Consider the following 144,179-nt stretch of genomic DNA (forward strand, 5'->3'; position numbering starts at 1 on the left):
GCCATGGCTCTAATTTGATCCGTAATCATAAAAGGACTGACAAAACATGGTGACAACTTCCCTTTCTTCCCAAAGCGCATTACTCCTTTTATAGGAGACACTTTAAGTAAAACTTGATCTCCCACCTGAAACTCCAATGCACGAGTACGACGATCTGCATAAATCTTCTGCCTACTCTGGGCAATGCGCATACGATCCTTAATAAAAGTAATCTTTTTAGAGGTATCTTTAACGAACTTAGGACCCAAAAATCTACTCTAACCAACCTCCATCCAATAAATAGGAGATCTACAAGGTCAGCCATATAAGGCCTCAAACGGTGCCATACTAATAGTCTTTTGAAAGCTATTATTATATGCAAACTCCACAAGTGGCAAATAGTCATCCCCATGACCCTTAAAGTCAAGGATACAAGAATGAAACATATTCTCCATGATCTAATTAACCTTCTCATTTTGTCTATCAGTCTGAGGATGATAAGTAGTGCTGAGATGCAATTCAGTACCCAAAGCCTGTTGAAAACTCTTCCAGAATCCCGATACAAAGCTCGAATCCCTATCCAATATAATAGACAACAGTATGCCATGCAACTTCACAATCTCTGTAATGTAAAGTCTCGCCAACTATTCTGAAGTGTAATCAGTGCGAATAGGCAAGAAATGAACTAATTTGGTCAATCTATCAACGATGACCCAAATGGAATTGTGATCCTTAAATGAATTAGGCAATCCCTCAACAAAATCCATAAAAATGCTCTCCCATTTCCACTCTGGTATAGGTTGTGGTTGTAGAGAACCTGGCGGCCGCTTATGATCAATCTTGACCATCTGACACGTACTACACTGAGAGACAAAAAGAGCATTGTCTTTCTTCATATCTGCCCACCAAAACTGCCGCTTCATACCCTGATACATCTTATCTTCTCTTGGATGAACAGAAAACTCAGAATGGTGAGTCTCAGTCATCACATCCTTCCACAATCAGTATAAGGTACTACCAACCGCCCCTTGTACCTCAAGCCTCTATCAGTCCCAACGTGATAGAATGAAACATTCCCAGAAGCTATTTCTGCCACATTATCAATGCACTGCTGATCTGTGAGTTATGCCTTCAATACCTTATGAATGATCGAAGGTGTTACTACCATGCATGCTATAAAAGCATCGGATAACTCATCAATGGTCTTCAAAGCATTCTATTCAGTAGTGAATAATGCAAAAAGACTCCCAGAAGGTCAGCGACTAAGTGCATTTGCCACCACATTTGTTTTCCCTAGATGGTACTATATAGAAAAATGATAGTCTTTCACAAATTCTAACCATCGACGCTGTCTCATATTCAGCTCCCGCTAAGTGAACAAATACTACAGACTCTTGTGATCCTTAAATAATCTAAAAGATTCTCCTAATAGATAATGCCTCCAAATACGTAAGGCAAAGACCACAGCTGCCAACTCCAAATCATGTGTTGGATAATTAAGTTCATGAGGCTTAAGCTTACGAGATCCATATGAAATTGGTCGCTCCTCCTGCATCAAAACACACCCAAGACAATGCAAAGAAGCATCTGTGTAGACAAGAGACTCTATCCCGCTCTGTGGAGTAGACAGAATCGGTGTAGAAGTCAACTTATTCTTTAGCTCATCAAAAGCTTTCTGACAGTGTTCATCCCATACGAACCATTCAATTTTCTCAGTCAAATGAGTGAGTGGTCCCACTATCTTTGAGAACCCCTGAATGAGTTGACGATAGTATCTTGCCAGTCCCAAAAAACTCCAAATCTTTGTAGGTGAGGTAGGCTATCCCCACTCTACTACTGCTAAAACCTTGGCTAGATCCACCGCTATCCCCTTTTCTGACATTACATGACCTAGAAACTTCACTTCTCACTGCTAAAATTCATACTTCTCAAATTTGGTATATAACTGGTGTTCACGAAGTGTCTGCAACACTGTACAAAAATGTCTAGCATGATCGTCCTTTGTTTTAGAATAGACCAAAATATCATCAATGAACATGATGACAAACTGATCTAAGTAAGCCCTGAAGACTCTGTTCATTAGATCCATGAAGACTGCTGGTGCGTTAGTTAATCCGAAAGGCATGATATGAAACTCATAAGAGCCATTTCTAGTGAGAAACGTTATCCTAGGAACATCATGCTCCCTAACCCGAAGTTGATGATATCCAGAACACAAATTAATGTTAGAGAAGTATGTAGTTCCCTTCAACTAATCAAAAAGATCGTCGATCCTGGGCAAATGATACTTGCTATGAATAGTAACCTTATTCAACTCCCTGTAATCTATACACAGTCGAAGTGAACCATCATTCTTCTTTACAAACAAAACTGGCACTCCCCAAGGTGAAGTACTCCAACGAATAAAACACTGATTGAGCAATTATTGAATCTGATCTCTCAGTTCACGCATCTCCACCGGTGCCACCTTGTATGATGCCCTAGCAATAGGCGTAGTACCTAGAGCTAAACCAATAACAAAGTCTATCTCTCGACAAGGTGGCAACCCTGGAATATCTTGAAGAATATCTGGAAATTCCTGTACAACTGGTATGTTATCCAGTGACACGGTAATCTTCTCCTCGGTCTCCTCTTCCATATGAAAAAAATAAGTGCTAAAAACCCCGTTAGAACGTGGCATAGCAACTACATAAATATCCTAACCAAGTAAAGTGAAAATAATAGACCTATGATAACAATTAACTTGGGCATGGTAGTGAGATAACCAGTCCATCCCAAGTAACACATAATAAGTGTGCATGTTTAGGACCAATAGAATGGCTAGAAATCGAAGTCTACTAATATCTAGTGTCACAGGCCCATCACTCTCATGTAGAATAGCTGTATCGCCCATAGGTGTAGAAATACCATGAGGTCTATCACACACTTGCGTCATCATCCCAAATAATACAATAAATGTACTAGACACGAATGAATGTGTAGCACCTGTGTCAAATAAAACATGACCAGATCTACCATGATAAGGAAACATACCCTTAACAGCTTGAGGTGCCTGAACATCCTATGGCATGGGGCACCCTGCTATAATGCAACTACTGCGGTGCCTGTCCTTGAGGCTATGGCGGTGTTGGTAAAGCCGAAAAGATTTGTCCCTGAATCCGTGGAATCTGTGGAGCGAGTAAAGGTAATGATGCCCTCTGTCCCTGCTGCCCATGTTATCCCTGTCCCTATCTTGCTTTAGGACACTACCTAGAAGTATGACCAAACTCTCCACAAGTGTAGCAACTCCCCTGGAAAGTGCCAAATTTCCTCCTCTGTTGGTTAGCCTATGGCTGACCCTGTCCTGCCCGTGGTCTCCCATTCTGCTGCCTCTGAATAGGTGCCCCATCTCTGTGAGCATCTGAACCACCCTTGTGCTTCTTCCAAATCTGTTGTCCCTGGAATTTGCCCTTATCATTATGTTAGTGTCCATTGCTATTCCCTTTCTCAACTGGCTGATTAACAGAGTCTCTGTCACCCCACTTCTCACCCCTTGCTTGTTTGAAGTCCACAGTCAACCGATACTGCTGTAGAGTAGTATCTACCACCTGAGCATAAGTAATGTAGGTCAGACTACCTGTAATAGATCTCTTAATAGACCACATAAGTCCTTTAACAAAACTATTGTGTTTCTTCTCCTCTGTATCCACCTCTTCTGGAGCAAAAAAAAGATAAGCGCGTGAACTACTACTTATACTCTGCCACCGTTATGTTCCCCTGCTTTAGATTAAGGAACTCTGTCTTCATACCTATCCTGAATGCATATGGAAAGTACTTCTCGTTGAAGTGAGTACTGAACTGCTCATAAGTCAATAAAGTCCTCTCCTCCGCGGTAGTAACTGACTCCCACCACTGGAGTGCATCTCTGATAAGCTTAAAGGTAGCAAGTATCTACTTCTAAACCTTTGTGCACTGAACCATGTGAAGATATCGCTTAATATCCTTCTTCCACTGGTGAGCTGCTTTTGCATCGGTGGAGCCTATAAACTCAGGTGGGCCCCCCTTTGTGAAAGAACTCCTAACTTTTTCCCAAGGATCAGTTTGAACCACTAGTGCTGGTATAGGTGCCTGTTGAACCTGTGGCTGATTCTGAAGTATAGCTGTTACTTCTGCTTCTATAGCCCGAGCAATGAGGTCATTGAGATAAGGAGGATACTTTGGATCTCTTACCTGATCCTGAGTATACTAAACTTCCTCTTGTTCTTCATACAACTGACCATCATCGTCCTGAAATCCAGGCAATTGCGGCTCTTCCTCCATTAACTGACATTACAGGAGATCTTACTGCCTACGTGCCGCTTCCTTCACTACCTATTGTTCCATCTAGTTCTAGCGTTAACCATTCTATTAACATAGAAAGACAGACATCAGCACGATTTTAAACGTCAGTAAAGGAATACAACGAATCCTAAACTTAAGCTCTACATAAGAGAATACGTTACGCGAATGTCTTAAAATGAAAGATCCCTAGAGACAATTGAACCTGGAGTGCTCTGATACCAATTGTGATACCCCTCGATTCTAGAGTCATGGGTGATCAAGTCTGAATACAGATCCGAGAGATACCAAATAATTAAGTATGTAAATGAACACAAAATACAAAAGAAATAACTAAGAAAAAATAAAATAGCAGAAAAGAAAACTAAATTAGAAATCCTCCAAATAAAATATCCAAAACCTTAAATTATCAATACAACTCAGGAATCCATCTAGTGGACCCCTAATGATATTCCAACTGAATAACTCAAAATCACCATAATCTGAAACTAAAACATAAAGAGAGTCCTACATAGAACAGGATGAATGATATAGACTGTCTCTACTCAGTACGAACAAACTCTATGTCTGGAACTAACAAGCACTTGAAAAATAATAGTAGTGGGTTAGACCCATGAACAAGTTCTTTCTATGACAACTCAAATAGAGAACAGATAAACCATATATATATAGCTGACCTATGCAATAGCTAAGTAATCCGTATAAATATATAGATACACACTAAAGGAACCTCACTAGACTATAAGGTTGTCTCAACATGAATAGTAGGCAACATGCAAAAAGCACATATAGTGGATATGAGTACCTAGACCTACCAGGGAAACAACTACACTATATCTAGCTACACATCCCAGGCAATATACGCACCCTAACCATGATCCTGAGACTCAAGTTCATATCATGGCATATGTCTATATATATATGTCCAATCTAAATTAATCCACTATGTATCATCCAACTGGTTCAGTTGACCTAACACAAATATAAGTAGGACTTAACATTTTAGCTAATCCGTTCCCTTATAAAATAGGTAGGACTTAGCTGATAAGTTAATCTATCACTAAAGTGCCTCCATCCCATATTGGTGCACTACATTCGTATAACCTAACAGTTAATGTAACAATTATAGAAATACACGAACTAATCCATAATTAAACACAATAATATAATGTCATGTTATATCAAAATAGGAACAACTTATAATTTATTTAAGTTTCCTACATCCTATATCCTACAGATGCTTAGTCTTAAACATGCTGATATTTCATTATTCAGTCAAGTAAGCGTTCTCCACATATAATTCATGCTACATATTTAATCTTAATTAGTAGAACAACATAAAGATTAAATCCATTCAGTCTTCAAAGAAGTTGAATAACTTGCATTGATATATATAAATTTGTTTAAAATTTATTTAAACTCATTCCTAGTCTTTATTTGATCTTCAAGACTCCTTAAATCCAATACGAAAATAATACAACGTTGTTTCTGAGACTTCTCCAGGTAAGGCTCGAGCTTTTGTTCCAATTGCTCGAGCACCCTACTTCAGGCTCGAGCATCCAACTTCAAGCTCGAGTTTTTCACCCAATTACTCAAGTTTTCCTTCTCAGGCTCGAGCTTTTCATCCAAGGCTCGAGCTTTGCCCCCAAGGCTCGAGCACTGTAATAGCGGTCCGAACACTGTTACGCGAATCAACCTAGAACTTTATTGTGCATTCATTCTTTATTTGTTTCAGGAATCCTAGGCATGTTTCTATGTTCTATCAATATACAGATATGAAAATACATTATGTACCATGTAACAAAACAAAAATTAATCCAATCAGATCATAAATTTATCAATTTATACACAAGAACAACTATGAACAAAATAATTTATAAAACCTAGTTCTAGATTAATTAAAACATGAATTCCAATTTTAATTATCCTTTAAACATCCTGATCGGTTGATCAACTATACATCAACCTTCGCAATAGCACGAATCATTGTAAAATAGGGCTATTGGTCGGGTAAGTCGAACCACTGGGACTGCGCTAATCTATGGCAACCTAAGTGTCTAGAGTCATTTTAGAGTGATAAGGGGTGTTCATAGAGGGTTTGTTTTGTTTGTCACTAAATTACAAATTCAGAATGCATAAAACAATAAATTGAAGGAGATTAAAGAGAAGATTTAGAGAAGGAAGTCTAGGGAAGTGAGTCCACTCCAAACCTCTACACAAGCTAATTATATGATTAATTTGGGGAATTAATGTAGAAATGACCTTGATATATAATAATACATGACTACTATAATATCTTCAAGAAATTCAATTAATTAAAGAGTAAGAACAACCTATCAAAGCTTCACATGGTTGAGTTACCTAAACTAAGATGCAACCCTAGACATGCTCACTAAGCTAGAGATTGTCAAACAATTAATCAATTGGTGGAAGCACATGATATCAAGTCACAAGATTAACTCATCAAAAGAAATTCTTAAGCTATGGATTAACAAGCTACTCAAAACCATGCCATTAAAACCGTTCCATAATCTTAGTTCCATTGTCACTATGAAACTATAAGTCATACAACTATGAGATTAAATAATCTAAGACAAGAGTATGTAAATCAACATAGTCATTCAAACATTCAAAATCTTCATTACAATTTGTAACATGCTCTAGACCATGGAACTAGCCAAATATACATTTCATTCCCCAAAATAAATCAAAAACTAGACATGCTTACAAGGTAGAGCTTCATCACCTCCCTAGATGGAGGTTTAGTTACCCATTGATGCACTAGAGGAAGGAGGAATCAAAGCCTTGACCTCCATTTTCGAGCTCCCCTCTTCTAGCTCCAAGAACACACCTTTCTTGCTCTCTTCTCTCTCCTCTAATCTTGTAGAATATGGGATAATGATATGTGTGGCCTTCCTTGCCTTATCTCCTTCAACAAAGCTCTCTCTCTCCTCCAAAAAAACATCCCCAACCACCTCATAAAGAAGTAAGTAGAAAATGAGGAAACCAATGCACAAGTGGCTGCCAAAATGAGAATTCCCGAAGGCAATTCTGCCCCAAATTCGAGCACTCTAAGCAAGGCCTCGAGCGCTCGAATTTAGTGTAAAAATGCCCATGCTTCACTTGCTCCGCCCAGACCTACTTTGGTTAAACAGCCATAACTTTGCGCTCCGAACTCCGAATGATGAACCGTTTAAAGATTTGGAGAGCTGATTCAGAGCTTTAAAACTTCATGTTTTGATGAAGACCCAAATCTCAAGTCTGGTTGGTCGAAAATGGGGAGAAAGGCAGTACTTCAGTGCTGCCAGGCAGTTCTGCGCACCTCTGGTAACAAGGCCATAACTCTCTGCTCCGAGCTCCGAATGATGAACCGTTTGAAGATTTAGAAAGCTAATTCAGAGCTCTAAATCTTTCATGTTATGATGGAAGTCCAGTTCTCGAGCTTTCTGGGTCAAAATGGCGAGCAAAGTCGTAACTCCACTGCTGATCTCGTGAAGCAATCTGCCCTAATTTCGAGCACTCGAAATTAGGCCTCGAGCACTCGAAAATTGGCCAGAATGCCCTATGCTTGGTTTGCTCATCCCGGACCTACTTTGGTAAAATGGCCATAACTTTGTGCTCTAAACTCCAAATGATGAACCGTTTGAAGATTTGGAAAGCTAATTCAGAGCTCTAAAAACTTTATGTTTTGGTGGAGATCCAATTCTCAAGGATGATTGGTCGAAAATGAAGATCAAGGCAGAATTTCATTGCTGCCAGAAATTCAGAATTGTGCCTTTTGATGGCCAAAACTCCACAAAGCCTTGATTTTGCTCCTTTTTTGGCAAATGGACCTGAAAATGCATAAAAACATAGAAATGAAGATAATCTACATAAATTAACATACAACGGACTTTACTAATGCAATTTAGGGCGCTTGAATATATAATATACGGCGCTTATCACACCCCCAAACTTACATTTTGCTAGTCCCTTAGCAAAACTACAACGAAAAATTTAATGAAAAGACAACCATGGGCTTGCTACTGCAAAAATATCATCCATGGTAAAATAAGATATATACATTGCTCAAAAAATAACTTGAAATAGAAAAAGAGCTGGAGATGGGGTCATTGGGAAGACTACCTTGCATATATGAAGCGTTGATACAAAAATTGGCTAAATACATTTCCACATACATGCATCAACATCAAAGTCTATATAAATAACTCAATTATCATCTCTTGAATGGAAATCAACTCTAGCTTCAGTGAAAGTGAATTAGATTCTCAACATGCGGCTTTTACTTTCTTTTCCAATTCTAAAGCGCAAGTTTTCAAATCATTGAATTCTCCTTTAAATGAGGTCCCTAAGGCATGATTTTATTTACAAGACAACTTTTGTTGCTTGTTGACAATTTATTGTAACTCAAGCGAAACATAGAATGGTTGTGCAATGCTGAAGTCCCTTAAGCTTTCTAACCAACCCTTGTAGCAAGCGTTAGGCCAACAACTCCCAAACCAGATGGCTTTAGGGTGTTAAGTGTAGAGACACTCCATAGGGCTTAATAGCTCAAGTTGGAAAGGCTACGAACTCCAACGAACCATGTTTATTACCAGTTTATTTTTTTTTGAATGACCGTGCAATGTTTAAGTCCTTTAAGCTTTCTAACCAACCCTTGTAGCAAGCGTTAGGCCAACAACTCCCAAACCAGATGGCTTTAGGGTGTTAAGTGTAGAGACACTCCTAGGGCTTAATAGCTCGAGTTGGAAAGGCTACGAACGTCAACTGGTCATTATTTTCTTTCCTTTTCAGTTTTTTTTTTTTTTTTTTTAGATTCATGCCAAAAGTATTCATCCATTAGGTTCATCAAATCAGATTAACTAGGGCAAGGTCAAGGTCAATCAAGTTGCATGCCTCACAGTTAAGTTTCCAATGTGCATCTGTGCATTGTGAAGCTTAAAAGAGTGTCAAATCCAGCGAGAATTTAATTGAGACATTTATACAGACTAATTTGAATCTACATGATCATTTCAACTCAAATTTTCTTTATTTTCAAAAATATCAGCTGCTTCTATACACAAAGTTTTAAACATATGCTTTCATCTCCAACAGGTTTCAAATTCCATTATCATTGCTTAGCAAAAATGTAAAACCAAAAATACATAAATGCACCCCCAAACTTGAATGTCACATTGTCCTCAATGTGAGAAGACAAGTAAATCAAAATAAGCGCAAAGAGGGTAAAAGAACAATAATACCAAGTGGAGTGACGACGACGTAGATGTTCAGCCATGTGAGTGCGCAACGGCGTCCCCCAAACTTGGACATGAAGACCTATCAAAACAGAACTAATGTACACAGGTGAAAGCATAGGTCTCGTAAGAAAAATCAAAACAGAAAGAAAAATACTAACCTGAATGTGATTGCAAGGTAAAAATCCATACAAAATACAAATTGGCACACATGAGTCATAAGTGTAAAATGGAAAACAAAACAATGCCAAAAGCCGTGCATTTAGAGAGATAAAGTTGGCTTAGGCAATTCGTCAAACACGTGGTGTGCAAGACAAAAAGGAAGAGGGCCAAAGGTTGATTAGAGATGAGAAAATCCAAAAATTTGGCCCTGCAAATGCAATACACAACTCCCAAACAATCACAAATCCTTCACACAAGCAATCCCATCCTCCATGGATCAAAAATTAAAAGAAAAAGAGGGTAGACACTTACCCAACAATGGAGAACACAAGGCCCATTATTTGTGGTTAATGGAAGATGTGGATGAGAGATTGATAGATGGGTGGGTAAGCATGCAGGGGGAGTGGAAGGAAATGGATAAGCATGTATGGAGAGGTGCATGCATGCATGCATGGTGGGAAATGTGGGGTGGAAGTGGTGGTGCATGCATGAATGCATGTCCTTGTGTGGTGGTGTGGTTATGGAGGCATGTATGAGGTGGTGGGTTTGGATAGTTGGGTTGGATTTTAAGGGTGCCGAGAGGTTGAGTTTGGAGGATGGTGTGCATGGTTGCCGAGAGAGGTGTAGTGGATTTGGGAGAGGGTTGTGAGGTGAGGTTGATGAGTTGTGGAGAGGTTGAGCCGAGTGAGAGGGAGTTGGTTGGTTGAGGTTGTGTTTAAAAGAGAGGTGGCTTGGTTCGAGCGCTCGAAGTGTGTCTTCGAGTGCTCGAAAATGGGGCAGTGGGCTCGGGTGTTTGTTGTGTGAGAACTCAAGCAATTGCTAGCACTCGAAGCTTGGCTTCGAGTGCTCGAAAATATGGCAGAGAGGTGAGGGGAGCTTTGTGCATGAAATTGTAGGTTGTGGGGTGGCTTGGGGTTGGCATGGAGTGGGTTGTGAGGTTGGTTGGTGCATGGTTATGCATGTGGATGCCGAGGGTAAGGGGATGTGGTGGTTATGCATGGAGGACGTGGGAACATGGTTGATGGAGGTTGGGTTGCATGGTGGTTGGAGTTATTGTTCGAGGTGCATGCAAGTTGCATGAAAGTGCCGAGAGAAAGAGATGGTTTTGGGCAGGCATGAGGTTGAGGGAATGGTGTGGGTTGGTTGATGAAGGGAAGTTGGCCGGAGCTGGGAATGGGTTGCATGGTTTGAAGAGATAGAAGTGAGATTGGGTTTGGTGGTAGCCGAGAGTTAAAGAGTGGATGAGGAAGAGAGATGCCGAGAGGGGTTGCTTGGGGTGTTGCAGCAGGTTGGTTGAGGTGAGGGAGTGAGGCTTTGGTGGGTTGGTTTTGTTTCAAGATAGAGAGATGAAGAATGATGGATAGAGGAAGGTGGTTGATGCCGAGAGGTGGTAAGGGTGATGGTTTGGTGAGGTGAGTTGTGAGAGATGAGGGCTCGGGTGAGGGAGGAAGAGAAGTTGGTTCACACTTCGAGCACTCGAAATGGGACTTCGAGTGCTCGAAGTCTTGGCAGTGAGTTCGGGTGTGAGCTTCAAACAAGCTCGAGCACTCAAGAGAGAAGTGAGAGGGCTCGGGTGAGGGCTGCAAGCAAGCTCGGCAGAAGCGAGCACTCGACAGGGAAGGTAGATTGCTTGAAATCACAGCAGTAGCCTCAGGATGTTTGGTTTCAAGCACTCAACTGGACATCTTCATTGTGGGTTGACAATGGGCACTAGTGCATGCATTGGATGCATTTTCATGCATGGTGTGCTAGCAGTATTCTTATGCATTGCATGAATGCATGCTATGGAATCATTAAACTGGACTGCAACATTGAGATGGAAATTGTAAACCTCGCATGGCATTAGAAAGTGGCAACTTCATTCCCATTAAGGTATGCATTTTGAAAATGTGGCAACATTTTTCTATGAATGCAACCTTCCCATGCATGGAAAAAATTTTGAAAATTTTTGCATGTCATTCCATGTAATGCATGGGGAAAGTTTTAAACTTTGCATGTGGCAACCTAAATTCAAGCTATGCATAGAAAAATTTTGAAGCTTTGCATGGCATTCCCATGCATAGAAGAAATTTTTGAACTTTTGCATCGCAACATCTTTCCAATTTTAATGTAGGGAAAAATTGTTGAAGCTTTGTAAGATAATTCCAATCCAATGCATGGATGGAAAATTTTTGGAAAAATTGTCAAATTGCTCAACATTTCTAATGCCTAGATGAAAAATTGTCAAACTTTGCATTTCATCTCCAATGCATGGAAAATTTTGGGGAACCATGATCCAACAATGCGTTGAAAATGAGAGGTTGTGCACATGAGTTGCATGCCAAAGATCCTATGAACTTGCTCGAAAGCGATGGAAATTTCCGGGAATGAAAATTAGAGCTGAGAAGGTCTAAGAAGCCGGTCTAAAATTGCGGAACACAACTGAAGACCATTTCAGAAAAATCAAATTTTTGGCTTTTCGAAACCATTTCCCAGAAAATTTCAAGGCACGAGCAATTTGAGAAGGTAGGGAAGCTTGGAACATCGAAAGAATTTATTCCCTTGCTTTGCTAAATTTAATGTCGATAGCTAGACGAAGTTAGAGCAGGCACTAATCCTCAAAAATCTCGATAGCTAGGCACACCGAGATCAAGTTAGTCCTCCTTACCCTATACCATGTCTCTCTAGAGATTCAAGCTTCCCTAAGTAAGAAAGTTCTTTTGGAAGCGGAAAGAAAAGAGCTTGAAGACAAAAGTTGGAAAGAGGTAATGGAAAGACCTCAATCCACTCTTTATCTTCAATGAAGAACTTTGGATTATTTAGGGGCTGATTTGGATAAGGGAAAGGTGGATCAAGTGAGGGCACACCTAGCAAAGGTTTTTGAAAAATCATATTTAGCACGGGAATGCCCGGAGAATTGTCCTTCAAACTTTCAACATCCTCCCCACACTTATCCGGTGGTTCGGGCTCAACAGCTTGAGATAACTCAGGAGAAGGAATGAGATGAGATGCAAGCTCCCAAGAAAGAGATACATTTGATGTTGACCAAGGAAGAGAATGAATAGGTGGATGAATATTAAGCAAAGAATTCACCTCTGAAATGGAATTGTCAACATTAAAATCCTCACCATTGAAATGAGCCAAACAAGCTTTTAGAGGATCCTCCATTGAAGGAGGTGCATCAAGCAAAGGATTATTTAGGGGTTGTTCTAGAGTTTTAAAGGATGCAATCTCATCATCTTTTTCCTCATTTTTAACCACAAATTCTTCCATTTTATGAGTGGCAACAATTTGATCTTCAACCACTATTTCATCATTTTCATATGTGATGACCACTTGATCATTCTCATGATGAAAGTTACTAGGAGTAATCTCATCATTCATAGAATTTTCTTTTGGATTGGCCATAAATTCAAATGAAAATGTTTCCTCCTCTTCATGATTTTTAGCATTAATCCTTTGTTGAATTTGAGATATTTGGTCATCTATCATTGCACTAACTTGGGACTGGTGATATGGTACCACTTGATTGATAGACTCTACTGTGGATTGCATGCTAGCAAGGGAAGCCAATAGTTGATTGTTGGAGTCCATCATTTGTGTGTGCATAGACTCCATCATTTGTTTGTTAGCAACAATTAGCTCATCCAATGGAGACGGTGGAAAAGGAGAAGAGGGCGGGAAAGGATGATCATTGGGTTGAAAAGGTTGCATATGAGATTGTGGGGTTGAATTTCCTATGTCATGCCACAAGAAGTTTTGTTGGTCTCCCCAACCCGAGTTATAACCATTGAAGTATGGATCACTACCCGGTTCAGAGAAATTTGCATTTGGTTGCTCTAAATAGAAGTCCGAGAATTGTCTCGTTGGAAGACAATCTCTTGTATGATGTGTATTACTAGAGCAAAAAGCACAAAACGCATGTGGTGTGTAGAATTGAGTTGGAAGATAACTATCCTCCATCTAGGAGTAATTCAACAACACACAAAGCAATCAACACAACAATTCTTTATCATCAACTCCACATACAATGATCCCTTTCTCCTCAATTATCAACAAGATAGGAAATAAATGGCCACGACAAGGACCGATGCTTGAACACAAAATTTAAACAGGATAAGAGCCTCAACAAAGGCTTCACAACGAAATTAAAACTAAATTTAACACATGCACAATATTCACAACTCGAAACTAGAAGTCACGAGACTTACCTGGGGTCCTCTAGACTTACAATTTGCTAGCATTCCCACGGCGAGCTTCGGGTCCCTAGAATCTTACAACACTTAAAACACAAAGATGGTCAAAACACACAAGGAATATTCACAAGACACAATATTAACAATCAAACTAAAATTAACCCTAAACTTTGGTTGCTAAACCGTTTGCAGTCCCCGGCAACGGCGCCAAAAATTGATCGGTTGATCAACTATACATCAACCTTCGCAATAGCACGAATCATTGTAAAATAGGGCTATTGGTCGGGTAAGTCGAACCACTAGGACTGCGCTAATCTATGGCAACCTAAGTGTCTAGAGTCATTTTAGAGTGATAAGGGGTGTTCATAGAGGGTTTGTTTTGTTTGTCACTAAATTACAAATTCAGAATGCATAAAACAATAAATTGAAGGAGATTAAAGAGAAGATTTAGAGAAGGAAGTCTAGGGAAGTGAGTCCACTCCAAACCTCTACACAAGCTAATTATATGATTAATTTGGGGAATTAATGTAGAAATGACCTTGATATATAATAATACATGACTACTATAATATCTTCAAGAAATTCAATTAATTAAAGAGTAAGAACAACCTATCAAAGCTTCACATGGTTGAGTTACCTAAACTAAGATGCAACCCTAGACATGCTCACTAAGCTAGAGATTGTCAAACAATTAATCAATTGGTGGAAGCACATGATATCAAGTCACAAGATTAACTCATCAAAAGAAATTCTTAAGCTATGGATTAACAAGCTACTCAAAACCATGCCATTAAAACCGTTCCATAATCTTAGTTCCATTGTCACTATGAAACTATAAGTCATACAACTATGAGATTAAATAATCTAAGACAAGAGTATGTAAATCAACATAGTCATTCAAACATTCAAAATCTTCATTACAATTTGTAACATGCTCTAGACCATGGAACTAGCCAAATATACATTTCATTCCCCAAAATAAATCAAAAACTAGACATGCTTACAAGGTAGAGCTTCATCACCTCCCTAGATGGAGGTTTAGTTACCCATTGATGCACTAGAGGAAGGAGGAATCAAAGCCTTGACCTCCATTTTCGAGCTCCCCTCTTCTAGCTCCAAGAACACACCTTTCTTGCTCTCTTCTCTCTCCTCTAATCTTGTAGAATATGGGATAATGATATGTGTGGCCTTCCTTGCCTTATCTCCTTCAACAAAGCGCTCTCTCTCCTCCAAAAAAACATCCCCAACCACCTCATAAAGAAGTAAGTAGAAAATGAGGAAACCAATGCACAAGTGGCTGCCAAAATGAGAATTCCCGAAGGCAATTCTGCCCTAAATTCGAGCACTCTAAGCAAGGCCTCGAGCGCTCGAATTTAGTGTAAAAATGCCCATGCTTCACTTGCTCCGCCCAGACCTACTTTGGTTAAATAGCCATAACTTTGCGCTCCGAACTCCGAATGATGAACCGTTTAAAGATTTGGAGAGCTGATTCAGAGCTTTAAAAACTTCATGTTTTGATGAAGACCCAAATCTCAAGTCTGGTTGGTCGAAAATGGGGAGAAAGGCAGTACTTCAGTGCTGCCAGGCAGTTCTGCGCACCTCTGGTAACAAGGCCATAACTCTCTACTCCGAGCTCCGAATGATGAACCGTTTGAAGATTTAGAAAGCTAATTCAGAGCTCTAAATCTTTCATGTTATGATGGAAGTCCAGTTCTCGAGCTTTCTGGGTCAAAATGGCGAGCAAAGTCCTAACTCCACTGCTGATCTCGTGAAGCAATCTGCCCTAATTTCGAGCACTCGAAATTAGGCCTCGAGCACTCGAAAATTGGCCAGAATGCCCTATGCTTGGTTTGCTCATCCCGGACCTACTTTGGTAAAACGGCCATAACTTTGTGCTCTAAACTCCAAATGATGAACCGTTTGAAGATTTGGAAAGCTAATTCAGAGCTCTAAAAACTTTATGTTTTGGTGGAGATCCAATTCTCAAGGATGATTGGTCGAAAATGAAGATCAAGGCAGAATTTCATTGCTGCCAGAAATTCAGAATTGTGCCTTTTGATGGCCAAAACTCCACAAAGCCTTGATTTTGCTCCTTTTTTGGCAAATGGACCTGAAAATGCATAAAAACATAGAAATGAAGATAATCTACATAAATTAACATACAACGGACTTTACTAATGCAATTTAGGGCGCTTGAATATATAATATTCGGCGCTTATCACATCCCTAAAGTTATACTAGAGATATATAGATTACAGATCTAAGAGAGAAGGGTAGAACAAAGAACTTGCTTTTAGGATTTGCTAAAACCCTAGCCTTCTTCTTCTTCCTCCTTCTTTCTCTCTTTCTAAAATAATACGTGATATATTTTCTAGCCCCTTTTTCCAACCCTATAGAGATATATTTATAGGCTACATATTAACCCTATCCCTTTTCCCAATCCACATCCAATTAATAAAGAAAAAAAATTAATTAAAAAAAAACTAAAAATGTAACTAAAAATATAATTTACGTATAATCTATGTATATATATTTTTTTATTTAACTAAAATAAATACATTAGATTATCTTCAAAGGACTTTCCTTAAATATATATATATAATTTAATTATATATATATACATATACATTATCCATGAGTAATTATCCGTACCCATTAAACCCCTTATCTAAGTAGTCCATAGAGCCCAATTGGTTAGCCCATGACTACTATCCATAACCATTAAAATAAAATAAAATAAAATAAAACAACCATTTAACACATTTAATTTCTAACTATTAATTACAAGAAAACCTAACACCTAATTCAACTAAACAAGTAATTCAAATAAACATATAATCAACTACACAAGTATTTCAATTGAACAAATAATTAATTTAACTAACCAAGAAATCAAATAAAAATTAAGAACACAATTAAAATAATTAATAAAATACCGAGACTATCCTTTTTAAAATTAGGGTATTACAACAACCATGCACCGAATAGCTCAATCTGCAAGTTAAAGACCTATGCCATTCGTTCGATAAGAACCAGCACCAAAACAATCCTAGAGCAATCAAGCTCCCACGTACTCGGGTCAAAACTCAAACAAGCATCTATACCGCAACAAATACTCTACCATACTAGTAACCATCCCTTACTCAACCGTATGCACACATATGAACACATACATATAATAACTGTGCCCCATAATTGTCGTCTTATCACAATTAACATATTTTTAGATCACATATACACTTCATTTAAATATGCTGGCATTTAAACACATAAGCACTTAGTAAATAGGCATACCTTTCAAAACGTCAAACATTTAAACAGGTAACAAGTAAGCATGCTTCTTAAATAGTTAAGCACTTTAACACATAAGCATATAAATGATGCAAGTCAACTCTCTACCCCATCTAAGTAAGCTATTACCTGTCATTCGAAAGGTACTCGAAGCTAATGCTCTGATACCAAATTTGTAACGATCCAAAATGATACCGGTAAAAAAAAAAATTAAAAAAAATTTGGCATGACCACTGCAAAAAAGGGTCTTACTACAACATACTGAAATGCACACAAAATGCAATGGCCTCACTTGGCCTTACAACTAATGTATCATGTCCCAACGCACAATGCAAAAAAATATATATATAATATTCCCAAATTCAACAACATACATATATAAATAAAAAAAAAGTCCCATTCCTCCAATTCATTCAAAACATGGAATCACCAGTCCACTACCTAGTCCTATAATTCTTTACGAGGAACGCACTTTAATTACATCATGTTACAGTCCATGAAATACAGCTAAAATCAAAAGTCCAAAATTTACAACATTATACAAATTATACTAAAGTTTTACAAAATAGTCAAGATTATATTTACAAAATATTAAAGTTTAATTACAAAAGATAGCAAAATATAGATCTTCAATATTGTCTAAACTTGTGGTCGATCGTCGTCCGCCACCTCTTTCCCATGTCCTGAAAATATTAAAGTAATGGGGTGAGCCAATCGCTCAGTAGGAAGTGTCTAAGACACACCTCTTACGACCCCATGAACCCACATAAGGAATAAAATACAAGTGAATGGGATCATGCCTCGCGAAGTAAATAAAACATTAATAATATCAACAAATACATACACAAGTCATCCGACTACCAAGTGTGCAATATATGCCAATGATATGCCATGCCAATGATATGTCGTTCCCCATTTTTGAAACAATACTATTTCACCTTTCCAAACCATTAGTGCAATCCGACACAAGGCAACTCCAAAGCGTCACAGAAGGAGGATTGACTAACTATCCATGACCACATGGCAACTCCAAGGCGTCGTATCCGGCCTAGGTAGCTCAACCATGCTAGGGTTTCTCCCTAATCCCTTCTAGACCACACTAACACTGCGGACCACTAGGTGACTCCTAGGCGTCTGGGTTTTTGCAAACACTTTTCAAAAACTTTTTCCTCCAAAACAATATTCAAAAACACTTTTCCCTTTTTCCTTTCCCAATAGATTGCATGAATGTTTCATGCTACATAATTTCAATATTAACAATGAAATCTCATGTAAATCAATAATTCTCAACAATATACACGTACCTCATTCTTAAATAAACAATTTAAACATATTGAACAAATCAAGGCATAAATTAAATATATATTCATCACATCAACTCAAGGAATATATAATTGAGCCAACTATTCACACTATCATATAAAACCTAAACACCATAGGTCAAATAATCAAATTAAACATGCTTATAAGCAAATTTAAGGGGAAAAATTCACAAGGGTTAAAGAAATTATAGGTTAGAATACCCCTATCTTACACCCAAATTTTGAAATCTCAAAAGTGCTCCAAACTAGAAATTGCTTCAATCAAAACGAATGTCTCGACAAGCTCATCAACATTGCCTTAAGTGGCAAGATCAAATTCTCCATGGAAATGTGAAGATTTAAGCCTTAAAGGTTGAAAAGAAAAAGAAACTGATAATGAGGGAGGGAGGGAGAAACTGACGAGTAAGGAAGAAAGAAAATGAGGTCACTAAATGACCTTGTGATCATTATATAAGGCTAAGGCAATTTATGGGTCCTATAACATAAAATATCAACTTTTAACAATATATATATATATATATATATATATATATATATATATATATATATATATAACACAATACAACCACTAAGTTAAACATGTAACCAAGTAATTGTACATTAAATAATTTTGCATGAAATGAAATGGACACGTAACACAATTCCTGTACACAAAAACTCTGGTAACGGGTCTCACCTGGGACCTCCCGCCCCGAAAAACTAATAAATGCCAAAATGGCAACCAATGTATTTCCAAGAGTCCTGAACTTAAGAAGTGCCCTAAAAACTCTCAAACACACCTGGCACATCCCGGGGTGTCCGGCATGCAAAACGAGACAAGACGAAAATAAACACAAAAAATCAAAAAATTCATAAAAAATGGAAAATGATAAAAATGAGGATCATTACAGGTAGAATATATACATCTACACAAAATATACGCCATGATAGTTCCATAAGAGTTTGAAGTGGGGGATGTTTGGGTACCAGATATATATATTTTCTAAATTTTTTTTAATGAATTGGTAAAATGGCATAACACGAGGTGTGTTTCTGTAAGTTTCTCCAAACTTGGTAATTTACATACAAGTAAGGTCAAATTTAACGGGGTGACTGTGATGTTTCCAATTTTCAGCATTTTTCATTTTTCTGGAATTTTGTCGCCGCAAGGGCATTTTTGTCTTTTACCTTTTTGCGTACCGAACACTACGGGGCGCGCTGGTCGTGTCTGAGAGTTGTTTGGGACATTTCATTGAGTCCAGGACACTTTGAAATGTAATGGTGATTTTTCTTTCCAATTTCAGTTTTTCGGGCCGGACGGTCCCGTGTGGGACTTGCTGCTGGTATTGTTGCATCTAGGGATTTTGATTGGGTCCATATGCACTCCATGCATTTTATTTGATGTGCCTTATGTGCATTTTATATAGTTATGTACATGTATATGTATGTGGTGTAAATTAAAAGACAAAAGAAGAAGGAAACATAAAAAGAAAAAGGTAGGACCCACCATTTACATACAAAAAGGCAAGGAGACCATGTTTTGGTCTCCATTTCCTTCTCTCTCTCCCGCTAGTTTTCTCTCTCTCCCCTTTATCTTGCTTTTTATTTTTCTTTTTTTCATTTACAACTTCAATCCTAGATCTTTCTCTCTCTATACTTGGTATTTTTAAGTGCCGTTTACGGCAAATTGAAGCCCATAACGAGGCTTCCGAGTTAATCGAAGCCAATCCTCATTTGGCCACCCTTTGGAGGATCTCTAATCCTAGGGTTTGGAGTGTAAAATTGGGGGTTTTGCATCATTTTAAGGTAGGGGTCCTTAATTCACACTTTTCTTGTTCCTTTGTGAGTCGTCTCTCTTTAATTGTTGTAAAGCATGCTTAATTTTAAGTTAATTGTCTTGAGAATGATATATTTATTGTATTTGGAATCTATACTTGTATATGTTGATGAAATTATGTAAAAAACATGCTTAGGTGTTAATTTACATGCCTACGGTGTTTATTAATTTTCTAGAAGATACCATGAATGAGCATGTTAAATTGTGTGGTGTAAAATTCTTTTACGCTCATATTATTGGTGAAGTACATGATATGCATTTCATAGTATTGGGCATGCAAGAAAAGGGAAAATGTTTTGAAATAAAAGTGAAAGGGGATTTTGGGGAGAAATTTTGATAAAGTGTTTTGAGAAAACCCGGTCGCCACAGGGTCACCAAAAGGCCGGTGTATTAATATAGCCTAGAGGGAACTAAGGAGATTACCTTAGCGTGGTTGAGCTATCTAGGCCCAAAATGACGCTGCGGGGGTACCAAAGGTCAGGGACAATAGCCAATCCTTCTTTTGTGTCGCTGCGGAGTCACCAAAGGGCGGGTTATATTAACAGTTTGTGAAGTGATAGATTTTCCTGAAAATGGGGAGTGACATGCATAACATTGCATTCACGGAATGACATTTAATTATTTTGAACTTGGAATTGATATGGTATTTTTACCCTACTTTGTATGACCCCGTTTCCTATGGTTCTATTCTTTGGTTGGATACACGGGGACACAAGAGGCGTGTCTTAAGTAACATCTACTGAGCTTTACATTCACCCCATTATTTAACATTTTTCAGGAACCGGAAAAGAAGTAGTGGATGCCGACCTTCCATAAGTATGAGGATGACTAGGAGTTTATTTTATACCTTTTGTATAATTTCCCATTCCTTTGTAAATCATGGCCATGTAATATAATTAAGACATTTGACTATATTTTGATGTATATGGAAATCATGTAATTGCTTGTATTGAATGGGAGAACAATGTTATATTGTTGGCAAATTATATTATATCTATTCTTGTATAATGATGAGTATTTGCCGTGAATTCAGAATTTCAGTACTTGATAGGTTCATTATGGGTTTAGTATACATTATACATAATCAGTATGCACTTCCAGTGAGTTTAATCCCAAGTTAGCATGTTTCGGCTGGCTGATCCACACCATTAGTCGACCGAAACTCCAGGTTTGGCCAACCGAACCCCTATCGTCAGCCAACCGAAATACCTACAGTGAAAGTCCTGAAAGCTTGTAGACTTCACCCTCGTTTTGGCCGACCGACCATGTAGGTCAGCCGGCCGATCATGCCTTAACAGCCGACCGATGAAGGCCCATCAGCTGGTTGAACATTCCTTTTGACCTGTAATGTTGACCAGCATTGTAAGCTTGCACCCTTGAGTATTATGAGCTCCAGAGCGAGTCTTATGACAAGTTTGAATATAGGAAATGGAGTGTATGACCCAGATGACCTCGGGTTCGGGCAAGGACTCGGTAACGGTCCAGATCCACAGATTCGGGTCGTTACAAAGTTGGTATCAGAGCAGTAGTTCGAAAACCTATAGGACGACGGGTAGAAGCCTACTTAGGATTAGATGGGATGTTGATTGCATTGGTTATGTGACTAATTGCTACTTGTTTATTACTTGAAGAAGCGTGATTAACTGCTTATGTGCTTATATGCTTAAATGTTTGTGTTAAAATGTTTCTTGTATAGTTAAGCATACGAAGTGTCGTTATGGCATCATTCCAAGTTGAGTCATCCAAGGTGAACCTTAGTGTCTTGTCATTGAACCATTTTCTCATTTTATAGCACAATGTCATGGCGTGAGGAACTCAAGGAAGTTGGCCCTAGGCCGACTAGGGGTGATGCTAGCGAGAGCTTCAGTTCCAATCCGGAGGAGCTAAATGATGACGACACACATCTTAGGGACTTGATTCCCCTAAGAGTTGTTCCCACAAGGAAAGATAATGTTGAAGCACCCGTAGAAGTGGATGAAGGTCCTGCGGAACTGGTATTGTAGAGGGCCGTGAGGGTCACCATTGCTGCTCAGCCATAGTCGGCACCATAACCTACAGTTCAAGTTGAGGAGACGTCAGCTCAGAAGCATCTTAAGATTATTAAGGGGTTTTCTTAGTTGATGCTAGTTATGTTTGAGGGCGATGCGGATCCAATGGTAGCAAATGACTATATGGATCAAGTTGAAACTCAATTAACCTCAATGGAGTGTATGACCTAGTTGACCTCGGGTTCGGGCAAGAACCCGGTAATGGTCCGGATCTACAGATTTGGGTCATTACAAAGTTAGTATCAGAGCCGACAGAAGAGCTATGCAGATAGGCGAAGACGACTGCTATCATTTGAGGTGGGAGACCATGTTTTCCTGCGGGTTTCTCCACGGAAAGGTTTGATGAGGTTTAGAAAGAGTGGCAAGTTGTCGCCACGATTCATTAGACCGTTTGAGATTAGGACCCGACATTGTACTCGAGACTACCGAGAAGATTAAATTGATTAGACAGACAACTCAGAGCCGATAGAAGAGCTATGCAGATAGGCGGAGACGACTGCTATCATTTGAGGTGGGAGACCATGTTTTTCTGCGGGTTTCTCCACGGAAGGGTTTGATAAGGTTTGGGAAGAATGGCAAGTTGTCACCACGATTCATTGGACCATTTGAGATTTTAGACCGTGTAGCAGAAGTTGCCTATAGACTTGCTTTGCTACCATAGATGGATAAGGTTCACAATATTTTTCATGTGTCGATACTACGAAAGTATGAATCGGATCCATCTCATGTGTTGGATTGGGTTGACGTGGACATTGATGAGAATGTCTCCTATAAAGAGGGACCAGTGCAGATCCTTGACACATGGCAGAAGGTGTTAAGGGGCAAAACAGTACAGTTAGTGAAAGTTCTTTGGAGACACCACGAAGTCAAGTAGGCTACTTGGGAGCTTGAACAGCAAGCTCGCTTCAGGTACCCAGAGTTGCTTCAATCCCCAGGTATGGCTTGATTTCGGGGATGAAATCTTTTTAAGTTGGGGAGATTGTGATGTTTCCAATTTTTAACATTTTTCATTTTTCTGGACTTTTGTCGCCGCAAGGGCATTTTCGTTTTTTACCGTTTTGCATACCGGACACTACGGGGCGTGCCGGTCGTGTCTGAGAGTTGTTTAGGACATTTCATTGAGTCCAGGACTCTTTGAAATGTAAGGGTGATTTTTCTTTCCATTTTTTAGTTTTTCGGGCCAGACGGTCCCGTGTGGGACCCGCTGCCGGTATTGTTGCATCCAGGGATTTTGATTGGTTCCATTTGCACTCCATGCATTTTATTTGATATGCCTTATATGCATTTTATATAGTTATGTATATGTATATGTATGTGGTGCAAATTAAAAGACAAAAGAAAAAGGAAAAATAAAAAGAAAAAGGTGGGACCCACCATTTGCATACAAAAAGGCAAGGAGACCATGTTTTGGTCTCCATTTCCTTCTCTCTCTCCCGCTAGTTTTCTCTCTCTCCCCTTTATCTTACTTTTTCTTTTTCTTTTTCATTTACAACTTCAATCCTAGATCTCTCTCTCTTTAATTGGTATTTTTAAGTGCCGTTTGCGGCAAATTGAAGCCCACAACGAGGCCTATGAGTTGATTCGAGCCAATCCTCATTTGGCCACCATTTGGAGGATCTCTAATCCTAGGGTTTGAAGTCTAAAATATGGGGTTTTGAATCATTTTAAGGTAGAGGTCCTTAATTCACACTTTTCTTGTTCCTTTGTGAGTCGTCTCTCTTTAATTGTTGTAAAACATGCTTAATTTTAAGTTAATTGTCTTGAGAATGATATATTTGTTGTATTTGGAATCTATACTTGTATATGTTGATGAAATTATGTAAAAAGCATACTTAGGTGTAAATTTACATGCCTACGGTGTTTATTGATTTTCTAGAAGATGCCATGAAGGAGCATATTAAATTGTGTGGTGTAAAATTCTTTTATGCTCATATTATTGGTGAAGTACCTGATATGCATTTCATAGCATTGGGCATAAAAGAAAAGGTAAAGTGTTTTGAAATAAACGCGAATATGGAATTTTGGGGAGAAATTTTGATAAAGTGTTTTGAGAAAACCCGGTTGCCGTGGGGTCATCAAAGGGCCGGTGTGTTGATATAGCCTAGAGAAAACTAGGGAGATTGCCCTAGTGTGGTTGAGCTATCTGGGCCCAAGATGATGCTGCGGGGGTACCAAAGGTTAGGGACAGTAGCCAATCATTCTCTCGTATCGCTGCAGAGTCACCAAAGGGCGGGTTATATTAACAATTTGTGAAGTGATGGATTTTCCTAAAAATGGGGAGTGACATGCATAACATTGCATTCACGGCATGACATTTAATTATTTTGAACTTGGAATTGATATAGTATTTTTACCCTGCTTTGTATGACCTCGTTTACTATTGTTCTATTCTTTGGTTGGGTTCACGGGGACACAAGAGGAGTGTCTTAAGTACCATCTACTAAGCTTTATGCTTACCCCATTATTTAACATTTTTCAGGAACCGAAAAAGAAGTAGTGGATACCGACCTTCCACAAGTGTGAGGATGACTAGGAGTTTATTTTATACCTTTTGTATATTTTCCCATTCCTTTGTTAATCATGGCCATGTAATATAATTAAGACATTTGACTATATTTTGATGTATATGGAAACCATGTAATTGCTTGTATTGAATGGGAGAACAATGTTATATTGTTGGCAAATTTAGTGACGGCTATTCTTGTATAATGATGAGTATTTGCCGTGAATTCGGAATTTCAGTACTTGATAGGTTCATTATGGGTTTAGTATACATTATACATAATCAGTATGCACTTCCAGTGATTTTAATCCCAGGTTAGCATGTTTTGGCCGGCTAATCCTCACCATCAGTCGATCGAAACTCCAGGTTCAGCCGACTGAACCCCCATCGTCAGCTGACCGAAATGCCTACAGTGAAACTCCCGAGAGCTTGTAAACTTCACCCTCGTTTCGGCCGACCGACCATCTAGGTCAGCCGGCCGATCATGCCTTAATACCCGGCCGATGAAGGCCCATTAACCGACTAAACATTCCTTTAATGTTGACTAGCATCGTAAGCTTGCACCCTTGAGTATTCTGAGCTCCATAAGTTTTATGACAGGTTTGAATATAGGAAATAGAGTGTATGACCTAGTTGACCTTGGGTTCAGGCAAGAACCCGGTAACAGTCTGGATCCACGGATTCGGGTCGTTACAGTGCCTTTATTTAATTTACATTTATTGATTTTTTTTTAAAATTTTTTATTTTATCCTGGTAAGAAAAAAATGCCATACGGCATCTACAAGGCAAGAACATCGGCCAAGAGGCAAACAAATCATGAAGCAATAAAAGAAAAAAATTAAAGAACATGCTTCAGATTTGCTAAGAAACAAGCCAAAATGCACCAGCGGACCACCAAGGGAGAAGAGCAGCAACGGGAGTGATCCAAAGGTCAGGCCATCAGCAAGGCAACAGCTCCAAGGCTGCATCCACAACGCACCACCGACTAGAGAAAACCACCCAAACCTAGCACAAAAAGGCGGGGACACCAAAACCTGACATAGATCAGAGATCTAGCCGGAGACAAAACAACATATCCACCCCGTCGAGCCAGGAGCCAAACAGGAGTAAATCTAGCAAAAGATCAGCAAAACGGCGTCAAACCCACCCACCGAGTGAACTCATTACAACATGCCGAATTTATTAAGCGGTGAGAGGTAAGGATCAGCACCTCCCCACTCCCATGGGAGGGAGTGGGGAGCAAATAGAAGGAAACAAAGGGGAGGCGGCTGAAGGGTTAGAGAAAGGCCAGAGAAAAAGTTAGATTAGGTTAATTCGGATAGATGAGTGAATTTAAAACGAAGGCAGTTGAATCTATATAAAATATTGACCATTGATTAGATAATATTAGAAGTGCACGTTAGATATTTTATTACTATATTTATTCGAATCAAAATTACTGATGCAATCTAATCACAATTTTGCACATCAACGATCTGATTCGAATAAATATGTAGTACTATTCAAATTGCAGCAAATATTACTAAACGCGCTTTTGTATTTTGTTTTGCTACAGTACCCTGTTTAAAAAAAAATTTCACATATGCAAAAGTTGTTGCCAAATAGGACCTTATTGTGCAGAATGTGGGATTCCTATTTTGGGCCTGGTTTTGACAGTTCAGTGAAAATGAGTGGACTCGTTTGGGTGTATCTACTCGACTTCTATCGGCTATTAGGGACAAAAAGGGCCCAACAGCAAACAAAAAGGCTACGAACTGGAAGGATGGACCTAGCAACAAACAAAACAATTAGCTATTATTAACCAGGTCATACAAAACAAGGTCAGCAGAAGCTTAGTTCTGAATCAAACCTCTTAATTTTAGCTGTTCTTTTCATCTCCTAATTAAGCTATCTTTTATCCACATTAAATCATATAAAAATGCAAAATTTTTATTGCTATAGGATGAATCAAACGATAAATTTTGATTTGATCATATTATTTATTTATTTGGATCATCGATGTATGAAAACAAGTAGTCAAAAGAGTATATTATTAGGTCCATGTTGAAAACACAGGAAAGTGTCAATAACCTAAACTTTATTTCCTTCCAGGTGATGTACGTACCCTTGGAAATTTTGTATAATAGAACAACTTTAATGTGTGTGACCTAGCAGTAGAGATTATCGCCAGTTGTGACACCAAGTTGGTTGCAGTAGTTGGTGTAATACTCCACACGAGAATTAACTTTCTCAGGCTCTTTACCATCGCATTCAACATCACCATTGATTTTACGGATTGTTTCTCCAAACCCTTGTCCGAGGATAGGGTGAACATTGGTCATCCAAAACCATAAGGCGGCCTTGAACGACACAACTACATCTGAGGCCACAATGTCAGGGTTTGCTAGTCCATCAAATTTGATAGCATTTCCGGCTAGAGCATAATTGTAGTTCCATGTTAGCTGAAGTGGACCTCGGCCATAGTAAGCCTTGTTGGGTGCACAAGGATACTGTGGATAATTTTCGTCGCAGTAGTCCTGAGTGGCACCATCAATCTCTTCAATATGGCAAAAGTCTGCACAAAAAAAAGATTTTGGTTGTTGTAATATTTATATTTTATGATAAAAGTTTACTACTATAGCAAAGATTTATTAACAATGAACATCAGTTTTTCACTTTTGTGTGTCGCTATATGTTATTATTAACGCACAAGTAGATACATATATATATCTTTATATAAATATATTGAAAAGTCATGCACATACATATTTCTATGTTAATACTAGTACCAAAATGTGCTACGTCAACCCTTTTGAATTAATACTTTATGATTTTTTGCAGGGTATATGTAGATGGTGTGTGTTATATATGAACTAATCAAAGTCAAAAACTTGTGACATGCGTGTACCAACATATAGTATCTATCTAGGTGCCCATAAATTTAATAAATAAATAAATAAATCTTTTATATATATATAATTGTGTGTCATCTTGGTAAAAAAAAAAAATCAAGTTCCTCTCTCCATTAATTCTAGATTCCGCAATCATAATCTAAATCCTAATAAGGAAAGTCATTTATAGTATTAAAAATAATAAGAATCAAAGTAAATTCTTTTAGTAAATAAGGAGAAAAAAGAAATGGAGACTTGAGGATAACTGTAAAGCATCAATATCAGCTAAGTAGAACGGTAAATAATAAGAAAAAGACCAGTGGTGGCGCGGACGCTACCAGCGGGTCCTTGCTAGTTCCGTCACTGGTTACAAGTTACAACCCCTCTTGAAATACTACATATGCAGGTATAAATGTATTTGCGCATGCACTAGCATAAATATTTGCGCATATATAAATATATATTTGTATAGATATATGCATAATTATTGAAAGGTTATCTACCTATAAATTTCTATATACGTACAGGGATATGATGAAATCTTACTTGTTGTTTCATGTGATACGTGTGCAAAGAAGGCTGCAATCTCACGTTTGGAATCATCAACAGAGCCAGTGGTGCCAAATTGAGAATTGGAATTGGCAGCTTCAAGAAATGCAGCTCTGGTGTAGAAGTTCTTGCCGGCACAATCTGCACCGGCTTGGCCGATGATGGCATTAAAGAATGCGTCTGTCACAGTGTCAGCGACAGAGACACCACTACTAGGTGTGACATAGCAAGGACCCTCTCGGCAACCTGTGCCGCAATAGGCATCCCCAACGCCACAGTATCCATGCTCACTACAGCACAGGTCCGCAGCACAACCGCAGTCCTGACCCACCACGGATTCCGGCAGAGATCCGGCAAGGATTCCGGCCAGAATTATTGTGAGTAGGGTCTTTTCGAAATTTAAAGCAACCATGTTGAAAAGAAGTATATATTGTTTGAAGAGAAATGTGTGGTGTTTAATGGCAAGGTTGATATAGAGGTATTTTATAACGTGTAGTCAATGGAATGTGCCAGGAAAAAGTGGGATTATTTCTTCAAGTTTGACACGCAATTTTCTTGAATACGCGTATGGTTTGGTCCGTGGACCGTGGTAGACTTTTACCTTTTAATAAGAGGGTTTTACATGATTTATTTTATTTTATATTCCAAAGAGGAATATAATGCAATCACAACACTAGTACCTTAACTACTTCCAACAGCCAACATTCCAACTAATCCACAAAACCAAAATAAAGTTATATGCCCATCAAATGCAGGAAAATTCTCAATATCCCAAACTTTGAAACATCTAAACCAACACCTACCCACCCTACCATGGGTTCACCTAGTCTAGACCAAGCCATCAATCCCAAAACACTCATTCACATTGTGGGTTGCCATCCAACACCGCCTTCCAACCATTAACAGAAGATGCACCTCCCACATCAATGCCACACTATGTGTTCTCTGTATCAATGAATTGGAATCCTATGATCAATTATTTTTCAAATGCGACTTTGTCAAACCCTTGTGGACATTTTTACAAATAAGATGTGAGATTCACATTCTGCCCCTCCTCGTAGTCTAACCTAATAACTTGTATTTTATACCAAATATAGTTTTGAGAAACGCATAATGTACATAACTCATGACATTTTTCCAAACAAAAAACGTTTTTGTGGAAATTTTCAAAACTAAGTTTTTAGTGAAATAATTTTTTGTTTTAGCCTTTCTGTTTTTGTTCTTCTCAATCATCTTGTTGATGCACATTGAATAATCTGAAAATGCATGCAAAAGTTTATTGCTACAGGATGAACCAAACGATACATTTTGATTCATGTTATTTTTTTTTTTTTTTTTATCCCTTATAGATCATATATCAATACAAGTAGTCTAAGAGAACATTAATGTTAGGTCCAAAATACAGGAAACTATCAATAAGAACCTAAACAGATTAACTTCAGACTACTCTTTATTTCCTTACAATTCATGTACCCAATATATATATATATATATATATAGAAGAACTTTGATATGCGACCTAGCAGTAGAGACTAGTGCCAGGGTCGATAACGATTTCGTTGCAGTATTTGGTGTAATAGTCTACACGAGCTTTAACGGCCTCAGGGTTCGCACCTTTACATTCAAGTGCACCATTGATGGCTTCTATTGTTGCTCCGAACCCATGTCCCATGACTTGGTTAACATTTTTCATCCAAAACCATAAGGCCGTCTTGAACGACACAACAGCATCTGAGGCCACAATTTCAGGGTTGTTCAGTCCATCAAAGTTGTTATCAATCCCGGCTGGACCATAATTGTAGTTCATGACAGCTGAAGTGGACCATAATGATGAAGACGCATTTCTTCTTCAAGCTAGAAGTAAATTGTTGAAACACCATTTGTTCCTTTGATAAAATTAGTTAACAGTATTACGGAGAAGGCTTTGTTTGATGGATATGAAAAATGAAATCAGAAATAAAAGTGAAAAAAAAAGGGTGTGAACTCCTTATTCCAATACAATATGAAATAATTGAGGCAACTGTATTACTAGTGGGACAAGCAGGGAACGACCTTAACTTCGTTATGGGGACTACATGTGAAACTTGGGTCCTTGGTGAGCCTACATGTCATTTACTTTTTTTGTTTTCCATTTTAAATTAAGACCTTTCAATAATTATTTAATGGTACCTTTCTTTCATCAAAATAATCCCATTATTACGTAACTGGTGTACACTTCGGTAGTTAATGATAATCAAAGATATTTTTGTTACTCAATTGTGTTCGGGTTAAAATTTTAAACTCAATCTCATATTAGATTCGATTTGAATTATAGTGGTACATTACTCAAACATGTATTATAACTGAAACTAATTAGATTATAAAAACAAGTTTAGAACAATCACAACAATAAAACTTGAAGCAAGATGTCACGCCCCGCCTATGGAGGTTAGGCCATGCAGGTGACACGCAGACGCTGAGTAGGGAGCTGCATGGCAACTGCATGGCGAGTGGAGTTTCTAGAGTCTTCCGGAGCTAACTAGAGTTGTGTGGAAGATTCTAGATATGTGTAGTATATTGTAGACATGTGTGGAAGGTTCTAGAGTTCTCCAGAATTGTGTGGAGTAATATGGAGAGTCCTAGAATGTTGTAGATACTTATGGATAAGTAAGGAAGTGTAAAGAAGGTGGGAGAATATTCTAAAGAATCGATCTCCACCGTCAGTTAGAATGCATCCTAGTCGTCTATTAGGGATAGGGATGTCTATAAATAGGAGTAGGACTCCATTTTGTAGCCATCAAGTCCTGGAATGAGTCTTGAGAGCTTTGTAGAAAGTTTGAGTGCTAGCCTTGTACAAAGTATTCTTTGAAGTAATAGAAGTGTTATTTAATTGGCAACTTAAGTGCCTTAGTGTGTGTGAGTGTGCAAGCCAAGTGAGGAAAGGGCGAGGGCTATTATAACACTAGTAAGCGCATGAGGGGAGTGTGTTGGCTAAGGTGTACACAGGAGTTAGGCTGACCAAGCATTTGCGAGAGTAGAAGCAACATCTTGGTGCCGCACGAGAGTAGCTAGAGTGGTGCTGAAACTCTAAGCCCGTGACAGTTGGTATCAGAGTAGGTTCGTCAAGGGAGCTTTGTGGAGTAGACATGGCTAGCGGAGGAGACCACCAAGTCCACGTCTTGGAGCATAGCTTGGAGGAGAAGCTCGCCACACATGTGGTTTACATGGAGACCAAGTTCACCAGGCTCAAGAGAAAGATGGCAGAGCTCTACGATCTAATTGACGGCATCGCCAACAAGGCGCGAGAGAAGGAAAGGGACTTGTATGATCGGGTAGACGACTTGCGCGTGGAGATTGCCGAGTGCAAGAAGGAGTTCTCCCAGGCATGTGAGGTGTTAGTGAAACCAAGGAAGAAGAAGGTGTCGTAGCCCAAGGAGTACGATGGGGTAAGGAATGTGAGCCAAATTGATAACTTCTTCCGGCATATAGAGCGGTACTTCGAGTGCATGGAAATCGAGGACGATAAGGAGAAGGTGCAGACAGACACTATGTACCTCACGGACACTGCTGCTCTATGGTGGAGGCAGCGCTTCACTGGTAGAGGTGCAAGAATGGTTGACACATGGGAGGAGTTCAAGAGGCAGTTCTACCTTAAGTGCATTGAGGACCTCGCCATGATCAACCTCAGGTGCCTGAAGCAAAAGGGTAGCATAAGGGAGTATGTGGAGGAGTACTCCAACTTCATGCTGGAGATCCCGGAGATGCCGGAGTGGCAACGTATGTGCTTGTTCATTAATGGGTTGTAGTCTTGGGTGGCCACGGAGCTGAAGAGGAGGGAGCCTAGAGACTTGGCATCCGTAATGGCTATAGCGGAGCGCCTTGAAGACTTTAGGTGCGATGACAAGAGGGCCATGTCTCCTAGGAGGGACCAAGGCAAAAGTGGGGGAGACCGACGCTTCAAGAAAAGGGGCTCGCCAAAATCCAGCGATGAGGAGAGATGCCCACGTCATGACAAGGGTAAAGACCATGGAGAGAGGTCCAAGCCTAGTGTCAAAGGGGAGTGCCGCGACAAGGGCAAGTGGGAGCCACCGAAATGCTACTTGTGCGAAGGGCTACACATATTGCGACATTACCCTAACAAGACCATAAGCGCCCTTGTGAAGGATAAGGGCAAGGGCAAGATGGACAATGTGGGCAGTGATTAAGACAAGTGCATAGGGGCTATACAGATACTAAGTAGCATAGTGCATGACACCAAGAAGAAGGGCAAAGTGAAGAAGGTAAGCGGGGTGCGCTATGTGGATGCGCAAGTTAGTGGCAAAGCCGTGCAAGCGTTGGTGGACACGGGCACCACACACAACTTCATTACCCCGAAGGAGGCTCAGCGACTTGGCTTGGAGATATGTAAGACAGAGGGCTGGATCAAGGCCGTCAACTCCGAGGAGGCACGTGTGAGAAAAGTGTGCAAGGAAGTGGAGCTATGCATGCAAGGGCGGAAGGGTAAGGCCGACTTCTAGGTTGCGGAGATAGACGACCACGACATGGTGCTGGGGGTGGAGTTTATGGACAGGAACAACGATGCGTCACTACCATGCCTTGGTGCATTGATGATGCTTGGAGGCGAGGAAGGCAAAGCCGCATGCATGGTGCCGCTCATGGGCAGGAATGATAGTCCAGAGGTGGCAATCAACACGATGGAGCTCGTGAGGACCTCACATCTCCGGAAGGGCACTCGTATGTTTGGGCCAAGGACATATACGCAAGTGCTGATGACCTACGAGAGGCTGGGTCAGCAGAAGAAACCGTGATGAGGGCGTCACAAAAATGGATGGGGGAAAATGTCACGCCCCGCCTGTGGAGGTTAGGACACGCAGGTGACACACAGACGCTGAGTAGGGAGCTGCATGGCAAGTGGAGTTTCTAGAGTCTTCCAAAGCTGTCTAGAGTTGTGTGGAAGATTCTAGATATGTGTAGTATATTGTAGAAGTGTGTGAAAGGTTCTAGAGTTCTCCAGAATTATGTGGAGTAGTATGGAGAGTTCTAGAATGTTGTAGATACTTGTGGATAAGTATGGAAGTGTGAAGAAGGTGGGAGAAGATTCTAGAGAATCGATCTCCACTGTCGGTTAGAATGCATCCTAGTTGTCTATTAGGGATGGAGATGCCTATAAATAGGAGTAGGACTTCATTTTGTAGCCATTAAGTCCTGGAGTGAGTCTTGAGAACGTTGTAGAGAGTTTGAGTGCTAGCCTTGTATAAAGTATTCTTTGAAGTAATAGAAGTGTTCTTTAGTTGCCAACTTAAGTGCCTTAGTGTGTGTGAGTGTGTAAGCCAAGTGAGGAGAGGGCGATGAACACTACAACACTAGTAAACGCACAAGGGGAGTGTGTTGGCTAAGGTGTGCACGGGAGTTAGGCTGACCAAGCACTTGCAAGAGTAGAAGCAACGTCTTGGTGCCGCTCAGGAGTAGCTAGAGTGGTGCTGAAACTCTAAGCCCATGACAAAGAGCTGGATTGTTGTCCACTTGTAGATGGGGGCATGATGTAATTCATTGGATTCCTGTCCAATAATTTGTGCTTTTTGTTTGGGTAGAAAAAGATAAACTTGGTGGGTCAGTATGTCATTTACTTTATCAACCAAGACTTGTCAACAACTCTTAAACATACATTTCTTTCATCAAAATAATGTGCTTGGATGCTTTATTATAAAACATCAATTGCTGCAATGTATTGTAAATATTTCAACAAAATTACAATGTGATTTAGCTCATTACTTCAATCTGTATAGGAGTAATGTTTAAAAGCTTTAATGTTGTAAAATATGATTTATAATAAAAAAGAATGAGAAAGGAAAATTCTGAATCATTTATATGAGACAAAGATCAGGTGTAGAGCTATCTTGTGCCCAGGGGCACATGCTCCGGCCTCGCCCTGCCCTATGTATATATATGGTTTTTAATTTTTTTTTTTTTTTAACATATATATATATATTTGTTTATTATGCCCCCCTAAAATTATTAGTTTCTAAATTTTTTTTCATCTTTTTCTATTTTTTATATTTTACTCTTTAAATTTTTGTAATTACTTTTTTAAATTCCCCTCGTTTAGTCATGCTCTAATTTGTTTCCTTTAAATTTTATTTTTATTTCTCTTTTTCTTCTTCTTATTCTTATTTTTTTTAAAAAAATTTAAAAAAAATTTCCACTATGCCCCCGTGAATTCAAATCGTGGCTCCGCCCCTGACAGAGATAAAAATGATGATATAACATACTATTACTTAAAGATACAAGTAATTTGTTGAAACACGGTTTGCTCCTTTGATCCAACTACTTAACAGTCCTATGGAGACATGTTTTGTTTCATGGATATGGGAAAGTGATCACCACTCATCAGTAAGAAAAATGAAAATAAATAAATAAAGGTGTGACCTTTACATTCCAATCTAATAATTGAAGCAAGCAACTGTACAAAATATTATTTATTGAATTTTTTTTTTTTTTTTTATAAAAAAAGCTGTACCAAATGGAGAAAGTAGTGGGGACAAGTCTGGGAATGAACTTGACTTTGTTAAGTGTCCTTTCTTTAGTTTGTGGTGCTAATAGTGTCATTTAGGCTTCGTTTGGATACACAGGAGAGAAAAGAAACGAAAGGATTACGAGAGAAAAGAAATGAAATGAAATGAAATGATAGATATAATAATATTCATGTTTGGATGGGTATGAGAGAAAAGAAAGGAATGGATAATATTCTTGTTTGGATTAATAGGAAATAAAAGAAAGGAATGAACAATTTACCATTTTACCCCCCCCCCCCCCCCCCCTCTTTTTTTTTTAGGGCAAATCATTTCAGCCTCCCCAATCATTCCGGCACCTCATCCCTTCCCTTACATGCATCCAGATACCTTTTAGGTCATGTTTTCCATCTTTGCGATCTACAGAGAGCTATTTCACAAGGTATCCAAGTGACTTTTTAATAAGTGCAGCTCTAGTATTCCTATTCCCATCTTGTCTATGTGGTTGAAAAGAGAGGGTTAGATTTCGAGACTCCCTCTCTCTCTCTCTCTCTCTGCAACTGCTATATATATATATATATATATATATATATGAATATTTCTCTCTCTCAGTAACTATGTATATATATATATATATATATATATATATATATATATATATTCCTCTTTGTCTGCTCTCTCTCTACTCTCTTTCTGCAAAGATATATATATATATATATATATATATACAGACAAAGAGGAATATATATATATATATATATATATATATTCCTCTCTCTCTCTCTGCCACTCAAGAATCAGAAGTTCAAAACCCATATTTCAAACCCATTTTTGGTCCTCTGCTCTCCGATCCAAGCCCCTTCATAATACTCATTTCTCAGAAGCTGCCGTTCATATAGTTTCCGGCAAAGGTCTTATACCCTGTTTTACCTCTACCCGCTGTTCAAGCTTGCTCCTTCTCTCAAGGCTGCTTTGGTAATTTGCTCAATTTCTCTTCAAATCCCTCCAAATCTTGTCAATTTTGGAGGGATTCCAAATGAAGGATTTAGAGGATATATCCCTCCAAATCCTTCCAAATAATTTCTTTTCCCTTCAAATCATTCCATCCAAACACAACACTCCTTATCCTTTCCTTTCTTTTCTTTCCAAATCCCCTCAAATCTTCCCATCCAAACAAAGCCTTAGTTTTTCAAACACACTTATAGATTGTAGGAACTCTAAGCCCTTCCTTGCTTAGATCTCATATTCCTTAGACCACCTTCTTCCTCCTCCTCCTTGTTCCATCAATATTCAATACCTAGAGAAATCACTCATATTATAACCTGAGATCTCTAAGCCATGAGTAGAGTGTAAAACTATACATATATCTATATATAGAGAGAAAGTCTATAACCCCATTTACATAAATAAAGGGTGCCTCTCCTTATACTCTTTTAGAGTGGTCAAAGTACCCTTTACAACCTACGCACTAATTTCTTTCTCCTGCTTAGCTCTAAAATGTTAGGCTAGGAGTGGGATGTTACATGGGCTCAAACTCTTATTGGCTAGTCAATTGTCTCATGACTGAATTCAAATCAATTTATTAAGCAATTCAACCTAACACCAACACATGAGAACAGTTGCACTCCAATTTAAGAATGATAAATCACCGTGTTAGTTTACAAAATGACCCATTGACACATAATTATCTAATGGATAAATAATTGTTATCAATATAATTGCTTAATTATTTTTAGAGCAAAGTACAATAAGCCCTTCTTGACTATGGGTCTTTTTTATTAAACTCTCATTGTCTAATTTTTTACCAAAGAATCCCCTCCAACTATTCGAGGGGGTAAAAGAGTAGATGTTAGCAATTAGGTCATTTTGGTCCAAACATCCACTCTTTTAACCTCCTCAAATAGTTGGAGGGGGTTCTTTGATATAAAAATTAGACAAGGGGGTTTACTAAAAAAGACCAATAATCGAGGGGGATTTATTGTACTTTTCCTTTATTCTTACTCAATTATTCCAGTTTGATTACATTAAAATTATTCAACACATTTAGCTAAACAGATCATTTTAATACAAACAGAACATGTATATCTAACATATTTAGTTAAACAAATTATAAATGGATTGACAACTCAAATATGAACATGACATATTTAATTACCATATAGATGACACAATTAAGTCAAATCAAAGTCTTCTTATAATTTGTATCTACACATAAAATTTAACCTAACCCCAACTTGTACAATGATGTGAATAAGGATTTTGACGGAGACCATCAAAGTGATGGAATGCATTGGTTGCTATACCACAATATTTTGTGTTTTCCCAATTGAAAAAGGTAAAGTCCCTTTGGCGACCATCCGTGGTTCTGTGTAAGATGATAAGAAAGTTAAAATTATTGTATTGACTTCCAATACAATAGTAATAAGTGCTTTCTATTTCTTCTTCCTCTTTCCATGGAAAAAGATTAATAGCATGAGGGACGCACTACATTTGTGTAAGTAAACTTAGGTCAATGTTTATAAATTTGGTGGGCCTAAATGTCATTTACTTTTTCCTCTGCCCATCTGAAATAGTTCACTGATTTTTTTTTTTTTTTTTCTTCTTTTGTAGTTCAGCGAAAATGATAAAGACTGTTTAAAACAAGCAATCATACTTAATTATTTGAAAATGGGCAACAATTCAATACTATTTCTATTATTTCACACAGCATTTCAAAAAAGTGGTCTACTTGAAAAAAAGGAGAGGCACTTTAGGTTAAAACTAAAAATAAAAATATTGTTTTAAATTCAATATTGAATTTTGTTTGAAAGTGGCAACAATTCAACACAGTTAGATTATTCCGCACTGCGTTCCAAAACAAGTGGCCTACTTGAAAGAAATTAAGGTAAGGCACTTTAAATTTTAAAAAATAAAAATGAAAATTTTGTTTTAAATTCAATATTCAGGGTCCATATGTGTGACGACCCTGGATTTTACAAACCCAATGTGTCCTGTGATGACCCAAAATGGATCCAAAATGTGGAAGTTAAATATAAACAAGTCTATAGAGATGTACATCATCCCTAAGACACAATAATGGCCTTTTGAGGAGTCCCGTGACTCAACGAAAGTAAGACCGGAGTTAGAATTTTAAAACCCTCCAAGGAATGGATCAAGGGCAAAATGGTCTTTCCAAACTGAAATGGGTGCCATCGTGCATACCATTGGAAAGAAAATGAAAAAATAACAAAGATAGACTCAAGAATCACTTGATTCGGAGTTCGGACAACAAAGATATCAAGTCTTGAAATCAAAGGAAGAGAAACCCCATCCCGGTTCGAACCAAATCCTAACACTATCTCACTAAAACTTGAATATCTTGAGCTATAAATGGAATCTGAAATTGTAATTGGTACCATTAGAAATCTTATTTTGACGCGGTCAATTTAGACTCAAGAATGGACTAATTCGGAGTTAAAGCGAAGGAGATACGACAACTTAAAGTCGTAGAAGCAGTGCTGAAACAAAGCGCGCGCACACACACAGAAGGATGGACGAGCGCTCATCCAAGAGTAACGAGCGCTCGTAATTGGGCACAAACTTGCTGTGCCCACTGCCCCATTTATGAGCGCTCTTCCCCCATGGACGAGCGCTCATCCACTGAAAAGCCAAAACAGAAATCTGAACTTGAAGGTGATTTTGAGGCCTTTCTGGGCCTTTTTGAAAAAAACACAAAGAAGAACCCCCTTCCCCAACCCAAAATCATATTTTCTATCCAACCATGCAAAAGAAAACTATATTTTTCATGTGAAAACCCCAAAATGCCCTTATGCATAGTTTTTGGCATAAAAAGTGCAAAATGAGCCCAAAGGAGACTCAAATCACCAAGGAAAAGGTTTTGCCCAAAAACGATCATGCACGCAGACATAACTTACCTATTAAGATGTGCTACAATGATTTACGGCTTAAAAATACCGCCAATGCAAAATATGACCTACCCAAACCCCAATGTGGGAAAAATGCCTTTTAAAGGTAAAAAATGCAAAACCACACCTAAATGCAATCAAAAGACCGTTTGGCCCTTGGCCACACTTCATGCATATTAAATGAGTCCTAGTGGAGGTGCTCATGCATACTTTGCACCACCCAATTTGGAACTGAACCCTTAAAGGCTCGGATTATCCTATTTTAGCCAAAAAATGCAATATATGAAACTAAAATGTAAAACCTAAAAGAAAATGGTGTTTTGCCCTTAGCCACACCTCATATATGGTAAATGAATGCCAAATGATGTATTTCATACATAATGCACGCACCGGTGCAAAAATAACATATAAAACCCTAGTTTTTCATATTATTCTTATTAAAGGCAAATTTCAACATATGAATATATATGGATTTCAAATGAAGTTTAGCCCTTTGCCACATATCTTATACATGAAATAAGTGTCAAAAAGTGTGCTTAGGCATACCTTACAAGTTTCAAGGAAAAAATGACATTTTTGACCTAACTATCTATTTCAACTTTAAAAGTAAAAAATCAAGCATGCTAACACTTGCATGTGAACAAGAATACACTTAAAAGAACTTCAATCCATCAAAATGACCTAGTGATGTTGTGCATCCCAAATAAAGGCATCCGTACCTGAAAACAACCTGATAACTTCGGGGTGAGTAAACAAGTTACTCGTAGAGAATGAGCATGCATCGACTTAACTTTTTACAATGTTTTTACATTAACATGAAACAATTCAAAAGGATCATGCTACCTAACGTCTATATTATAAGTGAGACTCAGAGATCATCCTAAGTTACTCATGCAATTGTAATGAACTACGGCATACAAGTATACATGCTCAAGTATACTAAACAATGTTAAAACATGTTATACGACAAATAAGCATACATTTCCAAGTATGCTAAACCATATTAAGACAAGTCATGCAATGTTTAAGCATATTTACATAAGTATACATTTAATATGGAAATCTCGTAAATCAAGTACACAACATAAGTATACTAAACTAAATGAATTGTGCATAAAACAAGTACACATAGCATAAGTATACTAAATGAAATCTACACACATGAAGTAAGTATACGAATTCAAGTACACTAAAAGAGGTTCGATTGCACAAACAAGTACACTAGTCCAAGCATACTAAATGAGATCTAAATACATGAAGCAAGTATACGATTCCAAGTATACTAAATGAGATCCTAATACACAAGGCAAGCACCAATTCATAAGCTACAAGTGATCCATGATTAGCTACTTAGAATTGAATGCAAAATCAAGTCAAATAGTGGAAGGACTAAGAATACTTGGTTACTGACCATGCAAGTTATTCTGGACTATTACTCCCACAAGGTACTACCTAGTGGGTCATGAATAAGTGATTCTAGGCGATTACTCCCACAAGGTACTACGTACCTAGGTGCACTTCATATAACTAAGGAAACTCTTGTCGCCATACTAGAGCCAAACTCTAACCATCACATGTTTCTTTTCCTTACAAGCCTTCCAAAATAAAAAGTTCAAAACTTAAGCAAAATCAATAAGTTAGACCAAACTTATACAAACTCAAATAATGTCTAGGAATCAATTTACATGCACAAATAAGGTTGAATCCACACAAACCATGTCCTAAAGTTCAAGTCTACAATGACCTTCATAATATCGAATCTTCAATGTGCGATTCGTTACACACTATGACAATTTCATTTCAATATCGAAAGTATAATTTCATACAAACGATCCCTAATTTATATACATGTTAAACAATATAGTATGGTCATTACACAACCAACTCAAAAACTAAATTAGGTCATTGAATCAACAAAATAGGATTTAATCAAAACATGGCAAATAAATCTCTAGACTCACAATAATTCTTGCCGGCACAATCTGCACCGGCTTGGCCAATGATGGCGTTAAAGAATGCGTCTGTCAAAGTATAAGCGACAGAGACACAACTACTAGGTGTGACATAGCAAGGACCCTCTCGGCAACTTGTGAGGCAATAGGCATCCCCAACGCCACAATATCCATGCTCACTACAGCACAGGTCTGTAGCACAACCGCAGTCCTGACCCACCACGGAATCTGGCAAGGATTTCGGCCAGAATTATTATGAGTATGGTCTTTTCGAAATTTAAAGCAACCATGTTGAAAAGAAGTATATACTGTTCAAAGAGAAATGTGTGGTGTTTAATGGCAAGGTTGATATAGAGGTATTTTATAACGTGTAGTCAATGGAATGTGCCAGGAAAACGTGGGATTATTTCTTCAAGTTTGACACGCAATTTTCTTGAATACGCGTATGGTTTGGTCCGTGGACCGTTGTAGACTTTTACTTTTTAATAAGAAGGATTTGGATGATTTATTTTATTTTATATTCCAAAGAGGAATAAAATGCCATCAGCACACTAATACCTCAACTACTCCCCACAACCAACATTCCAATTAATCCACAAAACCAAGATAAAGTTATATGCCCATCAAATGCAGGAAAATTCTCAATATCCCAAACCTTGAAACATCTAAACCAACACCTACCCACCCTACCATGGGTTCACCTAGTCTAGACCAAGCCATCAATCCCAAAACACTCATTCACATTGTGGGTTGCCATCCAACACCGCCATCCAACCTTCAATAGAAGATGTACCTCCCACATCAATGCCACACTATGTGTTCTCTGTAACAATGAATTGGAATCCTATGGTCACTTATTTTTCAAATGCGACTTTGTCAAACCCTTGTGGACATTTTTACAAATAAGAAGTGAGTTTCACATTCTAACCTCCTCATAGTCTAACCTAATAACTTGTATTTTATACCAAATATAGTTTTGAGAAAAGCAGAATGTACATAACTCATGACATTTTTCCAAACAAAAAATGTTTTTGTGGAAATTTTCAAAACTAAGTTTTTAGTGAAATAATTTTATGTTTTAGCCTTTCTATTTTAGTTTTTCTTAATCATCTTGTTGATGCACATTGAATAATCTGAAAATGCATGCAAAAAGTTTATTGCTACAGGATGAACCAAACGATACATTTTTATTCATGTTATTTATTTTGATCCCTTATAGATCATATATCAGTACAAGTAGTCTAAGAGAATATTAATGTTAGGTACAAAATACAGGAAACTATCAATAAGAACCTAAACAGATTAACTTCAGACTACTATTTATTTCCTTACAATTCACGTACCCAATATATATATATATATATATATATAAGAACTTTGATATGTGACATAACAGTAGAGACTAGTGGAAAGGTTGACAACGATTTCATTGCAGTATTTGGTGTAATAGTCTACACGAGCTTTAACGGCCTCAGGGTTCGCACCGTTACATTCAAGTGCACCATGTTGGGTTTAAATAATAAATAACCTGTAGAAATCAAAATTAATCATCAATTAAAGAGAGGTTTTGATATCATACCTGATTAGAAGATTAAACTTTAGATACCTTTTGGGAATTCATTAGTGCCCTTGAGAGATCTGAAAAATTAGAGCGCTTTACCCCATTCTGAGAGTTGTCGATACGATAGGTCTGAATAAGGGTTTTAAAACCGTTATATATAACAACAATAGGGGGGGGGGGGGGACGACCTCTCTACAAAAAAATATACCTAGCTAAGTCTTTCTTCCTATCATGGAAAGTTAGATATTAATGGTTAGAATTAAATCACACCAGATAAGTTAGAAAATTACAATATAATGGTATAAAAACCATACTCCCAATTAGACCACCAAATTGGAAAGTACAACCCAATCCATCAAATATCAATAATTACATTGCAGTCCTACTTTAGAAAACGTAATGCATATGACCATAAAATAATTTTTATTATATATATATATATATATATATATATATATATATATATATAAATTTCAAACACACCATTGATGACTTTTATTGTTGCTCCGAACCCATGTCCCATGACTTGGTTAACATTTTTCATCCAAAACCATAAGGCCGTCTTGTACGACACAACAACATTTGAGGCCACAATTTCAGGGCTGTTTAGTCTATCAAAGTTGTTGTCAATCCAGGCTGGACCATAATTGTAGTTCCATGATAGCTGAAGTGGACCTCAGCCATAATAACCCTTGTTGGGTGCACATGGATACTCTGTTTTCGTTGGATCGTAGCAGTTCTTAGAGGCACCATCTACTTCTTCAATATAGCAAAAGTCTGCACAAACAAAAGATTTAATTGATTGTTATATTTATGTTTTAAGATTAAAGTCTATCAGTCATTTATGATGTTAATTTTACTGTAACAAAGCTCTAATTAACTTTTGTGTGGATTTAATCCCAAAGAGTTGGCTTAATTGGAAAAGACTTTACTCGATTTAGGGTCTCATGAAGCATCAAGTCTTAGAATCGATTCATTTTAAATGCAAACAATTCTTTAAGGGTTCGCGGATGGACATAATTTTGTGGATTAGTCGGGATAGAAAACCCTGGACACCCATTATTGGAAAAATAAACAAATAAATTTGTGTGGATATATGCCAATATATGCACATACATATTTCTGTGCCAACACTCCTACCAAAATGTACATATGTGTTTTGAACCCGTGAAAGTTAAAAACCAATTAATGTGTATTTATGTACACATTAATGCATGTGTGTGTGTGTGTGTATATATATATATATATATATCTACGTATCTGCCTAGAAATTTAATACTTTAGAAGATTAATTTGCCTTGTTATATATAATTAGTGTGTGTGTGTGTGTTGTTTCATGCATTTTACTATAACAAAGATGAAATTGGTGATTTCATAGCACTATGTCTATGTTAATAGCACTTTTACTGCCCATAATGTACTACAACCCCTCTAGTTTGAACACTACATAATTTTACCTAGATAGAGAGAGAGATTGAAATCTTATGTACTTTGAGTTTCCAATGAGACATGTACAAAGATCGAAAGCTGCAATCTCAGGTGCCATATCTAGGACAAGAAATATTGGCAGCTTCAAGAAATGCAACTCTAGTGTAGAAGCTTTTTCCGGAACAATTCGCATCGGATTGGTCGATGATAGAATTGAAGAATGCATCCGTCACAATATGAGCAACCACAACACCACTAAGATAGCAAGGACTATCCTAGCAACCAAATTAAGCAGCAATAGTCATCGGTATTGCTATAGTACCCATAATAGCTACAGCACATATTCGGGGCACAACAACAGTTCTGACCCACCACAGATTTCGGCATTGATCCGACGAGTATTCCGACCAGAATGACTTTGATCAGTAAGGTCTTTTCTAATTGAAAGTAACAGCCATGTTGAAAACAAATATTGTGGCCGTCGTCCTACCATAAGCTTAAGAGTGTGCATTTAGGGGAAAGCCAAGAGTTACATTCATAAAGCCACTACTACCTTCACTAAAAATATAGCTAGGGCGAGTAAGGATCGTCCCAAGGGATTATGGGGATTGAGCAATGTCGGAGTTGATTGTGGAATCGCAATTAGGGCTAGTAGGTCGAGTGATCAAACAATTGGTTAGTTGGTTGATTAAAGAGCAACTAAATTAAACTAAGTAATAGCAAAAGAGTGTAATTAAGAGTAAGTAAGAGAGAGAAGAGTCTTGGGGTTTAGAGGTCACCACCAAGCAATGCATTTCCACATTATTGACAAGTGATTAATGAGGGCAATTACGGTGTTGCAATATTGGTGTGTGTGTATTTGGTTGATTCAACAAGTAAGGATGACTAGTTAAGCATGTATTGTCTAAATATCATGTGAAAGGCATAATATATCTAAGCAATGAAGCATATATTGTCTAAACAACATGTAAAAGGCACAATAAATCAAAACAAGTCATTAATCCTTTCATTAGGCTCACAATCCAAATACAAAACAAGATTAGAGACATATGCTAATTGCATTCAAAAGCTTGGATCATCAAACAACAAGCATGGATTGTCCTCTCATTTAACATTATACTACAACTACACTACATATAAGCTACTAGCATGAAATAAACTAGGGGAGAGGCACAATCCATCAAGAGATAAGCATGAACCATCAAGAGAATCAAAAAAACATTCCTTTAAGCACTATGTTTTGATAATCTCTAAATCCATGGCATCAATACACATAGACATGCATCAACTACACAAAATCTAGAGACAAGAACATGAACATCAATTCTAGCATACATAGACATATGAATATAATGAAATGATCAATTGGAAGCATTAAACCACACAAATCATTGATTAAACAAGATCTGTATATATTAAGGTGTCAAAACATTAATTACAACACTAATCCCTCAATAATACATAAGATTAAAATATAGAAAGCATGCTTGGGGCTAACTCTAGCCCCAAGAGGATGTCTAGCCACTCATAGTAAGGATGCTCCAACCCTCAAGGGCTAACTCCATGGAAGAGGTTTGCTCCTTGTTGATGAAGATCTCCAATGGTGTCTCTAGCCTCCTTCTCCTCTAAACTTCTTCTCCAAGAGATGATATCAAAAATAATATTGGCTCACTTTAAAAAAGCAATCTTTATCCTTATATAGGTAAGTCAAAATGACACCCAAAATGAGCTGGGGTCGTGCACACAATATTCCCTAATGATTGGATAAAGGACAACTTTCAATGAGATGGAATTTTAACTTTTTCGCACTATAGGAAGTTCGATTGATCGAAGGAAGTGAGATCAATCGAAAGTAAGTAAGATCGATTGAACTTAAGCTGGATCGATCCAATTAGCTGAGCTTTTTGGAAAAAGAAAAATCCGAGATATTTATGGAAGATATTTATGGGAAAAGGACAAAAGTGGTTGGTGGGTGGTACAGCCATGGATAGGATCAATCATTTGGATAAGGACAAAGGTGTTCGATCGATCAAAGAATGATGTTGGATCGATCAAACTTTTGGACTTAAGTGCTTTGGGTCAAGGCTTGGATCTATCTTGAAGTGTTGAGATCGATCAATGTTTAATCGATCGAACCTTAGACTTGGATCGATCGAACTTGCTGCTTTGCTTCATTTTGTTTCTTTCTTTCTCCACTTTGCTCATTCTTTGTTTAATCCCATAATTGCTTCAATTAAGCTCTTATTTGGCTGAGTTAGCTTATTTTCGGGATAAGTGCCTGAAAATGGAAATAATACGAAATCAATCTAAAACGGTAAAGTAAGATAGATAAAGGTACTAGAATGCCTAAGCTTAAGGGGTTTAAATGCACACTTTTCAGTGCTCATCACACCCCCAAACTTAAATATTGCTAGTCCCTAGCAATGATCCAGAAAGTAAAGGAATGAAATGAACAACTATACAACTATAACTAGAAAGCAATAAATGGATAACGCCACTTTCGTAGGGAACACGATTGCACTTAGCACATGCAACAAGCCTTTTAAACCCCTAGGTTACCCCTAGTGGACAAGTGAAGTCTCGTGAGGGTTTCTAGAAATGGTACCCACAAACATTAAGCTCATTTTTTTAAAAGAGGTAACAATATTGCAAACAAGCATTGGGAGAAAACTACCTCAAGTATGTAATTTTTCAACCATTTCCAATGAATCTCCCAAAATCTCAACATCATGCAAGCAAATATGGTCCTCCACACATTAAGAAAATGATTATGCAAATCAAAACAACTCTAGAATTCTTTTGAGTGGACCGGCATCAATGTGCTGCTATTTTAGCCAACTAAAGAATTAACCACATCCTTACCCTCAAACTAGCACACAAATCTAATACCGATCATCAAGACAAAAAGTAGACCTTTATTAAAGCTTAATTCATCTAGGCGCGCTTATTCTTTTCACTCGATTTTTTTTTTTTTTAAGGATCAAAGATGGAAGCATAGTGCAATGTATTGATCTATTAAGCTTTCTAGCGATTCATAAGGTCGAGTGTTAGGTCAATAACTCCCAAACCAGACGGCTTTAGGGCACTAGGTGTTCGAAAACCCCTACAGACTTACAAACTCAAATCAACTAGGCTACAAATCAAGACAACAACTATCTAATCATTTCCCACTTTTCATCTTTCGGGAGAAGTCCTCACTTTTTATTACTTTTGCTTTTTTTTTATTTTTTATTTATTATTGAATAAACAAGTTTAATTATTAACCTAGAGTTTGGGTCCTCCACTTTTCAGCGCAAAAAGTTCAGTGCTTGATGAGGCTAGAATCCCGGCTACTTAGTGAAAAGGGGTTGTTATCCACCTTTATCAAGAATGAAAGCTTTCAATGCACTACTAGCTCAATTGGGATAAAACCAATTCAATAATTAACAAAGTATGTACCCCACAAATGAATGCTAGTGTGCGCCTGTGCTAGTATAGAAGACTATAGTGAATCTCAAAACAATCACAAAATCAAGATGATGTGGACCACAAATACAAGCAAGATATTAATCTTTCAAAAAATTTACTCTTAAATGGCATTCATAAAGCATACAAAGAGTATTAGACTCTCAAGTCAAGCAATTTTTAAATTTTAAGCAATATAGTCCTCAGAAGATCAAAATCATAGCTAGGTATGGACCAATCATAGAAATATCCCTCAAATACACGAGTCATGCTAAAAGTTTGAATTTAAAACTATCACTGTAGAGCACCATTCCCCCCAAACTTAAATGGCACAATGTCCTAAATGTGTAAGAGAACAAAGGAAAGAGTATACCAGTACAACTAAGCAAGAATGATCGGGACTGAAGTATCCGAAGTGGGTGGTATAGCCCCCCAAACTTGGAATGAACTGTGATCCTGGAAATTAGCACTTAGATAAATTTATCAGATAACAAAATGGGATAATCAGTGCACAGTAAACATGCAAGTGTAAATGGGATAAACAAATAACGAAATGAGAGAGGTATAAGGGTGGTCCTAAAAATTGGGTAGCACTCTCTCACTGAAGTCACTGTGATGCACCTGATAGAGTCAAACATATAGATATGAGAATACAATTATATGACATCCATAGCAAAAATAGATATATAAAATAGAGAAAGTGCAGGTACAACAAAAATATCAAAGCCAACAGACCGGCTGTAAAAATAATACAGTGACAATAATAAAATATCAAAAGGAGAGAGGGATCATAAGATAGAAAAGACTAGGAGCTCAGGAAGATGAGGTAGGACGGGCAGGTCTGGCTCCGTGAATGTCTCTGGATAAATCTCTGAATATAGCTGTGACATCCGTGCAAAAGGTAGCGAACTCCGCTCTGTGGGCCGTAAGGTCAGCTCTGATGGCAACAACAGCGTCCTCGAGTGTCTGCAGATGCACTCCGAAGCCAGGGGTCAAGTCTGGTATGGAGGAGTCAGAAGATAGCTCCTGGGTCTGCTCTTGCTCGTGGATATGTGACCCGGCTGGAGAATGCTGAATTGCGTCATCCGCTGAATGATCCAAATCAATGTCTATATCAATGTCATCATGCTTGGCAGCTAGATCGACTGGTGCATCGTCTGCTGCGGGAGCTGCTGCTGCTGGCTCTGCTAGTGCTGGGGCTACTTGTGCTGCTGCCTCCTCCTCAAACTCCAGCTCTGCAGCCGCCAGTACGGCATGGATCTACAGGCGAGTGATAATAGCTCTGTAGCTCTTGTCCTAGTCCTTTTTGAGGAAGTGACAGGAACCTCTCTCGGGGTCCTTCTGCGGGTGGATGGGATAGCGCTGGTCAATGAGAATCTGGGTGATGAGGTGGCTGAATGGAAGAGACTTGGCCCTTCCGGGTGCCTCTTTGCTGACGTACTCATCGTAGAGCTTCCTCATCACGCTCCAGATAAGCGCAGGAATAGACACCCAGTGGCCGGTATAGAAGGCGTACAGGGCTGCTAGATAGTCGCCCCGCCTCTGAATCTTATGTCCTGCCATGTATATGTTTCGGTAGAGCACCGAATCTGTAAACCATAGGTCATCCGGCAAGAATGTCCGGGTGGCGAAGGTCTCGCCACCGGCATGGTGACCTATAAGAAAAACTGCCATATCGGCGTAAGAAGGCCTGTGGAACCTAGGATAGGTCTCCTGAAGCTCTGGCGAGCACTGATGTGGACAGCGAGTCGAACGGGCCAGAGTATCCACTGTAATGGTAATCTCATGGCCATCGATAGAAGTGATGAGCTCGGCTGTAGTGCGCGGCGACGGTCGGAGGTTCTGGTAGAACAACCGTACCACTCATAGGTAGATTGGCTCTTTGACTGGGGCAAGAATAGCTGAGAAGCCCCGCTGAATGATGTCCTGATAGGCAGATTGAGTCAGCACCGATCTGGAGAAGAATGCGGTGTCGAGTGCTGACTCGTGCTCGATAGTCATGTGTGCATATCTGGGCGCGAGCCTATCGCACTGTAGATAAGCTGGCTAAATAGGTGGGGCCGGCTGAGCTGGCTGCTCAGTGCCTCTATGCGGTGGAGATGGTGATGGAATGAATGCTGGACGAGCTGGCGACTGGGGTGGAGTAGGGTGTAATGGCTCCTCTGTATGAGAGGGCTGTACAGTTTCCCCAGTCCGCTATCTGACTCTCCTCTATGTGTGGTCGGGACTAAGATCACGGAAATGAGATGGACTAGCCCCGTCATCAAGTCTGCGTCTGGTACCGTGACGGTGTCTACATGCTACAGTCTTGACGTGAGCCATAGTATGCAAATAGAAATTCAAGAGTTAATGCCAACATATATAGAATATAAGGCATAATATAGAAACATGTATGTCAAATAAGTTAGACAAAACAAAACATCACATGATTCTATGCAAGTGGCAGAATATGAAACATGCCAAACAATGTAAGTATGAAATGCATCCAATGTGGAATATCACAGGCATTGGGCATATATAAGGTAGCATGAACATAAGATAAGATGAATGAAGTGTGTATATGAGATCTGTGAAATTCGATCGATCATAAAAAGAAATGAGATCGATCACAAAATTTGGATCGATCGAAGGTTGAGTTGGATCGATCGCAAATATTCAATCGATCATAAATTTGTTCAATCGGTCAAACAGTGCGATGATGAAACCTAATAGTCACAGATCTGTGACTTTTGAAGCATGGGGCCCACACTAGTGAGTTCGTGGGCCCTCCAACAACACAAATGAATCCTAATTCCATCCCAAACATGGCCCAACATCTAAATCTAACCAAAATCCCCAAAACATATACCCATATATACACATATATATATACAAAGACATGGATGCTCAAGCTTGGAGAATGACAGATTTAACATGAAAGCAACACGATTATGTCATTTAGAAATAGCTATTGATGCATGATAGTTCAAATCCATGGAGGGTGTGTCGGAACTTACCTTAAGAGAATGAGAGAAGTGGAGAACGAGTTTGTGAAGAACTGAAATGAAGAAGATGAAGATGGACTGAGATTCAAGGTGCTTGGATCTCGCCGGAGTAGTGGCCTGAGCTAGGGGAGATGATTTGCAGTAGAAGGGAATGAGAGGCTAGGGTTTGATTTGTTGAGATCGATCTAAATGATCAATCTCAAGACCCTTGGTTCTGTGTTTAAAAATATTTCCCGACTAGTTCGATCGATCGAAAATAGTTTGTGATCAATCGAATTTTGATGAACTCCTTTCAAAGTATTTTTGGATTTTTGGTGTTTTTCTTTTTTCTTTTTTTTTTAATCAAAAACTAAATAAATTAAAATATTTTTGAAAATTTGTTGAAAATTGAAACAAAATAAAATGAGAGTGAAAATAGAATAAAATAAAAATATTTTTGGATTTTTGAAAAGTTGAAAAGTCAAACTAAAGTTAAAATAATGAAATGAAGATTTGTGATCGATCGAAACAAGAGTTCGATCGATCAGACAGAGAGCAAAAATATGTAGGTTTTTGGTTCAAAATTTTGGCGAAGTGTTGACACATGAGATTGATCAAACTGGAAAGTTGGATCAATTGAAGAACTTCTTGATCGATCTTGGAATGTTTCGAATAATCAAATAGAGAGCTGAAATATGCATGTTTATGTAGGCTCAAAAATTTTATAAGTGTTGAGTCCTGAGATCGATCGAACTTAGAAGTTGGATCAATCGAAGGTCTCTTAATCGATCTTGGAGTTGGTTCGAACAATGGGACAAAGAGGTGATTTGGATGCAGGTTTCTACAGGTCAAAAAATTTTCTGAGTGTTGGAGTGTAATCCACAGTTCGATCAATCGAACTCCAATGTGAGATCGATCGAACTTTGCCAAATGCTCAATTATGACACAAAAGCTTATGTAATCCTCACCAAAGTTCCTTGAAATGCATATGAACCAAAAACAAGTATCTAGACTTCACAAGAAATGAAATGAAAGATAGAAATGGGGGAGGAATAAGGTTTTGACACCCTACGAATGCCTTTGCTAGTCTTTAACATCTCTAGCAAGACATTAGGCTCTTTTAGCCCGGATTAAAGATCTTATAATGCATCACCTCCTTGTTGGGGTGATGGATGCTTTGAACTCTACCCAACAAATGGTCCTTTGAAGAACTTGTTGGATCAAGCTCAAAAAAGGCTTTTGATCCTTTGTCTATGCCTTCAAAACCTTTGGGCTTCCATGCCTTTTCAAAGCAAGAATTTGAAACAACACTTTGAGAATGCAAGGTTGAAGATGATCCTTTGGAGGTTTTGGTTTTACACAAAAGTTCATTTCCTTGGCATTGAAGATCATGACATTCATCTACAACATTGACCTCTCCTTCATATTTGTCAAATGAGTTGGGTATGGGATTAAAGATATTCAACTTTACCTTCATGTGGCCAAATGAAATCTTCATTATCCCCGTCCTACAATTTATGTTGGCATTAGCGGTTGCCAAGAAAGGACGGCCAAGGATAACGGGAATTTGGTTCTTGGGATTGGGAACGGTTCTGTGTCTATGACAGCGAAATCAATCGGGAAGAAGAATATATCAATCTTGATCAAAACATCCTCAATGACACCCCTAGGTTTCTTAATGGATCGGTCGGCAAGTTGCAAAACTACCGACGTCGGTTTCAATTCACCTATGCCTAATTTAACATAGACCGAATATGAAAGAAGGTTAACATTTGCTCCTAAGTCAAGAAGTGCTCGATTAATGATATGATCACCATTGATACATGATGTAGTGGGTGAACCGGGGTCCTTAAATTTTGGAAGAGTGTTATGTTGCAAAATTGAGCTTACTTGCTCAGTCAAAACCACTTTTCTCGGTGCTTGGCTCTTGTTCTTCTGCTTTTAGGTGCACAAATCTTTCAAGAATTTGGCATAAGCCGAAATTTGATTGATTGCATCCAATAGTGGAAGGTTAACTTTCACTTGCCTAAACATTTCCATGATTTCATTGGTTTTTGCCTTTTGCTTGTCTTTTGAAATAGATCATTTTAAGGCATCCGGAAATGGAACCTTTGGTTCAAATACTTTTTCAAAATTTTCTTTTGAACTCTCTTCAACACAAGAAGTTTTCAAATCATTTTTCAACAAAACTTCTTTCTTAATATCATTTTTCAACAAAACTTCTTTCTTAACATCATTTTTCAAGACTTCTTTTTTAAACACATTTTTCATAACTTTCTCATTTGCAAGATCATGTGTATGCAATAAAGGAGGAATGTGATGTGAAATGGGATGGGTGACAACTTGAGGTTGCACCGGTTCACTCTCTTCATTGGATATTTCAACTTGATTGTCCACAACTCTACCACTCCGCAAGGTAGTCACCGTATTAACATATTCAATGGTATGCCCTTCTGATGAGGAATGGGTTTCCACAACACATTGTTGCTTAGGTGGGGCATTTATAGGCATTTTTCCCTTCTCTCTTGCATTAAAAGTGCTTGCTATTTGCCTTACTTGGGTTTCTAGCTTAGCAATGGATTAAGAGTGAGAATAAAGTAATTGAGTGTTAGCCTCAAGAGTCCCCAAAGCGTTTAAAACTTTTTCTTCAAAGGCGGGACTTCTAGTGTTTCCTTGGGAATAAGATTGGTTGGGAAAATGAGAATTAGAAAATTGATTCCCTTGTGATTGATAATGTCTATAACCTTGGGATCCTTGGTTTTGAAGTGGAGGTGGAATGTATTTCCCTTGGAAACTGCCTTGGGAAGGGTTCAAGCCTTCTCCTTGGTTTTTCCAAGAGAAATTAGGATGATTCCTCCAACTTGGATTGTAATGAGTACCATAAGGATTGTTCCCTTGGTTTACAAAAGTTGCATTGACTTGCTCATTAGGCTCATTTTGCACTTGTCCATGAGGACAATGAGAAGTAAAATGAAAAACACTAAAACAAGTCATACAAGTTTCATTTGATACACGATGAGAATGGTTAGGAAAGGAAGATACTTGGTTCACCGACTTTTGGTTAATCAAAAATTGATCAAACCTTTGAGCTAAAGACTTCATTTTGGCGGCTATTTCATTTGAATGTTCAACTTGATGTAAGCCTACACTCTTCCTACCTTGTGAATTTCTACCATTCTTGGATGATAGTGTTCTATGCAAAGAGTTTTCACTCATGCTTTCATAAAGACGCCACACGTCATCTTCATGCCTATCAATGTAAGAGCCACCCATGGAAGCATCAACCATACCCTTATAGTTGTCCAATAAGCTCTCAAAGAAATATTGAACTAATTGCCATTTGGGAATGTCATGATGTGGACACTTCCTAAGCAATTCAATGAAGCGTTTCCATGCCTCATGAAATGTTTCTCCATCCCTATGTGAAAATTCTCGAATTGAGGTTCTCATGGCATTGGTCTTAGAAACCGGATAGTACTTCTTTAAAAACTCTTGTTACATTTCCACCCAAGAAGTGATTGAAAAAGGCCTAAAATTGTTAAACCAATATTTTGCTTTGTCCTTTAAGGTGAATGGAAAAAGTTTGAGTCTTAAGACCTCTTCCGGCATGTCTATATATTTTACGGTGGAACATACTTCAAGAAACTCATCCAAATGCTTGTAAGGTTCTTCACTAGAAAGTCCATGAAAGTTAGGAAGTATTTGAATAGTTTGTGCTTTAATTTCATAATGATGTGCTCTAAATGGTGGCAATTGAATGCATGTGGCTGCATTGTATTCATTAGGCACATAGTGATCTCTCAAAGCAAGAGGTGGATTAGCTACTTGAGGTGCAACATGAACACCTTGGTTATGAATTCCTTGATTAATGATGGGAGGTTGTGGAGCATACATTGGCTTTTGCATTCCATACGGAACTTGGCCCTGTTGTTGTGGTGGTTGGTGAATGAATGGCCTAGGCATGCCTAATGGTACTTGTATGTTTTCATTGTGCATATTGGGATGAAGGATACCTTGTTGGTCTATATGACCGATGTCCTCAATATAGTCATCATTATGGTCATCCATTGAAAGATTGGCTCTATTTGAACTTCCTCTTCCCCTAGGATTTCTAACGATAGATTCAAGATGCAAATTAAGAGAGGCAAGAGTTGGTCTCAATGAACGATGCCCATGCATACACAATACAAAACACAACAAACACAAAGAATGAGAAACACTATGCCTTCACAACAATGCAATGAAACTCCCTCCACAAACACTTAACCCATATTCCTATGCTTTAACAAAGATGGTGCAAAGAATAATAAAATAGCCTCCACGCGGGCTCACGATTTATTTAAGAATTGAATTACAAGCCTCCACGCGGGTCGACGATTTAACTAAAGAATTGAGTAAAGAAAGTCTCACAAAGGTTCTTTAGCACTTCAACTCCAAATTTTAAAGCTTAGCTTAGCAAAAAAAATTTAAGTTTTTAGCATTTTTTCTTTATTTGCTTACTTGAATTGAATGCTCAATGGCTCCTTTGCTTGCTTCCTCTCCAACAATGCACCTAGTTAAGTAAGAACAACACAATAAGTAACCAAAAAGAGAAATAAAAATAAAATAAAAATACGATCAAAAGAGTACTAATCCTAATCAATTTCACAAATCCGATGTTGCCAAATCTAATCAACAAATCCCCGGCAACGGCACCCAAAACTATGGTCGCCGTCCTACCATAAGCTTAAGAGTGTGCATTAAGGCGAGGGCTAAGAGTAACATTTATAAAGCCACTACTACCTTCACTAAAAATATAGCTAGGGCAAGTAGGGATTGTCCCAAGGGATTATGGAGATTGAGCAATGTCAGAGTTGATTGTGGAATCACAATTAGGGCTAGTAGGTCGAGTGATCAAACAATTGGTTGGTTGGTTGATTAAAGAGCAACTAAATTAAACTAAGTAATAGCAAAAGAGTGTAATTAAGAGTAAGTAAGAGAGAGAAGAGTCTTGGGGTTTAGAGGTCACCACTAAGCAATGCATTTCTATATTATTGACAAGTGATTAATAAGGGCAATTAGGGTATTGCAATATTGGTGTGTGTGTATTTGGTTGATTCAACAAGTAAGGATGACTAGTTAAGCATGTATTGTCTAAACATCATATGAAAGGCATAATATATCTAAGCAATGAAGCATAAATTATCTAAACAACATGTGAAAGGCACAATAAATCAAAACAAGTCATTAATCCTTTCATTAGGCTCACAATCCAAATACAACACAAGATTAGAGACATATGCTAATTGCATTCAAAACCTTGGATCATCAAATAACAAGCATGGATTGTCCTCCCATTTAACACTACACTACAACTACACTACATCTAAGCTACTAGCATGAAAATAAACTAGGGGAGAGGCACAATCCATCAAGAGATAAGCATGAACCATCAAGAGAATCACAAAAGCATTCCTTTAAGCACTATGTTTTGACAATCTCTAAATCCATGGCATCAATACTCATAGACATGCATTAACTACATAAAATCTAGAGACAAGAACATGAACATCAATTCTAGCATACATAGACATATGAATAAAATGAAATGATCAATTGGAAGCATTAAACCACACAAATCATTGATTAAACAAGATCTATATATATCAAGGTGTCAAAACATTAATTATAACACTAATCCCTCAATAATACACAAGATAAAGATATAGAAAGCATGCTTAGGGCTAACTCTAGCCCCAAGAGGATGTCTAGTGATCGGTTGAGTCGATTACAATTATAAATCAACCTTCGCAATAGCATGAATCATTGTAAAATAGGGCTATTAGTCGGGTAAGTTGAACCACTCGGACTGCGTTAATCTATGGCAACCTAACTGTCTAGAGTCTTTTTAGAATGACAGGAGTGTTCATAGAGGATTTGTTGGTTATCACTTAAGCTATGAAATTAAGGTCCATAAATTAAAAGTTTGCAAGAGTTTAAGGGAGATGAAATACAAGTAAAGAGGACTAGGGAAGTGAATCCGTCTCCATCCCTATACACATGCTAGATTAGAGCTAAATTGGGGGAAAACAATATATACTATGGTCATGATACATAGCAACACTTGGTTACTATAATATCCTCAAGAAGTTCATTAAATCTGAAGCAAGCATAATCCATCAAAGGTTAACATGTTTAGACTACCTAACTAAGGTGTAGCTTAACCACATTTACTTGAATGAAAGACTATCAAGCCCTAGATAAAATGATGAAGCACATGAAGGTAAGAAATAAGCATAAATCATCAAAGGTTTCACCTAAGCAATGATCTATCAAAGTCCTTATCAACATGCCATTAAACCATTTCATGATCTCACTACCATTGTCACCATGAGAGTGCAAGCAACATGATTAAAAGAATAAACCATCAAAGATAGATAATTGACTCAACATTAATCATTTAAATATATGAAGATCCATTACAAAAGGCAAGATGCTCTAGACCATGAAAAGACCAAAGATTATACATTGCAATCCCCAAAATAGAACTATACTAGGACATGCTTACAAGGGAGGGGCTTCATCACCTCCCTAGATGGAGGTTTAGTTACCCATGGAAGCTTTAGAAGAACGAAGAAGCTTGGTTGCAACCTCCATTTTCGAGCTTCCTTCCTTTAGCTTTAAGAACTCTATCTTTTTCTCCTTTTTCCCCCTCCACAAATCTTGCAAAGATGAGATATATCTTGTTTATGTGGTTCCCCTCCTTTGTATAGACATCTCCCTCCACCAAACAAGGCACAGAAACCCACCAAAGGACATCTCCAACCAACCCATAAAGATAGAAATCAGAGATGAGAGAAACAAGGTGCAAGTGGGCTAAAGTAATGGTTCTTGGAGAGGAAACTGCCCGGAGTTCAAGTGCTCGAACTAAGGACTTCGAGCGCTCGAACTAGCACTTCGAGCGCTCGAACTAAAGACTTCGAGTGCTCGAAGTTAGTCCAGTGAGCTCCTTCCTCTTAACCTGCTTTGCATAACTTTGGTAGAAAAACCATAACTTTTTGCTCCGAACTCCAAATGACGAACCGTTTAAAGATTTTGAAAGTTAAATCGAAGCTCTAAATATGTCATGTTTAAATGGAAGTCCAGTTCTCTAGTTTGATCGGTCAAAAATGGCGAGAAAAGTCAGATTCCGCTGCTGCCAGAACATAGCCTTGAGCACATTGCTATTCAAAGATTTGATAAAATGCCATTTTTGCTCCTTTTTGGCCAATGAACCTGAAAATAAATAAAAGCATGCAAATAAAGATAATTTACAAAGAATAATCAAAAGATGGATTTAACTAATGCAGCTAAGGGCGCTTGAATATGCAATATTTGGCGCTTATCACACCCCCAAACTTACATTTTGCTAGTCCCTTAGCAAAACTAAAATGAAAAACTCAATGAAATGACAACAATGGAAATGCTACCACAAAATCAACTATGGAAAAATGAAATATATACATAGCTCGAATATAACTCGAAACAGACACAAGACTGGAAATGAGGTCATTGAGGAGACTACCATGCATATATGAAGCATTGATATAAAAAAGAATTGGTTAAACACATTTCAATAAACACGCATCAACATCCTAGTCTATATAAATAACTCAATTGTCATCTCTTGACTGGAAATCAACTCTAGCTTCAGTGAAAGTGGATTGGATTCACAACATGCGGCTTTTACTTTCTTTTTCCAGTTTCAAGACACAAGTCTTCAAATCGTTGAATTCTCTTTTAAATGAAGTCCCTAAGGCATGAATTAAATTACAAACAACTTTGTTGCTTGTTGACATTTTATTTTAACTCGAAAATGATACATAAAATGGTTGTGCAATGCTGAAATCCTTTAAGCTTTCTAACCAACCCGTATAGCAAGCGTAAGGCCAACAACTTCCAAACCAGATGGCTTCAGGGTGCTGAGTGTAGAGACACTCCTAGGGCTTAATAGCTCGAATTGGCAAAGCTACGAACTCCAACGAACCATGTTTAATAAAAATATTTTTGAATGACCGTGCAATGTCTAAGTCTTTTAAGCTTTCTGACCAACCCATATAGCAAGCGTTAGGCCAACAACTCCTAAACCAGATGCTTTAGGGTGTTGAGTGTAGAGGCACTCCTAGGGCTTAATAACTCAAGTTGGAAAGGCTACAAACTCAAACTGGTCAAAAATATTTTTTTTTTTTTTTTTTTTTTTTCACACCAAAGGTATCCATCTATTAGGTTTATCAATTCAAATTGACTAGGTCAAAATCACGGTTAATCAAGTTACATGCCTCACGGTTAAGTTTCCAATGTGCACCTGTGCATTGTGAAGTATAAAAGAGTAGAAAATCCAACGAGAATCTAATTGAGACATTTATACAGACTAATTTGAAACCACATGATCACTTTAAAATCACATTTTTTCTTTATTTTCAAAAATTCACAATCGCTTCTATATCCACGGTATTAAACATATGCTTTATCTCTGCCAAGTTTTAAATTATACTGTCATTGCTTAGCAAAAATATGGAACCAACAATGCAAGTTGCACCCCCAAACTGGAAGGACACATTGTCCTCAATATGGGAGACAAAGATGGAAAAAAAATAAAGGGCAAAGGGGATAAAAGGAACAAAAATACCCAGTGGAGTGACGAAGGCAAAGGCGTCCAGCTATAGAAAAACGCAAAATGAGTCCCCCAAACTTGAAATGTGCCACCTGTAATGGGACATAAAGAAAACAGGAAAATAAGGACAGAATATGTTGAAAAAGAAGATAACAGAAATGCTAAAGGATTTTTATTCATAAAAACATGATTACAAAAGGAACTGAGAGTCAAACATGTTGAACCAGAGCAACTTGTGCATAGCACAATCCTAGAGTTGAAAAGTAAAAGAAAAACAGAAAGGAAACATACACAATTACGAAACAAAATGAAAAAGTCCAACACTGGCAGCTATCTACGGGGCCGGGGGAAAACGGGCGAGGATAGCATTAAGGAGGGATTGAGTCTCACGCCGGTCCTCCTGTGCCATGCGATGGTCCTCCGCCGCAACACGGCGGTCGTTGGCAGCAAGGCGACGGTCTTCTTCGGCACAGAAGTAGTCCTCCCGCACAGTCCGAGTGTAGTCGGCCAAAGAAAGCTCAAAATGATCCATCCGCTCATGAAGACGAGCAAGACTAGCCCAGAAGAAGGCTTGGTTGGGCGGAAGATCAACAGGAGGCTCGTCCCTTGCAGCATCCTCCGCCATGGGGTCATCCTCAGAAAAAGGAGGAGATGGAGAGTGGGGTAAAGGAGGAGCAGCGAGCCGAGGGTTCCAAGAATGGCTTAGAACATTGGTCCAACTGCGGAGAGTAAAAGTTTGAATCTTTTTGCCCCTTGGTTCATGAGGAGGAACTATGAAGCCCTTGTACTTCAAGAGCTTGATAACAAACAATGGTAATGGCAAAGGCCGATTTTTAAGACGCTGCTGCCGTGCGTTGATACACTTGTCCCAAAACCGCATAAATGTGTCCCAAATGAGTTCTGGGACAGAGAACCATTTGCCTTGTTCCATGGCATACAAGGCTTGCAACATCAGGCCTCGGCGCTCGGTGCTGTGTGCCAAAGGGTAAACATTATGCTTGAGAATGGAGTCAAGGAACCAAACTCACTCCAGAAGGGTGGATTTGAGGGTAAAGCTCCGAGGGCGATGAGGGTCGTCCACGTTGCAAATGGCAGCGACAACCTGCTCCACAGTTAAAGTATCCGGCTTCTCATATAAAGGGAGATTCTCACGATTGACAATGTCATCAGGGTACTCCAGAGGACAGCCAGAGACTGCCACCATGTCCGCAAGAGTGAAGGAAAAAGGGATGCCATCAATGGATATGGTGAGAGTGACCGGCGACTCTTTAGGGTAATTAAGATTCTGGAAGAAAAGCCGCACCACACGGGGGTAGGTGACCTTGGAAACAGGTTGGCAAATGTGCTGAAGATGCCGGTTAACTAGCTCCGCGACAGCCCATGAAGTGGTAAGATGAGTGTCAAAGACAACCGTGAGCGGGAAGAGAAGCTCATGATTGAGCTCTTTGTCGAGCCAAGGGGCTCGGGGCTATTGATAAGGAACGACGGGAACATCCTCAGAGGGTCTAAGACGACGGGAAGGGCCGGCACGAGACATGGGGAGAGGCAAACTTGGTTGGGGAATTTCAGCGAGCACCTGGTATGCATAAAGAAAGAAAGGATGTGAGAATGAGAGGAATCTATGAAGAAACCCAAAAAATTTCAGACACAATGCTCTCTATGATAGAGCATAGCAACAAGCACAATTAAACTCCAAAGATTTGATGCCCATACTCCTCAAATGTAATAAGAAAACACAAAGATTAAAGAGAAAGAGGAAAGAGACATACCTTGGAAGAAGAGTAGAGAAAGGCACCGGTGGAATGAGGAGGAATAATGGGGGTGATGGTCATATATAAAGGGATGGATGAAGAAGAAGGAGAGGAGTGAGATGTGGGTAGGAGTTAATGGAGGAAGAGAGGAAGGTGGAAAGGTGGAGGTTGTGGGTGATGGAGGGAGTGGGGGAAGGGTAGGAGTTAATGGAGGAAGAGAGGAAGGTGGAAAGGTTGTGGTTGTGGGTGATGGAGGGAGTGGGGGAGGTAGGAGAAAAGTAATGGGAGAGAGAAAAGGTGGAAATGGAGGGAGGAGGTCGTGGGTTAGGGAGTTAGAAAGACGCGGGAGAGGGAGAGACCAGATTTAAAAACTGGGGAAGGGGGGTTCGAGCGCTTGAAGTTAGGCCTTCGAGCACTCGAACTTGAGGCAGTGAGGTTCGAGCGCTCGAAGTGTGCACTTCGAGCACTCAAAGTTGAGGCAGTGAGCTTCGATAGACTTTCGAGCGCTCGAAGTAAGGACTTCGAGTGCTTGAACTTGAGACAGTAGGCTCTTACTGAAAATTGGAAGTTTCAAGGGCTCGAAGCTTGGACTTTGAGTGCTCAAAATTTGACCAGGGAGCAAAGCTTGGGTGAAATGACTGAAATTGCCTATTTGCCAACATCTCTTCAATGCATGAATGGAATTTGGAGTGAAGTTTCCAATAATGGATAAAAAAAAAATAGAGGTCATACACATGTGAAGCATTCCAACAATCCAATAAAATTGCCGGATGGAGCTGAAAATTTCCAAGTATGAAAACAAGGGTTGTAGAAAGCCTAAGAGAACCAGTTTAAATTGTTGGACACAATTTAAGAAAATTCCAGATAAGGTTAAATTTTGGCTTTCCTTAGCAATTTCCCAGAAAATTTCAAAGCCCAGGCAATGAAAATATAGAGAAGTCTGGAAATAGAAATAAGTGCTTCTCTTGCTGTGCTAAATTTAAAGTCGATAGCTAGATGAAGCTAAAACAGGCATCAATCCTCATAAATTGGGTCTGTCAAGAGGACTTCCTCAATTTTTTGGGTTGGGACTATGCCGTCAATGCAAGGCTTAAGCCGTTGGCCATTAACTTTAAAGAGCGATCCTCTTACCGGATCTTGGAGTTCGATTGCTCCATGAGGAAAGACAGTAGTGACGATATATGGACCATCCCATCTTGACCGGAGTTTACCGGGAAAGAGTTTCAAGCGGGAATTGAAAAGCCAAACCTTTTGTCCCGGGGCGAAAAACTTGCTAACAATGTGCTTGTCATGAAAAGCTTTAGTCTTTGCCTTATAGATTTTGGCATTTTCGTATACATCATTTCGGATTTCCTCAAGTTCATTCAGTTGCAAAGCACGATTAAAGCCAACCTGTTTGAGATCAAAATTTAGCCTTTTTATGGCCCAAAAAGCACGGTGCTCTAATTCTACTGGAAGATGACACGCTTTGCCAAAGATAAGTCGATATGGCGACATGCCAATGGGTGTCTTATAAGCCGTCCGGTAAGCCCAAAGTGCATCGTCTAGTCTTAGTGACCAATCCTTGTGGTCCAGGCGAACCATTTTTTCCAAAATGTGCTTTATTTGCCGGTTAGACACCTCTATTTTACCACTCCTTTGACGATGGTAAGGTGTAGCAACCTTATGGATGACAGAATACTTAGAAAGGACGGATTTAAGATAACGATTTCTGAAATGTGATCCGCCATCGCTGATGATTGCTCGGGGCGTACCAGAACGACTAAAGATGTTAGATTGAATGAACTCGATCACAACTTTATGATCACTGGTTCTGGTGGCCGCGGCTTTCACCCATTTGGAAACCTAATCCACCGCTACAAGGATGTACTCGTAGCCATAAGAAGATGGAAATGGTCCCATGAAGTCGATTCCCCACACATCAAAAAATTCAATTATTAATATGGAATTGAGGGGCATCGTGTCCCTTTGGGACATGGATCCGAGCCTTTGGCATCTTTCACATGATTTACAGAAATTGTATGCATCTCGGAACAAGGACGGCCAATAGAATCCACTTTGAAGAACTTTGTGAGCGGTCTTTTTGGCACTGAAATGGCCTCCACAAGCAAGAGTATGAGAGAAATTGAGAATGCTTGTAGTCTCAACTTCGGGAATACATCGCCGGATGATTTGGTCTGGGCAGTATTTGAATAGCTCCGGATCTTCCCAAAAGAAATGTTTGACTTGGGAAAAGAACCGGTCCTTCTCTTGTTTGGACCAATGAGTTGGAATTTTACCTACCGCAAGGTAGTTAACAATATCCACAAACCATGAAAGATTTGCATGGGAAATCTAGAAGAGTTGCTCATCCGAAAAAGAATCACGGACAACAGCGAAATCGGACGATTTTTCAATGAGTAAGCGAGAGAGATGATCGGCGACAACATTGTCTGCCCCTTTTTTATCCCGAATTTCGATGTCGAACTCTTGAAGTAAGAGTATCCATCGAATCAAGCGGGGTTTGGTCTCTTTTTTTGATAGCAAATGCCGAAGGGCGGCATGATCCGAGAAAACTATGACCTTGGAACCTAGAAGATAGGAGCGGAATTTGTCCAAGGCATAAACTACAGCTAGCAACTCTTTTTCAGTAGTTGTGTAATTTAATTGAGCATCAGAAAGAGTTCGACTAGCATAATAAACAACGTATGGGAACTTGTCCATACGTTGGCCCAAAACCGCGCCTAATGCATAGTCGGATGCATCGCACATGATCTCAAAAAGAAGAGACCAATTAGGCAGTTTCATTATTGGGGCAGATGAGAGGAGAGTGCAAAGTTTAATGAAAGCTTCCATACAAGCTTCATCAAAATCGAATGGAACATCCTTGGCTAAGAGGTTGCACAAGGGCCGTGAGACTTTGCTAAAGTCTTTGATGAAGCGGCGATAAAAACCAGCATGGCCAAGAAAAGAACGGATTTGACGGACGGAATTCGGAGGAGGAAGGTTAGAAATTAACTCAATTTTTGCCTTGTCTACCTCGATTCCCCGTTTAGAGATGACATGACCTAGAACAATGCCTTCTTGGACTATAAAATAGCTCTTCTCCCAACTTAGAATCAGATTTGTCTCCTTACATCTTTGGAGTACAAGAGATAGGTTGTTGAGACAAGAATCAAAGGAGGAGCCGAAGACAGAAAAATCGTCCATGAAAACTTCCAAGAATTTTTCAACCATATCGGAAAATATGGACATCATACATCTTTGAAACGTTGCAGGAGCATTGCATAGCCCAAAAGGCATATGTCGTTATGCAAAAGTTCCAAAGGGACATGTGAATGTTGTTTTCTCTTGATCTTGAGGGGCGATTGCCACTTGGTTATAGCCGGAATAACCGTCGAGAAAACAATAGTAACTTTGGCCGGCTAGCCTTTCTAGGATTTGATCAATAAATGGCAATAGAAAATGATCTTTCCTAGTTGACGAGTTGAGCTTTCGGAAATCAATACACACACACCACCCGGTGGTGGTTCGTTGTGGCATGAGCTCACCTGCTGAATTTTCAACAACGGTGAGACCGAATTTCTTGGGAACAACTTGTGTGGGGCTTACCCACTTGCTATCAGAGATGGGGTAGATGATTCCCGCATCTAACAATTTTATTACTTCTTCATTACTACTTCCTTCATGTTAGGATTTAACTGGTGCTGAACCTCTCTAGTAGGCTTTGCATCATCCTCCATATGAATGCGGTGCATACAGATGGAGGGGTCAATTCCCTTCAAGTCAGCCACTGCCCAACCAATAGCTTCTTTGTGCTCTTGTAGCACCGCTAAAAGGTTGGTTTCTTAGTCCTTTAGAAGATCTGATGCAATGATGACCGGGAGAGTTTGATTTGAACCAAGGAATACATACTTGAAATAGGCCGGGAGCGGCTTAAGCTCAAATAGCGGTGGAGATTTCAAAGATGGAACCGGAGAAGTAGTGGAAGTTGAGGAAGCGGCTCTCTTGGAATTTTCCAAGGGGGAAAATCCATAATAGCATCGACATCCAGCGGAGAATTAACTTCTTGGATGGATTGGTCAATATCAAAGTTTAAGAAGTCGAAATGAGACATGCAAGTCTCAAGGGGGTCCTTGCTTAAAATGAAGGGGAGAGATTCTTCAACCACTTCATCAATGACATCAATAAGAAAACAATCATCCTCATTGGAAGGATGTTGAGTTGCATGAAAGATATGGAGTTTGACTTGCATGTTTCCAAAAGCAATATCCATCACCCCGGTTTGGCAATTAATTGATGCATTAGCCGTAGCTAAGAATGGCCTACCAAGGATCACTGGAATATGCTTTTTTTGATCGTGGACCGGTTCCGTGTCAAGAACCACAAAGTCTACCGGGAAGTAGAATTTGTCCACTTGGATGATAACATCCTCAAGAATGCCTCGTGGATGCTTAACCGATCTATCGGCAAGTTGCAAAACCACGGAAGTCGGCTTTAAATCTCCCAGGCCAAGCTGTAAGTAAACTGAGTATGGAATTAAATTCACACTAGCTCCTAAGTCAAGGAGGGCCCTCTCAATTTTGTTGTCACCAATGACACAAAAGATTGTGGGGGCACCTGGATCCTTATACTTTGGAGGAGTGCTGTGCTGAATGATAGCACTAACATTTTCAGTTAACCTCACTTTCTTTGGCAAATGACTTTTAGAAGTGCACTTTTGAGTACACAAGTCTTTGAGAAATTTCGCATAGGGAGGAATCTGCTTGATAGCATCCAAGAGGGGCAAGTTGATCTTCACTTGCTTGAAAACTTCCCACATGTCTTGAATTTTACAATTCTTGTTCCCAATGTGTGTTGACTCTTGAAGACGTTGCGGAAACGGAGCTTTTGGCTCATAAGTAGTTTCCACACTTGGGTTAACATGTGTGGGATTTCCGTGAATGGTATTTGGACAAGAAGAGCTTGGAATTTGATTGGAAGAGCTTGAATTTGGATTTCTCAAAGGAGGTTCTTTTCCATTTTTGTCTCCATCAACCTTGTTGTCAACCACTCTACCAATCCTAAGGGTGGTAATCGCTTGAACATGCTCATGACTCGGCCCACTCGATGGAAGGGTTTCATCAATCGCATGCATCCCTCTAGGATTTTTAAATGGTTGAGCGGGAAGCTTACCCTTGTCCTTTTGAAGCAATTGGTTCATAAAGTTAGCTATTTGGCCCACTTGATTTTCGAGCTTAGCTATGGATTGAGTATGAGAGTGAACCATTTGAAGAGTAGGTTACAAAGATGTTAAGAGTTGGTTGTTGGAGTCCATGATTTGCTTGTTTAATGACTCCATCATTTGCTTGTTTGTAGCCACAATTTCATCAGTTGGGTAGACCGGAGGTTGATTAGAGACATTTGGATTATACGGTGGACGGTAGCTTGAGGAGGCTGGAAATTGCCTATTTTGAAATTGAGAAGGGGGCTGATTTTGATGCCCTTGATTTTGGAATTGGGAGTTTTGTGGGGCTTGTTGTCGCCACGAAAAATTAGGGTAATCTCGCCATCCCGGATTATAGGTATTGGAATAGGGATTATTTCTGGATCTTGAGAACATGGCATGAGCTTGTTCTTCATTTGGATTGGAATATTGCTCCGGTGTGGGACAATCTTCCGTGAGATGGAATGGACTAGTACATGATGAGCATACCAAACTTGCCGAATTTTGAGATAATGAAGGAGAGAGATGTGGTGCCATCAATTGATAGAATTTATGAGCTATGGCATCCACTTGGGATGATTCCTCCCTTATTGATTTTAGTTGACACGGGTTGGTGTTCTTTGCATTGGTTGAGGTCGGAGCCCTACGAGAATTATGTTGAAGTGAGTTTTTGCTTAAATTCTCTAGTAGGGTCCAAGCCTCATCTGCATTCTTGGACATGAACATCCCGCCATAAGAAGAGTCAACCATGAATCTATGGGGTTCAGTTAAGCCAGCATAGAAAGCTTGCACTAATTGCCATTTTGGAATCAAATGATGCGGACATTTTCTAAGAAGGTCTTGTAGCCTTTCCCAAGTCTCGTAGAGTTGTTCTCCATCCGTTTGAGAAAAGCTAAGAATGGAACGCCTCATTTGGTTGGTTTTACTCACTGGATAATACTTCTTAAGGAATTCTTGCTGTAATTGAGCCCAAGAAGTGATAGAATTTGGAGTGAGTGAGTTTAACCAATACTTTGCCCTATCTTTTAAAGAAAATGGAAAAAGATGCAAATGGAGTGCATTCTCAGGAAAACCTCTCAACCGGATGGTCGAACAGATTTTAAGGAATTTATCAAGATGCTTATACGGATCTTTATTATCAAGGCCATGGAAAGATGGAAGCATTTGAATGGTACTTGATTTGATCTCATATTGAGCCGCATCAATGTTTGGCATCACTATGCATGAAGGTGAAGCATATGTAGTAGGGATGAAATGGTCTCTGAGAGTCATTGGCTCTTCATTTGGAATTTCGGCCCTAATTCCCTCATTTCGGGCATCTCCTACATTTTCAGCCATTGTGTTAAATTCAGTTTCAAGTTCTCTTACGCTAGAAGATTCCCTAAGGTTTCGTCTAAGCATTCTTTCAAGTGAATTTATGTCAACTGGCGAGTCAAGAGTTGGTAGGGAGAGCGATCTATGGCCAAACATCAATAATATATAATGCTATCAATGCTACTATTCATCATTCCCAACTCCACATACGATGTTCCAATTCTCCTCAATTAGCAAGACAGAATTTAAATGGCTACGACAAGGACCGATGCTTGTACACGAAATTTAAACAAGATAAGAGCCTCAACCAGGGCTTTAAAACTAAATTATTACTAGGGTTAACACATGCACATTATATTACAAATTCGAAACTAGAAGGTCAAGAAACTTACCTGGAGTCCCCGAGACTTACAAATTTGCTGGCGTCCCCTCAGTGAGCCCCGAGTTCCTAGAATCTCACAAACACTTAAAACACAAAGATGGTCAAAACCGCACAAGAAATATTCACAAAACACAATATTAACAATCAAACTAAAATTATCCCTAGAACTTCGGTTGCTAAACCGTTTGCAAAGTCCCCGGCAACGGCGCCAAAAATTGATCGGTTGAGTCGATTACAATTATAAATCAACCTTCGCAATAGCACGAATCATTGTAAAATAGGGCTATTGGTCGGGTAAGTCGAACCACTGGGACTGCGCTAATCTATGGCAACCTAAGTGTCTAGAGTCTTTTTAGAATGATAGGGGTGTTCATAGAGGATTTGTTGGTTATCACTTAAGCTATGAAATTAAGGTGCATAAATTAACAGTTTGCAAGATTTTAAGGGAGATGAAACACAAGTAAAGAGGACTAGGGAAGTGAATCCGCCTCCATCCCTATACACATGCTAGATTAGAGCTAAATTGGGGGAAAACAATATATACTATGGTCATGATACATAGCAACACTTGGTTGCTATAATATCCTCAAGAAGTTCATTAAATCTGAAGCAAGCATAATCCATCAAAGGTTAACATGTTTAGACTACCTAACTAAGGTGTAGCTTAACCATATTTACTTGAATAAAAGACTATCAAGCCCTAGATAAAATGATGAAGCACATGAAGGTAAGAAATAAGCATAAATCATCAAAGGTTTCACCTAAGCAATGATCTATCAAAGTCCTTATCAACATGCCATTAAACCATTTCATGATCTCACTACCATTGTCACCATGAGAGTACAAGCAACATGATTAAAAGAATAAACCATCAAAGATAGATAATTAACTCAACATTAATCATTTAAATACATGAAGATCCATTACAAGAGGCAAGATGCTCTAGACCATGAAAAGACCAAAGATTATACATTGCAATCCCCAAAATAGAACTATACTAGGACATGTTTACAAGGGAGGGGCTTTATCACCTCCCTAGATGGAGGTTTAGTTACCCATGGAAGCTTTAGAAGAAGGAAGAAGCTTGGTTGCAACCTCCATTTTCGAGCTCCCTTCCTTTGGCTTCAAGAACTCTATCTTTTTCTCCTCTTTCCCCCTCCACAAATCTTGCAAAGATGAGATATATCTTATTTGTGTGGTTCCCCTCCTTTGTATAGACATCTCCCTCCACCAAACAACGCACAGAAACCCACCAAAGGACATCTCCAACCAACCTATAAAGATGGAAATCAGAGATGAGAGAAACAAGGTGCAAGTGGGCTGAAGTGATGGTTCTCGGAGAGGAAATTGCCCTGAGTTCGAGCTCTCGAACTAAGGACTTCGAGCGCTCAAACTAGCACTTCAAGCGCTCGAACTAAGGACTTCGAGTGCTCGAAGTTAGTCCAGTGAGCTCCTTCCTCTTACCTGCTTTGCACAACTTTGGTAGAACAGCCATAACTTTTTGCTCCAAACTCCAAATGACAAACCGTTTGAAGATTTTGAAAGTTAAATCGAAGCTCTAAATATTCATGTTTAAAAGGAAGTCCAGTTCTCGAGTTTGATTGGTCAAAAATGGCGAGTAAAGTCAGATTCCGCTGCTGCCAGAACTTAGCCTTGAGCACATTGCTATTCAAAGATTTGATAAAACACCATTTTTGCTCCTTTTTGGCCAATGAACCTAAAAATAAATAAAAGCGTGCAAATAAAGATAATTTACAAAGAATAATTAAAAGATGGATTTAACTAATGCAGCTAAGGGCGCTTGAATATGCAATATTCGACGCTTATCATCTAGCCACTCATGGTGAGTATGCTCCAACCCTCAAGGGCTAACTCCATGGAAGAGGTTTGCTCTTTGTTAATGAAGATCTCCAATGGTGTCTCTAGCCTCCTCCTCCTCTAAACTTCCTCTCCAAGAGATGATAACAAAAATAATGTTGGCTCACTTTGAAAAAGCAATCCTTATCCTTATATAGGTAGGTCAAAATGACATGCAAAATGAGCTGGGGTCGTGCACACAATATTCCCTAATGATTGGATAAAGGACAACTTTCAATGAGATGGAATTTTAACTTTTTCGCACTAGAGGAAGTTCAATCGGTCGAAGGAAGTGAGATCGATTGAAAGTAAGTAAGATCGATCGAACTTAGGCTAGATCAATCTAACTGGCTGAGCTTTTTGGAAAAAGACAAATCCGAGATATATATGGGAGATATTTATGGGAAAAGGACAAAAGTGGTTAGTGGGTGGTACAGCCGTGGATAGGATCAATCATTTGGATAAGGACAAAGGTGTTCGATCGATTGAAGAATGATGTTGGATCAATCAAACTTTTGGACTTAAGTGCTTTGGGTCAAGGCTTGGATCTATCTTGAAGTGCTGAGATCGATCAATGTTCGATCGATCGAACCTTGGACTTAAATCGATCGAACTTGCTGCTTTGCTTCATTTTCTTCTTTCTTTCTCCACTTTGCTCCTTTCTTTGTTTAATCCTAGAATTGCTTCAATTAAGCTCTTATTTGGCTGAGTTAGCTTATTTTCGGGATAAGTGCCTGACAATGGAAATAATACAAAATCAATCTAAAACGGTAAAGTAAGATAGATAAAGGGACTATAATGCCTAAGCTTAAGGGGTTTAAATACGCACTTTTCAGTGCTCATCATATTGTTAGGAGAGAACTGTGTGGTCTAATGATAAGGTTGAGAGGGAGGGGTATTTATAATGCATGTGAAGCTAGCACTCAATTTTCTATAATATAAATGGTAGACTACCTTGTCAATAAGAGGGATTAACATGAATTATTTTAGGGTAAATTACACTCACACCCCCTGAGGTTAGGTCATATTTCAGCTAGATGAAGATTTTGGTTTTAGCTTTCACTTACATCCCAATTTACTTTTTGCATGCGAATTGACCCTTTTACCCTTAATTTTTTAATACAAAATATATATAATCTTAAATGACAAAAAGGCCCCTCTGTGTGTGTGTATATATAACTGTTTGTATACGTATCACTTATGTTTGATCCACATCACGAAGAAGAAGAAAACGTCCAAACTCACACATCAGCACCTTCTGTCTCCTCTCCTTGCAGACCAATCCTCTTTAGATTCTTTGTCAATGATTTCACCGCTAATTGGGATTTTAGTAAAATCCAATCAACTAATTATACTAAACATATAATTACATCTATTTTTGTGAGATTCAAAGGACAGTAATGTTGATGGCCAGTCATTTTGATGGCGATAGCCTTTGATTTCATTTCATCCGCATCTCTAAATTATCATGTTATGTCCTCATTTTCACACTGACCACATCCCAACTTCACTATCTAAACGGCGACAGGGAAGTGGCAACGGCATAGACCTCTGAAGAAACCACCGGCAATGATGATGAACCTGGAAGACGCCGGTGAGTTTGGGCAAATTTTCAATGTTTGGGATAATTTTTCGGTAATAATGAACTTACCATCTGTGGACAAAGAGCTGACAGGCTACTGCCCGGTGAGTCGCCCTCTTGAGTCGTCGGAGGACTTAGCGAAGTCAACGATTCTGCAGAGAGAAATCAAGCAATCATAGGCATAGTTGTTGATTTTTCTGATCGATTGAACTACTTCTTGCTTTGAGATTGGAGTAGGTAGGTTGGAGGGAGGAATGGTCAGATTCTGGTGACTGATCAAATCAAAGGTGGATGAGACGATGGAGGGTGAGGTTGGGGACGCAGTCGGTGGTGTCGAGGATCCGCATGGTGGCGGGACAGGTATTGTGGCCGGAGTTTGGTTGATAGGTTGGGTTCATAGGTGACGCCGGTGAAGATGAAGAAGTTTGGTTAATAGGTTGGCTTCTTTAGATCTGTAGTTTGGTTGATGGGTTGGGTTCTTTGGATATGTTGATGGACAGGTGTTGTGGCCGAAGTTTGGTTGATGAGAGATTGTTGCCGAAATTTGGTTGATGGGTTAGGTTTGTAGGCATTGCCGGTAAGGATGAAGAAGTTTGGTTGATGGGTTGGGTCTGTAAATGATGAGTTTAGTTTATGGGTTAGGTTTGCAAGTGACGCTGCCGAAGTTGAATTGGTTGAACGGTCATAGGTGACTGGTTGTTGTTGTTGATGTGGTCTTCACCGGGATGGGCTGTGGAGAGAGAGATTATAAGAGAATGGAGATGACTTATATGTGTAAGTATTTCACTAGAGAGAGAAGATGGCTTATGTGGGAAGTATTTGGCCGACGTGGAGGATATTCCTCTCCCTCTTGGGTATGTTGGGGCTAGTTTGGTCATAAAAATAGTCCATACGTGGTCAAAGGGTAGCATAGTCATTTAACACCTTAAAAGTATTCTGAACTCACCAAAAATTGACATTTGGGGTGTAAATGAAATGCTAAACCACTAATTCAAATATAAGTGAAATTTGAAACCAAAATCTTCATATAGCTGAAATATGACCTAACCTCAGGGGGTGTGAGTATAATTTACCCTTTATTTTATTTCATGGAGGGTTTATAATTAAGAAGCGTGAATATAATGTCCTTGTCCAGATATAAATTTCCAAGTTGGTATATAAAATGTGTGTGTGTGTGTGTGTGTGTTCATGGTTCTTCTATTTCCTAGTGGACCGGTGCATGCATGGTTGAATAGTAGTAGATTTATTATATGAAGTATTTATGTTGGATTTGGTATGCATGAAATGTAATATAAGTGACATTCTCATTCTCTTGTTTGGTTACAAATATAAAACGTGTAGGAATAAAATGATAATAATTATTCTAGTATATAGTTAGACCAATTTAAAATTTAGAATAAAATGAATATCATATTAAATTCTTTAAAATACCATTCTTAGTGACAAATAAATTAAATTAACAAAAAAAATATTCTATTATAAATTGTTTAAAAGAAATGACAATGGTGGTAGATGGTAGTGACGATGGTGGTAAGGTGAAAAATAGTAATGGTGTAGGTGGCGGTGGTGGTGTCGACAGTGGTGTTGGTGGAAGGTGTCAGTAGTGGTGTTGGTGGAATACGTCAGCAACGGTGGAAACAGTGGTGTTGGTGGAAGGCGTCAACAATGGTGTTGGTGGAATGCATTAGCAACGGTGGAAGGAGTGGTGGTAGTGGTGGAAGGCGTGAGTGGTGTAGGTAATGATGGTGGAAGGCAATGGCAACAATAGTCAAGTGGTGGTGGTGGAAGGCAATGGCGGTGGTAGTGGTGTGGTGGTGGTGGAAGCTAGGCAATGGCGATGGCGGTAGTGGAAGGTAGTGGCGATGGTGATAGTACTGGAAGTCAATGGTGGCATAGTTGTGGAGGTGGCGACCGTGATATTGGTGGTGGTGGTAGTGACGGTAGTGGCGGTGATGGTGATGGTGATGGCGGCAATAGTGGTGGCAACTGTGGTGGAAGGTAGTGGAGATGGTGGTGGTCAAAGGTGGTAGTGGTGGAAGTCGGTAGTGGTGATGACGGTGGAGGTGGCAGTACATGGTGGAATGTAGTGGAGGTGGCGGCAGTGTGGTGGTTGAAGGCAGCAACAATGGTAGCGATGGTAGTGATAGTGGTGGAAGGCAATGGAGGTGGCGGTGGTGAAAGGCACAGTGGTGGTAACGGTGTTGGTGGAAAGTAGTGGTAACGTGGTGGTTTTTGGACTTGAAACATTAGGATTTTTTGAGAATTTGCTTCTTTTTTTTTTTTAAATTATTTGAGAATGGAATGGTTATTTTATAAGTTTAGTTGTGGAATGAATTATCATTCAAGAATGACTATTCTCACTTCAAATTGCATACCAAATAGAGAAATGGTTGAAATTGGCATTTCATTTCATTCAATTCAATGTAACATTAGGGGTCTAATCAAAACTTTATCCATTAAACTGAGACTTTTAGCACAATTAATTGATAATCCAGAGTACGTAAGGAAGGTGTTAAGAGCTGTTAATAGAACATGAACTGAGGCAACATTTCTATGTGAGCTCGTTAGGATATCATCTGCAAAAGTTAAATGTGATAAAGCCAATTAACTTGCTACATCTCCAGTGAAATTTTAAAAAAAGGATTCAGTCTGATGGCATTGTTGATAGAAAGAGTGAGGACCTCCACTGCAAGTACAAAAAGCAAGGATCTCAAAGATTATATATATAAATCTAGCTCAAAGTTTTGTTTGGCTATTTCCAAGGAATTAGCATAGATCTTAGTAGTCTTTTTCATATAATTTCTGTTAATTAGTACTCCCAATTAGTTCGGAATCAAAGCTCTTAATTTTAACTGTTCTGTTTTAGTTCTAATTTCTGTTAATTAGTACTCCCATGGACATTGAATAATGTAAAAATACAAAACATTTATTGTCAAAGGTAAAGGAAGAAGTAAACAACATTCTTTGGGTTTGGCCTTCTATGTATCTTCGATAGTTTGGGTTCGGCCTTTCCCTGATTGGGTTGGCTTTTTGTTCTGTTCTTGTTTCCCTCTGGGCCTTTCTTGGGCCCATTGTATTTCTTTTATTATTAATATATTTGCTTAACCATTCGGGGAAAAAAAAACACCACCACATTTTGAATCATATTATTTATTTTGATCCCTTATAGATCATATATTAATACAAGTAGTCAAACACTATATTACCAGGTCCAAGATTCAGTAAAGTATCAATGAGAACCTAAACAAATTAAGTTGAGACTACTCTTTATTTCCCTTACAGATCTATATATATATAGATAGATAGATAGATAGATAGATACTAGAAGAAGTTTAATATGTGACTTAACAATCGAGACCATGGCCAGGGTCGACACCAAATTGTTCGCAGTAGTCCTTGAAATACCCTATAAGAGCAGTGATGGCGGGAGTGGGATGGGCGCTATGATTAGTACAGTCTTGCGGATTGATGATTTTGATTGTTTCCCCGAACCCTTCTTCGATGACATCGGGTATGTGTACATTCGTCATCCAATACCCTAAGGCCGTCTTGAACGTCACAGCTACGTTTGAGGCCACAATGTTGATGTTGGGGTTCTTTACTCCATCATTGTAACTCTTGTTGGGTGCCCATGGATACAGTTGAATATAGTTTGTGTTGCAGTAGTTTGAGGTGTTCGTCGGTACTGTTAGAAATAGTGGCCTAGTTACACACACAACACTATACCATTTGGAAGAGAATAGAAATGGAGGAAAATACTTTTTATTTCACTTGATCTATTATTTGATTAGAGTACATAAATATATAGGCCTCACATATGTATGTGTAACCATTACATTTAAATGTCCATAACTCTCCTATCTCCCACTAACATAATCTTCAATATGCATAACTCCCACTAACATAGTATTTGTTAGGCTTAACTCTCATGACTCTTTATTTTACATAACCTTAACTCCCACTAAGACAATTTACTACCCACTAACATGCTAAATTAACACATGCATCATGGATACAAAAATACTTGAAAATACTAAATACTAAAATCAAGTTTATTTTCAACACCCCCCTTTAAACTTGATTTTGTAACTTGAAAAACCTTCTTATTAATCTTGGGGGCTTGATCAAAAGTTCGATAGTTGATCTTCAATTCCACCTCCTTCAATAGCTTCAATCTTCTTGGCCATTTCCATTTATGTGTAGGGCTTGTGAAACTTCTTTAAATGTTTGTTTGATGTCTTCACATAATCATATATCATCCTCTTTATACAAGCACACCATCGATCTTTTTTCTTCTTAAATTTTTTATGGATCTTCAACTTCACATATACTTCTTCTTTAGAGTCAAAAAATAATTCCATATTCACCCAACCTGTATCAATTACAAAATTCTCCAAACTATTTTTTCAAAAAATAATATGAGAATTTCTTATCATCCTGGGCTTCAATCTCATACTTCTTTGGAACAATTTTCTTTAAGAGAAGTTCATCATTCTCCACAAAATAAGCATTATTTGATGAATATGAAGAAATAATAATTTCATCAAATAAGTCAAATATAACTTCTTTCAAGGTGGAATTTGTAACCATACCTGAAGATGTTAATTCACCAACTTGAACTTTTGCCTCTTCTTTAGCACTTCCTTCTTCTAAATCTTCTATTTTCACTTCATCCTCCTTCACTTTTTCAATCTCTTCTTTAACACCTTTTCTTACCTCTTCCTTATTCACCATTTCAAATTCTCCTTCAACTTTTGAATCTCTAAAATCTTCAACTTCTTTTGCACGATACACTTCTTCATTCTCCACAACTTTGTTTTCAAGACTTTCATAATCATCTTTCGTAAACTCATCATTCTCAAAGCATTGTACCCAATACTCCATGGGTAGTGATTCACCTCTATGATTGGAAACGATGGTCTCGAGCATCTTCCAAATACAACTTGGAGTTTTGGACTCTCCAAAATACTCCCAAATTTCTTGATGTATTGCCTTTTGCAACACTACCAATGCCTTATCTTCTTTCTTTTCATGAAGCTTGTTGGACATGCCATTCTTTGGCTCTTCTCCAACAACATCCCACAAATCGCATGCTTTGAGGTATGAAGTCATGATGATTCTCATTCTCTTGTAATTAGAGAACATCATCTTTTCACTAAGAAAATACATTTTCTCCCCTTCATCATCATTAAGGAGAAACATGTTTTTCTCAAATGTTGAACCTTCTAGGATCAACTTCGTCTGGCCTTCAAGATCGTCTAGGCTCTGAACATGAAATCTGGCTTTGAACATGAAATCTGGCTCTGATACCACTTTGTTGGAAATAGTGGCCTAGTTACACACACAACACTATACCATTTGGAAGAGAATAGAAATGGAGGAAAATACTTTTTATTTCACTTGATCTATTATTTGATTAGAGTACATAAATATATAGGCCTCACATATGTATGTGTAACCATTACATTTAAATGTCCATAACTCTCCTATCTCCCACTAACATAATCTTCAATATGCATAACTCCCACTAACATAGTATTTGTTAGGCTTAACTCTCATGACTCTTTATTTTACATAACCTTAACTCCCACTAAGACAATTTACTACCCACTAACATGCTAAATTAATACATGCATCATGGATACAAAAATACTTGAAAATACTAAATACTAAAATCAAGTTTATTTTCAACAGGTACCTCTAAGACATTGCAAAAATCTGCACAAAAAAAAGATTTAATTGATTGTTATATAAACTCTCTCATGGAAAGAATCATGAGCACTCTATATATATATAACTACTGGATTGAAATTGGTTTTTGAGATCTGTAAAAATTTAAATTAATAATTTAATATGGAGAGCTCATGGTCATGAGGGAGCTCTCTTGAAGTATTACTCTAAATTTAATACACAAGAAGATTAATTTGTCTTGTGATACATGTAGATATGTAGAGCATGTGTGAAATCTTACGTAAAGTTTCTTGTGTTACATATATATGTGTGTGTGTGTGTGTGTGTGTATATATATATATATATATATAGTCACCTATAAATTTAAATTTAAAGAGAGAGAGAGGGAATGAAATCTTACGATCAGTTTGATATGTTGCATGTGCAAAGAAAGCTGCAATCTCATGCAAAGAAAAAATAGTAGCTGCCTTATCAGGACCAGTGGTGCCAAATTTAGGATAAAAATTGGCAGCTTCAAGAAATGCTTCTCTGGTGTACAAGCACTTTCCGGGACAATCTCCTGTACCGGATTGGTTGAGGATGCCATTAAAGAAGTCTTCCGTCACAACATGATCAACCTTGATATTATTCGTATAGCAAGGACCAGCTTGGCAACCAAAGCCGCAAAACGCATTGCCAGTGTCACACGCCCCTAGATAACTACAACACTGATATGAGAGATCACATGAAGAGCAGTCACCCACCACAGATTCCGGCAGAGATCCGGCGAGGATACGGGCCAGAATGACTGTGATCAGTGAGGCCTTTTCTAAATTGAAAGCAATAGCCATGTTGAAAACAAGTACTGTTGTTAGAAGAGAAATGTTTGGTGTAATGATAAGGTTGAGAGAGGGGTATTTATAATGCATGTATGTGGAAGCTAGCACTCAATTTTCTAGAATATAAGTGGCTAGACTGACTTGTCAATAGGAGGCTTTAACATGATTTATTTATTTCATTTTATTTGTAATTAAGTCCGTGTGTCCATTGTTTATTAAGGAGCATGAAAATAATGTCCATTGTCCTGATATATATAAATTTACAAGTTGGTGTGTGTGATATACATATTAATATATATATATATATATATATACATATTAATATATATATGGTCTTTCTCAATCCTAGTGGACCGGTGCATGCATGGTTGACGAATAGGAAGTTCTATTATATGAAGGTACTTGGAGTTCGGGGTCTAATCTAATCTTTATAATTGAATAAAACAATCTTAGTACACTCTACAAACACTGCATTGCCTACAAGAAAATTACTTTATTACATGCAATTTACTCCAAAAAAAAAAAGCTTTGTGATCGATAGACTTGTATGCTCTACGTATACAAAGTACTATTTTCTCAACGTGAATCACAAGGGCTGTTCATAAGCTTGGTGGTCGATAGACTTAATTTTGGCTACTAAACGGGCACCCTTTTCTAATTTGTTCGAGACCAAATCAATATCCAAAGCTTTCAGCTTCCGAGGCATATGAGAATATAATAGATCTTAAAAGTAAATTATTAAAATATTTCATATATAAATAGAATTTTATTTTTCTTAATAGGAAACTGACTATTCCCTTGCTCCTATATGAATTTGAACTCTCTAAGATTGATACTTTGAAAGATCAAGTCCTTGGTAATCTATATTGTAAGATTGCTTTAGAAAATTAGGCTAGAAGTTTTAGCGAGATTCATACAATTTTGATAAAAGAGAGAATGTGTTACATGAACCACTAGGTATAGAGAGAATCATTGGTAAGAAATACACACATGTACACCATTCACACATGTATTTTGTCTCTTTGGGGACTTGAACCTTCACATTCTATTTTGAGAGATAGATGAGATACCAGTAGACTACAACGTCCTTTATGGATAGAGAGAGAGATAAGATATGTTGTTTTTCAAAAGTATGTTAGTTAGATAAATCTAAAGTGGTTGTGTACTATAATAACTTTGACAAAAAATAAAATAAAAATAAAAATAAAAAATTATGTGAACATATGATCTAGTGTTATCTTCTATCCATTCAAACCAGAAGATGAAAGCCAACTAAGTATCATCCGGTTGTTCAATCATTTAAAAACATCATGTGTTGAGGATGCCAAATCCCCTCACATAAATGGTGATTCGTTAATCGTCGAATTCTGGCTATAAATCACTACTCTTTGATGAAAAAGCTATACATAAGTCTAGAGATTAGACGAGAGCCAATACAAGATGAAATGCAATGGTCCAGCCAAACAAGCCCAAATAGGTCGGGCACACGAAACAGTCATAACAAGTACCAATTATTTCGGTGAATCAGACGAAGTTGTTAGATTGCTTAGGATAATTTGTTTTTATTGAGTACATAAGACATTTCTGACTTCTTATATGGTTTAATCACGCAACCACAGTTGGTTCTTTAACTTCCTAATAAGAAGGCTAAGCCTATCCCTATCATTTACAACATTTTTTTTTTTCATACATCAAGGTGTCTTGTGGGAACATAAACCCGACTTTTGAAAGTGACGAAGTATCTATAATATTTTATTTGTCACTCCGTTCATTTAATGGTCTTCATTTTAGTTTAATATTTTGGCCATAAGGCGTTTCGTAGCCATTTTAAAGCAAACACATTTTAAATCAATTTCATTTGGCAAAAGGTCCATTCATCATTGTGATCCCACCACAAAATTTTTAAATCACTCCATGTAATTGTCCTTGTAGTTTGATATTTGTAAGCATTATACAAGAATAACATAACAAAAGCATTTCTTATTAGCTTTTTTCGTAATTCTTGTAAGTTGTACGCAGCGAAATATTTAAAAAGTTTTGTATTTTTAAAACAGATTTGTATCTTTCTAACTTTCTTTATTTTAGCAATTAATAGATTCATATCATACAAGATAAAATAAAGCAAAATAAAAAGTTACACATGACACCAAAATTTTTAGCGAGGAAACCCCTGTTGATAAAATATGTCTACTGTTTGCGAAAAAAACTTCGTGGACTATGCAGTCCAAAGTAAACCGATCCACTATGTTTGAAACAAAGTACACTGAACTTTGATTCTGATTCACACCCTATCGTTCTACCAAACATCAATAAATGACAATCCTCTGGCTGTGCGATGTCCCGTCCAATAGCAACTTGACCTCAGGCTTATGCTTGATCTTTGTAGAAGAGTAGCAGATAGATTAAACAACACTTCTCAAATGCTTTGACCCTTTCAATGTGTGATTACGATCAGAATTTGAATAACACAACTCTAAACTAACTATGTGCTTATGCGTATGTTCTAGAAAGATGATAGATAAATCTCTTGGATTTTCTGCAAAAATAATCTTCCTAACACTTTTAAGAATAATAAAGTTGTAGTGCTAAAGTCATGAATAAACATAGATGTGTATCAGGATTTATACAGAATTTTCAAAGGCCTAATCCTTCTAAAACGAAAGAAAATTTCGTATATAAGACTTTTGGTAACATTCTAAACCAAATACGAAGTTCAAAACTAATTAGGACAAAGTTTCCTAAAACTGAAACAGCAGTGGAATTAGTAGCAGGATGTTGAACCGGTTCCCAAAGAACAATACTGAATTTTTGAATCTCAGCTTTTTGAACCGATTCCCAACTGTGGTACCAGTTCCCACTTGACAAAATCCAAATAGAACTTGGATTTTTTATTTTTGGTAACTTGGAAAATATACCTTGTAAGTATTTGTCCTAAGTGAAAAACGACTTCCTAAAAGTTGTTCTTTCCTTTTCGATGATCTCAGTATTCTTCTGATGAACAAATTTTCAATTCCGCAGTCGATGTCAACCTTGATATGGTAACTTGAATTATAACTCGACTATGACTTGTTTTGACATCGAATATTGCCAATTGCAAATTTATATCTTACAATCTTTCCCTTTGGCAATTTCGTGACAAAACCCTAAAAAAAATAAGCAATCTACCCCAAGCAGAAATGTAAATTACAATTTTGTTTAAGGCAACATGGAATTTTTTTCTTCTCTGTTCTCTCCATCTCTTGGACAAAAATTTCACCTGATTTCCTGTACATGGATCAAGCAAAACTACTAGTGAAAGTTTAATAAAACAAGTTAAAATATCCCCCTGAATAAATTATCCAAATTTTTCAGTATTTTCTCCCCCTTAACCATTGTTCTCCCCCTTTTTGGAACAAAATTGATAAAGCAATTAACAGGTTATCAGAGTAGAAAATGAACTAAAAGAGAAATAGTTAACAGTTTATTACATGTCATTAAACAAAAGATATTATCCAAAAATAACAAGTTACGATAATATAAAAATTGAACAAAATATGATGCATGTATGATATGAACATACAATCAAGCATTACTATCTCCCTCAAATGGAACAGTAGTAGTCAGTATCGCATCATCACCAGCATCACTGCCAATACTAATACCATCCTCATCATCTGTCTCATCCTTCTTATCTCTCTCATCCTCAGCAACAAGTAACGGATCCGGAGGGGCTGGTCTATAAACATCCTCTGACATACTACCCGCCCTCTACTCTCGAACGAATCTAGCCTCGGCCTATAGATCACGAATAACATCAAGCATGGCCTTCTGATTCTATAAAAACAGTGAATAGAGCAGATTCGCGTCTTCTGTAATGAAATTCCGTTTAGACGAAAAAAAACTAAGAAATCTTTGGAAGAGATGAAATAACAACTGAACCCATGCTAACTTTCTTAGCTGTAGCCCTGGTGGATTTAGACTTATTAAAAGCTAGAAGATCCGTTTCAGACATAATCTCAACATAATCAACTCGGGGTGGAAGTAAAATCTCAATCTTCTTATACAAACCCATAATGATCATAGTGAATGGAGATGATTTCTTCTTGGTGTTGCTCTTGTAGTGTGCAACCATCAAATCATAGATAGATGCTGTAAGATGAATCTGTGCACCAATAGATAGAAGAAATAATACCTCTGCACGATCCGAAGAAATGATGTCCTTCTTCCTGAAGTAACCAAGATTTGCCATTGCAAACAAATTCAGGAATGTCGCCTCGTCTGTGAGATAACAAAAAGGAATGAGATCGGGGTATCTCGGAGCATTAGGAACACATAAAGCATTGCAAATATCTTCCCACTTTAGCCCTGACTTGTCAAGTGGAAGACAAAACCCTGTACTGCTTACTCTCTTTAGAACTCCTAAGATCGTACTGATGATGTTTTCATCCACCACATAGTTATTGCCAAAAAGACATACCTCAAAATATCCAGAATCGGAAACCTTTCGGATATTCGAATAGAAATAATGTACCATATCTGGGCAGTAGGTACGCTCTATGTAACGACCCGGTCATTTTCCTTCTTTTCATTTTTCAAAAATTTCTTTTTCATCATTTAGTCGTTTTTCATTTTTCCTTGTATAACCTCACTTTTTGCACTCGGATTTGATTCCGGCTTTGCATACATTCATGATAATTAAATTCTATGATATCTACATTTTCACTTTTGTAGAAAAACATGTTAAATGTTTACTTTTCTTATAAAGGGCATAAATACATCACTTTTAGTAATTACTCTAAACTTAAAGGGTTTTTTTGTAATTAAATAAAGTAATTATTCTTCATCTTAGGGACTATTTTGTAATTTAATTTGAAAGATATTTTCAAAAAGGACCATTTTGCAATTTTTGAAAAATATGACAAGTGTCATATTCCTAAGGTGCCACTTGTTAATTTTGTGGTGGAACCACTTGGAGGCTTAATCTCATGACACATGGAGGGTGGAGATTTACTCATTTGTTGGCCTAGGATAGGAGCACTTGTTGGCATGGATGGTTGACAAGTGTAGGTTTGATATTTAATCTTGGAAGCTTACTTAGATTCATGACAAGTATAGGCTTCACAATTGGTCTTACATTAGTGTGTGTGAAAGGTAATACAAGAACACCTAGTGAGTGGAAATTCCCACCACTTTTAACTTAGGGTTTCCATTCTACTTTAATTCATTCGCCACTTTACTTTCAAGAACCTAAGAAAACCACCATTGAAACTAAGCTTGGTATAAACCTCTAAGCTTCATTTTGGAGCCCTTTCACTCACCTAAGAGCTTTGAACTTGGAATACTTTATTTTCCTCTCACTCTCCTCTATAAAACCCTAGCTTGCTTTTCCAATTTGAGCTTTGTTGCATTGGATTATAGAGATTCAATTCTCTATTGAGGTAAGGGGTGTTCTACCTTATTTTTCTAAGTGAATACATTGTTCTTTTAATGATATATAAGTTGTATACATGACCTATGTTAAATTAAGAAATAATTGACTCATGGTAGCTTATAATTCACTTTGAACTTGATATATGGCATGGCCATGGCTTGAGTCTTGTTCTGTATTTATTTGATAGGATTTAAATGAGCTTTTAAATCTAGAGAATTAATTAATTTAAGTTGAATTAAATTATAATTATTTATACTATGCTTGTATTCCAATTTGGACTTCATATATGGCATGGCCATAATTTACTTCTTGTCATATATTAAATTGGAATCATTTGAACAACTCTTGAAATCTCGAGAAATTAACTAGTTAGTCTACTTAATTTCTACTTTATCGATCTAATGATTTAGTCATAATTCATGGAGCATTATTGTGTTTGTATCACATGTCATGACTTGTTGCTCAACTTGTTGATTTTGAAAACTTGGGATATTATCAAGAACTTGACTAGGCTAGGACTTGGTTCCAATACGAGGGATTGTCCTCCTACATTATAGTGCGCACTAAGGGAAAGATACCCATGGGTTTGTAGCCCTAAAGTGATCTCAAGTGTACGATTTTAATCCAGGCAATATCTAAGTATCCACTTTGATTTGATTTCGCACTTTATTCTCCTAGATGATAACTTTGTGAAATTGCATCTCATTATGCTATGTTGAAAGTTCTAATGTACTTTAATAGCATGGATTGCATTATATTGAATTGTAAGCCTTGTGATAAATTAAGCATATGCATGCTCATTCCCTACGAATAAAATTGTTTATTCACCCCGAAGTTACTGGGTGTTTTTCAGGTAAAGAAGCAATATTATGGGATACACAACAATCTTAGACTTGCTAGACTACTTGGAGTATTTTTGCTATATTAGAATATGCACTTGTTAGCATATCTAGTTTCATTTCGCTTATTATGACAAAATATATATTTATTATTCAAACCATGTAATGTGCACTTAAGTGCACCTTTTGATACTCTATGGATATGTTTGTAATGAGGCCAAGGGCCAAATATGTTTACTTTAGCACTTGTATACACTTGGTGTATTAGTTTACCTTAAAAGCATACTTTAACTAACTTTGGAGGTTCAGTATATGAGAATCTTGTAAATGAGGAGTATGAGGCCATGAGCCATTATTTTTACATTCATTCATTCATATTAAGGTTGTTGGCAAGCTCGCACACTAGAATCTCCATGAAAATTAGTCTTAAGCATTCAATTTTGAACCAAATCATCATAAGAATCAAAGTATAGGTTGAACCTTCACACCTTGGGCCTTCAACGGGCCTTACAGTAGCTTTTCGAGGAGTTTCGGTCGACCGAAACTCTATTTCTGTCGACCGATGACCTCAAGTTGGTTTACCGAACCAACCAACCTTTAAAAACATGCCTTCAGAAAGTATTCTATCCAATTCGACCGTCCGAACCTTTATTTCGGTCGACCAAAACTCCCCCTACGCGCCTGTCTTCCAGATTTTGTTCCAGCAATGATAGTCCAACTTCGAAAGGCTATAACTTCTTTGTTTCTAACCCAAATGGGGTGATTCTTATTCTAAATTCATGAGCTTGAAGTAAGCTTTCCAATGATACCAACCATGCATTAAAACTCCAATCGTAGTGAGAGTTATTCACATGTTAGTAAGGTAGGGTCAGTTTTTGCTTGAACTAGAAAGGGGCATTTTGTGGGATTTTTGTCCAAAGTCCTTAGAACCTCTTGGAATGTTGTGAAATGATTTTTTTTAGGTTGTGTGGACCTTATTTGACTTGTTTATAGTCAAATTTCCCTTCTCAATTGTAAATTGACCATTTTGCGATTGATTAATGGGTTTTCTTCGTTTTTCTTCATCTTGTCATTTTTTCTTCATTCGGACTCCGAATCATGCGATTCTTGAGTCCATCTTGATTAGTTTTTCGTTGTCTTTCCGGTGGTATGCTCAGTGGCACTTGAATCCATACTTTCAAAAATGACTACTTTGTCCCTGGGGCTTAGTTGTTCTATTTTTTTATCTTTTACCTTCACACTTTGTTCTTTTGGGTTCCATGACTTCATGGAAGGTCATCTTAGGGTCTTAGAGGTGCGTTGTGCCTTGGGAGACCATTGTCTTGTTTCTTGCTTCCGCATCTGGATCCGTTATCGGGTCAATCTTCGGTTATCACTAATGCACCGCGTTGAAAAACCTGGGTCGTTACACTCCATCTTCGTGAAGAAAAGCCAGTTGTTCTTCTCGATATAGTCAACAAGTTTTTTACCTGGACTATCTCTAAGCTTTTTCAAATTCACATCTTGTTCCGACTTTATCGGACCGCCTTTATATAATACTTTGGTGTACACCTTCCAAGCATGCTCATTTTAAAAGTGTTCTCTAGCGAACTCTACCTTCCTAATGTCAGAAACTAGAGGATGCTCAGCTGGTACTTCAGTAGAAGGTAAGCTAGAACTCATAGGCGAAGTCAGATCTACCCTAGGAGCATTCGACCCCTATTATGGTTCACTAATGGAAATCATCTTTCTCGCTCTTTTAGGAGGTGAAAGAACCACAATTCCTTTATCTCTAGCATTCCAAGACAATTTTGGAGCCATTTGATGTTTAAACAATTTTGGTTTAAAGCATCAAACTTCACTCGGTAATTTTATCAAACACTTGGTGTGCGCTTCAACATTTGTTCTTGGGAATATTTTGTTTGATTTTTTAACACCCCCAAAAATCAATAACAATGTAGCACAAAGTCTTCAATCAATCAAATCCAAAGTGTTCAATGCCAAAACCCAAGAATCTTCAACAAAAACTTAACTAAATCCTATATGTTTTCTTTCAAACCCAAACACCACTTCAAATTTCAAATTTTTTTTTCAAATCCAAATCTTCAATCTTCAATTCTCATACCTCAATATGTTGATTCAATTTGCAATGGAGAATATGCAATAATATGATGCAAGTTTGAAGTTTATATGAGAAGATATATATGGATATATGCTTGAGAAATATATGTGTATGCAATGTAACCCAACACAATGTGCAATTGAAGCCTCTTTTATGCCTTTACTTGCTGCCAAGAACCGGTAGCCAATGTGGAAACTGATTCCCACAAGGCAGTGAAGTCTCGTAAAACGGTGAGGACTTTTGAACCGGTACCCAATCCTTGGTATCGATAGCCAACTGCCAGAATGGTTGGCTCGTGCATTATGCACTCTTGAATCGGTAGGTGATCCTTGAACTGGTAAGAACATTGCAGAATGCAATTTTAAGACTTGAAATTTTTTTTAAAATAACAATTTTCTTTAAGACTTTTTGAATCACTCAGTGATCAATGCTAGAAACAAATAAAATCTATAAACTAAGATCAAAAATCTTTTTTAATTTTTTATCATAGTTTTTCAATTTTTTTCTTTTTTTTTAAAAAAAACATAATCAAATCATTGAGCAGTTTAATCAACATCTTGTTAAGTCCACACATGATCCAAATTTCCAAAAAACTTTAGAGATATCTATGAATGCAAAATATCGACTCCACAAAATATTTAATTAATTTCAATTCTTAGGAAAAATCACAACATGAAATTTAACTTGCAAATTTTAATGAAACATGTAGAAATTAATCTAGCAAGTTCAAGTTTGTGTGTGCAATCCATTATCATCAAATTTTAATCATTTTTCAATAAATCATTGTCCAAACTATATTGATCAAAAAACATCAAGATAAAATTGTCTATGAATAATTTTTTTAAGCAATTTTCACTCTAAAGAGCAGATAATAATTCCCCAATTTAACTTGTCTCCGCCTTTCTTTTTACTCATTTAGCTCTTTTTCAAAGCCTAATGGGAGCTTTCGATCACATCTCAATAGGTAGTTTTTTCTTAAACAAAGAATTCAACAATTTTCAAAATTGTCTCTGAAGCTGAATATTTTCATTTTTTTTTTTAAGCTCATATTTTTTTTCAAACAATAACCTTTATAACTTTTGTGATCAATATACCCTAGTCAATAATTCAAAGATTTTCAATCAAGATTTTCAAACATCGACTAGTGCGCAAAAGGTTATGAACTTAAGATATTCAAATCTAAAAATTCCTTAATCAATGCAAATCAACTTTCATTCCATAGATTACAATCCAAGAATCTATTTTTATCAAAAATCATGTTTCATAATTTACATTCAAAGATAAATCATAAATTCTCAAAAAGAATTTTTCACACATATATCATGAAGAATATCATCAGAAACTCAAAACTTTAACAAGTGATCCAATAGCAACAAAATATTCATTTTAGCATAAACCTTGATCACCGATATCTTAGGACTCAGTTTGAAGGTGAAGTCCTTTTGGAACTTAGTTTCGTAGACTCAACAGGCACATACTTGATCAGGTCTTCTTTTCTGATCCACACTTTTTTCAGTCTCACTTCTTTGAAGTTTATTTCATAATTAAGTTATTTCTTTCTTAGGCAAATTTTCAACTTTAGAAGACTTAGGTGACACAAAATTCCTTTTCTTCTTAGAATTCACCTTTTTCTTAACATGAACATTAGGAGAATGAATTTTAGAAAAATCTTTCTTTTTCCTGTGAAAACATGAGTGATACTTATATCCATTCTTACAACAAAAAGTGCAATGCAACAGTTTAGGCACATAAGAAATATCAAAATGCAATACATCCGACAAATATAGTTTAGGTATACAAACATCAATATCTTTAACAAATATTGTTTTACCTTGATTACCTTTTTCACATCCCAACCCAGTTTTATCATTCACATCCTTACCCATGTTGGTTATCTTATTCAAACTGTCTTGACTTGAAGTAAACCCTCTTAGTTTATATTGTACAACTTTCAAACAGTTTGAAGATCCTCAATTTTCATTCTATGATATTCTTTTAAGTAGTTAGAAGTACTTACCTTTTCTTCAAGAATGACGATCTTATCATTAAGCTCAGTGATGATAGAATTACTTTAAAAAACTTTCCTTTTTTCCTTCATCAATCTGTTTTCTTAGATCTTAATTCTCCCCTTTTACTTGGATAAGCTCATTTGCTAGCTTCTTAATATCCTATTTGACTTTAATGGTTTCTTCGACCATCTTCTTTAATCTTTCATCATCCTTTTCATCCTCTTGCACTTGTTCATTATGAACTTCATTGTCTTCATTATCTGAAATATTAAAGTCAGATAAAGTAACAATATGAGGACCTTTTTCAAGAAAAGCGACTTAAGATAAATCATTGTAATCATCATGAGGAGAATCATTATCACTTAAAGCAGAATTTTCAGAATTAGAAACTTTTATTGATTTTATTTATTCTTATCCTTTTGATCTTTCCTATGACTAGGACAAACATTAGATGCGTGACCTTTGCCACCACAATTCCAGCAAGTGAATTCTGCTTCTTTTGATTATTCTACTTTCTTTTCATTAAACCTAAATTTTGACGACTTGTCAAAATTTTGAGGATTGGCCATGTTGTCATTCCTTCTCCTCTTTTGTCTTTACAATTTCTAATTAAATTTGTGATTACCTGAATTTTTAAGTTTTTATTTAAATTATATTTATCCATTGATTTTTAGTTAACAAAATGGAATATTTATTTGTTTTCTAAAGATTTACCCACTAAAAACGATTAATGGGTTTGATTTTTTGAAATGATTTTCTTTGTTACATATTATATATATATATATATATATGATAGAAGCATAAAGGGAGCAACCGCAAAAGGAGGAGAATGAAATGGAAATGGGAAATGGAAATTGAGATGGTGGGCGGGTCCCACTAAAATGATGTTTAATGGGGGATTGAATTTGATTTACTTGTATTTATATTTATTGTTTGCTATTGAGTACTGAAGGAAGCCATGTGATGGATGATAAGGAATTGATTATTTTATATATAGTTTATATATATATATATATATATATATATGGATTGTATGCTGAAGGGCAGGTCGGCCGAAGTAATAATAGAGAGATATTTGTGATGTTATAGGCAGGCCCACAAGGATTTAATTTGCCAAAAGTCTTGAGCTTCACGTGGGTTTGGTCATGGTCTGATGGAGTGACATTTTGTAAAGCGAAAGGACAATTGTGATGATGTTAAGCGGATTGGTTTGTAGTCAAAATTTATTTGGGTTAGCTGGCTGTTCATGTGGGTGGCCTGTTTGGAGAGAGTGTTGATAAATAATTACTAATGGAAATTATGGAAATAAGGATGAATGTAGAAATGGGATGGAAAAATGATATTAAGGATATTCCATTTGAGGTAGGAATTACCGTTTACATGCAAGGTGTTGATCAAAATAGTTCCTGCTTTTCCCTGACCTAATGACACTCTTAAATAAACACACTCCTAATAACTTGATAACATAAACTAGAATGATAAAGATAACATCTCCTAATAACATAGAGATAACCCAACGAAAGATAACACAACCCAAACCAACTTGTTCCTTTAGTGATAGGATAACCCCTGATATTTAGGATTAGGAGTCCTAATCCTAGTCTTCCGAGTAAAGTCCTTATCAATTGCCCCTCCTGGAACACGATCCTTATCCTCAAAGTCAAATTCAGGAAATTGCTACATAAGACATGTCACCTCTTCCCACGTTGCATCTTCAGGGGACATGTCCTTCCATTGCACTAGAGCTTTGGTCACATACGTTTCACCATGCTTCACCCACCGATAATTCTGAATGTGCAGAGGAGTGAGTATGGGGGCATTGGCCTCAGAAAATGACGGTAGATTCGCTGTAACACAGGACACATCTCTGATTGTCTTCTTAAGCAATGATACATAGAAAACCGGGTGCATTTTTACCGTGTTTGGAAGAGCTAATCGGTAAGCTACTTGTCCCACACGCGCTACAATCTGATAGGGCCCAAAGAAACGGCTAGCTAATTTCTAGTAGGCTCGCCAAAAAACATTGCACTGTCGGTATGGCTGTAACCACAAGAAAACCCAATCACCAACTTCGAACACACAGTTACGTCGCTTTTTATCAGCTAGTTGCTTCATCTGATTGCTTGCTATCTCTAAATGACACTTCAGCTGCTTCAGCAGTTCATCTATCTCACAGAGGACTTTATCAACCTCATCAACCACCGAAGTGCCCACCAAATAATTTATTATTGTTGGTGGTGGTCAGCCATACAATGCCTGGAAAGGAGTGGTACCCAATGAATGGAGAAATATGGTATTGTACTAGTACTCTGCCTACGGTAAATATTTACACCATTGCTTTGGGTTTTGGCCGCAAAGACATCGGAGATACTGTTCCAAACAATGGTTGACTACCTCGGTCTGGCCATCTGATTGGGGGTGATATGCCGAACTCATCTTTAATTGTGTACCTTGGATCTTAAATAGTTCCTTCCAAAACGTACTTATAAAAATAGGATCTCGATCACTCACCATAGATTTAGGAACACCATGAAGGCAAACAATCTAAGCGATAAAAATTACAGCAATCTTCCGAGCAGTGTAGTGATGGGATAATGCCACAAAGTGGGCATATTTGGTGAAATGATCCACCACGACTATGACCATGGTTTTGCCATCCGACGAGGGTAACCCATCCACAAAATCAACGGATACATCCTCCAAGACCTGTGACGGTACCGGTAAAGGCTGCAAGAGGCAGACCGGCGAACGGGAGTCCGATTTGATGCGTTGACATTCATCACAAGCTGCCACATGCCGCTGTACATCCTTCTGCATACCCTCACAAAAAAAAGATTGTTTTAGCCGGCTATAGGTGCAAAAAAAAAGTGACCCCTTACTTTAGAATTGTGAAATTCGCGGAACAACACCGTACGTAGGGGGGAAGATGGAGACACCACAATCCTGCCCTTGTATAATAGCAATCCTTTATGATTGCGGAGGTACGGGTGTTGGTCCGGTTGACTGAAGAGCTTGTGATGCAGGGCCACTAAGTAGGGGTCCATGTGATTGGCTTGTTTCAATTCAGCCCACAATTAGAAGTGTGGCCCACTAATTGCAAACAACTCTTCAATGTTTTCCTGCCCATCATCGGTAGCCACGATCATGGGCTATCTGTGCATTCTGGATAATGCATTGACAGCGGAATTGGTCTTTCCTGGATGACAATTAATTTCATAATCGTAACCCAAGAGTTTGGATACCCATTTTTGTTGCTCAAGAATGACCAGCCATTGCTCCAAAAATAATTTCAGGCTCTTTTGGTCTGTCCAAATTTGGAAATGTCGACCCAATAAAAATAGTCACCAAAGTCGGATAGCCACTATGATGGCCAGTATTTCTTTGGAGTAGACCAACCACCCTTGCTTCTTGGGCCCAATTGTTTTGCTCATTTAAGCCAATGGACGTCCTTGTTGAGCCAAAACTGCCCCAATACCTATATCAAATGCATCTGTCTCTAAAATAAACATGTCAGAAAAGTTTGGTAAACCCAACACGGGTGTTATGGCCATAACCAATTTTAGTTCAACAAAAGCCTTAGCCGCTTCTGGGCTCCACCCAAACTGTTCCTTCTTTAATAAATGGGTTAACGATTGAGCAATAAGACCATAATTCTTGACAAATTTATAGTAGTATCCCGTAAGCCCAAAAAATCCATGCAATTAGGTGATTGTTTTAGGCTGTGGCCAATTTTGCATTACTTTGATCTTCTGCGGGTCAACCTTCATACCATCAACAGTAATAAGGTGACCTATATAATCTACCTCAGTTTAACCAAACATACAACTGCTAGGTTTCACCACAAATTGTTGGTCGGCAAGTATCTCAAAAGTTTTTCAGATGTGAACCAAATGATCTTCCCAATTTAGGCTATATATGAGAATGTCGTAAAAAAGAACGAGGAAAAATTAACGTAAATAAGGTTGGAAGATAGCATTCATAGTAGCTTGGAAAGTAGAAGGAGCATTACAGAGGCCAAAGGGCATTACCAGATATTCATAGTGGCCATTGTGGGTACGAAATGCTATTTTGTGAATATCCTCAGGTTGAACCCGAATCTGGTGATAACCGGCCCTTAAATCCAATTTGGTAAAGTATTGTGACCTAAATAATTCATCAATGATATCATCCACTGTAGGTATTGGAAAACGATCCTTTACCATAGCTGAATTCAAGGCTCGATAGTCGATACAAAACCGCCATGTGCCATCTTTTTTCTTCACAAGTAAAATAGGAGAGGAAAATAAACTACTACTAGGTCGAATTAAACCCGAACCCAATATTTCAAATACTTTCCAATCAATCTCATTCTTCTGGAAATAGGCATACCTATAAGGTCTGACATTTATGGAGTCAACGTCTTCTTTGAGCTAGATGCGGTAGTAAAACAACCGTGACAGGGGCAGTGTTGTAGGCACCTCTATTACCATTGGAAAATCAGCAAGAATAGCTTGAATTTTATCTATCACAGATGAGTGAGACTCGGGTTGGGCCTATTTAATAGTTATAACAAAGACTTCCCATCCGATTAACACTTCTCTGTCCAACATGGAGTTGCTAATGGCCCAACCTTGTATTTTGCAATGAGCTATTATCTTATACACCTTACCTCCACGTATGAATGTCATAGAATGTCTTCCCAATCACAGATGATGGGCCCTAGTCATTCCAGCTATTGAATTCCTAAAACCATGTCTAACCCATTCAAAGGAAGAGAGAAAAATATGGCTGTAATATCCAGTCCTTGTATTAATAGCCCCACCCCTTCATGTTTCTCCTTGCAGCATAACTTTTCTCCATTTGCCACTGTAATACCCCTAATTTCAAAAGGATAGTCATGTTATTTCATTTATTCTTTTAATTGAATTTTCAATTATTTAAATGTTTATTTGACATATTTGTTACTTGTTTAAATTGTGTGACGTGTTTAAATGTTTATTACTTGAATTATGACTTGTTTTTATTGTTATATGTAATTCTTTATTATTGTTTAAGTGGTTTAATTTAGTTGTTTTAATTAAATTAAGTTAATTTAATATAACCGTTTAGTTGTTTTAATTTCATTGTAAATTGTCGTGATTTAATTGTATTTAATTAAAGATAAGTCTTTTCTAAACTTCACGTTACAGTAGGGTTGGTTGCATATTTGGTATGCACATAAGTAGCCGACATGATTTTAACCTAAGATTACTTGTGGGCCGAATTATACATGGATTAGGGTTTATAGTTTAAGGTTATAAGTAGGCTTATACGGTGGTTTAGGGTTTAAGAAAAATAAACCTAATACATCTTTGGAAGCAAAGAGGAGGAACAGAGGAATTTTTCAGTAAGAATTGCCGGGAACCTTTGAAGACGGCGTAGAGATTTTGAACAAAAGTCTCAAAGGCAAGTTCTATCCTTACTCTCTCCCTTAGGCTTCGTGTTCTTTGCATACTTAATAGTTCCAGGATGAATTGCATGTTTTAATAAAATAAAAACGTCATCTGTTTCACGGTTCGAATTTTAATTGTGACAGTATGTGTTTTCACCTGCTAAATCGTATAAACTTGAAACTTGCTTGTATAGTTCTTTGTTTAAACCCATCTTAGCAATGTAATAAGGACATAAACAAGGGTTGGTAATCTACTGGAACTCAGTTACAAGTTCTGGGAACCTAAGCAGTGAAGGGCCAGAAAAGGGAACACGGAGAAAAAGAGGGAGAGAGCCGGCTCCTTTTGGAATTGGAGCCGGCTCCTTTTACTTGGAGGCGGCTCCAAGGCCTTTGGACGTGGCTCCAAGGCACTTGGAGGCGGCTCCAAGTATTTTTGTAGCCTGCTCCATCTTTTGTTTTTCCAGTTTTTCGTTCTATGGTTTTGTTTTTTTAATTTTCAGTAAGGAAGGTTTTTGGTAGTTGATTTTCTAAATTATTTTGAAAGGAATAGATATTGTAATGGGTGTTTAGAGATTGTCCAGAGGAAGATTAAAGTCTAAAGGAACAGAAGAACATAGATTTAGACATTGAGTTTAACTGTTGAAACTGTGTGGAATTTGTATGTGCTTGGCAGACCTGTTGGATTTTGGATAGTTTAATTCTTAATTATTTTAGAAGTTTCTGTGAGAGTTGTTCACTGCTATTTTCATATTCAGAGAATAGAAATAATTGCTAGGAATCTATGTTTTCCTAAGATAAATTGGTGATTAAATTTCTAAAATGCGGTGCATCAATCTGTTGAGCAAAAAGTTATAAGTATGATAATTTACTTATATTTATGTTGCATGCCATGGAATTAAATGAGACAATATTAATTTAGGCTTTGTTAATTATATGGAAACTGGGAATAGAGTTATAATACAAATACAATCTTGTGTGATCAAGTTATGGTTTCTGTATTGGTTTAATTAAGCATGCTTGTTAATCTGCTCTAACATGTTTAGTCTGGAATTCTTGGTACTGACATTTACATGGTCAGTATTTTATCGACTGTTAATTTAATTAATTATGTTTGTTAATTTGCTTTAATATGCTTTGTATGGAGTAGTTGATACTAATATCTGTATTTTCAATGTTAATTGATTATTGGTATTATCTAAGAATGGTTACTAATACATTCTAGTATGCTTGGTATAAAACTGTTGATATTGTTATTTAATTGTAAGTACTATATCAACTGTTGGATGGATGGGATTGTATGCACCGGTATGGGACGGTGTCATACTAGGTTTGGATTAGCTCAAAAAAAATTGCTAAGTCCTACCTATTTTGGAATAAGGGCACGGGTTATTAAATAAAATCCTCCTTATATTTATGAGTCGGTGCGGTTGAATACGCCAAACGACTTATTGGATTTCTTGTGGATGGTTAGGAACGGAGTTTAGATATATTTTTATGGTACCGCAACATGAGCTTGAGTCTCAGTGTCGACGGTTAGGGTGCGTATATGCAATTGGATATGTAGCTAGTTGTGAGGGTTGAGGTACACCCTGTTTAGGTTTAAGTACTCATGCCCACTCAGATGCGTTTTGTATGATGCCTTCTATTCAGGTTGAGACCCTCTTTATGGTCTAGCGAGAGTCCAGTGGTGTGGATATATTTATGTATAGATTATTAGTTATTGTTAAACTATTTAGTATGTACATGCATATCGACTCTCTGCTTGGATTGTAGTAGGATAGAACTTGTTCATGGGCCAGACCCACTTCTATTTTTCAGGTCTACGTCAATTCCAGGCTTGAGCTTGTTCGTGCTGAGCAGAGACAATCTTCCATTCTACCGACGATGTAGGATTTCTTTCCAGATATTGGATTTGGATTTTATCTTCATTTTTACTTTCGTTCAGTTTGGGGTTTTTATTAGGGGTCCACTAGAGATGGATTCTCGAGTTGTTTAACTTATGGAGGTTTTGGATTATTAGGATTTAAGTATATTTAATATTAAAGGATTTTATATTTTAGTTTCTTTCAGCTCTTAAAATTTTAATTCTTATTTCATTTTGTAATCTGTGTTCGTTATAACATATTAATTATTTTGATATCCCTCGAGTTTGGGCCTGGGCCTAATCAACCCGTGTCTCGGATCCGAGGGGTATTATAGTTGGTATCCGAGCGCTCCAGGTTCAAGTGTCTCTAGGATGTTTCGTATTAAGTCTTCCGTATAGCGTTTTCTCTTTATTAGAGCTTAAGTTAGGATTCATTGTATTCTTTACGGTTCGTATAGAAATAGTACTTATGTCTGTATTTTTGTGTTAACAGATGGTTAACGCTAGAAACGGACAGAACATGTAAGGAACTAGGAGGGAAAGGAGAGCGGCACGTAGGCAATAATATCTGCTACGGCGTCAGCAAATGGAGGAAGAGTAGCAAAGGCTTGGGTTTTAGGATAACATGGGTCAGTTTCAGGAGGAACAGGAGAATGTTCAGCAAACTCTGGACCAGGTCAGAGATCCAGAGATTCCTCCTCACCTCAATGACCTCATTTCTCGGGCTATAGAAGCTGGGGTAACAGCTGCACTTCGGAATCAGCCTCAGGTACAGCCGGCACCGCTACCAGCACCAGTTGTTCAGACTGACACTTAGGAGAAGGCTAGGAGTTCTTTCACAAAAGGGAGCCCACCTGAGTTCACAGGCTCCACCGATGCGAAAGCAACTCACCAGTGGAAACAGGACATCGAGCGACATCTTCGCTTGGTTCAGTGCACGGAGGTTCAGAAGCAGATGCTTGCTACATTCAAGCTAGTTAGGGATGCACTACAGTGGTGAGAGTCAGTTACCATAGTAAAGGAGAGGATGGCATTGACTTACGATCAGTTCAGTGCACGCTTTGATGAAAAGTATTTTCCTTATGCAGTCAAGGCAGCTATGAAGACTAAGTTTCTCAATAAGCAATAGGGAAACATAACAGTGGCAGAGTATGAGCAGCAATTTACATATTTGTCTTTCTTTGCACCGGAGAAAGTGGATACAGAAGAGAAGAAACGCAACAGTTTTGTCAAATGACTAATGTGGTCTATCAAAAGAGCTATTACAGGTAGTCCAGCCTATACTACCTATGCTCAAGTGGTAGACGCCGCTCTACAGTAGTATCAGTTGACCGTGGACATCAAACAGGCCAAGGGTGAGAAACGGGGTGACAGAGACTACTAATCAGTCAGTTGAGAAAGGGAATGGGAACGGACACCGACAGATTGACAAGGGCAGATTTCAGGGACAGCAGCCTTGGAAAAAGCATAAGGGTGGTTCAGATGCTCCCAAGGATGTGGCACCTATTCAGCGTCAACAAAATGGGGGACCGCAAGCAGGATAGGGTCAGCCACAGGCTAACCGATAGAGGAGGCCATTCGGTACTTTCCAGGGTAGTTGCTATACTTGTGGGGAGTATGGTCAAACTTCCAAGCAGTGTCCTACAATCAGACAGAGACAGGGACAGCATGTGCAGCAGGAACAGAGGGCGCCAGTGCCTTTACCAGCTCTACAGGTTCCACGGATTCAGGGACAGACACATCTGGCTTTACCGGCACAGCCGCAGCCTCAGGGACAGGCACCGTAGTAGTTACATTATGGTAGAGTGTATAATCCTAAGCCACAGGATATGCAGGCACCTTAGCTATTGAGGGTAAGTTTTCTATACATGGTTTTCATGGACGTGTTTTATTTGATACGGGTGCTACACACTCATTTGTAGCTAGGACTTTTATTATATTATCTGGGATAAGGACGAGGGTATGCACTAAACCTTAGGGTATTTCTACACCATTGGGCGATACATCCATTATACATGAGAGTGATGGGCCTGTGACCCTAGATATTGGCAAACTCATATTTTTAGCCAACCTATTGGTCCTGGACATGCACACTTATGATGTGATACTTGGGATGGATTGGTTGTCTCACTACCATGCCCAAGTTCATTGCTTTGATAGGTCTATTGTGTTTACCATACCTAGTCAAGACATGTATGTCGTCGTTATGCCACGTTCTAGCGGGGTCGGTAGCACCTATTTGTTCCATGTGGAGGAGAAAACGAAAGAGGGGACTACTGTATCATTGGATAACATACCGATTGTACAGGATTTCCCGGATGTATTTCAGGAGATTCCAGGGTTGCCACCTAGTTGCGAGATCGATTTTGTGATAGACTTAGCTCCAGGCACTGTGCCTATTGCTAGGGCACCATAGAAGATGGTAGCAGTGGAGATGAGAGAGCTGAGGGATCAGATTCAGCAGTTACTCAGCCAGGGTTTTATTCGTAGTAGTACATCACCTTGGGGAGCACCGGTTCTATTTGTGAAGAAGAAGGATGGTTCGCTTCACCTGTGTATAGATTACAGGGAGTTGAACAAGGTTACTATTCGTAACAAGTACTCGCTACCCAGGATTGATGTTTGTTTGAACAATTACAGGGAGCCGCATATTTCTCCAAGATTGATCTGCGTTCTGGGTATCATCAACTAAGGGTTAGGGAGCAGGATGTTCCGAAGATAGCATTTCTCACGAGATATGGTTCTTATGAGTTCCGTGTCATGCCGTTTGGGACAACTAATGCACCTGCAGTGTTTATGGATTTAATGAATAAAGTCTTTCGGGCTTATTTAGATCAGTTTTTCATTGTCTTTATTGATGATATCTTGATCTATTCTAGGTCTGAGGATAACCATGCTAGACATCTTCGCATAGTCTTGCAGACGCTTCGTGAGCACCAGTTATATGCCAAGTTCGAGAAGTGTGAATTTTGGCAGCGGGAAGTGAAGTTTCTGGGTCACGTGGTGTCAGAAAGGGGGATAGCGGTTGATCCAGCCAAGGTTTTATCTGTGGTAGAGTGAGAACAGCCTACTTCACCTACCGAGATTCAGAGTTTTCTCGGTTTAATAGGATATTATCGTCGGTTCATCCAGGGGTTCTCCAAGATAGCAGGACCACTCACTCATCTGAGCAAGAAGGGTGTACAGTTCATGTAGGATGAACACTGTTAGCGAGCTTTTGATGAGCTGAAAAAGAAGTTGACTTCTACATCGATTCTGGCTACTCCACAGAGCGGGATAATGTATTTTGTCTACACGGATGCTTCGTTCCAGGGCCTTGGATGTGTTTTGATGCAGGAGGAGCGACCGATTTCTTATGGATCTTGGAAGCTTAAGCCTCATGAGCTTAATTATTCAACGCATGATTTGGAGTTGGCAGCTGTGGTCTTTGCTTTGTGTATTTGGAGGCATTATCTGTTGGGTGAGTCCTTCGGGTTATTTAGTGATCACAAGAGTCTGCAGTACTTGTTCACTCAGCTGGAGCTGAATATGAGACAGCGCAGGTGGTTAAAGTTTGTGAAAGACTATCATTTTTCTATACAGTACCATCAAGGGAAAGCGAATGTGGTGGCGGATGCACTCAGTTGCCGACCTGTTGCTAGTCTTTCTGCTTTATTCACTACTGAGTGGAATGTGTTGAAGAAGGTGGATGAATTGTCGGATGTGTTCATGGCTTGTATGGTAGTTACACCTTTTATCATTCACAAGGTTTTGAAGGCACAACTCACGGATCAGCAGTGCATTGACAAGGTTGTAGAGATAGCTTCCAGAGAGGTTCTATTCTACTATGTTGGGGCTAATGGAGGTTTGAGGTATAAAGGACGGTTAGTAGTACCTTCTATTGATGATTTGAGGAAGGATGTGATGATTGAGACTCACCACTCTGAGTTCTCTGTTCATCCAGGAGGCGATAAGATGTATCAGGATATGAAGTGGCAGTTTTGGTGGGCAGGTATGAAGAGGGACATTGCTCTTTTTGTCTCACGATGTAGTACTTGTCAGATGGTCAAGATTGATCATCAAAGGCCACCAGGAGCTCTACAGCCACTACCGATACCAGAGTGGAAATGGGAGAGTATTTCAATGGATTTTGTGGAGGGATTGTCAAACTCTTTTAAAGATCACAACTCTATTTGGGTTATCGTGGACAGACTGACGAAATCAGCTCACTTTTTGCCTATTTGCACTTACTACACTTCGGAGCAGTTGCCAAGACTTTACATTGCCGAGATTGTGAAGTTACACGGCATTCCATTGTCTATTATATCGGAGAGGGATTCGAACTTTGTGTCAGGATTCTAGAAGAATTTTCAGCAGGCTTTGGATACAGAGTTGCATCTTAGCACTGCTTATCATCCTCAGACTGATGGACAGACTGAGCGGGTGAATCAGATCATGGAAGATATGCTTTGGTCGTGTGTTCTGGATTTCAAGGGCCACTGGGAGGATTACCTACCACTTGTGGAGTTTGTTTATAACAATAGCTTCCAAAAGACTATTGGGATGGCACCATTTAAGGCGTTATACGGCCGACCGTGTCAATTGCCTGTTTATTGGTTGGAGGTTGGTGAGAGTAGATTCTTGGGTCCTGAGTTCATGAAGGATACTTCTGAGAAAATTGCTCTTATTCGAGATCACATGCGTACTGCTCAAAGTAGGCAGAAGAGTTATGCTAATCGTTGTACTCATGCTTTGGAGTTTCAGGTTGGGGATCAAGTTTTACTCAAAGTGTTCCCTATGAAGGGTGTAATGTACTTTGGGAAGAAAGGGAAGTTGTCACCGCGGTTTCTCTGTCCATTCATAATTATGGATTGAGTTGGAGCTGTCGCTTATCGGTTGGCACTTCCGGATAATTTGAATCGTGTCCATAATGTGTTCCATGTTGCGAAAATTTCTGCGAGATGAGGATCGATATTAGCATATTGATGTTGGGGAGATTGAGTTACAGCCGGATACAACTTATTTGGATCCACCGTGTCGTATTGTCGACCGTCGGGATCAAATCCTTCGTAACAAGGTTATCCCTTTAGTTCGTATTCAATGGAGTCATCACAATGAGGCCGAGTCCACTTGGGAACGGGAGGATGTCATTTGCTCGCAGTTTCTTGAATTATGGGAAGAAGGTAAGAGCGAATTCTGAAGACGGAAGTCCTTTTGTTAAGGGGGAAAAATGTAATACCCCTAATTTTAAAAGGATAGTCCTGGTATTTAATTTATTCTTTTAATTGAATTTTTAATTATTTAATTGTTTATTTGACATATTTGTTACTTGTTTAAATTGTGTGACGTGTTTAAATGTTTATTACTTGAATTATGACTTGTTTTTATTGTTGTATGTAATTCTTTATTTTTGTTTAAGTGGTTTAATTTAGTTGTTTTAATTGAATTAAGTTAATTTAATATAATGGTTTAGTTGTTTTAATTTAATTGTAAATTTTCGTGATTTAATTGTATTTAATTAAAGATAAGTGCTTTCTAAACTTCGAGTTACAGTATGGTTGGTTGCATATTTGGTATACACATAAGTAGCCGACATGATTTTAACCTAAGATTACTTGTGGCCGAATTATACATGGATTAGGGCTTATAGTTTAAGGTTATAAGTAGGCTTATACGGTGGTTTAGGGTTTAAGAAAAATAAACCTAATACGTCTTTGGAAGCAAAGAGGAGGAACAGAGGAATTTTTCAGTAAGAATTGCCGAGAACCTTCGAAGACGACGTAGAGATTTTGAACAAAAGTCTCAAAGGCAAGTTTTATCCTTGCTCTCTCCCTTAGGCTTCATGTTCTTTGCATACTTAATAGTTCCAGGATGAATTGCATGTTTTAATAAAATAAAAACGTTATCTATTTCATGGTTCGAATTTTAATTATGACAGTATGTGTTTTCACCTGCTAAATCGTATAAACTTGAAACTTGCTTGTATAGTTCTTTGTTTAAACCCATCTTAGCAATGTAATAAGGACTTAAATAAGGGTTGGTAATCTACTAGAACCCAATTACAAGTTCTGGGAATCTAAGCAGTGAAGGGCCGGAGGTGTAGACAATACTGGAAAAGGGAACACGGAGAAGAGGAGGGAGAGAGCCGGCTCCTTTTGGAATTGGAGCTGTCTCCTTTTACTTGGAGGCTGCTCCAAGGCCTTTAGAGGCAGCTCCAAGGCACTTGGAGGTGGCTCCAAGTATTTTTGGAGCCTGCTCCATCTTTTGTTTTTCCAGTTTTTCGTTCTATGGTTTTGTTTTTTCAATTTTCAGCAAGGAAGGTTTTTTGTAGTTGATTTTCTAAATTATTCTGAGAGGAATAGATATTGTAATGGGTGTTTAGAGATTGTCCAAAGGAAGATTAAAGTCTAAAGGAACAGAAGAACGTAGATTTAGACACTGAGTTTAACTGTTGAAATTGTGTGGAATTTGTATGTGCTTGGCAAACCTGTTGGATTTTGGATAGTTTAATTCTTAATTATTTTAGAATTTTTTGTGAGAGTTGTTCACTGCTATTTTCATATTCAGAGAATAAAAATAGTTGCTAGGAATCTATGTTTTCCTAAGATAAATTGGTGATTAAATTTCTAGAATGCGGTGCATCAATCTGTTGAGCAGAAAGTTATAAGTATGATAATTTACTTATATTTATGTTGCATGCCATGGAATTAAATGAGACAATATTAATTTAGGCTTTGTTAATTATATGGAAACTGGGAATAGAGTTATAATACAAATACAATCTTGTGTGATCAAGTTATGGTTTCTGTATTGGTTTAATTAAGCATGCTTGTTAATCTGTTGTAACATGTTTAGTCTGGAATTCTTGGTACTAACATTTATATGGTCCGTATTTTATCGACTGTTAATTTAATTAAGCATGTTTGTTAATTTGCTTTAATATGCTTTGTATGGAGTAGTTGATACTAATATTTGTATTTTCAATGTTAATTGATTATTGGTATTATTTAAGAATGGTTGCTAATACATTCTAGTATGCTTTGTATGGAACTGTTGATATTGTTATTTAATTGTAAGTACTATATCAACTGTTGGATGGATGGGATTGTATGCACCGATATGGGACGGTGTCATACTAGGTTTGGATTAGCTCAAAAGAAATTGCTAAGTCCTATCTATTTTGGAATAAGGGCATGGGTTATTAAATAAAATCCTCCTTATATTTATGAGTCGGTGCGGTTGAATACGCCGAACGACTTATTGGATTTCTTGTGGATGGTAAGGAACGGAGTTTAGATATATTTTTATGATACCGTAACATGAGCTTGAGTCTCAGTGTCGACGGTTAGGGTGCGTATATGCAATTGGATATATAGCTAGCTGTGAGGATTGAGGTATACCCTGTTTAGATTTAGGTACTCATGCCCACTCAGGTGCGTTTTGTATGATGCCTTCTATTCAGGTTGAGACCCTCTTCATGGTCTAGCGAGAGTCCAGTAATGTGGATATATTTATGTATGGATTATTAGTTATTTTTGAACTATTTAGTATGTACATGCATATCGAGTCTCTGCTTGGATTATAGTAGGATAGAACTTGCTCGTGGGCCTGACCCACTTCTATTTTTCAGGTCTACGTCAGTTCCAGGCTTGAGCTTGTTCGTGCTGAGCAGAGATAATCTTCCATTCTACCGACGATTTAGGATTTCTTTCCAGATATTGGATTTGGATTTTATCTTCATTTTTACTTTCATTCAGTTTGGGATTTTTATTAGGGGTCCACTAAAGATGGATTCCTGAGTGTTTAGCTTATGGAGGTTTTGGATTATTGAGATTTAAGTATATTTAATATTAAAGGATTTTATATTTTAGTTTCTTTCAGCTCTTAAAATTTTAATTCTTATTTTATTTTGTAATCTGTGTTCGTTATAACATATTAATTGTTTTGATATCCCTCGGGTTTGGGCCTGGGCCTGATTAACTCGTGTCTCGGATCCGAGGGGTATTACAGCCACCATGACAAAAAACTGGCCGATCGGAGTGACAGAGAGTCCTAAAAGGTGTGCCAACCTTTGGTCAATGAAACTGTGTGTAGAACCGCTGTCAATCAAGACCAATACCTATCGGCAGCCAATCCGACCAGCCACCCTCATTGTCCGTGGTCCAGTATAGCCGACTAAAGCGTGCAAGGAAATTTGAGGGTCATCATTAACAGCACCCTCATCGGCCTCATTCGATGTTAGTTTATCCCCTGCATAGTCGTTTTCTCCCCCAACTTCAGTATCAAACACAAACAATTATTTGATAACACATCGATGGCCTGGTGTTAATCTTTCATTACAACTAAAACACAACCCTTTCTCCCTACGTTTTTGCATCTCCTCCCAAGAAATCTTTTTGACTGGTGGAAGCGTGTGATTAGGTTTGGTAATGGCAGTAGATGGCGGTCCTCCATCGGATTGGGTCTTCGGCATAAACCGTGTTTTCTCCCCACGGCAATATGGTTTGGCACAATTCAATTACTCCTCCTACATTCGAGGAAACTGGATGGTATCCCGTAGAGACTGAGGTTTGAATATCTTGACTGGATTGGATATATTAGCCCATAATCCGCCTAAAAAAGTGCTTATCAAAGCCTTCTACGGCCAACCCTCTACGCGATTAGTGAGATGTTCAAACTCTCACTGATACTTCCGCACGGTTCCTTATGTTCGATGTGCGATAGTGCCTCATTGAAGTCTTCATAATCTGTGGGTCCAAAACGAGCCAACAAGTTCTACTCAAAAGTTACCCAAATGATGGATTTGGCTTCCTCTACATAAACCTTTTTCAGCCACTACCACCATTGGTTGGCCTCACCTTCAAGATAAAAAGCAGCCAATGTCACTTTCTGTTCCTCCAGTGTCTGCTGAAGCTCAAAATACTGAGCCACACGATCCAGCCATATAATGGGTTCCTCCTAAGAAAAACTAGGAAAGTCCATCTTCAACGGATGGATGTAAGCACCAATATAAGTGTTGTCTTCCCGGCGATCTCGATGATGACCATACCATGATGAATAGTTGGTCTCCTTGGATTCCTTATCAGAATGCCGAAAAGATTCCCCTAGATTCCTAGATGAGCCCTCCGACTTCTCCTTCCCAGAACATTCCAAGCCCTTCATGATAGAGCATGCAATGCTGTCCTTTAAAGAATGTTCTGGCTCCTGAACCATTTCGCACTCCCTTCAAAAAGCTTCTGAATAGAATCCTTCATGTCCTGTACATCAAGCTCGAGCTTCTCAATTCAGTCCTTCTGGGTCGACATGCTCTGATACCAATTGTTAAATAATTATTAATAGAAATTATAAAAATAGGGATGAATGTAGAAATGGGATGGAAAAATGATATTAAGGATATTCCACTTGAGGTGGGAATCACTGTTTACACGCAAGGTGTTGATCAAATACTTCCCGCCGTTCCCTAACCTGATGACACTCTTAAATAAGCATGCTCCTAACAACTTGATAACATAAACTAGAATGATAAAGATAACATCTCCTAATAACATAGAGATAACCCAATAAAGATAACACAACCCAAACTAACTTGTTCCTTTACTGATAGGATTACCCTTGATATTTAAGATTAGGAGTCCTAATCCTAGTCTTCCAAGAAAATTCCCTATCAAGTGTATTTTGTTAAGCATGTAGAACAGATGAATGATAAGATTTTGGCAGACCAAATTTTTTACTTTTGTTACTTTATGCACGTTGGTTAGTTGGTTGATTTTTGTGTGAGGTCGGTGGATTTTCCTATATATTGAAGGTTTGTTATTTTGGTAATGTTATACACAGAAGCATAAAATTAGAAAATGTACACTGGGAGAGTGAGCCGAGAAAGATATAGTGACTAGAGAGAGATGAGAGTTGCAAAGAGGAGCCGAGAGTTGCAGAAGAGGCTAGGAGCTTGAGGCTTTAATGATCCAGTGAGAAAAAAAAATTTCAGTGTAAGATTCTCTATACCTTGAATGGCTTGGAGTGGTTTTGCTTTAATGGTTTTTATTAAAAAATTTAATTAAATGCATATGTATTTTGTTTATATATTCCCATAAATATGTATATTTTGTGAAGCTGTTTTGTTAAACCTACATGAAATTCTTGTTATGGTTTTTCTTACTCGGACTTTTCGTCTCACCACCCTCCAGTTTTAGGTACCAAAGATGAACGGAGATTACTTGATACGGGCTTAGGGTGAAGAGTCGGTGTTGTAGGATTTATTTTATTTATTTGGAGAATTTTTATGTATATTTTAGGAAATTGACTTTATATAAAAGATGGTATTTTTCTATTTTTTTTATGATAATAGGAGTATAGTGATGTATTTGGATTTGAATGAATCGAGGATTTTTCTTAGAATTTTCGGGGCATGACAAAATGGTATTAGAGCATTTTCCTAGGAAATTCGGATCGTGACAGAATTGCCTTGACAGAAAAGCAAAATCATCATCAGAGTTGTCGTCAATATAATTCTCAACCTGTGTTGATTTTAAAGTAAGATTCTTCTCTTTCTGATTTAAATCAAAATTCTACATCTTAAAAGTTTTCAATGAACCTACAACCTCATCTACTTTAGAGATAGACAAATCCCAAGTTTAATGATAGTTTTTACCCTTATTTGAAATCCTTTAGGTAAAGACCTTAAGATTTTATCACAGATTTTCTTATCACTAACCCTTTTGCCTAAGTGACGCAGTTCATAAATTTTTTCAAGAAGACTAGAATAAAAATCAGAAAATGATTAATCTTCTTTTATCATAATGTTCCCAAAGTTATGAGAAAGCATCTGAATTTTAGATAACTTCACTTTTGAAGTCCCTTCATGAGTAACCTGCAAAATATCCTAAGCTTCTTTAATAGTTTTACAATTAGAAATTATAGCATATTTAGATGGAATAAGAGAATTAATAATTGCATGTAAAACTTTTCCACTAGCATCATTATGCTCAGATTCAACAGTAGTGAAAGCAAAGGCATCTTTTAAAACCTTGACTTCTTTACCATCCATAGTTTTATCTTATGTAGGTGGTGTATAGTTAGATTCAACTATAGCCCAAGTTTTACCTCCTAAATTTTGCAAATAGGCTCTCATTTTTTATTTCCAAAAACTGTAATTATCTCCTTCAAATAAAGGACCACGTTGATTAGAATCACCTTTTGCCAATGCATAAGACATGATGAAAACAAATTTTTTGAAATCAATGAAAACATTCTACAAGGAACAACTCAATGTGTAGAATTTGGCTCTGATACCAATTTGTGAGTTGTATGCAGCGGAACATTTAGAAAGTTTTGTATTTTTAGAAATAGATATGTGTCTTTCTAACTTTTTTTATTTTAACAATTAATAAATTAATATCATGCAAGATAAAATAAAGCAAAGTAAAAAGTTAGAGATGACACCAAGATTTTTAGCCAGAAAACCTCAGTTGATAAAATATGTCAACTGTTTGCGGGAAAACCTCGTATACTGTGCAATCTAAAGTAAACCGATCCACTATGTTTGAAACAAAGTACACAGAACTTTAACTCTGGTCACACCCTATTGTTCTACCAAACACCAAGAGTTGACAATCATCTAGCTTTGCGACGTCCCGTCCAACAGCAACTTAACCTCATGCTTATGCTTAATCTTTGTAGAAGAGTAGCAGGTAGATCAAACAACACTCCTCGAATGCTTTGACCCTTTTAAAAAGGCAATCGATAAACCAACTTCGTCACAGCCTAACAAATGGTTTGATTATGTTCAAGGTCTGCTTCTTCAGTAGTTTTGAGGGACCAGATCTGGAAGGGTTGAAAAAAACGGGTTTTTTCTAGCCAGCCAATAGTACTAGAAATCCAAAAAGTCAGATTATGTGTGATCGTTTTTACTTCTATTCTTTAATATCTGAATTCGATGTAGAAGTAGCTCTGTTTTTCTTTGATCGGTGTAGATGTAACTGTATGATCACGATCAGGATTTGAACAACATAACTCTAAACGCACTATGTGTTTATATGTATGTTCTAGAAAGATGACAGATAAATCTCTTAGATTTTCTGCAAAAATAATCTTCCTAAGACTTTTAAGAATTATAAAGTTGTAGTGCTAAAACCATGAATAAACCTAGATGTGTATCAGGGTTTATATAGAATTTTCAAAGACCTAATCCTTCTGAAAATAAAGGAAATTTCGTGCATAGGACTTTTGATTACATTGTAAACCAAATAGGAAGTTCAAAACTGATTAGGACAAAGTTTCCTAAAACTGAAACAGCAGTGGTACTGGTAGTAGGATGCTAAATCGGTTCCCAAAGGACAGTATTGAGTTTTCAAATCTCAATTTCTTGAACCGGTTCCCAACTGTGGTACCGGTTCCCACTTGACAAAATCTAAATAAAACTTGGATTTTCTGTTTTTGGTAACTTGGAAAATATACCTTGTAGGTTTTTGTCCTAAGTGGAAAACGACTTCCTAAAAATTGTTCTTTCCTTTTCGATGATCTTAGTGTTTTTCTGATGAACAACTTTTCAATTCCACAGTCGATGTCGATCCTGATATGATAATTTGAATTACAACTTGACTATGACTTGTTTTGACATCGAATATTGTCAATTACAAATTTATATCTCATAATTCCACCATACTTTACGAAATTTTATCCCACCGAGACCTCCATTTTGTCAACAACTCAGAGCCAAACATTTTTCACAAATTTTTTATTATTTTTTTTTTTTACTTGGGTTTGTTTTCAACAAAACATTGGAAAGACAATTAAAAGTGTCATTTTTGTAATAAAATCTAATTTGGACATCAAAATAATTAGATAAGATATCACTCCAACAAATGAAGTTATTCATAATCATCAGGAATATAGCGGTATTGACAGGAATTTAGGAGGTAAGTCATTAAGGTCTCGCTTTCGAACTGCACTCCTAACTTAAATAGTACGTTTGTTGTGGGTCGATACACGTGCTCTAAAAGAAATATATATATATATATATATATATATATATATATATATATATACATACACACACTTAAAATAGTATGTTTGTCACAAAAATATTGAATGCTTCAAGTAAGTTAAACTAACGTCTATCATCAAACATTTTCACTTCTATTATTTTAAAGGGTATCTTTATTTTCAATAAATGTGAACTTGAATGATTTGAATCACAAACAATCCTTCCAAGGTTACATACTTTTAATTATATCCAGACTCAACAATAACCTCGTGCACTGAATTAATCACTTATTGTGAAGAGTTTCTTTCATGAAATTGTGCTATCAATTTAACATATTGTATTGCCAGCCGATCAAATAGATAAGGTATTTAATAGAAAGTATGAGAACTAAGTTCATAGTGAGGTCTTTCATCATCGTCTAAAGAACAATTAATTATAGAAAAAATTAACAAAACTAAAAACAAAAAAACAAAGAGGGAGAGAAGAGAGAGAGTGATAGAAATTAATTATTGTTAAGTTGCTTAATTGTTATAATTACATAATATCATAGTTAAATAATTTTTTTTTTTTTTTTTTTTTTTCAGATTATAGTATAATAGTTTAATATTTAATGAAAACAGTTACACGTCACGTCCTACTCAAACTTGACCCTCAACCCTAAATCCAATAGCTGCATATTATATACAGTATAAAAAAATTAATGGGTTTTCGTATATTATACCTGGAATTAGAGGCTAGTTTGATTTCAATTTTTTAAAAACACTGAAGACAAACATGTTATACATATGCAAAACATCAACCTTACCTCTCTCTTTGATTGGAAAACATAAAAAACCTCTCTCTTTGAGAACTAGAATCCATCATGTGAAAAACACGTTTTAAAATTACAACTAAGAGAGTAGGCTATTTATATTTTTTATATACATTTTATACTATTTATTATATTTAATTAAATTTACATAAACACATATGAATGCTATATTAATTGTTTGAAAGCTCTCCATCTTCCTCATAAAAATTAAACTTATTCTTGAAAACTTTATATCTTTCTTAATATAAAAGGTAAATTTATTCTTGAGAACTTTATATCCTTATAAAATTCTGAAAAATTGTAAAAATTGAACTTTCTTATAGAAGGTGAATTTATTCTTGTGAACTTTACATCTTTTTTTTTTATTTTTATAAAATATTGAAAAATTATAAATATTATTTTATTAAAACTAAATATGTTATTGATTAAATTGACCTTGTACCAAATAAAACATACATTAGTGAACCAATAAGATAATTATACATTCATTTTTATTAGTTGTATATAGCTATAATATTAATGTTTTATATATATTAACTAATATTGACAGAAACACCTCAAATCCAATCATATTTCTGAATTTAATAAAATAGCTATAACATTGGAAAGACAATTAAAAGTGTCATTTTCTGTAATAAAATCTGATTTGGACATCAAAATAATCCGATTAGATATCACTCCAATAAATGAAGTTATTCATAATTTTCAAGAACATAACGGCATTAGTAGGGATTTAGGAGATAAGTCATTGAGGTTAGGAGGTAAGTCATTAAGGTCTCACTCTCGCAAACCTAACTTAAATAGTACATTTATTATGGACTTAAATAGTGCATTTATTATGGGATCGCGCTCTAAAATATATATATATATATATGAAGTTATCCATAAGACTTTCACCTTATGAAGCATTCAATATTTTAGTGACAAACATAATATTTTATTTATTTATTTTTTTTTTCCCAACTCACGTGCTCTAAAATATATATATATGAAGTTATCCATAAGACTTTCACGAACTAAGCATTCAATATATTAGTGACAAACATATTATTTTATTTATTTATTTATTTCTAGTTGGGACTCACACACATTGTTTCCACTGACGTTTGAATCTCTACTTTTTTTTAAGAAGTAAGAGACTTATGCCGCTAAACCATATGTTTGTGGATAAACAAACTATTTTAGTAATGTAATGTATGATCAAACCAATCCTTAGCATGGACCCACCAATTTGGAAAGAAAAACGAGTATGAATTTTTTTGTTAATGCTCAGAAGGGTAGGTGGTCCTCAATAAGTTAAAATCACGTCTATCAAACATTTTCACTCTTTATTATTTTAAAGGGTATGTTTATTTTCCATAAAAGTGAACTTGAATGATTTGAATCACAAACAATCCTTCCAAGGTTAGATACAATTAATTTTATCCAAACTCAACAATAACCTCGTGCACTGAATTAATCTTAAATCACTTATTGTGAAGAGTTTCTTTCATGAAATGGTGTTATCAATTTAACATATTGTATTGCCACCCGATTAAACAGATATGGTATTTAATAGAAAGAATGAGAGCTAAGTTCATAGTGAGGTCTTTCATCATCGTCTAAAGAACAATTAATTATAGAAATAATAAATAAAAACGAAAACAAAAAAACAAAGAGGGAGAGTAGAGAGAGAATGATCGAAATTAATTATAGTTAAGTAGCTTAATGGTCATAATTACATATCCTTAGTTAAAAAGTTTTTTTTTTTTTTTTTTTTTTTTTTCAGATTATAGTATAATAGTTTAATAGTTAATGAAAACAGCTACATGTCACGTCCTATTCAAACTTGACCCTCAACCCTAAATCCAATAGGACCAGCTGTATATTATATTAAAAAAAAGCTTTCGTATATTATACCAGGAATTAGAGGCTAGTTTGATTTCAATTTTTTTTTTAAATTAAAAAAACATTGAAGACAAAAACATGTTATACATATGCAAAACATCCACCTTACCTCTCTCTTTGATTGGAAAAAATAAAAAACCTCTCTCTTTGACAACTAGAATCCATCATGTGAAAAACACGTTTTAATATTACAACCAAGAGAGTAAGCTATTTTTATTTTTTATATACATTTTATACTATTTATTATATTTAATTAAATGTACAAAAACACATATGAATACTAATACTATATTAGTAATTATTTGAAAGCTCTCCATCTTCCTCATAAAAATTAAACTTATTCTTGAAAACTTTTTATTTGTTTTATAAAAGCTGAATTTATTCTTGAGAACTTTATATTCTTATAAAATTCTGAAAAATTGTAAATTTCTTAAAAACTTTATATCTTCGATCCTTATAAAAGGTGAATATATTCTTGTGAACTTTACATTTTTTTTTTTATAAAATATTGAAAAATTATAATAATTATTTTATTAAAACTAAATATGTTATTGATTAAATTGACCTTGTACCAAATAAAACATACATTAGTGAACCAATAAGATAATTATACATTCATTTTTATTAGGTGTATATAGCAATAATATTAATGTTTTATATATATTAATTAATATTGACAAAAACACCTCAAATCGAATCATATTTCTGAATTTAATAATATTTATTTTTTAATTATCACTTAAAAACTTAATTACTTAAAATTTTAAGTACTTAATTTTTTATTATATGAAACAGCACCTAAAACAATTGGTGATAAAACTCATGCTATCGCTTCTTCATTGCTAATTTAGCCGTCTCCAGCACCACCGCCCAACTGGCACTACTAAAATAACTTCATGTTGTGTAGGATCTGCATACATTGTATTTCTTACAAAACTCGATGACAGTGTAATTTATCCCAAAAAAAAATAGAAAAAATAAAAATAAACAAATTGTCACATGTATGGTTTGCATACATTATAATTTCATAAGACAAAATTTTAAGGGAAGTGGATCCCCTCATTTTTGGAAGAGTCTTGCTCTCCAAATGAAGCTCCATGCATCCTATTTTGGGTTCAGTATTATAATTTTAATGCACACCAACGTGAAGAGGACCCTCCAAAGGAGATCCAAGTCCAATTTTAAAATGTAGAAAAGCCTTAACTTATGATTTGTTTTTGGAAAGTCAAATTTCTCAACGTGAATCACAAGGGCTGTTCCCAAGTTTAGTTTGGCAGATAGTCAAAGAAAGGTGCTTAAGTTTGGCAATTTTACAGAAAATGTAATATACTAATTTGTCTAATTTGTTCGACACCAAATATCTCAATCTTTCAACTTCTAAGGCATGTAACATTGTAAATCTTAAAAATAAAAAGAAAGTGCCTGGATGTGTTAGGGTTTGTTTGGATGTCCCTTATATTCAGATGGTCTTATTTACAATAGAAACAAATTGTAATATAGAAATTGAACATCTTAAATAGAAATATTTTAAATTTCCCAAAAGTTATTTTTTTGCCCTTTCCTAGACAAGAAACTTGCACTCACTGTCTCTATGAGAACTTGAACCTCGACTACTACTTTAAAAGTTGAACCTCGATGTGTTATTTTCCAATAAAAATTATGCTATTGAATGTGTTACTACTAAAACAAAAATTAGAATACATTTTGTTTTATCGTTAATTGAAAATTAGTATAAAAGAAGAACAAAAATTTACGGAATTCCCCAAGGGCCCAACAACAAATAAAACAGGTCAGAGACTGGAACAAGGCGGAACAAAGCCTAAAGAGCAAAGAGTACTAAAGAGAAGCTAGGCCCAATCATCAAATACGGCCCAACCCAGGGTCCAAAAACCTGTAATCTGAAACCCAAATAACTACCCGAATTTAACTAATAGCTAGGAATCACAAGAACAAAGGCTTTGTTTGGATGTAACTAAGACCATCTGAATATAAGGGACATCCAAACAAACCCTAACACATCCAGGCACTATCTTTTTATTTTTAAGATTTACAATGTTATATGCCTTAGAAGCTGAAAGATTGAGATATTTGGTGTCGAACAAATTAGACAAATTAAACTAAACCAGTCTAGCTTTAAACTCGGCGATCTAGGCTCCCTTTGTTTGGATGTAACGATTTTTTTTTTTTTTTTTCTTTTTTCAAGTAAACTATAGATATATATATATATATATATTTTGAATCTCAGTGTTAGGCAAAAGTTTAGATCGAAGGTAAGGATGAGTCCATCTATGTGTGTAAAATAACTTGTCAAAAACTAATGAGAAAATTAATTTTATTAGATTTTTTTTTTTTCTCTAAAATATTTTACTGACAACCAAACACTATAAAACAAAAATATATTTTCTGAAAAATATTTTACATTCAAACAAACGGAACCCTAAGGTAAGGAGAACAAAAGGCAAAGAACACAGATGAGTTAGAGTTAATCAAATGAATGGAAATAATTATTCAGACTAACGTACGAACTAGGAAGAGACATTTGCAGCTAGCGCCCAACAGACATGGGACGACCTCTAATCAGAGTTGTAGAAGGATTGAGTCAGCCTCGAATAGGAAGAACAAAAATTATCGAAGATTCAAGCATCAGAATATAAAGCACAACACACGAACAATTGGTTTGAGTTAGAAATTAACTTCCTGTATTAAATTGTATCATAAAAATAATTTAAAAAGTTATCCATATTAAGTGAAATGTTAAAGGTCCATCAAGAAGTATTTGGACATAGAGATTCCAAATTTAGCTCAAAGTTTTGTTTCGCTATTTGCAAGGAAGCATCTTAGTACTCCCCAATTAACTATTATCAAAGGTTATAGCATAGATCCAACAAATTAAACAAGGACAGAAGCACTTAATTTTAACTGTTTTTTTTTTTTTTTTTTTGGTTAAATCAAAGCTCTTAATCTCAACTGCTGTTCTTTTCATCTCCTAAGCTATCTTTAAATGCACATTGAATAATGTAAAAATGCAAACATTGTATTCATATAGGATGAACCAAACTATATGTGATACCCCTCGTTTCTAGAGCCACGGGTGATCAAATCCGAGCACAGATCCGAGAAATACCAAACAATCAATATGTAACCAAGCAAGAATAAAACTGAATTAAGAATAAAATAATAATGCGCTGAAAGAAACTAAAATGAAAATCCTCGAACCTTAAATAATAAATTAATAACATGTAAATCCGTCAAATCTGTACAACTCGGGAATCCATCTAGTGGACCCCTAATAATTCCAACTGGTAAAACATTTACAGAATCAAAATCCAAAACCAAAATAAGAAAGAATATCCTATGTAGTCGGAAGAGTGAGTGACTGTATCTGCATCACCACGATCAAACCCTAAGCCTGGTACTCACGAACACCTGAAAAATAGAAGTGGGTCAGGCCCACATGCAAGTTCCAATCTACTACAATCCGTACATAAACCCGATAAGCAGATACATCCTAGATAGCTCGGCAATATCTACAATAATCCATATATATATATACACACTATAGGATGCTCACTAGCCTATAACATAGTTTAGCCTAAGTAGAAGGTGACCTATAAAACACGTTTTTCAGCGGCCAAGTACCTAGACCTACCAGGGAACATTTGCTATATCTAGCTACTCAACCTTTGCGATATACGCACCCTAACCGTGATCAGGAGACTCAAGCTCGTATCACAGTACCATAAATATATATATAAATTCCTTCCTAATGTCGAAAGATAAAATAAGCATCCATTATGTCGTTCAACTGTTTTAGTTGACAGGACATGTATCCATGTAGGAGTTAACTATTTTAGTTAATCCATTCCGTATGTAAGAAGGGGTAGGACTTAGCTTTTTGATCTAATCCATCCCTGATATATCACCGTCTCATACCGGTACATATAATGCAAATGATCCATAAACGATGCACATTCATTAGAACATCAAATATATCCAGAAACCAGCATAATAGAAATCAGATATTTTTAAGATCCTATCATGCAACCAGTATATGATTAGAATCATAAATTCTCCAAATAAACTGTTAAAGTACTGATAAACAATTTATATTATTCACATCCATACAGTTGATAAACAGCAATTGAAATAGTTCATCAATTAACATCCATAGCACAGTATAATGATTGTCAGAAGTAAAACCTGAGCACATTATGCTAGCATTCCCAAACCATCCTTTTCCATACTAGTTCATTCAAATTATTACAACCGAGACTAGTCATGAAATCCTCCTCAACCCCTGACGGCATAAAAGTTAACGTTTATAATACACGACGTCCCTTTTTAATCCTGCATCCTAAAACTTGTGCCTGATATCATATGACACTGAAAAGTCTCACTGCACTTTGTGTAAAAACCCCTATGGTACTTTATACCTACTCATGTAAACTGGTTAAAACAAACCAGCAAATAAAATCTCTTTTACTCCTGTCAGCACACAGCCATGTATTTAAATTATACGATGTCCACAACCACAACCTAACCAACCCTCTTGGAACTTAAATATATCTTAGACACTGTTGATATAAAGTCCCAGAAAAATCCGTTAACAGTTCATTGAGTTAGCGTAAACAAATAGCCTTTCCATCTCCCTTCCTTTCTTCTGGACAGCATACACATTAATAATGTTTATGTTCATGGTGCCCCTTAGAATTAAACCCTAGCATAAACCAACTGTTTAAAGGTTCCAACAGGTAAATTTTTAAGTATTTAGAACCCCCTTTATTTTCCAAAAATTTCGTTTAGGGCCCCAAAGGCAGAAAAATGCCGAAAATACCCCCGAAGGGGTATCTGTTCAAAGGAGCTGGCTCCCCCCCATGGGAGCCGGCTCTTTATCTTCCAGAGCCGGCTCTCCCTCATGGAGAGCCGGCTATACTTGCTTGGGAGCCGGCTCCCTCACTTAGGGAGCCGGCTCTCTCTCCTTGAGAGCCTGCTCCTTCGCCTCTGACCTTCGTCTTCGGTTCCGGTGCCATTCCAGCCATCCGTCCCACCTTTGATATAAATTTTTAAACTTCCTAGAGTTCAATTTACATCCACACAGTCCTAGAACCTCCTCACATCCCCTTAGGATTTGATTTACAGAAGCTTAAATTCTTGTCGCAGCAGTTGAAGCAAAGAACAATTCCAGAAACACAAAAACGTAAAAACAGATTTCAGTTTGGTTCATTATGCATAAATATTCGTTTTAAAGTTTAATTACATTCCTAGGGTTCCGTCTAAGTTCCTAGAGTCCTAGAAACTCTTCACCTTCCACCATGAATTAATTTACAAAAAATCTCAATTCATAAACAAACACAGTATGCAGGAAACCGATTCCAGTTCTTTAAACACAACAAGTTACAGTCTGTTACACATGCATCAACCATCAGTTTTAAAGTTGAATTAACCCTGGAGACTATATAGAATGCACAGAACACAAGTTTACAGGAATGAGAGAATGAAACTTGCCTTTAGGTTTCGATTCGAAACCTTTCAACGCCGTTGCTAAATTTTCCAAGACTGTTCCCTCCTCTCATCACTGTTCTCTACCTTTGTTATGTCTTGGTTCAACCCACGCACAATCCCCTTAATTCACCTCTCAAGACCCTCACTGTGTATCTCTCTTCACATTCCAGAGCCTCTGTTTTTTCCTTTTCAAGATATTACAAGAATAGGGTTGCAGACATATAAGAATATATATATATATATATATATTGTCGTCCCCAATCCTAAGTCTGCTTATAACTTTATATATATATAGCCTTCTATGAAGCCCTAATCCTAGATCCAACCTAATGATATGTCGGCTACTATATGAAATAAAACCCTAACCCTAAACTATAAATACAACACACATAATTTTATAAGCTACCCAAAATTAAATTAAAACAATAATCAAATATTTAAATTAACCAAAAATTAAATTAAAACAATTACAATCAATTTAAACAAACACAATTACCAATTAAGCAAATAAAACAATTAAGCTAAACAAATAACAAATAAGTCCAATTATTAAATAAATAAAAAAAATGAAATACAAATCAAAATTGAAAATTAAATTCCCATTCCCATTTTATCCTTTTGAAAACTAGGGGTATTACACTATACATTTTGATTCATATTATTTTATTTCGATACCCTCTAGATCATATATCAAAAAATATAGTCAGAGTGCATCCTTAGGTCCAAAATACAGAAAATTAAGTCTTAATAAGAACCTAAACAAAGTTCAGACCACTATTTATTTTCTTCCAAGTTATGTACCCAAAGAAAAATTGTACTAGAACTTAAATATGTAACCTAGCAGCGGAGATTATCGCCTGGAGTGATACCAAGTTGGTTACAGTAGTCTGTGTAATAAGCTACACGAGCATTAACGGTGTCAGGGTTTGCACCATCACATTCAATTGCACTAAAGGCACGGATTGTTGCTTCGAACCCTTGTCCGATGACAGGGTGAACATTGTTCATCCAAAACCATAAGCCTGTCTTGAATGACACAACTGCATCTGATGCCACAATGTCAGGATTGTTGAGTCCATCAAATCCGATAGCATTTCCGGTTGGACCATAGTTGAAGTTCAATGTTAGCTGAATAGGACCTCGGCCATAGTAAGCCTTGCATGGTGCGTATAGATACTGTGTATTAGTTTGGTCGCAGAAGTTCCAATAGGGACCATCTGTCTCTTCAATATAGCAAAAGTCTGCACAAACAAAAGATTTAATTTGCTTGTTATTATTTATGTTTAGTGTTAAAGATAGATGTTAAAAATAATTAATACCATGTTCATTCATGTATATGTTCATTCATGCATCTGTTATTGTATCAAGTGGATACATGTATCAAGAGTGTACATGTATCATGTGTATGATTGAGATTGTCTTGAAAAACTCAAAGGTCTATGGGAGAATAGTATATATAGGGTAAGGTATTTGTCGTTAAGATCAACACAAACAAAGAGTTCAATACAATACAGCAAAATATTTGTTTATTCATTCTTCTCCTCTCTTCACTTAGAATTTATTTAGTTGGTTGAAACTACAGCCAACATAAGTGATATCAGAGCTTGATTTCGATTGAGAGCCAACTGGGCGTGAAGCTTATTGACGGGAAAGCAAACCCCGAAGAAGATCGATCGTGATGACGACTATAGGCAATCAAAACCAAGGTGCCCATCAATCAACACTTCCCTTTTTTATGGGGAAAATTATGATTTTTGGTATGTGAAGATGAAGACCATTTTTCTCTCATATGATTTATGGGATTATGTTGAAGATGAGTATGATAAACCGGAGGATACAACAACTTTGACGAATGCCCAAAAACAACAATTGAAAGATCACAAGAAGAAAGATGCAAAAGCTTTAGGCTTGATTCAACAAGGAGTTGCTAATACAATCTTTTCCAGAATTATCAATGCTTCTAAAGCAAAGGAAGCATGGGATATCCTCGAGAAGGAGTATAGAGGCAGCACGAAGGTAAGAACTATAAAACTCCAATCTTTGAGAAGAGATTTTGAAAATATGAAGATGAAATAAATGGAGTTGTTGAAGGATTATTTTTCTAAACTTATGGAGGTGGTAAATCAAATGAAGACCTATGGGAAAGAAATTTCTAATCAAAGAATTGTTGAAAAAATTCTAATTAGTTTGCCGGAAAAATATGACTCTATTGTTGCTGTTATTGAAGAGACTAAAGAGCTTGAAAACTTAAGTGTTGAAGAATTGATGGGTTCCATAAAAGCATTTGAGCAAAGATTGAGTAGGCGCTTCGAAAAGACAATTGAAAGTGTTTTTCAATCCAAGCTCAATGTTAGTTCCAAAAATCAAGAAAAATACCCATCAAGTTTTGATCTATTCAGAGGTGAATCTTCTAGAGGTGGAAGACATGGAAGAGGAAGAGGAAGAAATAATTTTGAGAGAAGTGGAAATAAAGAGTCCACTCAACAAAATTGTGGAATTTGCAAAAGAAGTAGCCATGTTGACAAAGATTGTTGGTTTCGGGGAAAACCTCAATGTTTCAATTGCAAGAAATTTGGACATGTTCAAAAAGATTGCCGGTTAAAAACAAACCAGCAAGCTAATTTTTCCGAAGAGCAAGAAGGTGAAGCGAGCATGTTTTATGCTTGTCACACGACATCGGAACAAAAGGATGATGTGTGGTTTCTTGATAGTGGGTGTAGTAACCACATGACCGGAGATAAAAATATATTCTTGGAGATTGATTCTTCATCAAATTCTCAAGTGAGGATGGGAAATGGTGCCTTGGTCCAAGCAAAGGGAAAAGGTATTATTGCCATAGAGACAAAAAAAGGAAGAAAGCATATTCAGGATGTGTTACTTGTTCCGGATTTGGAGCAAAATTTGTTAAGTGTTGGATAACTTGTAGAGTATGGATACTCCATTCATTTTGATGAAGACTCTTGCAAATTTTATGACAAAGGAGGACAAAATCATATTGTGGCAAAAATCAAGATGGGCAAAAATAGAAGCTTTCCTCTCACTTTTTCATGTTAAAAAAATATGGCCTTGAAAATGAATGTTGTTGATGAGTCATGGTTTTGGCATAGAAGACTTGGGCATTTGAATTTCCAAAGTTTAAAGAATTTACAACAAAATAGCATAGTGTATGGGCTGCCAACAATACAAGAAGTTAAAGAGTTGTGAAGGTTGTGCTCTTGGCAAGCATCACCGAGAGTCGTTTCCGAAAGAGAATGCATGGAGGGCTAAAGCACCATTGGAGCTTGTTCATACCGATGTGTGTGGACCGATGAAAACACCAACTTAAGCGGGTAACAAGTATTTATTATTTTCGTTGATGATTTTTCAAGAATGACATGGATTTATTTCATGAGACAAAAATTAGATGTGTTCTCTATTTTCAAAAAATTTCAAAAGCTTGTTGAAAGGCAAAATGGCCATCTTATCAAAGTGTTAAGAAGTGATAGAGATAGAGAATACAACTCAAATGAGTTTGAAAAGTTTTGTGAAGATATTGGCTTGGAGAAGCAATTAACAATTGGGTACACTCCACAACAAAATGGAGTGGCAAAAAGAAAAAATAAAACAATCATTGAGATGGGAAAATCAATGCTTCATGAGAAGGGGATACTTAAATCATTTTGGGGTGAAGCCGTGTATACGGCTGTTTACTTGATGAATAGGTGTCCAACAAAAGCGGTGGAGAATAAAACTCCATTTGAAGCATGGAGTGGAAAGAAGCCATCATTTAATCACTTGAAAGTTTTTGGGTATATTTGTTTTGCTTATGTTCCAAGAGAAGTGAGGCACAAACTTGATGAACTAGTGAAAAATGCATCTTTGTGGGTTACAGCTCAAAATCAAAGGGCTATAGGCTCTTTAATTTGAAGAAGAATAAATTGATTATTTTTAGAGATGTTCTCTTTAACGAGAAGTCTACTTGGGATTAGAAAAAGAAGAAAGTTCAAGATCAAATCCCCATTTTCAATGAAGAATCAGGAAATCAAAAAAGTGAAAATGAAGATTTTCTTGAAGTTCCACAAGAAATGTCTCCCGTATTTAGCTTACAATCAATCCAAACTTCTCCATCAAACTCAAATTCTTCATCTCTAAGTTCAACTCCAAGAATAATGAAAAGTCTTAGTGATGTGTATACAAGTTGCAATTTTTGTGTTGTTGAACCGAAGAACTTTGAAGAAGCAATTAAACAAGAAGCATGGAAGAAAGCTATGGAAGATGAAATTTATGTGATTGAGAAGAACAAGACTTGGGAATGAGTAAAGAAACCAGAAGACAAAGATGTGATTGGTGTGAAATGAATTTTTAAAACAAAATTCAATCCGGATGGCTCCATTCAAAATAACAAAGCAAGACTTGTAGCAAAAGGGTATTCACAACAGCCCAGAATTGATTTTGAAGAAACTTTTTCACCTGTGGCTCGTCTTGACACAATTACAGCACTCATTGCCTTGGCAGCTCAAAATGGTTGGTCCTTGTATCAACGTGATGTAAAATTAGCCTTCTTGAATGGTGTTTTGAAAGAGGATGTCTATGTAGAATAACCTTAAGGCTTTGTTGCAAAAGGAGAAGAAGAGAAAATTTACAAATTAAAGAAGGCTTTGTATGGCCTAAAACAAGCACCCCGGGCATGGTATAGTGAGGTTGATTCTTACTTCATCAAAAAAGGCTTTCAAAGGAGCAAAAGTGAGCCAACCTTGTACTACAAGACACAAGGTAAAACTGGAATTCTTATTGTTTCTCTTTATGTTGATGATTTGGTATTTACCGGTAGTGATGGAAAAATGATTGATGATTTTAAAAGAAAGATGATGAAAAAATATGAAATGAGTGATTTGGGTTTGTTGCATTACTTCTTGGGCATTGAAATTTATCAAAAAGAAGGAGGAGTTTTTATATGTTAAAAGAAGTATGCAAAAACTCTTCTTGAAAAATTCAAAATGTTGAATTGCAAATCCGTTTGCACTCCCTTGGTTGTGAATGAAAAATTGGTGAAAGAAGATTGAAGTAAAGAAGCGGATGTATCTCTCTATAGAAGCTTGGTTGGAAGTCTATTATATTTGACATCTTTAAGACCCGACATCATGTATGCTACAAGCTTATTATCTCGGTTTATGCACAATCCAAGTCAAATTCATGTTAAGGCTGAAAAGAGGGTGTTGAGATATATACAATGTACACTTGATTTTGGCATCTTGTATGAGAAAAATGTTGATGCAAAGTTGTTTGGTTTTTGTGATAGTGATTGGGCCGGATGTGTTGATGATATGAGAAGTACTTCCGGTTATGCATTCTCTCTTGGTTCGGGTGTATTTTCATGGGCATCTAAAAAGCAAGAAACGGTGGCACAATCTTCTACTAAGGCTGAGTATATTTCAGCATCATTGGCAGCGTCACAAGCAATATGGCTAAGGAGAATTTTTGAAGATGTTGGTGAGAAGCAAAGAGAAGCTACTCCAATTTTATGTGACAACAAATCCGCAATTGCTATGATAAAGAATCCTATTTTCCATAGTCGCACAAGACACATTGCAATCAAGCATCACTTCATTAGAGAAGCCGTGGAGAATGAAGAGATTCAACTCAAGTATTATAAGACAGAAGACCAAGTTGCGGACATTTTTACCAAAGCACTTCCAAAAAATAAGTTTGAATACTTTAGAGAATTGTTGGGTGTCACAACATGGCATTAAAGGGGGGGGGGGGGTGTTAAAAATAATTAATGCCATGTTCATTCATGTATATGTTCATTCATGCATCTGTTATTGTACATGTATCAACTGGATACATGTATCAAGAGTGTACATGTATCAAGTGAGTGCATGTATCATGTGTGTGGTTGAGATTATCTTGAAAAGCTCAAAGATCTATGGGAGAATAGTATATAGAGGGTAAGGTATTTGTTGTTAAAATCAACACAAACAAAGAGTTCAATACAATACAGAAAAATATTTATTTATTTATTCTTCTCCTCTCTTTACTTAGAATTTATTTAGTTGGTTGAAACTACAGCCAACAGTGGGCTGGTTAGGTTTCAGTTGTAACTGCTATGGACTAATGGTTTGAAATGTTGGATTGGCACAAATATGTTTGTGTTTTGTCGCTGCTCATTTTGTTGCCTTTGACCTGTTGGCTTGTTAGGCCTTGGGCATATGTTTATTAAGTGTGTGAAAACATACGCACATATAGATACTGGCGCGCACTTGCATATATACAACGTATGAATTTATATAGAGAGAGAGAGGGTGAAATCTTACGTCCAATTTCAAATGTTATATGTGAAAAGAAAGCTGCAATCTCACGCTTGGAATCATCAGCAGAACCAGTGGTGCCAAATTGAGAATAAGAATTGGCAGCTTCAAGAAATGCAGCTCTGGTGTAGAAGCTCTTTCCGGCACAATTCTCACCGGCTTGGCCGATGATGCCATTAAAGAACCCATCTGTCACAACATCAGCCACCGAGACACCACTACTAGGAGTACTAGGCGTGGTCGTGCCGATGCAAGGACCCGCTTGGCAACCTGTGCCACAATAGTCAATGGTAGTGCCACAGAACCCAAATTGACTACAGCACAGATTCGCGGCACAACTGCAGTTCTGACCCACCACGGATTCCGGCAGAGATCTGGTGAGGATTCCGGTCAGAACGACTGTGAGTAAGGTTTTCCCTAAATTGAAAGCAACCATTTTGAAAAGAAAAGTTATATATGGTTATTTAGAAGAGCAATGTGCGGGGTAATGATAAGGTTGAGAGGGGTATTTGTACTGTGTAGTCAATGGAAAATGCCAAAGAAAAGTTATATATGGTTGTTTCAAATTCAAGTTTGGCACGCAATTTCGTAGAATGCTGATGCGTGTATGGTTTGGTCAGTGGTTGATTATGATGAATTATTTTGTTTTATTTTATTTTAAAGTAATTCTACAATGTTCGTTCGATTTTTTGTGCTGCTCCAAACGATGGTGTTAACAAACAATTTTTAGTAGGACAAGATAAACTCTCTCTCCCGTATTGTATCTCCATAACGAAAATTGATATATTGAAACTTTTATATCATCTTTCTTTATTTTATTTCATTTTATTTCCAAGTACACAAATAATTAATGAGCATGACTTGAATATCAAGTCCTGATATAAATTTTCAATTTAATTGATATATATATATATATATATATATATATATATTCATGATCCTTCTTTTTCATAGCTAACCGGTGGTTCAACAGTAGTTCTACTATATCATTTGAACCTACTTAGATTTCTATTGGTGAATTGATTATTGGTTTCCTAATGGTCCATTGATTACTCAGCTTAGCCCAACTGATGTGAAAATCTTCAACAGGACGTGCATGCTACACTTGATAGCCTAATTTAATTATTGGGCTATACCTCAGCCTCCCCCAATTACATTTCTCAACATTCCTCCATTCACTTCTCAGCTTAATTCTCTCACTCCTCTGTTTTCTCAGAGGGACACTAGCTGTAGTACGGATTTCATCTCCCTCAACCTCCTTTTCTTCTCCCCATACCCTTTCCTTTGTATCCCATCCTACTCCCTCAATTCCATGGCATCAACTGATTTGGTTTTAGTTTCACATTCCCTTAATTGAGTGGAAATCCTGTGATTCTTCATTCCATTCTTCTATATTAACATGTAATAGAAAGCGTTACAGCATGGAATCCCTTGAGTTATTTCAATTCTTCCCTTCTTTCTTGCTATATGAAAGGGTAAAACAAGTAGGTCATCCACTGCATATCTCCGCATCCCAAATGTCTGTTTTGTGTTCTTGTCCAAGGTAGTGTCTTTAAGCCATCTCTTCTTCCAATTTCAGTATTCTTCCTCCATTTGGAACTATACTTTGATACTACATGTTTTTATATATATGTGACGTCTGACATCGCTTGGGAAAAAAGTTTGTTGACATTTGTATATGTGAGTACTACCACTCAACTGTGTAGACGCGGTTTGAGAAAAATAAAGGAAATGTGCAAAGTGGACAATATCTACACGGTGGGATAGGTCGTGACAGATGGTATTAGAACTAACCCCAGCCGGAAATGGGAGGAGTGAGCACAAGCCCATGAGGGTATGCTACGTTCTAAGATAGTGTGATTATGACGTCCCATATTGCCAACGTAAACATCCTTAATTGTGTAGACACATTTTGAGAAAAATTATAAGTACCGATAGAAAAGTCTGCAAAGCAGATAATATCAACACGTTGCAAGGCAGGTCATGACATAGTTGTATCAAAGCCAATTCCCAACAGGAAATGGGGGCGTGCACAAGCCCATGAGGGACTGTAAGCTGGGGAGGAAGCTGAATTCCAAGAAGGGGTGATTGTGATGTCTCATAAAGGGGAAATATTGTTTACACTGATGTATACACACCTCCCAATTGTGTAGACTCACTTTGAAAAAAACACAAGAAAATATGCAAAGTGAATAACATCAACACAGGTGATCGAGAGAGGTCGTGACACTATATCTTGCCCAACAGTTGGACTGAACTGATTGATTGGGGTGGTTCTAACTGTTGCTCCAGTGGGAACTCTTTTCTCATCAACAAGCTCATTCTCTCCTTTGCAATTTACTCATTTGGCTACCTTTCAAAAAAAATACACATTTGGTTTGAAAGGAATGCTAGGTGTTCAAGGCATACCATCTTAGCTACAAGCAGTCATTGCCTTGATCAGAGAGTCTAAAAGTAACAGATTAACTTCAATCAAGCTGCAGAGTAGTGATGTGCTCTGGCAAATAGAGAATCACTGGTATCTTCATAAGCTTTCTATTCGCGGAAACACAATCGAATCTGCTCAAAGATGTCTCAGAGACTCCTAAAGCCTGGCAGTGCTAATTGTCTTGTGCTCTTCTGTGTGTACTTCGATTTTCTTGGCACTTAGCAGTAGCTATGTTTATTGTTTCATAGCAGTGGCTATTGTGTTCTCAGGCATAAAATGGCTTGTTTAGTTCCTTGTGAGTATTTCTGTACATTCTTTTTCTATAGTACTTCCCCATTTTACCCAAAAAAGAAAAGAAAAAAAAGAAGACTTACACAAAGTTTCTACTAGCACCCCAATTCAACACAACTATAAATAATATAACTAATCAAATGTAATTGATCGAAAATGCTTTAGATCGAGTTGAAATCACATGTAATTTCCGGAGCATTTACAGTAATATTTGTGTCACAAACATACTATTTTTCCACTAATATAATATTTGACGAGAACCGGTCCTTAGTGATGGGCCAACCAATTTTGCAAGAAAAAGGTGCGTAAAATGCAGTATTTTAAGACTATAACCAGAAAAAATGCGTTCGTTAATGCTCAAGAGTGGTGGTGGTCCTGGTGGACCTTGTCAAGTAAGTTCAAGTCAAGTTTTTTGTCTTCTGATTTGAAAAAAAAGGATTACATAAAAATATATTTTACATTCTCAAGCTTATCATATAACATATAACATCAACCAAATGATAAATTTTAATTTCTATCATTTATTTGGATCCCTTCTAGATCATAAATCAAAACAAGTAGTTAGAAGAGTATATTATTAGCTCCAAAATACGGGAAGTATCAATAAGAACCTAAACAAAGTTCAGACCACTCTTTATATTCTTCCCTGTCGTGTACCCAAAGAAAATTTGTACTAGAAGAACTTTAATATGTGAATTAGCAGCGGAGATTATCACCAGGCGCGACACCGAGTTCGTTGCAGTAGTCCGTGTAATACCCTACACGAGCGTTAACAGTGTCAGGGTTTCCACCATCACATTCAAGAGCACCATTGATGGCACGGATGGTTGCCCCGAACCCTTCTCCGATGACAGGGTGAACAAAGTTCATCCAATACCATAAGGCCGTCTTGAACGACACAAGTACGTCTGAAGCCACAATGTCAGGGTTGTTTAGTCCATCAAATCCGATAGCTTTTCCGGCTGGACCATAATTGTAGTTCCATGATAGCTGAATAGGACCTCGGCCATAGTAACCCTTGCCTGCTACACATGGATACTCTGTATTGTCTTCGTCGCAGTAGTCCTTAGAGGGACCATCAATCTCTTCAGTATAGCAAAAATCTGCACAAAAAAAATGGATATAATTTGCTTGTTATATTTATGTTTTATAACAATAGTTTATTACTGAATACTGATATATGTTCATTTTACTATAGCAAAGCTCTAAATATCAACTTCATTTTACTTTTATGTGCATGTCTATATATTATTAATGCACATACATATTAATTCTATGCCAACACGTGTACCAAAAATGTGCTACAATCCTTTTGAGAACTTTATGATACGCAGGGTATATGTAGATGTAGGTATGTGTTATAAACTCATGGAAGTCAAAACTTATGATATGGCAAGACTTTATGTATCAATGATATATATATATGTATATATGCATGTCTATATATTATTAATGCACATACATATTAATTCTATGCCAACACGTGTACCAAAAATGTGCTACAATCCTTTTGAGAACTTTATGATACGCAGGGTATATGTAGATGTAGGTATGTGTTATAAACTCATGGAAGTCAAAACTTATGATATGGCAAGACTTTATGTATCAATGATATATATATATATATATATATATATATATATATATATATATATATATTTCTTAGGATACTTTGCTTAGCATTTTGCTTGTGCTTAGGATACTTTGCTTGGTAGTTGGTAGATCTCTGCTAAAGCTTGGTGTCACTTTTCCAAGGCTGTCCCTCATCACCCTCATGTTTGTAAAATTCACACACCTTAAAAACTGAAATTAGGGACTTAATTTTTATATTACTTTTTCTAAATTTCAAGCTAGCGCACAATATTACTCTTAACAGACACTTAGCATCTCCTTTGACAAAGAGAGATCATCCATCAGAACTAGTGCGCTTTTAACATGTATCATGTGTTTGGTTGTCAATATTAATAAGTATGCATTATGTCTATGTTAACAGTACTTTTACCATGATATGCAACAACCCTCTTCAAAAGCTACTTATGAGTTTGTGAATCGATGTATATAGATTATAGACAAATACGTGCAATGCACTAGCATATAAATTTGTATATCTATCTACCTATAAAATTCTTTATATATATATATTTAGAGAGAGGTAATGAAATCTTACGTCCAGTTTCATGTGTCACATGTGCAAAGAAAGCCGCGATCTCACGCTTGGAATCATCAACAGAACCAGTGGTGCCAAATTGAGAGTAAGAATTAGCAGCTTCAAGAAATGCAGCCCTGGTGTAGAAGCTCTTTCCGACGCAATTCGCAGCAGCTACGTCGATGATGGCATTAAAGAACGCGTCCGTCACAACATCAGCAACAACGACGCCACTACTAGGACTGACATAGCAAGGACCCTCTTGGCAACCTGTGCCGCAATAGTCATTGCCAGTGCCACAGTACCCATACCGACTACAGCACTGGTCTGCGGCGCAACCGCAGTTCTGACCCACCACGGATTCCGGCAGAGATCCGAGGAGGATTCCGGTCAGAATGATGGTGAGTAAAGTGTTTGCCAAATTGAAAGCAACCATTGTTGGAAAGAATTGGTGTCAGAATTAGAACAGAAATGAGTGGTGGTGTACTGGTAAGGTTGAGACTTGGGAGATATTTATAATGTGAAGTCAATGGAAACTGCCAAGCAAATGGTATGAACAGTATGATTGTTGCAAATTCAATTTTGACCCGCAATTTTCTAGAAGAACATACTAATGCGTGTATGGATTGGTCTATGGTTGACTTTGACTTTTCAATTGGGGGATTTCCTTAAGAAAATTTATTTTGAAATAATTTCTCATGGAGGATAAGTAATTAGTGAGCATGAAAATAATGTCCAAAATATAAATTTGGAAGTTGGTAAATATATATATATATATATATATCTTCATGGATCATCCATTGCATTAGGATGGTGAATTATTGGGCTAGTAGCACTAAGTTTCTTAATTAATTAGGTGTCTAATCAAAGTTTAGTAAATGAAGTATGGATTGCTTAATAAATTAGCCTCATGCAACTTTTAATTTATGTGATTAAGGACTAACAGGATTATAATGTCATTAATATTTTGAAGTCATGCATATGCTATCATTACTCTTGAAATATTTGAATCCCCTGTAAATTTTAAAAAAAAAATAAAAAATAAAAAAACTAATTTGATGCCCACTTTTATTTGGAAAATTATTGGGAGCCTATTTGATTTTGATGTTCGTTGAATTTGCATGGCTTAAATTGCCTTAAACGTCATCTACTTCAATGGAGTCATTTATTAAGAGGAAATTATATTGGCATTATCTAATTGCCTAGCGTAACAAAAGTCATTTGTTTCACGTCAAATTCGGATAAAAAAGTGGCTAGGTATAAATGGGTGGGTATGCAACATTACCCAACAGCTTAAATTTTTAGGTAAATGAGTAAGCGTCCACCCGTTACACCTAGTATAACAAGGAAAGTTAACATCTAACCCATATATAATCCCATTCATTTTTTTAAATCTAGATCCCACATGATTTAATGTCGGACAAGTTTCCCCTTATTACATTCTCCTCCACTCGAACTCGCAACATCTTCATTGTGGCTCTGACCACCCGCCTACCTAGGGTGCAGACTCGGACGCTCTCCGGGTTGAACGTTTGGAGTGATACCGAATCAAAGATTAAGCCATTAGGTGGTACCAAATTAATATTTTAGGTAAATAGACAAATACACACTCGTTACAGTTGGAATAAGAGCCACCACGGATAAGCAAGGTGGCCAGAGAAGCAACGAATGCATTGCGAGTTCGAGTGGAGGAGAATGTAACAAAGGAAAGCTTATCCCACATCGAATTATGTGAGATTTGGACGGAAAAACTAATGGGGATATATATGAATTGAGTGTTAATTTCACCTAATAGTTTAAGTAGGTGTGTTCATATTTGAGTCTCTATTCTCTCAAATTGTATTTACTCTCTCAAATTTATATTTACCTTGATTTTATCAAAATAAATAAATAAATAAAGAAGAAAAAAATCCAGATTACGTATGGAATGCATCTTTTAGGAATTTAAATAATGAATCGATGAATGTTTGAATTTTTTAATTTTTTGTTTCTCGATTGCACGCATAGGATCTTTTAATTAGGATAGCCACATCACTGTCACTTTCACTACCTTATAGACTCAAGTTAGCTAACTGTTTTTCATATAAGACATAATAAGCTCTTACCCTAAAACTATTTATTTATTTTATTTATTTATATATATATATTTTTTGTCACTTAAGAGGATAACAAATTTCACCACGGTAACGCAGTTCACCCCCGCAGCCCCTTCATCGCTAATTTCGTACCGCCGCCCTACGGGCACTTCTAGAATTACTTCATGTTGTGTTGGATCTGCTTACATTGTATTTCTTACGACAGACAAATTTTAATGACGTAGTAAAATCTTAACCCATGTTTTGTTTTTATGTAACAAAACCTAAATTTGACTTTTGAAAGTCAAATTTCTCAATCTGAATCGCAAGAGGGTGTTCAAAAGAGTAGTAAAGCTGATCAAGTCTGACAATTTTACAGAAAAAGTAAAATCCACTTGGCACCATTGTCTAATTTGTCCAAGACCAAATATCCCAAGCTTTCAGCTCCTAAGGCATATGTGAGAGCATGGTAAATCTTAAAAATAAAAAATATAAAGTGGCGGATGTGTTAGGGTGGATTTGAATGTCCCTTGTATTCAGATAGTCTAAATTACCATTTACACAAATTACAATCTCTCGTAATTATGTTTTATTTATTTATTTTATTTTTTATAAAGTTGGCAAGAAGTTTTATGCAATTACTTTGTTTAGGTAAAAATTTGAACCTTCAATCTATAACCTTTGGTAATCTCTAAAGTCATTGGAGTTCTTTTTATTTCATGTCATATACATGCACATATATGACATATTATGTAACATAATTATTACGAAGTTTCTAGGAACACCATGCAATTGAAAAATGTTTTAGGTCAAAATTGCACCTAATCTTCCCTTTTATTAATGTAGTAGTCGATGCTGACCGATCCTAGCGATAGGCCCACTAATTTAATTGGAAAGAAAAACATCCTTAGTGATGGACCCACTAATTTAATTGGAAAGAAAAAGAAATATGGAATGGCAGTATTACCAGACTTTAACCTTAATGGGAGGACGTTTTTTTTTTTTGTTAATGCTCAAAGGGACGAGTGGTCTGTCGGTGGTCGACCATGTCAGAATATTAAAGTCAATTCCGTGTAGCATTCTCATCCTCTTTTCTCAACGTAAGACGTAAATGAAAATTACAATAAAGAGTAACAATGACACTCTTATTAACTTTTCGTTACTTACCAATGGGGAGTATCGTATATGTTCTGGCTTACAAAAGTATATAAGGAAATGATCCAAATACTTACCTTTAACTTTTTAACCACCCATCTCTCTCTTTCCAAATGATCCTATTTCTCCCCCAGCCCACCTTCAGGAAAATATATTCGGTGTGTACGGTGGACAGTAGCAGTGGCATAATCAAAATTTTTTTCCTATGGGGACAATCTTTAATGGCAAAATAAATAAATAAATAATATATCTATACATATATATATAATTTGAACCAAAACAATATATGTAAAAATTAAAACATTAAATCATAATATTTCTGTACGATTTTTCAGATTATTCATTACTGTTTTAAAATTGAGTTTATTCAATTAAATATACTAAAAAAAAATTCATATTCAATGAATTAAGAATAAGATATGAAAAAGAAAATAATGCAGTTACATAAATGTTTTAATATATCACATATGTGAAAAAAAATAAAAACACAAACTAAAATTTAAAAGAACAAGCCCTAAAATAATTTCTATAGTAATAACTAATAATTTTTTGAATTAAAATTATAATACCAAATAATAATAATTTTAGATGATAAATATATATATATATATATATATATATATATATATATATATATATCAGATTACCTGTCTGCTGCACTGCAGTACGACTGAGTGAGTGTCTGTCTACTGGTAAATAGTTGCTCCGCTTGCTTTGTTTGGATTGTGAAAAATGTTGAAGATGAAGATATGATGGAAATAATCCATTTGTTTGTAGTAAAGTAAAAAAGTGTGGTAGAATATCACGATAAATTTTTTTTTTTTTTTTTTTTTTTTTGGAAAGTGTAAAAAATATAATATTTTGAGAAAGAGGAAAAAAATATCATAATTTCTGGGAAAGTATAATTTGATAGATATATTATATATATTTACAATTGTGTCATGATTATATTCCTCTCGTGAATGGGCTTTATGTTTTTTATATATATATAGTATATATGCGTGCACTGTCAAATTTTAGAGAGGCAATATTACAAATATAAAAATCTTTCTATATAAAATTTTAAAAAATTAAAAGTTGAGTGGGGGCAATTGCCCCCACTTGTCCCTCTTTGGCTATGCCACCGTCAGGGTTGTCTATTCTTGCTCGTATTGTGCACGAATGAATATGATATGCCTGGTTTGCACTAGGCCATTAGGGTCATCCGTTTCCGTACGTATGGTGCATGAACTAATATGATGTGCCCGGTGTGCACCGGGCCATTAGAGTCATTCAAAAGTGAGTGACTCTGGCACTTGTTCAACATTCCCTTTCCTTGTGAGCTCTTTCTCTTATTAATAGCCTTCCCCTAGCTCTCCTCTGGGAACTTTCACATCATGACGTTCCCTTCAATCCCCTTCCTCTGTAGAATAATCTCTTTATGAAGCATCGCTGGCAAGCATCTATCCTTTCAGTCATTCACTAAGCTTCCTTTTATGAGCACGCTCCTTATTAGTCACCCTTTCACATCACAAGGACCAACTCTCCCTTCTGTTTCATGGGGATTGATGAAACTTCGCTTGTTAGTGAGTGGTATCGCTCCATTTGATCTGATGAACTGACTTAATGGCGGGACGGAGGTTTGGGACAAACGAGGGGGACAGACGCAGATGAGACTTCACCGTGGAACAAGAGCTGCTTATTCAACCTTCTTCACTTCCTAGAAAAGAGAGAGATATCAAACTTTGCCTCAAGCAATCCTATGAATGAAGTATTGTACTAGGTTACCGACCTTTAAGCACTTCCTCTAATAGATCCAAAAAGTGTTTACCCGCCCCTTTACCCGAATTAGATCAATTGTTTGTCCTTTGCCGACCTTATTTCGCTCTTAACTTGTCATGATCTCATCCGTTGAAAGGTGGAATGTAGATGAGATGCTTATCTACGCGTTTAGTTCCTAGCACGAGTGAAAGTCCAAATATACCTCTTTTTTCATTGCTTGCATGAGTTAGCTTAAAGTGAGATTTCTATCTCTTACTAGTTCTTCTCTACTAAAGAGGAAAGAAGCAAACCTGGCTCGAAGGGCGAAAAGGAGGAGATGGAGAGGAGCTCTACTCAGATGGTATAGCAAAAAGGAACGAAGTCCTGCATCTGAACCCGCTGATTGCTCTTCATACGCCTGCTAGAAAGTCAAAACAAGGTTTTCCATAGCCAACAAAATACCCCTTATCTTCTTCAGTAAGGTCTGATACCGATCGGGAGGACATTTGTGAGCTAGATCTTAGTTTACGATCGAATGAATTACAAGCAAACAAGCTTATCCATTTTCCTACACTCTACAACGATCCGAAAGCTTTCTTTCTTCCTTGAGGTGTCGAATCTAGTACGAAGGCTTTCTCGTATTAGTTTTTCGCTTTGGTTCGGTCTTTCAATACAAGAAGGAGTCAGCTGCGGGCTAAGAAGCCTATGAGGGTACCGACCCTCTTTCCTATTAAGGGTATTCTGAACGATGGAATAGTCCACTTCTGCCACTATTGAATATCTTATTGCCTGGGAAGCCTAACGTAAGGTATTGGCATTCAAGCAAGCACGGTCCTCCATTTAAGTGGCGAAGGCAGTGTTACACATCTATCTTCCACCACTAAGGGCTCAGTTTCCAAACCTTCAAACAAAACCGTTTTTCAGTGAATAAGGCACAAACCTAGGAAAACTTAAAGCAATCAGGTAGAATTGTTTAGTAGCTTAGTTCATTGATAGGGTTTCAAACTGGTAAACCTTGCCCCTATCTTTGTTGGATCTGGCTGGGGGATAGATCAGCCTCCTCATTCATTCTTGCATCAATCGACTCTAAGGAAGTTTGATGGTCCCGCGCGTATTGTGCACGAACGACTATAATGTGTCCGATGTGCACCAGGCCATTAGAGCCGTCCGTTTCCACACGTGTTGTGCATGAATGGCTCTAATATGCCCGGTGCACCGAATACTTTCTCCACCATCGGCTACCCTTATCTCTCCACCAATGCCACCACCGACCATCTCTCTCTCTCATACACACAAGTTCACACGCATGGGTAACTTTAGAAGATCAAGCCATTGCAGACAGTTTCAGTGATATATTTGATAAATGCGTCAAAATATTTACCACAATTAATAATTGGATTATATGGATGTGGAGTCTGAACTCTAAATCGTGTAAGGCCATTCGTATAATTTGCATATATTTTCTTTGGAAAGAAAGGTATAGACGCCATTTCTCCAATAAGTAAAGCTTTTCTAGCCTCTCTGAGAAAGATCATGTACAATAAAATCTATAGTAGACAGATGGCTTTCAAACTCTGTGACTGTAAGCAGTGGCGTAGCCACAGACAGGGGTGCACAAAAATTCGGTCAAACCGAAAATCCAAACCAGACCAAACCGAACTGGATAGTTTGGTTTGGTTTGCTAATGGTTTGGTTCAGTCACGGTTCTAAATTTGTAAAACCGTAAAGATATGGTTTGGTCACGGTTTGAGGTCTTTTAGGACCGAACTAAACTGAACTTAACTGTTATGTTATATATATATATATATATATATATATATATATATATTTGTTAAATTATATAGTATATATAATATAATATAATTCTACAATCCAAATCACTTAGAAGTTTGTAGCAACTATCAATTCTATGGTATACCTTAATTCTATTAGATCTAATCAATTTTTTAGATGATTTTTTATTTATATAGTTGCTAACTTTTGAATTGTGATTGATTATTTATTGTTGATTAATTAGTAATTCTAAAAGTATTAGGTTATTAGCAATTATGAATTTATTCACTTCAGTTCCAGATGTGATAGAAAAGAATGAATTGAAAGTTCTGAATATATTAATAGTTCTGAATGTGTTGGTAACTTGATTTATTGTTTTGCATATTAAAAATGAATACTTCTATTACAAAAAAAAAAAAAAAAATTCCCCGAACCAAACCGGTTTTTCATGATTTAGTTCATTTGATTAAATGGTTTGGTTTGGTTCCAAATTTTATGAATCTGTTATAATTGGTTTGGTTCCAAAAACTCTTAAACCTGTCCAAACCGAACCGTGTTCACCCCTAGCCACAGAGGGGCAAGTGGGGGCAACTGCCCCCACTGAACTTTTAATTTTTTAAAATTTTATATGGAAAGATTTTTATATTTGTACTGTTACACCCTTCAAAATTTGACAGTACACACATAATATAGTATATATATAACTAAAAGCCCATTCACGAAAGAATATAATCGTGAAACAATTGTAAATATATATAATATTTCTATCAATTTATACATTCCCAAAAAATATGATATTTTTTTTCCACTTTTTAAAAATATTATATTCTTTACCACTTTCCATCAATATATTCTACCACACTTTTTGACTTTACCATAAACAGATGAATGATTTCCATCATATCTTCATCTTCAACATTTTTCACAATCCCAACAAAACAAGCCAAACAACCATTTACCAACAGACAATGACTCAGTCAATCGTACTGAAGTGCGGCAGACAAGTAATTTGATTTTTTTTTTTTTTAAATCATCTAAATTTATGATTATTTTATATTATAATTTTAATTAAAAAAATTATTAGTTATTACTATCAAAATTATTTTAGGGCTTGTTGTTCTATTAAATTTTAATTTGTGTTTTTATTTTTTTCCCATATGTGATATATTAGAACAGTTAAGTAACTGTATTATTTTCTTTTTCATATCTTATTCTTGATTCATTCAATATGAATTTTTTTAGTACATTTAATTGAATGAACTCAATTTTGAAACAGTAATGAATAATCTGAAAAATAGTTGTGAACGTACTAAATAGAAATAAGATGAATTAATGTTTTAATTTTTACATATATTGTTTTGGTTCAAATTATATATATATATATATATATATATATATATGCTATTAAAGATTGCCCCCAAGAAGAAAATTTCTTGCTTCGCCACCGACGGTAAGGATTATAGAGCAATTGTTTTTGCTCTGGGTACAATTATTTGGGTTGGGCTGCTTTGTTTGGATGTTTGGTTTACTATTGCCAGTATTTGGGCTTGTAGGTTTTTAGCTTGTGGGCTATTGCCTTTTTTTTCTTCTACCCTTCCTTTCTCGGTTCAAATGGGAAAGAATCAAAAAAAGGGACCAACCCAGGCTACCCAAAGCCGAAATACCTAACCGAATTAAACTCTGCAATGGCCAGGAAACACCAGAGCAAAGGGCTTTTTTTATTAGTTGAATGGGGGTAAGCTTGTATAAATCAGATAAATTATATTTATACAAGTTTATCCATTAAAAACATAATAAATGGGGCAAGGAAGCATCTTAGATTCTTAGTAGTGTTTTGCAGATTATTCCTATTAATTACTCCAAGTTAGCTATTATCAATGATAGCACAGATCTAACATAACTAGGCCAGAAGCTTAGTTATGATTAAAACGCTTAATTTCGATCAACTGTTTTGTTTTAGTTATTTTCATCTCCTAAGCTATCATTTTTGCACGCTGAATTAATAATATAAAAATGCAAAAATTTTATTGCTATAGGATGAAACCAAACGATACATTTCGATTCATATTTACTTATTTCAATCATATATCAAAACAAGTAGTCAAAGAGTATATGATTAGGTCCAAAATACAGGAAAGTATCAATAAGAACCTAAACAATTTTTTTCAGACTACTCTTTATTGGCTATTAATTCATGTAATAAATAACTTTAATATGTGACCTAGCAGCGAAGATTATCGCCAGGGGCGACACCAAGTTTGTTGCAGTAGTTCGTGTAATATGCCACACGAGCATTAACGGTGTCAGGGCTTCCACCATCACATTCATGACCATTGATGGCACGGATTGTTGCCCCGAACCCTTGTCCGATGATGGAGTGAACATTGTTCATTCAAAACCATAAGGCCGTCTTGAACGACACAAGTACATTTTTAGCCACAATATCATGATTGTTTAGTCCATCAAATCCGATTGCTTTTCCGGCTAGACCATAATTGTAGTTCCATGATAGCTGAATAGGACCTCGGCCATAATAACCCTTGCCTGCTACACATGGATATTGTGTATTTGTTTTGTCGCAGTAGTCCTTAGAGGCACCATCTATTTCTTCAATATAGCAAAAGTCTGCACAAACAAAAGATTTAATTAATAAATTTGCTTGTTATAATATTCATGATTTATGATAAAAGTTTATTACTTGTATATCTTGTATATGATGTTCAAATCAAATTACTATAGCAAAGCTCTATTAGCAATTAAAAACTTCAATTTTTTGCTTATGTATGCATGTCTATATCTATTGACGCACATGCACATACATATTTCTATGCCAATGGTACTTTATGCTTGTACCAAAATCTGCTACAACCCTTTTAAACAATTTATGATGTACGTGCTGTGTGTGTATATATATGTAATGTATTTATGTAGATGTTGGTATGTGATATGAACTTGAGAAAGTCAAAATCTTGTGAATGTATATATATGCACTCACACATGCGTGCACTAGCCTATATGGTATCTATCTATATAGCTGCCCATAAATTTAATAAACAAGAAGAAAATTCTGCTTATATATATATATATATATATATAATATTAGTGTGTGTTGTTCTTTTTACCATTAAAAAAAGCTCAAATTAGTTAATTAGTGAGGCGTCTGACTACCAATATATATATGTCTATGTAATAATAGTACTTTTAGTAATGTGCTACAACTACAAGCCTACAACGCACTTGAAATATATATATGCAGGTCTATTTGTATTGTCCAATTTTGTGAATTAAAGTATAATAATACACATACATACATGCACTAGCATATACACAATATTTTTGTATATCTATCTACCTATAAATTTCTATTTATTTCGAAAGAGATGATGAAATCTTACGTCCAGTTTCAAGTGTTACATGTGCAAAGAAAGCTGCAATCTCGCGCTTGGATTTATCAGCAGAGCCGGAGCCAAATTGAGAATAAGCATTGGCAGCACCAATGAGTGCAGCTCTGGTGTAGAAGCTCTTTCCGGCACAACCTGCACTGGCTTGGCCGATAGTGTCATTGAAGAATGCGTGGGACACAATGTCAGCCACTGAGCCACCACCGCTAGGAATAGGAGTAGTAGGCGTGGTGGTGCCGGTGCAAGGACCCGCTTGGCAACCTTTGCCGCAATAGTCATTGCTAGTGCCACAATACCCATACTTACTACAGCACAGACCCGAGGCACAACCGCAGTTCTGACCCACCACGGATTCCGGCAGAGATCCGGCGAGGATTCCCGCCAGAATGAGTGTGATGAGTAAGGTCTTTTGTAAATTGAAAGCAACCATGTTGAAAAGAAGTAATGTTAGAAGTGAAATATATGTGTGGTGTAATGATAAGGTTGAGACATGGTGAGGTATTTATAATGCAAGTAAAAGGCACGGTTGTTTCAAATGCAAGTTTGGCACGAAATTTTCCAAAGGTTTCTATTGTGTGTTTGGTTTAGTCCATCCAAGACTTTGACTTGGCAATAGGAGGGTAAGTATTTTATTTCATTTTATTTCCGAGGAGGGCAAGTACTAATTAATGGCATGAATATAATAAATTAATTAAAAAGAAGAAGAAGAAGAAGAAAACCAAAAAAGCCATCATATACAAAGAAATATGGAAATATGATCTATTTTTTTTATGGTTTTATTCAAGATAATGAAAAATCAAAGACACATATGTACGCTTGGAAATGTATCCATTTTAGTTTAAGCAACATTTGGAGGGGTTAAAAAAAAAAAAAAAAAAGGCTTTGCAACATATAATTAAGTTTTGGGCAAATTACAAATCCTTGTGAGGTTTACTATAATAATATGGATGTGTCCTGTTACTTGAAAAATTATATTGATAACTCTTTGTTATATATTTATTTTATACACAAAGTTGCAAGGTAAACCTAGAATCCGTGTACTCACCTGCAGAAATAGACATTTTCATCTAATAATTTTTTTTTAATACTATTTATGCATAAAATCTAGATATCTTTTTTAATTGAATAAAATAATCATACATCGTATTATTTTGATATTTGACTATTGTAATGTTGATCAACAATTCTAATTGACTGGAATCGACCATTGATGGACCAATCTAGATATCTAGATTGGTATTTTGAAATTTGAATTGTTTTTTTTTTTTTTTTGATAAAAAGGGTAAGCTTTGATAAATAAAAGAAGAATGTACAAGAGGTCCATTAAGGACATTACAAGCCATAAGCTAAGACAACAAGTGTTGCCACAAGATCACCAAGGAGATAACTAAACAAAATACAACATGTATGCATTTTCTAATACATCACAACTGTTTTTCAAAGGTGTAAAATTGTTCCACTGAGCAATTCCAAATCTGCTTTCAATATCTCCATTCTCAACATCCATATATCAGCATAAAGTCATCTAATCAATTAAGAACCAGGACTGACCTTTTGCATATGAACAACCTTGAAGAAACAATTGGTAGAGAGCTTCAGGAGATCCAATCTTCCTAATTTCTGAACCAAATCTTAGTTTTAGGGATGCAAACCTTGCTCTGATGCAACCCTTGATTAGGTGGATGATGTGAAGAGCTGAGGCTGTTTTGTTCCTGAATGCTCTTGCATTCCTCTCCTGCCAAATGAAGTAGATGGCACTTGAAAAAAGCAGCTTGTGTGTAATAAAATAGATCTGTGTCCATGTTGTTGAGCACCACGAAATCAGATCTCTCCAATTGTTAGGATTGATGTAGAAACCTGCAGCATGCTGAATGAAATTCCAAATGAGGCTGCTGTATGGACATTTGAAAAATAAGTGGTCCACAGATTCTTCAGCTGAGAGACAAAGGTAACAGGCATTGGTATAATGTTTCTTCTGCATTGGTTTGGTATCTAGTGTTGCTAATCTCTCCTTGAGGGCAAGCCAAGCTATAAAACCATGCTTTGGGATGTGGTGTTTGAACCATATGCGTTGATCCCACGCAAAAACCAGAAAAGGAGCTGCAAAGTAATTCATAGTGAGTGTGTGAGAGTAATCCCTTGTTGAGCTTGGAAGCCATTCCACATGATCTACATTGCAAGTGCTATTGGAAAACCCCTTTTTGCTGATGCGAATACTCAAAACATAGATAGAATTGATTTTGCAATAGTTTGTGTTGAAATCACACCCCTCTCCCCTACCTGAAACCTTCCATGTTAGATCAAAAGGAAATAAATTAGAGGAAGTCAAGGCTGTCTATCAATGGTTACCAGAGGTGTGTACCAATTGTGAATCATTTGGACACACAAGTGGCCAATGCGCCCTTACCTGCACAAACATTGTTCCTGAAATTACTAATCCCATAATCAATGTCAAGGTCTCATGTGAACAAGAGTGGAGAACTGTTGCAAGTAGGAAAAAGAAGAAATCCAGATGCACTGCTATCCCAAATCCATTTAGCCAATCAAGTCCCCACACACCCCAGCATGAAGCTTCCTCCTCCAGACCAAATCCATCCAAGGAAAAAAGCAATGTGTACATGCCTGAATTTGAAATCCTTCCCACAGAAACTATCACTACTAATACAGTGGCAAATTTTTGCCTCCCTGATTGTTCCCTTGTTGATACTCCTCAAGCCATGCAATTCAAAGCACTGGACCTTGTTGTGGACCTAACTTGCCATAATTTGAAATTTGAATTGTTGGTTACTACTAATAATCAACATTGACTGGAATCGACAATTGATGGACTGGAAAATCCTTTATAAATTTGTGTTTTAAGAAATCAATATAACTTTCAAGACCAGCGAGGAGGTCTATATAACTCTTATCATCTAATCATTGACTGACACCAAAGAGTTAAGGTTGGTGCAATTTACACTCAATTTTTTTTTTTCTATAGACATATACTAAGAAGACTCATAAACCCAATTAATAATAGAATCACACAAACACAATTGGTCATGAGGCTGCTAAACCCTATTAGCATCACCCCCACCAGCATTTATAAAATAATAAGTTTGTGTTTGTGTACACTCTACATACATTATATATATATATATATATTTTTAAATAATTTCTTCACGTGTAATTTATCCCCCAAAATAAATAAAAAATAAACACACACACACACGCTTCCTAACTTGTATACTTTACATGCATTGTATTTTCTACAAGAGAAAATTGCAAGATGTAGAAAGATGTTATTGCGTGCTTTGTTTTTCTATGTAACAAAACCTTATTTTGACTTTTGAAATCCCAATTTCTCAATTTGAATCACAAGAGGCTGTCATAAGATTAGTTTGGAGATGGAGAAACTTGCTTAAATTTAGCAATTATTTAGAAAACGTAATATACTTTGACACCATTGTCTAATTTGTTTTAAACATTTGTGAGAACATAGTAGATCTTAAAAATAAATAAATAAATAAAAAGTGCTTTATGTTTTAGGGTTTGTTTAGATTTTCCTTGTATTCAGATGGTCTTATTTACAATTTACATAAATTGTGATATAGAAATCAAACATTTTACATAAAAACAATTAAAATCTTCCCTAAGTTTGCTTTGGCGAATATTGTCTTGAAAAATTGAAGTATGTAGGTCCATTCAATGTGCCATCATATAATGGCTTTACATTTTTTTCAATACATCCCATGTTGTTGCTGGTGATTGACCCAAGATGGTGTGATTCCTTAGTATCCACCACAAGAGCTGCTGAACAAATGAGATATAGTAGCAAGAGGGAGCCGAGATAAGAGAACCAAGATCTAGCCCAAATGAACCCGAGAGAAATTATCGAGGAGAGGGCCGAGGAGGGATCCGAGAGAGATTCCTGAGACGAGAACTGAGATCACCGAGGAGAGATTGCCGAGAAGAGATTGAAAGAAAGCCGAGATGGAATCAAGATCGGAGTCTGAATAAGACTAAAAAAATATTTAAAAAGGGATCAATTTCCACTCTGATACCATGTTGAAATTAAGAGAGGGAGAGAGAAAGAGAATATATGAAAACGTATATATTATTGAGTATATAATACAATAATACAATGGTGTTTATATAGGGAAAGCTACGGGAGTAGGTGAGTGGAGAACAAGAAAACCCTATACATGGTAATTCTATATAAAGTAATGAGGGATAGATGACAACTCATACAATACTAATTGTACACGTATGACAACTCATACAATACTGTACAACACTCCCTCTCAAGCTGAAGAGTAAATGTTAATAACTCCCAGCTTGCTACATATGGAATTAATAGAATCCTTTGGTAGTGCCTTAGTGAAGATGTTTGCCAATTGTCTACTAGAAGGAACAAAAGGTGTAACAATCTCATTCGAGTCAACTTTAGATCGATTGAAATGGAAATCTATTTCAATATGCTTAGTCCTCTCATGGTAGACGGATTGCTAACAATATAAATAGTTATCTGATTGTCACAGTGGAGAGAAATTAGGTACTAGACTGAAATCCCAACTTCCTGTAAAAGAGTATTCAACAAGTAAGTTCATAGGCAGTGTGTGCCATGGCATGATAGTCTGCTTTAGCACTGGAACGAGGCACAACTGACTGTTTCTTACTCCTCCAAGTTGCTAGATTTCCTCCTATGAAGGTGCAATAACACGTGGTGGATCTTCGATCAGAAAGAGAACCCGCCCAATCTGCATCTGTATATCCCTCAATCCAAAAATGTCCAAAAGATCAATAAAGCAGACCACGTCCTAGAGCACCCTTGAGATACTTCAAGATGCGCCGTACAACTGCCTCCATGTAAGGTACCCGATCAGGACTGGTCATGAACTGGCTCACAACACTGACTACATAAGAGATGTCTGGACAAGTGATTGTGAGGTAAATAAGTTTACCTACAAGTCTTCGATACATCTTTGGATCATCGAGTGGGTCACCATCATCCACTTTAAGTTTTACATTAGTCTCCATAGGTGTAGCTACAGGTTTTGAACCAAGATATCCAGTATCCTGTAAGAGATCAAGAGTATACTTTCGCTGAGAAAGACTAATGCCTTACTTCGACCGAGCCACCTCAATTCCTAGAAAATACCAAAGTTTGCCCAAATCCTTAGTAAGGAAGCTAGAACTCAAGTGATGGATTAGAACTTGTATCCTATCTTTGTCACTATCGGTGATAACAATATCATCTACATACACCATAAGAAATCACAATACCACGTTTTGTTTTCTAAAAAGATAGAGTGGATAGCTTGGTTTTTGGTCATACCATAAGCTACCACTACTTTAATGAACTTATCAAACCATGCACAAGGGGACTGTTTGAGGCCATAGATAGACTTCTTGAAATGACACACACACACTCCCCTTTATACTCCTACCCAGGTGGTTGAGTTATATAAACTGTCTCATTAAGCTCACCATGCAGAAAGGCATTTTGAACATCAAATTGATAAAGTGACCAGTCTAGATAAGTTGTAAGAGATAATTATCACACGAACAGAATTTAGTTTGGCCATAGGAGAGAACGTCTCAGTATAATCAAGGCCATAAGTCTGAGTGTAGCCTTTAGTAACAAGTCGAGCTTTAAAACAGTCAGCAGTACCATCAGGCTTCTATTTAATAGTAAAAACCCTATGATAACTAACAACCTGAGTATCAGTAGGCTTAGGAACAAGGTCCTAAGTATAATTCAATTTTAAAGCGTTTATTTCTTCTTCCATAGCTTTCCTCCACCCTGGATAAGAAAGTACCTCCCTGTAGGACTTAGGAAGAGCAATAGAGGAAAATGACAAAGAAAAAACTTGAAAGAAGGAGGACAATTTATTATACGACACAAAATTAGAGATAGGGTGATTGGTACAAGACCGTTTATCTTTCCGAATAGCAATAAGTTGATCAAGATCAGAGTCCGGAGAGATGGAAGAATCTTCAGGCGTTGAAGCGACTAGTGGAAGTGGCAAGGCTGGGTTTACCACTTCAGTTGTTGGAACATAATTAACTACTCTTTTCCGGTGACGAGCATAGACACGAAAAGTTAGTAGAATGTCAGAATAAAAAACTGGAGCATAGACACAAAGTTTGTCTCGTCCTAGGCTTAGATTATGAAAAAAACAGACACACCCAAACACCTTTGGAGGAATGGAAAAAGAATTTTTATCAGAAAACATCATTTGGAAGGTTGATTTTCCTTTAAGGACCCTAAAAGGCATGCGGTTTAAAAGATAAGCAGTAACCAGAATTGCATCTGCCCAAAAATGTTTTAGAATATGCATTTGAATTATTAAGGCACGAATGATAGCTAGGGGTAGCCATTCTTCCATTCAGCAACTCCATTTTGTTGAGGGGTATCAACACAGGATGTTTGATGGATAATGCCCCTCGACTCAAGAAACTTTCGAAAAACATTAAGTTTATATTCAAGGGCATTGTCAGTTCTAAGAATAAGTAATTTTGCATCAAACTAATTTTGAATTTCAGCACAAAAAGATTGAAAAATAAGATTACTTGAGATCTGTCTTTAAAAATATAAACCCAAGTTAAATGTGAATAATCATTAATAAGTAACACAAAATAAAGAGCACCAAATAAACCAGTAGTACGAGCTGGTCCCCAAACATCCGAAGGTACTAACTCAAAAGGTTTTAAACTTTTATCAAAACAAGACTTAAAAGTAGCCCGACGATGTTTACTAAGTTCGCAAGTAATACAATTAAACTTAGAAAATCAACTAAAGAAGGGACCAAGGCTCGAAGACTATTTGAAGAGGGATGTCCAAGGCGGCAATGCCACTGGTAAGCTGAAGAGGAGGTGGAATGTAGA

General features: G+C 37.1%; 2 protein-coding genes, 1 long non-coding RNA gene and 3 pseudogenes across 3 annotated transcripts; 1 reads left to right on the forward strand and 5 right to left on the reverse strand.

Moving 5' to 3' along the window:
* Window positions 1-26,848: 26,848 nt before the first annotated feature.
* On the reverse strand, window positions 26,849-28,740 carry LOC132301992 (endochitinase EP3-like). The gene is made up of 2 exons (XM_059799040.1): window positions 28,264-28,740; window positions 26,849-27,401 (listed from the first exon to the last, which is right to left on the reverse strand). The coding sequence occupies exons 1-2, from the start codon at window positions 28,676-28,678 to the stop codon at window positions 26,995-26,997; spliced, it is 822 nt and encodes a 273-aa protein (XP_059655023.1). The 5' UTR covers window positions 28,679-28,740; the 3' UTR covers window positions 26,849-26,994.
* An 870-nt stretch (window positions 28,741-29,610) lies between these two features.
* LOC132275462 (endochitinase EP3-like) lies at window positions 29,611-77,231 on the reverse strand (annotated as a pseudogene).
* On the reverse strand, window positions 39,108-40,934 carry LOC132302008 (uncharacterized). Its single transcript, XR_009480711.1, has 2 exons — window positions 40,621-40,934; window positions 39,108-39,389 (listed from the first exon to the last, which is right to left on the reverse strand). It is a non-coding gene; the product is annotated as an uncharacterized LOC132302008 (long non-coding RNA).
* On the forward strand, window positions 53,354-53,452 carry LOC132283705 (small nucleolar RNA R71; annotated as a pseudogene).
* Window positions 77,232-116,685: 39,454 nt separating the features above from the next.
* Window positions 116,686-127,665, reverse strand: LOC132275471 (uncharacterized). Its single transcript, XM_059776977.1, has 4 exons — window positions 127,187-127,665; window positions 125,721-126,122; window positions 122,307-122,759; window positions 116,686-117,254 (listed from the first exon to the last, which is right to left on the reverse strand). Exons 1-4 carry the CDS (start codon window positions 127,599-127,601, stop codon window positions 116,851-116,853), a joined length of 1,674 nt encoding a protein of 557 aa, XP_059632960.1. The 5' UTR covers window positions 127,602-127,665; the 3' UTR covers window positions 116,686-116,850.
* An 8,464-nt stretch (window positions 127,666-136,129) lies between these two features.
* LOC132302020 (endochitinase PR4-like) lies at window positions 136,130-137,751 on the reverse strand (annotated as a pseudogene).
* Window positions 137,752-144,179: the final 6,428 nt, after the last annotated feature.

This window comes from Cornus florida, unplaced genomic scaffold (genome assembly GCF_030987335.1).
Source record: "Cornus florida cultivar Cherokee Brave unplaced genomic scaffold, ASM3098733v1 CherokeeBrave_3.0.0_Hap2_Chr01, whole genome shotgun sequence".
NCBI classification, from domain to species: Eukaryota; Viridiplantae; Streptophyta; class Magnoliopsida; order Cornales; family Cornaceae; genus Cornus; species Cornus florida.

What these genes read in the sequence shown, in the direction of transcription:
- LOC132301992 (XM_059799040.1), bottom strand. Translation starts at nt 28,678, where the DNA reads ATGGTTGCTTTAAATTTCGAAAAGACCCTACTCACAATAATTCTGGCC. An exon ending in CGTATCACATGAAACAACAA is followed by an intron (nt 27,402 to 28,263) that starts GTAAGATTTCAT and finishes TTTTTTGTGCAG; the next exon opens with ACTTTTGCCATATTGAAGAG.
- LOC132275471 (XM_059776977.1), bottom strand. Translation starts at nt 127,601, where the DNA reads ATGGTTGCTTTCAATTTGGCAAACACTTTACTCACCATCATTCTGACC. An exon ending in TGTGACACATGAAACTGGAC is followed by an intron (nt 126,123 to 127,186) that starts GTAAGATTTCAT and finishes TTTTTTGTGCAG; the next exon opens with ATTTTTGCTATACTGAAGAG. An exon ending in TATAACATTTGAAATTGGAC is followed by an intron (nt 117,255 to 122,306) that starts GTAAGATTTCAC and finishes TTGTTTGTGCAG; the next exon opens with ACTTTTGCTATATTGAAGAG.